Genomic DNA, 144,179 nt, shown 5'->3' with positions numbered 1-144,179 from the left:
ACAGGAAGTTTATTTTGAATTATTCCTCTGTTGTTAAACCACTCACTGATATGACCAGAAAGGGGGTAGATTTTTCTTCCTGGTCGGTAGAGGCGCGTAAGGCCTTTTCTAATATCAAGGAGAGTTTTGCTTCCGCTCCCATCTTGGTACAACCTGATATTCTCTACCCTTCATAGTTGAGGTTGATGCTTCTGAGGTGGGTGTGGGTGTGGTCTTGTCTCAGGGTTCCTCTCCTGCCAAATGGCGACCGTGTGCCTTTTTCTCGAAGAAACTCTCCTCCGCAGAGAGAAATTACGATGTGGGAGATAGGGAGTTGTTGGCCATCAAGTTGGCTTTTGAGGAATGGCGCCATTGGCTAGAGGGAGCCAGACACCCTATTACCGTGTTTACTGACCATAAAAATCTAGCCTACTTGGAGTCAGCCAAGCGTCTGAACCCGAGGCAGGCCAGATGGTCTTTGTTCTTTTCAAGGTTTAATTTTGTTGTCACGTTCCGCCCTGGGGTTAAGAATGTGAAGGCAGATGCCCTGTCACGTTGTTTTCCGGGAGGTGGGAATTTTGAAGACCCGGGTCCCATTTTGGCTGAAGGTGTGGTGGTCTCTGCTCTTTATCCTGAATTGGAGGCAGAGGTGCAGGTAGCCCAGTCAGAGGCTCCTGATCTTTGTCCTCCTGGGAGGTTGTTTGTGCCTCTCGCTTTAAGGACACAAGATTTTTATGGAACACCACGATACGGTCCTTGCTGGGCACCCGGGGCAAGAGCCACAGTGGATCTCATCGCTCAGAGATTCTGGTGGCCGGCGCTTCGTAAGTCGGTTGAGGGTTTGTGGCAGCCTGCAAGACCTGCGCTCGTGCCAAGTCCCTCATTCACGGCCATCAGGTCCTCTCCTTCCCTTACCCATTCCTTCCCGTCCTTGGACACATCTGTCCATGGACTTCATAACGGACCTGCCTCGTTCCTCGGGGAAGACTGTGATTCTGGTGGTGGTGGAGCGTTTTAGCAAAATGGTGCATTTCATCCCTTTTCCTGCTTGCCCAATGCTAAGACGCTGGCGCAGGAATTTATTGATCACATTGTCAAATTGCATGGTATTCCTTCAGACATAGTCTCTGATAGGGGCACGCAGTTTGTTTCCAGATTCTGGAAGGCTTTCTGTTCTCGCTTGGGGGTTCGGTTGTCATTCTCTTCTGCTTTCCACCCGCAGTCGAATGGCCAGACAGAGCGCATCAATCAGAATCTGGAGACATATCTGCGCTGTTTTGTGGCGGAGAATCAGGAGGATTGGTGTTCTTTTTTGTCCCTTGCTGAGTTTGCTTTAAATAACCGTCAGTCAGGAGTCCTCTGATAAATCTACCATTTTTTGGTGCATATGGGTTTCATCCGCAGTTTGGGACATTCTCGGGAGAGGGGTCTTCTGGTTTACCTGATGAGGACAGATTCTCCTCAGTCTTTGTCATCTATTTGGCAAAAGATTCAGGATAATCTAAAGAGCATGAGTGAGAGATATAAGCGTGTGGCAGATAAGAGACGTGTGCCTGGTCCGGACCTGAATGTTGGTGATCTGGTGTGGTTGTCTACTAAGAATATCAAATTGAAGGTTCCCTCCTGGAAGTTGGGTCCTAAGTTTATTGGGCCTTACAAAATCTTGTCTGTCATCAATCCTGTTGCCTACCGTCTTGATCTTCCTCAGACTTGGAAGATCCATAATGTTTTTCATAAGTCCTTATTAAAACCTTATGTCCAACCCATTGTACCCTCGTCTTTGCCTCCTCCTCCGATTATGGTTGATGGTAATCTTGAATTTCAGGTCTCTAGGATTGTGGATTCTCGTGTTGTCCGCGGTTCTCTCCAGTACCTCGTTCATTGGGAGGGTTATGGTCCTGAGGAGAGGATGTGGGTCCCAGTGACGGACATTAAGGCCACTCGTCTCATCAGGGCTTTCCATAGGTCCCATCCTGAGAAGGTGGGCTCTGAGTGTCCGGAGTCCACTCGTAGAAGGAGGGGTACTGTCACCACCAGACATCTGAGAAGCTCTGACAGATGCCTTTCAGAACCTCCTCCTTGAGCTTCCTTTGTTTTGCTTTCAGTTCCTCATCTCGTTAGCCTCTCTCAGCTGTCATGTAGTTGTACTGATTGCATCCCTTTAAATTCCTCCCCATAGTGCATCAGTTTGCGTTTTATATTACTTCCTGGAGTGTGTGTGCATGATGATCCTACTTCCCAGTCTTCTACAAGATAAGTGTTGTGCATTCATTTGTGTTTTTCTGTTTGCTGGATCCCAGGTGACCCTGACTCCCTCCGTATCTAGTGTAGGGAGCCGGTGGTCGTGTCCCCTCACTATTATAGGGTGTTCAGGTTTTATACAGTCGAGGTACGAGGATATGCGATCATCTACCATTGGGATTTTCGCATAGGCTGAGCAGTCAGTGAGAGTGCCAGGTCTGATGCAGGGGTCTCCCTTTTTGTTCCTTAGTTTTGGATCCAGTGAGTCGTATATTCATTTTGTGTTGTCTTGTTTCCTGTACACCTTCCGTGACACCCACTTGCTGCAGGAATGGTGGAGTTCAGGTTAGAAGTTACGGTGGTCTAGTTTACCCCCTGCCAAGGGAGGGTGTGCTGCAGGAGCCCGTCCCTGTTGGATGAGCCCTGGACAGGCCAGCTGGACCACCATCAGCTCAGCTGGACCTGGAGGCAGAAGCTGGAGGCTTATGAAACCAGGAGTAAAGTTTTCCCTGGACAAATCCAGAGACAGGCCAGACTACAAAGTTAAGTACAGCATAAAGAAGAAGCTGAGTTCTATAGCTAGCCTGTCAGCCAGAGAGTGACAGATGTAGCAGAGAGGAGTTTGCCTGCCACAGTTAATGCTAACGCCTGCTGGAACCAAGACAAAGCCCGAAACTGTTTGGAGAAACGTTTATTCAAAGTAAAGCTGTTAATGAACTTCATCACAAGGTCTGGACTCTATTTATTCCATCACCCCTTTCATCAACAACCCCCTTTTCATTGCTGTGGAGCCAACGCCTAGGATCCAGTGTGTCCAGGTAGGAGCGCCATGACACGTGCACCAGCATTAAGGGACATTTAGGCCACCCTATACCACTCTGGCATTCCTACACCTGGGTACCATCCACAGTATTACTAAAAGGGGCCCTGTGCCCTTGTAGCTTCACTGCAACTGGCGTCACGAAAACAAGGACTTTTTTTTTGCTTCTTAAAGGTCCCTGGGGGAGCCACCTGCTGCACATACACCATGCTTTACAGTATACAGCATAATCCCTACACCATGCCATATAATATACATTATAATCCATACACCATGCTGTACAGTATACATTATAATCCCTGCACCATGCTGTACAATATACAGTATAATCCATACACCATACCGTAAAATATACAAAATAACCCCACAGTGTAGGTTTTATACTGTATATTGTACGCATGGTGTCTGAACTATACTGTATATTGAACGCCATGGTGTATGGATTATAATATATACTGTACAGCATGGTGTATGAACTATACTGTATATTGTACGGCATGGTGTATGGATTATAATGTACATTGTATAGCATGGTGCAGGGATTATAATATATATTATACAGCATGGTGCAGGGATTATAATGTATACTGTATAGCATGGTGTAGAGGTTATACTGTATATTGTATGGCATGGTGTATGGATTATACTGTATACTGTATAGCATGGTGTATAGATTATAATGTACATTGTACATTGTGTGCATTTCCAGGGTGGGCTTCCCCAGAGTACGGAACAGGCACCCACCATTACATGAAGTCCGGGCTGTGGCGGTGAGCGGGCCTGCAGAGGTCCTGAGCGGAGGCATGCAGGAAGCTGCGCGGCCGCGTGCCTGCGCAGCTTACAGGGAACACTGGTTATCAGTCATATTAAGAAAGAATAAAATAAAATTGTAAAAAAATTTATGAAAAATTAGCTACAAATGAACTTTTCTACTATAAACACTTTCACATTCATAGAATAAAACATTTTTCTGCCAAAAATGCTGGATTTACAACATTGTAGAAAAACAGTGAAGTAAAGTAAAATAAAACTGAGAGAAGCAATATATTAAAAAAATATGGGGATAATGGTTAATGATGAAATATAAAGCATGGTGGATAACTTCCCACTGAGCCATCCATCAGTACCACAGATACTGTAGAAAAGAGAAGTCTTGGAGTGACTCATTAATAAAGAGGAGCCATGACGAGTGCTGTGTGTGGTCCGAGTGCACGTTATACGAGAGGATTGTTTATAATCAGTCAGCGACAAATGCAGAATCCATGTTCTCTGAGAGCAGGAAATCTGCAAAAATACAGAACAGATTATGTCTGGAAGAACATGTGAAATCTAATATTTCAGGAAGAAACGTTGCAGGATTAGGAAGCCAGTGAATTCTTGCAGTCTGTGTATAGAAATCCTTCATGTAGAATAAGCCTGTCACTTCAGTCTCAGCCGCCCCTTTATTCAGAAAGGGGATGTAAACTTCAGACAACCCCTGTCCACACTGGCCACTGAAACAGTAATAGTGTACAGCCAAAAGTAAGACTTTCTCTCATTCTGGAGGCCCAACCTGCCTTACACAGAGAATAGTCCATTCATTTCAGAGTGAATTCCCAGCTTTTAACAGTATGCAGTAAGCTCCTAAGCTCCCCCTAGTGGTGGCTAAAGGTAGTAAAGGTAGTCAAAATTATATCATTTACAGCTGTGTTCAAAATAATAGCAGTCAGACATCACTAACCTGATCAATCACTGTTTTTGGTAGAAATTATATTTCTACATGGCAAGTACTGTTACAATTAGAGGAGGCCTATGTGAATCCACGCTATCTGCAAGAAGCCCCCACAAAGTCCCACTGTTGAAAAAAAAAACATGTGCTGAAGAGGTTACAATTTGCCAAAGAGCACATTGAGTGGTCCGAAAGACATTTTGTGGACTGATGAAAGTAAGATTGTTCTTTTTGGATCTAGTGGCCGGAGACAGTTTGTCAGACGACCCCCAAACACTGAATTCCAGCCACAGTACAGTGAAGACAGTGAAGCATGGTGGGGCAAGCATCATGATATGGGGATGTTTCTCAGACTACGGTGTTGGGCCTATTTATCGCATACCAGGGATCATGGATCAGTTTGAATACATCAGAATACTTGAAGAAGTCATGCTGCCTTATGCTGAAGAGGAAATACCCTTGAAATGGGTGTTCCAACAAGACAATGACCCCAAACACACCAGTAAACCTGCAACATCTTGGTTCCAGACCAACAAGATTGACGTTATGGAGCAGTCAGCCCAATCCCCGGATCTTAATCCAATAGAAAACTTGTGGGGTGACATCAAAAATGCAGTTTCTGAGGCAAAACCAAGAAATAGAGAAGAACTGTGGAATGTAGTCCAATCCTCCTGGGCTGGAATACCTGTTCACAGGGGCCAGAAGGTGGTTGGCTCCATGCAACACAGATGTCCAGCAGTTCTCAGAAGCAGCGGTTATCAGGGCTTTTTTTTCTCAGAGAAAAGGTGGTGGAACTCACCCCCCCTCCCCTGGCCACGCCCCTACTCAGCCCTAGGACCGCCCCCTAAAACCTCCCCTTTAGAGATCAGGGATGCAAGTAAAATTTGGGGGGGCTATAAAAGTCCAACCCAGCAAAGAAACCCCCCAGATGGGGATGGCACTGTTATTGGGGGATCTGGGGATGGCATTGTTATGGGGTAGGGGGGGGGGGGGTCTGTGGATGACACTGTTATGGGGTGGGGGGTCTGTGGATGGCACTGTTATGGGGGATCTGTGGATGGCATCCACAGATCCCCCACCCTATAACAGTGCCATCCACAGACCCCCCCCCACCCCATAACAGTGCCATCCACAGACCCCCCACCCCATAACAGTGTCATCCACAGACCCCCCATTGCCGCTCCAGTACAGTTATAAAATGTGTAATTCAATGAATAATGATTCATGCTGCCCCCTCTGTAGTATAACATTCAATATATCCTACTCACAGGGCTACTGTTATCGTAATGCAGGCCGGCCGGGCAGACGAGCGGCAGCGTCACTCACTGACGTCACGTGCCTGCCCGGCCTACTTTATGAATGAAGCAGGCGGCGCAGGCATGTGACGTCAGTGAGTGACGCTGCTGCTCATCTGCCCGGCCGGCCTGCATTACGATATAACAGTAGCCCTGTGAGTAGGATATATTGAATGTTATACTACAGAGCGGGCAGCATGAATCATTATTCATTGAATTACACATTTTATAACTGTACTGGAGCGGCGGGGCCGGAGCACAGTGAATACACCGGCCCCCAGCTCCTCCTCCCAGTCCCTCCCCGCTGATACATCGCTGCGATGTCAAAAGGTGGCGGAACGCCGTTCCGGTGCGTTCCGCCAGAAAAAAAGCACTGGCGGTTATACAATTAAATATTAGTGAAGGGATTCAAAGGAAAATATTCAAACATTTTTCAGTTTATATAGTGAATGTTTGAGTTTGTAAAGAAGAATACAAACACTGCTATTTTTTGAACAGCCTTAGGCTACTTTCACACTTGCGCTTGATCGGATCCGTTCTGAACGGATCCGATCATATTAATGCAGACGGAGGCTCCGTTCAGTACGGATCCGTCTGCATTAATAACTTAGAAAAATTTCTAAGTGCGAAAGTAGCCTGAGCGGATCCGTTCAGACTTTCAATGTAAAGTCAATGGGGGACGGATCCGCTTGAAGATTGAGCCATATGGTGTCATCTTCAAGCGGATCCGTTCCCATTGACTTACATTGTAAGTCTGGACGGATCCGCTCGCCTCCGCACGGCCAGGCGGACAGCGTTCAGCTGTCCGCCTGGCCGTGCGGAGGCGAGCGGAGCGGAGGCTGAACGCCGCCAGACTGATGCAGTCTGAGCGGATCCGCATCCATTCAGACTGCATCAGGGCTGGACGGAAGCGTTCTGCTCCTCTCGTGAGCCCCTTCAAACGGAGCTCACGAGCGGACAGCAGAACGCTAGTGTGAAAGTAGCCTAATATTAACTTTCTTAACACAAATTTGATATATTTTTCTTCATGTTTTATATTGGAACAGAATGTGTAGTGTTCCCAATGCATTTGTGTGTATGGAAATAAAAGCTATTAGAAGGATTTTGAGCTTTATTCACTTTTTTAAACACACTGCTATTATTTTGAACAAAACAGGATCTCTGTTACAGACAATGGTTTTAGAACTAACCATTTTGAGTTTGCCTGTGGACTCCTCTTCATCTGAGCTGTGATCATCGAATGAACCAGCTGAGTATTTACTTTTTTTATTTTTTTATTCCTGTGACACTTTTCTAAAGTTGGGAGGTATGGTACAGAGATGATAAACACAGTGATGTCACAGTACAGGGATAATAAACACAGTGATGTCACAGTGCAGGGATAATAATCACAGTGATGTCACAGTACAGAGATGATAAACACAGTGATGTCACAGTACAGGGATAATAAACACAGTGATGTCACAGTGCAGGGATAATAATCACAGTGATGTCACAGTACAGAGATGATAAACACAGTGATGTCACAGTACAGGGATAATAAACACAGTGATGTCACAGTACAGGATAATAAACACAGTGATGTCACAGTACACGGATAATACACACAGTGATGTCACAGTACAGGGATAATAAACACAGTGATGTCACAGTACAGGGATAATAAACACAGTGATGTCACAGTACAGGATAATAAACACAGTGATGTCACAGTACACGGATAATACACACAGTGATGTCACAGTACAGGGATAATAAACACAGTGATGTCACAGTACAGGGATAATAAACACAGTGATGTCACAGTACAGGGATAATACACACAGTGATGTCACAGTACAGGATAATAAACACAGTGATGTCACAGTACACGGATAATACACACAGTGATGTCACAGTACACGGATAATAAACACAGTGATGTCACAGTACAGGGATAATAAACACAGTGATGTCACAGTACAGGGATAATAAACACAGTGATGTCACAGTACAGAGATAATAAACACAGTGATGTCACAGTACAGGGATAATACACACAGTGATGTCACAGTACAGGGATAATACACACAGTGATGTCACAGTACAGGGATAATAATCACAGTGATGTCACAGTACAGGATAATAAACACAGTGATGTCACAGTTCAGGGATAATAAACACAGTGAGGTCACAGTACAGGGATAATAAACACAGTGATGTCACAGTACAGGGATAATAAACACAGTGAGGTCACAGAACAGGGATAATAAACACAGTGATGTCACAGTACAGGATAATAAACACAGTGATGTTACAGTACAGGATAATAAACACAGTGATGTCACAGTACAGGGATAATAAACACAGTGAGGTCACAGTACAGAGATAATAAACACAGTAATGTCACAGTACAGGGATAATACACACAGTGAGGTCACAGTACAGGGATAATACACACAGTGAGGTCACAGTACAGAGATAATAAACACAGTAATGTCACAGTACAGGGATAATACACACAGTAATGTCACAGTACAGGGATAATAAACACAGTGAGGTCACAGTACAGGGATAATACACACAGTGAGGTCACAGAACAGGGATAATAAACACAGTGATGTCACAGTACAGGGATAATAAACACAGTGATGTCACATTACAGGGATAATAATCACATTGATGTCACAGTACAGGGATAATAAACAGAATGATGTCACAGTACAGGGATAATAAACAGAATGATGTCACAGTACAGGGATAATAAACAGAATGATGTCACAGTACAGGGATAATAAACACAGTGATGTCACAGTACAGGGATAATGAACACAGTGATGTCACAGTACAGGGATAATGAACACAGTGATGTCATAGTAAATATAATAGACTAGCAGAAGGACCCGGCTTTGCACGGGTATATTTTATCTATTTCATTTAATGTTTGTGTGTGTCATTAAAATATATCGACAGTATCCCCCATAACAGTGACCTCTATAGCACTCCGCCCCTTTAGCAGTGAACTCCACAGTCCCCCATCACTTAACACTGACCCCCCCCCCACAGTGCCCCGCCACTTTAAAATGGGACCTCCACAGCAGCCCATCTCCTTAATTTTAACCTTCACAGCAGCCCGCCCCTTTAACAGTGAGTTTCACAGCACCCCAGTCCCTTGACAGTGACCTCCTCAGGGGCCTGCCCCCTTAACAGTGACCTCCACAGTACTCCATTCCCTTAACAGTGACCTCACGGTACCCTAGTGCCTTAACAGTGACCTCCACAGCAGTTGCTGTGTCGTGCGACTTATTGTCACGCGACACATGTCGTGCAGCCCTAGCCTAAAGCTAACCTACAGCAGTGACGAAAAATGGCTGGGTTGTTATGGAAACCTGGAGTAAAACTGTGTGTATGTGGAGACTAAGGGCCTGCGAGCTTCTATTGGCTGATAAGGGACATGTGACCGTGTGTATGGCAGTTGGGATATGAAGAGAAAGACTCGCAGGCTTGTATTGGCTGATGCAGGTCATTTTTGGGGAATATTTTAGGAACGGTACGTCCTACAGAGCTGTTACCCCCACAAGATTTCTTTCCAGGAAGCAAGGGATGTGTATACCAAGTTTTGTTGAAATCGATGGTTGCGTTTTTGAGTGATCGCGAAACACACACATATATACACACATACATACACACATATATACGTCCTTCATTTTATATATATATATATATATATATATATATATATATATATAGATAGATAATAGACACCAAGCTCACAGGATAACAAATCAATGTAAAATTTAGACTGGGAACACATTACATTTTCTATGCTGCCCTATATACATTTTACCACTATCTTCATCCTTTGAGTTGACATGAACCCCCTTAGTTGTTGGGCCCCATAGCAGATGCTATGTCTGCTACCCTGATAGTTATGCTCATGCTCACTATATAAGTGAATATGAGGTACGTAACAAATACATTTTGATCAAAATCATTTGTGTCTGTCCACCTACGCCAAGGTAACCTCTTTTGGAAGGAATCTAGCATCCAATAAATTTAGGGAAGGAAGGTTCCACATATATACTGAACCCAAATTCCAAATGGGGTGAAATTGGAATAGAAAGTACGAGTGCAAGTGCCACAGTTTTATGGGTTTTGTTTTTATGGCATTCTCTATGCAGTATGATAATTTGGCACATATGCATTGGGGCTTGGTGCTCCGGGTCTTTTGTGACCCTATCAACGCTCCAGAATGCAAAGAAGAATGCAAAAGCAATGTCATCATAAAACATTTTTAAAAAGTTTTGCCTCTTGAAAACATGAGAAATTATTTTTTTTTAAAAGTTGCTTGGCCTTGACAGCTCTTTTCAACCATCAAATTTTTTTTTTTAAGTTCTGCCTCTTGGAAACATGAGAAAATTTTAAAAAATTAGCTTGGCCCTGACAGCTCAAAATAGGCCTGTTGTTAACCACCTGCAAACCAGTACACTAGCTTGTGACTGCTTTGTCTAATGAAAGACTTCAACACCATGAGGACATGGCCTAGTTTGGCACTTTTTCATCTGTGCCATACATTTTTCTGCTTTTCCATGAACATAGCTTGTATTTTTACAGGATAAGGCTACAGTCACACGTCAGTATTTTCCTATATCCCGATTTTCGGTCCGTTTTTTGCGGATCCGTTGTTCCTGAAAATGTTTCCGTATGTCATCTGTTTTTTGCGGATCCGCAAAAAACGGAAACATGTATAAAGTTCAATAATCAAATAAAGTTGTTTGGATTTCTTTGAAAAAAAATTGAAAAAAAAATAAAATAAAAAATTTGTTATGTGTTTCCAGGAACGGATTCCGCATAAAACGGATGACATATGGAATGACATCCGAATGTCTTCCGTTTTTTGTGGATCCATTGACTTTGTATTGTACCAGGATCCGAATTTTGCGGACAAGAATAGGACATGTTTTATATTTAAACGGACATGCGGAACGGAACAACGGAAACGGACAGCACACATTGTGCTGTCCGATTTTTTCCAGGACCCATTGAAAATGAATGGGTCCAGATCTGGTCCTGATCTATTCCGCAAAAAACGGAACAGATCAGGAAAGAAAAAACGGACGTGTGAATGGACCCTAAGTCGTATTTTTTAAGGTGGATCATTTTGAGTTACATCTAATGCATAAACATTTTGGGGCGACGACATAAAAAAACTCAACCTTTCGGGGAAAAAAAATTCTGTCGACGTCGCTGTATGATAGCTTTTCTTTTTCAGTGGGGCCATTTTGGGAATTTGGGGTACATACAGTATGACTTTTTAATAATTTGTGATTGTTCTTTTGGATGTAGACTCACAGCAGTTTTGGCGTTTTTACATTTTTTTCACTGTCCAGAGTATGGGTTAAATAATTGTGGTCATTTTATTGTATTGGTCATTACAAACCTGGCAATATTAATTATGTATAGTTTTTTTATTATTTATATATTTTTGTATAATGCTGTATAAACATGTTTGCAAGCAAATAAAGGTAATCTTTTATTTTTCACTTTAATTTTTAAATTTTTCCAAATTCCAAATGTTTTTTCTTTACTTTTGTCAAACTAGGGGACTTGAACATGTGATCCGCTGATTGTGTAGTACTCCAGTATAGTACTAGTCCTACACCCTGCTACTGTCTCTAATGGCTAACCAAAAATGTAATTGGTGTATTTATTCCAGGTCTTTTTACACTGTGCATTTATAATATTGTTATGAAACCGTTATGTTCATGTAATATGTCTGATCAACCAGCTGGTGGCAGGGTATCTGGCAGAGACAGAGAGAGATATTTAGACAGAATGGAACTTACGTTTCCTTTCCCCCTTTTGGGCAGAAGTGGGCTAGTCCTGCTTCCTACCATGGAAGGGGTTGCAGGAAGCTACAGTTTGTGAGAGTTGAGTTTAGTGTTGGAAGAAGACGAGTCAAGATTGCAAAGTGAGGGCAATGGCTGCCCCTCCTGCAGCAAGAGTCCCAAAAGGGAAGCAGCTCATAGAGCACCATGAATCCCTACAGATATAGATAGAGTATCATGAGGGCCAAAGGCACCTCACTCAAAATGTACCAGAACAGTCCTAAAGTCCATCTACCAGACTAAAGCCAGAGTCTGGCACAGCAAAGAAAGATAGAGCAAGGTATTCAAGTTTGCCTGGCAGTTTACCCCAAAACCTGCTGGAACCAAAATAAAGACTGAATATTGTCTGGATGCAGGTTTAGTAAAGTAAAGCTGTTGAACTTTGACCATGTCTGGACTCGACAACGCTCTCTTTTATTGCCTTGGAGCCTAACCCTGGGGAGCGACAGTATCCAGGTAGGAGCACCGTGACACACACAGAAACTATTAAGGCCACACCACACCACTTGCCATTCCTTAAAACCTGGGATACAATCAGCCCTGGGAGGAGTCACGTAGCAACTGTTCACAAAATTCAGAGCAATACTAATGTAATGCTGTGTATTAGGTCAGTTACTATACAACTGGTGGCCATTGTTATGCCCTGGATACCATAGTAACCTCTTATTACCATGTAGCATTGTGTGAGAGGCGATGAGGTGAGAGAGGGGGCATGTGTATATTTTAATACAGATACATAACTGGGCCCAATATCTGTAACAGGCCTCACCTGCCATTTATAATACTGCTATCTTATTACATAGCAGGTCGGCCTTTGGCCTCCTCAGACACTGGGGCCTGGTGTGACTTCATCCTCTGCACGGCTGATAGCTATACCCATGTTTTTATATACGCACATATCTTCAGTAAAATAATTTTACTGAATTGTTGTCATCTCCTCATATTTTAAGGCCGGATGCTCTGCAGTTTACTAAAGATATGACACATTTACATAACCACAATCTGTAGCTCCCTCACTGTGTGATGCCTGATTGTAATCTTGCTACCACAAGGTGACATAGATTATATGTTTGTTCTGTTTGTGATCTCCCACTGATGTTTCACTAGAATTTTAGTACTTTTTGGTTTTGTCAAAAGTAGTACCTAATGATTTTTTTTTTCTTCTGTTTCTTTCTAGCCTGTTGATTAAAGATGAGCGAATGTTTTAAAATTCATTTTGGGTCCAATTGTAATAAATCACTAAGAACATTCGATTCAGGTACAAGCTAATAACTAGCTACTGTTAGCAATGGCAGATTTATTCATTGGCATCAGCCGGAGGTGTGTGAAAATCCTCACACATCCAAGCATGGCCTGGTCTATAAGACTCCTCATTAGTGTTGATCGAGCATGTTCGGCCGAGCACCAGTTTGGCTCGAGCATCTCGATGCTTTGCACATGGCGGTATTCGGCCGAATACCGCATGTACTCGAGCACAATGCTCGAGTCTCCTCCACACATGCTTGTTGGCTGCTACGCAGCCAATAAACGTGCAGGTAAGTACTGCCCTTCACTGTAATGCCGTAGCCATATTGTTTACTGGCATTACAGTGATTGGCTGGCCGGAACACATCATCGTGAGCTATATTTATTTATTTATTTAATGCACGTATATAGCGCTACTATATTCCACAGTGCTTTACAGACATTAGCATACAACTGTCCCCAATGGGGCTCACAATCTATGGTCCCTATCAGTATGTAGCACCTGATGACACGTGTTCGGCTCAGTGTTAGTCAGGGAGAGCTACGCTGAAGAAGGGAAAGATAGTGTAGGGAGTGAAAAAAAAAAATTTAAGTTGAAAAACGTGTCAGAGACCCAAAAGTCCTTTTAAGGACTATTGTGTGTGGCAGCAGCAATACATATTTTTAGCGCAACCTGCACTAAATAGCTAAAACTTTACAGACTCAAACGTCCTTTTAAGGACTATTGTGTGTGGTAGCAATATCTATTTTATATCTGTAATTTTTTATTAGCCGCTGGTGAGATCAGCAACATTATCTGTGGTATTTCTCCTGTGTAACTTTTCCACATCCCAAATACCTGTGACATTCCCTGTATATTTTATATTACCCACTTCTGACATCAGCAACGTTATCTGCGGTAATTCTCCTGTGTAACGTTTCCACATCCCAAATACCTGTGACATTCCCTGTAATTTTTTATTAGCCGCTGGTGACATCAGCGACATTGTCTGTGGTATTTCTCATGTGTAACGTTTCCACATCCCAAATACCTGTGACAGTCCCTGTAATTTTGAATTAGCTGCTGCTGACATCAGCGACATTATCTGTGGTATTTCTCCTGTGTAACGTTTTTACATCCCAAATACCTGCGACATTCCCTGTAATTTTATATTAGCCGCTGCTGACATCAGCGAAATTATCTGCAGTATTTTTTCTTGTGTAACATTTCCACATCCCAAATACCTGTGACATTCCCTGTAATTTTGCTGACATCAATGACATTATCTGTGGTATATCTCTTGTGTGACGTTTCCAAATCCCAAATACCTTTTTTAAGTTTTTTGTGCATACACTTACAAATCCTATGCTACTGTACGTATGACATACTTTCAAGCATATATAACATGTAATATAAAGAAGGCGAGCAGTAAGGGACAGTGAAGTAGCCGTGATGCTGATGGTGCACGCAGAGGCCGTGGCCCTGGGCTCGTTGAAACTGTGCCTGCTGCCAGAGCACAAGAAAAACAATCATCCACAATACCTAGCTTCATGTCCCAGTTTGCAGGGCAGCACAGGACAACGCTCTCGAAGTCAGACCAGTGCAACCAGGTGGTCGGTTGGATTGCAGCAGATAATGCTTCCAGTCGGTTAAGCACCACCCTGAACACGCTGAAAGAGGCTGTAGGGTGGCAAAAGGGAGAAGGCGGGCCACACAAAACAGGCCCGCAACTGTTCCCCGGAGCACACCCTTGGAGAAATCTCCCTTCCGCAGTCTGGCTCTTTTTTGAGGAAAGTGTGGACGACAAAATAATTGTAATTTGAAACCTGTGCCATACAAAAATGAGCAGGGGCGTTAACACTAGCAACCTCACCACCACCAGCACCAGCCACTTGGCATCAAAGCACCGTAATAGGTGGGCCGAACGCCTGGGTCCACAATCTGTGTCTGCGGGTCACGCCACTGCCTCCTCTTCCCCTGTGTTATGTGCTAGCCAATCTCCTGTCGAAGGCGCAGGCCCAGATGCCTCCCGCCCTGCACCTGGACCTTCGCAAGCACCATCAGCGACCACATCCACTTCTGCGTCCCAGCGCAGCGTACAAATGTCCTTACCTCAGGCATTTGAACACAAGCGCAAATACCCAGCCACCACCCACAGGTAATAGCACTAAATGCGCAACTTTCCAAATTACTGGCCCTGGAAATGTTGCCATTTAGGCTTGTGGACACTAAGGCCTTCCACAGCCTGATGTCGGCGGCCTTTCCTCATTATACAGTCCCCAGCCAACACTATTCACGGTGTGTCGGTAAGCAGAAGAAATATGCAGCGGCACTCACCGGTGTGCGTTCAAACAGCTTTATTCAGCCACAATCAGGCAGGGGGTGGACAATTCAAACACGCAATAACAGCGGCGGCCGTTTCGCGCTATCTGCGCTTCATCAGGCTGTGCTTCAATGCGCGTCTGTGTCCGCACTTCCTTTAACCTCTAGTGCAGGCCGATGTCATCCAAATGGACGAATCAGGCCGCATATAGGCAAAAGGGGTTGCGTTCAACAACTACAAACATAGAAGGTGCAACATATTTGCAACAAATCAGCAAGAAAACAGAAACAAACATACAAGTATTTAAGACACATATGAGTAAGTAAAATCAAGGGAATTTAATTACAGGAATGGGCTGAGGTCATTTCTATCATTCAATCCAAGTTCTCCTAATGCTCGTGTGCGCAGGATCCACAGGGCTTCCCTCTGCAGGAGGAGGCGGTGTCTATCCCCTCCCTGCAGAGGAGTAGGTACTATTTCTAATCCGGAAAATGAAATGCAACTAGCGTCCCCATTATGGGCTTCTTTGACATGTTGGATGAATCTAGGGCACCCCTTTCCTGTTCTTACTGAATTCAGGTGTTCCCTAAACCTTTCAAACAGGCACCTGATGGTTTTGCCGATATAAAATCGACCGCAGGGGCACAATAGCAGATACACTACATATGTGCTCCTGCAATTGATAAAGGTATTCACTTTGTGTTGGATACCTGCAAATCCAATACATTTCTTCAGGGAGTTATAATTGCAAAACGAGCAGTTGCCACACTTGAAATTCCCTCTAGGTAAATTGCTATTAAGCCAATTCTCATTCCTACTGGGCTTTAACCTACTTCTGACTAATCTGTCTTTTACGGTGTGTGCCCTTCTAAAAGAAATCAGTGGTTTCTGTTCAGTGAGTTCATGCAGGCTTGCATCTCTCCTCAATACGTCCCAATTTTTAAAAATAACGGAGCGAATGCGCTCTGCCATGGGACTGTATTTAAATGAAAATGCGAACCTCCTGAAATCTGTGTCCCCTTGTTTATTTCTGTAGTTAACCCTCCTAAGTAGACTGTCCTGGGAGAAATCCTTTTCAACCTTCCTCATGTCCTCCTCCAATGGTCCTCTCTCCATTAGGTGTTTTTTTAGACCAGCATGTGTCCCGTAACATAACCCGTGCCCTTACCAACGCAGTTTTTGGGAAGGTCCACTTAACCACTGACACATGGATAAGTGCTTTCGGCAAGGGACGCTACATTTCCCTGACGGCACACTTGGTGAACGTTGTGGAAGCCAGGAGCGAGTCGTACAGACTGAGCTGTGGCTCTCGCCACTCAACCTAGAACCAGGAATGGTTGTGTCTGATAATGGCCGTAACTTGGTGGCAGCTTTGGAGCTCGGCAAGCTCACACACATCCCATGCCTAGACCACGTCTTTAACTTAGTGGTTCAGCAGTTTCTCAAAACCTACCCCAATTTGCCTGAGCTACTGGTGAAGGTGTGCCCATTTCCGCAAGTCATCGACAGCTTTCGCTGGTCTGTCAACGCTGCTGCAGCGCTTAAAATTGCCAGCTCACTGACTGTTGTGTGACGTGAGCATGCGCTGAAACACCACGTTCCACAAGTTGGCCAGGCTTTGTGAGCAGCAGAGGACAGTAGTGGAATACCAGCTGCAACATGGTCGTCGCCTTTCCAGTCAGCTTCCGCTCTTCACAAGCGAGGAGCGGGCATGGATATCTGATCGCTGTTATGTTTTAAGAAACTTTGAGGAATCAACACAGATGGTGAGCGGTGATAACGCTATTATTAGCGTCACCATCCCACTTCTGTGTCTACTCAAACGCTCGCTGCTCACAATTAGTGATGAGCGAGAGGTGCCATATTCGATTTCGACAAAATTCGCAAATATTCGCTAGAATATTCGTCTCATATTCGTCGAAATCGAATATTCGTCATTATTCTAGTTATCGCGATTAATATGCAATTTAAATAATCGCGTATTGCGATTTTAACTTAAAGCAACTTTCCTATTGGTTTGATATCTAGAATAAGCGAAGATTACGAATATGATAACGAAATATTCTCCATTTTCGTTTTAGCTCTATATTCGTCAACTTCGCTAATTCTAGCAATCAAATAGGAAAGTTGACTATAGAGACAGCTGTGCTTAATTCACTATGCGATTATATTACTTTGCTTTTTTTTTTATAAATAGTTATATTTATATTTAATAGTAATATAATTATAATACTTGATAATTATTATAATTATTCTATTTATTAAAAAAAAGCTAAGTAATATAATCGCATAGCGAATTAAACACAGCTGTCTCTATAGTCAACTTTCCTATTTGATTGCTAGAATTAGCGAAGTTGACGAATAGGTAGCTAAAACGAAGATGGAGAATATTTTGTTATCTTCGTTTTGAGGAATAGGACGAATACATTCGTCATATTCCTCATCTTCGCTAATTCTAAGAAGCCAACCATAGTAAACCAGGTCTAAGTTGAAATCGCAATGCGATTACTTCAAGTTATATTAATCGCATTGCGATTTCAACTTAGAGCTGTGTTTCTAATGGGTCAGCTTGCTAGAATTAACGGAGTTAACGAATATGGAATATAGCAGTGCTAAGTTGAAATCACCATGTGATTAATATAACTTGAAGTAACACACACCTATGCTGACTCTGACTTTGGTTATGTCTTTGGAATTTTCATGTACTTTACTCTGCCGTCTTGTATGCTAATCAGGAATAGGGGAGCTATTGACTTAATGCTGAGCAATTTACAGAGAGCGTTAGCCCTCATCAGGCTCAGCGTATAATAGGTTTCCAGTGCCCCCCCCCCCCCCCCTTCCTGTTACGGTGTTCACCATTGACTTTTCACTCTTTGTAAGAAGTATATTAATATTGAGTATAGGTGCTGTTATTTATTGGATACATTCACTATATGCTTATTTATTATTATATGTAATGTGTAATACGTGTTGAATCATGTTTATACTGTGATTATTTTGAATAAAGATTATACATTTTTAAATTAATGGGACGTGTAGCTACTCATTTAGTGTGGTTTAAATCTATATTCTGAGTAGCCCAGTGACAGTAATTGTTACAATTTTTGACCTAATTGATGATTAACCGATTACTGGTTGTTCACCCTTCTCGACCCCCGCTACAAAGATAATTTCTCATTTCTGTGGTGTGGAGGACGAGCAAAATGGTGCAATATCAGAGGATCCTTGGGGAAATATTGCTCCAAAAATTTCCAGCTGACAACGCTGGCAGCAGAGTACGTAGTTTCTTGGGCAACAGAGGAGGGGAGACGAGGGGAACACACAGCAGTTCCAACAGAGGCAGGGCAACACTCTACAAAGCCTGGGACAGTTTCATGACAACCAGCACCCTCACCCTGATGAGCTGCCTAGTGTCACAAGGAGGGAAAGATTTTGCAAAATGGTGAAGGAGTACGTACCAGACCGTGTCAGCATTCTCAATGATTCCTCTGTGCCTTACAACTACTGGGTGTCCAAGCTGGACACGTGGCATGAACTGGTGCTCTACGCCTTGGAGGTGCTGGCCTGCCCTGCCGCTAGCGTTTTGTCAGAGTGGGTATTTAGTGCTGTTGGGACATAATAACTGATAAGAGCATCCGCCTGTCAACTGAAAATGCTGACAGGTTGACTCTTATCAAAATGAACAAGGCCCGGATTGCCACTGACTTCTCTACTCCACCAGAGGAAAGCGGCTGAACTTTAAATGTGTTTTTTATAATGTACTGAATACACTGTATTCCCATGCATCTCTTCCACCACAAAAAAAGGGTATATGGCTTAATCTTCCCTTTCTCGTCCTCGTCCTCCTCCTCTTCCATCATATCAATATGCTTATTAGTCTGCCCTCGCATTTAATGTTTTAGAGGGTCAGCTCACCAGCAGGTCCTCCCCTACAATCTTTTAGAGGGCCAGCTCACCTGCAGGCCCTCGAATGTAATGTTTTAGAGGGTCAGCTCACAAGCAGAACCTCACCTACAATCTTTTAGAGGGTCATCTTACCTGCAGGCCCTCGCATATAATGTTTTTGAGGGTCAGCTCACCAGCAGGCCCTCAACCATAATGTTTTAGAGGGTCAGCTCACCAGCAGGCCCTCACCTACAATCTTTTAGAGGGTCAGCTCACATGCAGGCCCTCAACCATAATGTTTTACGGGGTCAGCTTACCAGCAGGCTCTCACCTACAATCTTTTAGAGGGTCAGCTCACCTGCAGGCCCTCGCATGTAATGTTTTAGAGGGTCAGCTCACTAGCAGGCCCTCACCTAAAATCTTTTAGAGGGTCAGCTCACCAGCAGGCCCACGCACATCATTTTTTCAATGGTTAGCTAAGCAGCAGGCACTCACCCATAATTTTTTCAATGGTCAGCTCAGCAACAGGCACTTGCCCATAATTTTTTCGATGCTCAGATCAGCAGCAGGCACTCGCCCCTAATGTTTTAGAGAGTCAGCTCTGCAGCAGACCCTCACCCCTAATGTTTTAGATGGTCAGCTCAGCAGCAGGCCCTTGCCCGTAATGTTTTAGAGGGTCACCAGCAGGCTCTTGCTCCTAATGTTTTTGAGGGTCACCAGCAGGCCATCAGTCATAATTTTTCAAGGGTGTATGATGCCCTCCTTTATGTGTAATAAAGGGTGTATTGGAGTGCCGGTTCCTTGTAATTTTTGGAAGCCCTTTCACTTATTGCATAGGCTTTATGAGTGTAGGAGTCCCACTACCTGAACAATTTTACCACCATGTGAATAAGGCCCTCCATTATGTGATATACAGGTTGCATTGGAGTGCCTCTTCCTTGTAATTTTTGGCAGCACTTGCACTTTATATACGTTAATATACAGAAAATAATGTTTCCTCACAAATTTTCCTCTAAAATCGATTTAATCTTTGGTTTTGAGCATATTATTGTCAGTCTGTATAAGTTACATAGTTATGTAGTTAATACAGTTGAAAAAAAACATACGTCTATCAAGTTCAACCAAGGGATAGGTGGGGGACTCGTTTTCTACACGTTTTCATAGGCATTAATGTTTTTTACTTTTAAGAATTCGTCTAAACCCTTTTTGAAACTGTCTACTGTTCCTGCTGTGACCACGTCCTGAGGAAGTCTATTCCACAGCTTCACAGTTCTTACAGTAAAGAAACTTTCACTCTTCCGGAGACTGAACTTTTTCCTCTCCAATCTGAGGCAGTGTCCCTTTGTCTTTTGAGCGCATTTTACATGGAACAGCTTTTCACCATTTTTTGTATGGCCCATTTATATATTTGTATAGGTTTATCATGTCTCCCCTTAGACGTCTCTTCTCAAGACTAAATAAATTCAATTCTTTTAATATTTATTCATAACTAAGACCCTCCATGCCCCTTATCAGTTTAGTCGCTCTCCTATGTACTTTTCCAGCTGCAGTGCATCTTTTCTATGTACTGATGCCCAGAACTTAACTGCATATTCCAGAAGAGGCCACACCAACGCTTTGTAAAGTGGTAATATTACATCCCTGTCCCCCGAGTCCATGCCCCGTTTAATGCATGACAATATCCTGGTGGCCTTAGAAGCAGCTGTTTGACATTGTATGCTGTCATTTAATCTACCATCCACAAGGACACCCAAATCCTTCTCTATAAGTGACTCTCCCAGTGTTACATCACCTACGACATATGAAGCACAGAGATTATTACTACCAAGATGCATAACTTTACATTTGTCCACATTGAACCTCATTTGCCAAGTTGATGCCCAATCACAACATTGTTCCCAGCAGCAACCTGGGAGTCCAAGATGCATCCAGACATCCTCTCCATGCTGTTCCCGAACCATTTCAATGGTGTTCCCATCAATTTCTGACCTTTTCCGATGAACCAGACACTCTCCCCTCTTCAGAGCAGGGGGTGCCTAGTTTAATGCTCGGGTTCTCCCTTTGACTTCCATTGTGCTAGGATGATCCTGAGCACCCGAACACCCGAGCACTTTGGTCCTCGATCAACATTACTCCTCATGCCATTTAGGTGCTCTCCATAAGAAGATATAGTATCCCCCAAATCCTCACCTAGGCCTCTCAACTAGTTAAGCCAGTACTCTCTGCTCTGCTCTGACGTGGGAAAATCACCCTGAAACAACTGTCTGCAGATGAGGTGCTGGCTTAATTATTATCCAAGTCATGTGTGAAGGCCTGTTTAAAGGGTCAATCATTGAATTATATAATAGATATCTTACATCTGGCGGCATCAGAGGCAGAGCTTGCTAAGAACTCATTTGCATTGATTCATTTTCACAAAAGTAGTGCTCGGTACACTTTTGAGAGAACAATTTTGTCCACATCACTGTGACGATGCCACCTGCTGCATCAAGTACCCTGAAGGCTGGACAAGAGAGTATACTAATAGCAAACTGGCCCAGTTCTGGCCACTGTTCCAATATGCAGGGGCAGACTGAGAATTTATAGTGGCCCCGGAAAAAAAGTAGCCATATGATGTAGGTGCATGAGGGGTCAACTCAAGTACGGGGGCCAGCAATACCTTAGAGGGTCAGTATAGTGTGCTACAGCAGGACCAAATACCAAAGTGAAGTACAATAAACAATTGTACTTTTTTCTGTGGGGTCTATGGCCATCCACACCTGCCAATATGCCTCCCCGGAAGTCAGGAATTAGGATCAGGGAACAGGGTATATGCTGGAAAAAGGGCATAGCCCAGGTAAAACTGAACCTGGTTGTCCAGGCGGCGCAAATCCATTTGCTGATGTGTGACATTTTGGCGCTGCTCTTGAAAAAATTGTTTCATTATGTTCAGCAAACTGAACTGGCTGCTGCTGGCGCTGCTACAGCCTCTATTACTTGTAGTGGTATCGCAGCAAAGACGGTGGGAGGTCATTGACTCAAACTCAGCGGGGGGCACAGTGGCGCCTCCTGATCAGGCATGCAGGGGCAGACGTCTGCTAATTGAAAGCTGTGGCAAGCTAGGAACAGAGAGTATCCTGGTAATAAAAGTGATCTTGGATACAGATAAGTATGAAGAAGAATTCAACAAGAAACTGTCTGATCCAAAAACGTATCAATTCCTGGAAAAGGAGCCAACAAAAATATATGATGAGGAATTAGAAAGTATGTGTGAGAAAGCCAGAGAAAAGGGCATCATAAACAAATCTGAATATGATTTTATACTGGGTACTCCGAAAAGATTGCCCGTATTCTATTGTATCCTGAAGGTACACAAAGATGCAACCAATCCGCCAGGTAGACCTATAGTCTCTGGGATAGGCTCATTAACATCTAATTTATCGCAGTATCTAGATCATCTCTTACAACCTTATGTAAGAGACATTCCATCTTATTTAAAAGATACTACAATGGTGGTAAAGATGTTTGAAAACTTAATATATCAACCTGGCTGGGTTATGGCAACATTAGATTTAAACTCATTATACACTTGCATTAATGATGAACAGGGTGTTCAAGCGGTATCGAAAATAATAACCCCAAAAAAAAGATACTACAAGTCATACTAGATAGCATTAATTATGTTCTGACTCATAATTATTTTTATTTTAATTCAAAATATTATTTATAGATTACTGGTACCGCCATGGGCACCAGATTTGCCCCCAGTTATGCTAACCTGTTCATGGCAGCATGGGAACAAGATATAGTAACACCTAAACTGGGGTCGGGTCTGGTGCTCTGGTGGCGATACATTGATGATATTTTCTTAGTATGGAATAAGCCATATGGGGAATTAATAGAATTTATAGAAAATCTGATTGATAATCAGTTAAATCTGAGATTCACACCAAACATTAGTACTCAAGCAGTAAAATTTCTTGAACTCAATATAGAAATTAAGGATTCCGCCTTCCTATGTAGTACCTATCAGAAATTGGTAGCAACAAATTGTTTTATTTTAAATATCAGCTGCCATTTTCCCCGATGGCTGCTAAATGTACCTTTAAGTCAGTTCCGTTGCTTAAAGCACAACTGCACACGGGAAGACCAATTTGAAATCAAAGCTGAATCTATGAAAGCCCAATTTCTTGGAAAAAAAATACTTACCAGCCCTACTGTATGATTCACTAAATAAAGTGAGAAGATTCGATAGACAAACATTTTTTCAAGAAAAAGAATGAGGGGACGGTGAAGGGAAGGAGACCTCTAAATTAATACTACCTTTTAATGTGGAATACTAAAAAATATCAGCCATCATTAATAAATATTGGCACTTGTTACTAGAAGATAAGGTCTTAGCAACAACTCTCCCAAAGGTACACAAAAGCCCTAAATTTAGGACTACAAGTAGCCCCAACCATAAAAAGACAAAAGGAAAAATCTATAATGACACCATGGATTTTGCTAAAAGGGTTTTATAGATGTGGTGTATGCAGTAACTGTAGAACAACTAAGTTTGATAGAAAGACAATTAGAGTAAAATCAAAAGTAAACACATTTGGACGGGAAATTAAAGAAACATTATCAGGTAAGAGTGAGGCGGTCATATTTGTCCTGGAGTGTCCATGTGCCAAGAAGTATGTAGGTCATACAGGAAGGGCATTCAAAATTTGAATATCTGAGCACATTAACAATATTAAAAAGGCATATGAAAAACATACTCTGTCACATCACTTTAAGTTATATCATGCTAGCGATCTAACAGTTTTGAAAAATACAATATTCCAGTCTGTCAAGAAAGACTGTAGGGAAGGTGACTTCATATTTAAGATGTCGAGATGTGAGTCCAGAATGATCTATGAGTTTGGATCAGGCTGTTTTCCAGTGCATTGACATGACCTGCATCCTCCCACTAGCCCCATAACGCCAGTAGACCAATAGCCCGCCTTTTTTATATATACAGTGGATATAGAAAGTCTACACACCCCTGTCAGGTTTCTGTGCTGTAAAAAAATGAGACAAAGATAAATCATTTCAGAACTTTTTCCTCCTTTAATGTGACCTATAAACTGTACGACTCAATTGAAAAACAAACTGAAATCTTTTAGGTGGAGGGAAGAAAACAAAAAAAAACTTAAATAATGTGGTTGCATAAGTGCGCACACCCTCTTATAACTGGGGATGTAGCTGTGTTCAGAATTAAGCAATCACATTAAAAATCCTGTTAAATAGGAGTCAGCATACACCGGCCATAATTTAAAGGGCCTCTGAATAACCCCAAATAAAGTTCAGCTGCTCTAGTTGGTCTTTCCTGAAATGTTCTTAGTCGCATCCCACAGCAAAAGACATGGTCCACAGAGAGCTTCCAAAGCATCAGAGGGATCTCATTGTTAGAAGGTATCAGTCAGGAGAAGGGGACAAAAGAATTTCCAAGGCATTAGATATACCATGGAACACAGTGAAGACAGTCATCATCAAGTGGAGACAATATGGCACAACAGTGACATTACCAAGAACTGGACGTCCCTCCAGTGGCGTACCAAGGGGGGGGGCGGGCCACCCCGGGTGCCACTCACAAGGGGGGTGCCATGACGTAGTCACCCCGGCTCCATCCACTGCTGCACCGCGACCGCGACGCGACTCCGCCAGGCGCCGGCTTCGGTGGAAGGATTATTGCGGCGGCGCGCAACATGACGTGACGTCACGATGCTGACGCCGCGCCGCCTTCACGGATCAGAAGCGGAAGGATCCATTATACCAGGGGTCGGACGGGCATCATCAAAATAAATGTGAGTAAATAATTGTGTAATTAAGGGGTGTGTGTGTGTGCGTAATTAAGTGGGGGTTTGTAATTAAGGGGGGGTGTAATTAAGGGATGTGTGTGTGTAATTAAGGGAGGGGTAAGTCGTAAGTAAGGTGGGGAGGGAGGGGGTGTAATTAAGGGGGGGTGTAAATTGTAATTAAGGGAGGAGGTGTAATTAAGGGGAGAAGAGAGGGGGTGTAATTAAGGGGGGGGGGGTGTAATTAAGGGGGGGTGTACCGTGTAATTAAGGTGGGGAGGGAGGGGGTGTAATTAAGGGGGGGGTGTTATTAAGGGAGGGGGTGTAATTAAGGTGGGGAGGGAGGGGGTGTAATTAAGGGGAGAAGAGAGGGTGTAATTAAGGGGGGGTGCAGGATTTGTTCATTTTATTGATGGGGATTTTGATTTTTTTTTTTTTTTTGGTGCAGATGGAAAGTGATTTTTTTAAGGGGGTGCAGGTTTTTATTTTATTAAGGAAGGGTTAAGGGGTCTGACTCTATTAAGGGGTGGTTAATGGGTTTTATTAAGGGGGGTTAATGGGTTTATTTCGTTAAGGGGGTGTGCAGGTGTTTTTAATTATTAATGTACTATACTGCTGTACTCGAGTCGGGGGACAAATATTATTGAAAACATTGAAAAAAGTTTGTGCATGTTTTCTTAACTTTCTTGGGGGGGGGGGGGGGGTGTGCCAAACAAAGGGTTCGCCCCGGGTGCCAAATGCTCTAGGTACGCCCCTGCGTCCCTCCAAAATTGATGAAAAGACGATAAGAAAACTGGTCTGGGAGGCTAACAAGAGGCCTACAGCAACAATAAAGGAGCTGTCTGGACTATGGGGTAGAGTGGCAAGACAAAAGCCTTTTCTTACGAAGAAAAACATCCAAGCCAGGCTACATTTTGCAAAAACACATCTGAAGTCTCCCAAAAGCATGTGGGAAAAGGTGTTATGGTCTGATGAAACCAAGGTTGGACTTTTTGGCCATAATTCCAAAAGATATGTTTGGCGCAAAAACAACACTGCACATCACCAAAAGAACACCATACCCACAGTGAAGCTGGTGGTGGCAGCATCATGCCAAGGGGCTGTTTTTCTTCAGCTGGAACTGGGGCTTTAGTTAAGCTAGAGGGAATTATGAACAGTTCCAAATACCAGTCAATATTGGCACAAAACCTTCAGGCTTCTGCTAGAAAGCTGAACATGAAGAGGAACTTCATCTTTCAGCATGACAACGACCCAAAGCATACATCCAAATCAACAAAGGAATGGCTTCACCAGAAGAAGATTAAATCTGTGGGTTGATCTGAAGAGGGCTGTGCACAGGAGATGCCCTTGCAGCAATCTGACAGATTTGGAGTGTTTTTGCAAAGAAGAGTGGGCAAATCTTGCCAAGTCACAATGTGCCGTGCTGATAGACTCATACCCAAAAATACTGTAATAAAATTAAAAGGTGCTTCAACAAAGTATTAGTTTAAGGGTGTGCACACTTATGCAACCATATTATTTTATTTTTATATTTTTTTCTTCCCTCTACCTAAAAGATTTCAGTTTGTTTTTCAATTGAGTTGTACAGTTTATAGGTCACATTAAGGGTGGAAAAAGTTCTGAAATGATTTATCTTTGTCTCATTTTTTTACAGCACAGAAACCTGACATTTTAACAGGGGTGTGTAGACTTTTTATATCCACTGTATATATGTATACGTTTTGGTCTTTACCTAACATCTTCATACCGTGATATTACATTATCCATATTTGTTCCTATATTAATACATGATGTTTATAATTTATTGTTTTGTTTTATTATATTTTTATGCTATGTTATAAACATTATATAATATCTGACAACAAAATATGATTGTATAATGGTCATATAGAAAGAGTGGGTATATCGCAATATGCGTATATGAAGCTAGCGGTTACCCATAGTCCGGTCCAAGTAATCACATTAGCTCTAGATAAAGAGTGAATAAGATAAGCAGCAGAATCTGGCGTCCCGGGGCCTATAACACGCATACGCTAATCAAAGTGCCTGCACAAGCGCGGGGACGGACTGCAAGTCTCAGCGATCCCGGAGCAATAGAGGGGGATCAAGCAGCATATACGGACAAAGCCACGTATGTACCAACTTATACATTGGCAGTAGCAGACCGTGTGATAAGGCGAGCACACCAAGGTACCGGTAAGAAGCGCGAGAGTGCAATATACTTTACTGTACTACATAAGTACGCCTCATACCAGTACGCCTCTCAAAACTAACCTGAAACGGTATCAGTAGCACCCCAGATATGAACATAAAATATAGAGAGATACTTAATCTCATATACCGCAGCATAATATGAATTGAGTTCAAGTTCCAAAGTTGCGTGAGCTCCACAATTGGAACTGTAAGAGGGACTGTTACTATACTAATATATCATTATATATTTTTTTAATTTTTATGTTTTTTTTCCAGGGCATAGATGCCCCCTAATAATGTGCCATTAAGAAGTGCCCCCATAGATGCCCCCCAATAATGTGCCAGTAAGAAGTGCCCCCATAGATGCCCCCTAATAATGTGCTAGTAAAAAGTGCCCCCATAGATGCCCCCAATAATGTGCCAGTAAGAAGTGCCCCCATAGATGCCCCCCAATAATGTGCCAGTAAGTGCCCACATAGAGGCCCCCCAATAATGTGCCAGTAGGAAGTACCCCCATAGATGCCCCCCAGTAATGTGCCATTAAGAAGTGCCCCCATAGATGCCCCCTAATAATGTGCCAGTATGAAGTGCCCCCATAGATGCCCCCCAATAATGTGCCAGTAAGAAGTTCCTCTCCATGCCCCCCCAATCATGTGCCACAAGTATTGTCCTGTATAAAAAAAGAAACACTTATACTTACCTCCATGTCAGTGATGCGATGCAGGCCTCTTCCGGCCTTTTTCCTGCGCTGTATGGCTCAGGCGGCGTGATGATGTAATCGCGCTGCCTGCACTGGCCTCTGATAGGCTGCCGGCACAAGGCCCGCAGCCTATCAGAGGAACAGGGAAGAGAGACGCCTCTCCCTCCCCTGCCCCACAGCACAGCCATCTGTATCGCTGTCCTGAGGACAGCGATACAGATGACTATGGAGATGAGCGCTTCCACAATGGATGCGCTCATCTCCCCCGATCCGCTCTCCGCCCTGACTCTAATTGCCTAATTGACCAGTTGCCTCCCCCCTGCATCACCAGTGTGACCAGCGCCCCCCTTTTACTTGCGCCCCGTGCGTTGGCACCCCTCGCCCGGTCCTAGAAACGGCTCTGCTCTCTTCTTGATCCAGATTACAATCTGGTTTTCGCGGCCTACATTTTACAGAAAACTGATCTGACCAAAGTGGCAAATGACCTCCTAAATGCAATGGTGACTACTGTTTACTAATTCTCCTTAATCTCTCAGCAGCATTTGACACTGCAGACCACCATCTACTGTACTCCTCCATGCTCCAATCTACTGGACGCCATTCTCTCTTGGCTTTCCTCCTATCTCTCTGAATGCTCTTTCAGTGTATTATTTGCTGGCTCATTAGGGGTTCATTAGGGTTCAGTCCTAGGTCCTTTTCAGAGCCGGTGCAAGGATTTTTGCCAACACAAGCGAAGCTAGATTTTGGCGCCCCCCTCAGGGCAGACCAGCAATCAGACCCCCAATGTTAATCAGCCCCCCATGTCGCATTTCTGCCCCTCCATGTCGCATTTCTCCCCCTCCATGTCGCATTTCTCCCCCTCCATGTCGCATTTCTCCGCCCTCCGCCAGGGTGCGCCCTAAGGCAGCCGCTTGGTCTGCCTTATGGTAGCACCGGCCCTGGTCCTTTTCTCTCTACACAGATCTCGGTGTTATGTTTCTTTCACCCCCTATATTCAATCTCTTGCCCACATCTGCTGCCTGCACCTCAGAAACATCTCTAGAATGCACCCCCTTTCTTACTGGGGAAACAACATAAACTCTCATTGTTGCCTTGATCCATTCCCGTCTCGATTTATTGTAACTCATGACTAACTGGTCTCCCCCTCACCAGACTCTCCGCTCTATCTTAAATGCAGCAACCAGGCTCATCTATCTGTCTAACCATCCAAAAATGAAAAACTGAGACTAAACAGGTTATAGATTGAAAATATATTTTATTGAATACACAATGTAACATAAGTAAAAACAAGACATGATACATCAAATATAAAGTGCGGTCTACCCCTGAGGAGATAAGGTCAAAATTCATATATAAGGGAAGACGACTAGATCATCTAAATACATGATTGTAAAGACCGCCAACAAGGAAAGTGCATATAAAAGTGCAAGTGCATATATCATAGCTGGCGGAGCAGCTGACTACTAGTGTTGATCACGAATATTTGAATTTTGAATTTTGTATCGCGAATATAGGTACTTTGAAAATTTGCGAATATTTTGAATATAGTGATATATATTCATAATTTCGAATATTCAATTTTTTTATTCTTATCAGTACACTTGATCCCTCACTGCTTCTAGCTTGTGGGCCAATGAGAAGGCTGCAGTATATTTGACTTTAGGAGTAGTGTTGTTTGCGAATTTTCGTAATGCGAATTTTTGTAATGCGAATTTTTCAACTTACAACTATTAGACAAAGAAGATTATAACACTATATTAGCTAAATTGCTCTATATTCGTTTTTTTCGAATATTCGCTATAATGCTTTAACTTAGTTTTTTCTAATATTCGTAATATTCTAAAACAAGAATATATAGCAATATAGCGAATATTCGAAAAAAACGAATATAGAGCAATTTAGCTAATATAGTGCTATAATCATCTTTGTCTAATAGTTGTAAGTTGAAAATTTGCAATAAAAAATTGCATTACAAAAATATTGCATATTACACGATCATTACCTTGCCGATTTTTTTGAGTAAAAAAAATCGTAGAATATAATGAATATTCGAATTTGCGAATATTCAACGAATATTCTACAAAATATTCGCAAAATATTGCGAATTCGAATATGACCCCTGCCGCTCATCACTGCTGACTACATCACATGAACTCATATATGAAAAAAGCCTAAATACAAAATAGCTAGCATAATAATGTTGTTAAATTGCATGTGCAAATTATAACTAGATTGTTCCCTCATATGACATAACAGACAAGTATCACATACCCATGGTAGGGAGATCCACCTCTCCTTGTAAGTGTGTTCCCTATAAAACACCCAGCTCACCTGGTGCAAATTAAAAACCACACACTCATTTGCGCAGCACTGTTAGGATCGTACATGGCGTGTGGGCAAGGAGGCGTGCATCAAACACATGACTCCGCGTACGTGACTCGTGCAGACACGTGATGGCCAGTCGGGTGATCTCACGCACAACTCCGCCCACGTGACGCGCGCAGACACGTGATGGCCAGTCACGTGCCTGCACGCATCACACAAGAAATGATCACCCTCACAGGAAGGTCCTTTAGCTGACATACCTCGCTATACCAAACAAATGATCGGACCCTTCAAATGACAAGATGAGTTATCATGGTAACCTCCATATAGCGAAAATACATAAAGACATATCATGGCATATACAGTTGCAAGATAAAGTATGTGAACCCTTTGGAATGATATGGATTTCTGCACAAATTGGTCATAAGATGTGATCTGATCTTCATCTAAGTCACAACAATAGACAATCACAGTCTGCTTAAACTAATAACACACAAAGAATTAAATGTTACCATGTTTTTATTGAACACACCATGTAAACATTCACAGTGCAGGTGGAAAAAGTATGTGAACCCCTAGACTATTGACATCTCCAAGAGCTAATTGGAGTGAGGTGTCAGCCAACTGGAGTCCAATCAATGAGATGAGATTGGAGGTGTTGGTTACAGCTGCCCTGCCCTATAAAAAACACACACCAGTTCTGGGTTTGCTTTTCACAAGAAGCATTGCCTGATGTGAATAATGAGAATTATATAATGTTATCTGGTGTGAAAGTAATGGACCTCAGCAGCGGTCCCCTTAAGGGAGTAGGTTCGATCTCCTAAGTAAGTAGCAAACAAAAAGTGCGGGAACCGCGCTCTACCAAACAGTTAATGTCAGTTCTTGAACCCTACAACCATAGAGAACCGAAAGTCTAATCCAGCTCGCAGAGGCGTTTGTTCGCAGAAAGTTAATGTTCATACGAAAAGGTGTAAAAACCGCCTCCTACTGGTCCACAGATCTCATGAAGGTTCACCAACCAAGGAATCCAAATCACCGGACACGAATACCTTCAAGAAGGAATAGAACAGATGGTGCAATACCCTCAAGATCTTTAACGGTAAGAGGTTTATTGTACTTACAATTGTCACATTACAGACTTGCACATAGAAATGGGCATTTCTATGTGCAAGTCTGTAATGTGACAATTGTAAGTACAATAAACCTCTTACCGTTAAAGATCTTGAGGGTATTGCACCATCTGTTCTATTCCTTCTTGAAGGTATTCGTGTCCGGTGATTTGGATTCCTTGGTTGGTGAACCTTCATGAGATCTGTGGACCAGTAGGAGGCGGTTTTTACACCTTTTCGTATGAACATTAACTTTCTGCGAACAAACGCCTCTGCGAGCTGGATTAGACTTTCGGTTCTCTATGGTTGTAGGGTTCAAGAACTGACATTAACTGTTTGGTAGAGCGCGGTTCCCGCACTTTTTGTTTGCTACTGATGTGAATAATGCCTCGCACAAAACAGCTCTCAGAAGACCTACGATTAAGAATTGTTGACTTGCATAAAGCTGGAAAGGGTTATAAAAGTATCTCCAAAAGCCTTGCTGTTCATCAGTCCATGGTAAGACAAATTGTCTATAAATGGAGAATGTTCAGCACTGCTGCTACTCTCCCTAGGAGTGGCCGTCCTGTAAAGATGACTGCAAGAGCACAGCGCAGACTGCTCAATGAGGTGAAGAAGAATCCTAGAGTGTCAGCTAAAGACTTACTAAAATCTCTGGCATATGTTAACATCCCTGTTAGCGAATCTACGATACGTAAAACACTAAACAAAAATGGATTTCATAGGAGGATACCACAAAGGAAGCCACTGCTGCCCAAAAAATACATTGCTGCACATTTACAGTTTGCACAAGAGCACCTGGATGTTCCACAGCAGTACTGGCAAAATATTCTGTGGACAGATGAAACCAAAGTTGAGTTGTTTGAAGAAAAAGAGGCACAGCACACCAACATCAAAACCTCATCCCAACTGTGAAGTATGGTGGTGGGGGCATCATGGAAAGGAAGGAAAAATGAATTCCCAAGTTTATCAAGACATTTTGCAGGAGAACTTAAGGCCATCTGTCCACCAGCTGAAGCTCAACAGAAGATGGATGTTGCAACAGGACAAGGACCCAAAGCATAGAAGTAAATCAACAACAGAATGGCTTAAACAGAAGAAAATACGCCTTCTGGAGTGGCCCAGTCAGAGTCCTGACCTCAACCCAATTGAGTTCTGTAAAGAGGAATAGTCAAGAATTACTCCTGACCATTGTGCACGTCTGATCTGCAACTACAGGAAACGTTTGGTTGAAATTATTGCTGCCAAAGGAGGTTCAACCAGTTATTAAATCCAAGGGTTCACATACTTTTTCCACCTGCACTGTGAATGTTTACATGGTGTGTTCAATACAAACATGGTAACATTTAATTCTTTGTGTGTTATTAGTTTAAGCAGACTGTGATTGTCTATTGTTGTGACTTAGATGAAGATCAGATCACATTTTATGACCAATTTGTGCAGTAATCCAGATCATTCCAAAGGGTTCACATACTTTTTCTTGCAACTGTATACATAAAGGATGTAAGATAGTAACAGTCCAAACTTCTTGTAGGCCTAAACTCTAAAATGCCAAGCATGCTGGATCAAGATATTGAATCAACATAGGGACAACTTAGGGAGAATTTAACAGATGAGGAATGGAACACATTTAACCGTCAGCTGGAATTACAATTAGATATATGGAAAACGGAGATACAGGTGATGAAAACAAAAAGAATTGATAGGGATTCCAATGGTGTACAGCTAAAAAAGGTATATCTCTGGAGACGTACACAGCAAACAAATGTATTGGTCCGAACTATCTCGATGTCTTCACTGTCAGTAACCAGCAATACTGATAGCCACGCCGGCTCGAGTGTAACTACAAGATGGAAGGGTAAAAACAAAAGGAGATGGGACCTTAATAACCAGATAACCAAATAAGAAGAGACAGGATGAAAGGAGTTTTGGAGCACAAAATAGCAACAGCTTGAAGGTAATTAATTTATCTGATTATCAACTTTCTGATACAGATATTTCCGTATTACAGAAGGTGCTCCCTTTGATATTTTCACAGCAGTGAAAGATCTTCACCTTTTTGGATGGTTTTTGATTTTTAAAAAGTGGTATTGTAAACCTGAGGGGAATAATGTTTTTAACATACCTGCAGAAAGTGAGGCCCTGGAGATTCTGGAAAGCCTATTACAAGAACAACATGTAGATACATCAGGTAAGATCCCTACAGTTTTAAGAAAGCGGTCAGAGAAATTTCCTCCTCTGTTAATTTGTCCAGCTGTAGACCTCTTTGTTAAATCAGTCACTAATAAATTTCATATGTTGCATAAGAGTAAGACACCGGATAACCTGAGATTGGACCAATGCCGGAGCTTGAAGAAGTTACAGTCCCTGAGGGACGTAATCTTCAGGCCGGCGGACAAGGGTGGCAACGTGGTCATTTGGCCACGTAAAATGTATGAGATGGAAGTTTAACGCTGGTTAAAAGATACATCATGTTATAAAAAACTCACTTACAATCCCCTTTCATCTTTCAGTAAATTACTATTGGATTTCTTGAATGGAGCTGTGGAGGATGGTATTATCTCTCAACAACTACGGGAGGGACAAATTGTGAACAATCCTACGATACTGACACTATATCTCCTACCCAAAATTCATAAAAGTGTAAAAAAAAAACTCCAGGTAGGCCCATAATTTCAGGTTGTGGAGGACCTTTTGAGAATGTCTGCTAATTTTTGGATTATAAATTGAAACCACTACATGTCTACCTTCATACACTCAAGATACTACAGATTTTCTTCAAAAAATTGATGGTATTCATTTAGACCCTTAAATTCTACTTGTGACTTGTGATGTGGAGTCACTGTATACTAACAATAAACATAAAGATGGGATAAGAGCTGTATCCTATTTTTTTTAATCTATGAGTGATAATGATGGTGACATGTTGAAATGCCTGGTTTATCTACTACGTTTTGTGCTGACACACAATTTTTTAACTTTTAATGGCTCCTTCTACCTGCAGCTCCAGGGGACGGCTATGGCGGCGGCTTTTGCGCCCTCATATGCTAACCTCTTTCTGGGGCTGTGGGAAAGGGAGCTTTTCATGTCAGATGGGGGGGGGTGTCGATGGACCGGGTCATTTTTTGGACCTGGTACATCAACGACATCTTTCTGATCTGGCATGGTACATCTGATATGCTTCAACAATTCATTTTGGACCTCAATGCAAATGAACACAACATTTATTTAACTTTCAATTATAAGAAAGAAAATAGATTTTTTTGTATGTCACGATTAAAGTTGTCGTATTTGGCTTTTTACAGACAGATGTATATAGGAAGGAGACGTCTGTGAACGCGTTACTACATGCATCATCCTCACATCCGAAGCAGACAATTAGAGGAATTCTAACTGGCCAATTCATTAGGATAAGAAGGATTTGTTCAAATAATGATGACTTTAAACGTCAAGCTGACATCTTAAAAAAATCTCTTCCTTGAAAGAGGATACAGCAAGAGATCCTTTAAGAAGACCTATAATAGGGCCAAGAATATGACTCGGGAGAACTTAGTCCATACAAAACCATAGGATAAATTAGATTAAACGGTGAGATATATTACCGGTAGGGATGAGCGAACCCGAACTGTATAGTTCGGGTTCGTACCGAATTTTGGGGTGTCCGTGACACGGACCCGAACCCGGACATTTTCGTAAAAGTCCGGGTTCGGGTTCGGTGTTCGTCGCTTTCTTCGCGCTTTTGTGACGCTTTCTTGGCGCTTTTTGAAAGGCTGCAAAGCAGCCAATCAACAAGCGTCATACTACTTGCCCCAAGAGGCCATCACAGCCATGCCTACTATTGGCATGGCTGTGATTGGCCAGAGCACCATGTGACCCAGCCTCTATTTAAGCTGGAGTCACATAGCGCCGCCCGTCACTCTGCTCTGATTAGCGTAGGGAGAGGTTGCAGCTGCGACAGTAGGGCGAGATTAGGCAGATTAACTCCTCCAAAGGACTTGATTAACTGATCGATCTGCAGCTGTGGATCATTGAGCTGCTGATCCTCAATTGCTCACTGTTTTTAGGCTGCACAGACCGTTTGTCAGTCTCATTTTTCTGGGGTGATCGGCGGCCATTTTGTGTCTTGTGGTGCGCCAGCACAAGCTGCGACCAAGTGCATTTAACCCTCAATGGTGTGGTTGTTTTTTGGCTAAAGCCTACATCAGGGTGAAGCTGTGACACCAAGTGCATTTAACCAGCAATAGTCTGTTCATTTTTTGGCCATATACAAAATCAGGGGCAAGCTGCGCCTGTCACCAAGTGCATTTAACCCTCAATGGTGTGGTTGTTTTTTGGCTAAAGCCTACATCAGGGTGAAGCTGTCACACCAAGTGCATTTAACCAGCAATAGTCTGTTCATTTTTTGGCCATATACAAAATCAGGGGCAAGCTGCGCCTGTCACCAAGTGCATTTAACCCTCAATGGTGTGGTTGTTTTTTGGCTAAAGCCTACATCAGGGTGAAGCTGTCACACCAAGTGCATTTAACCAGCAATAGTCTGTTCATTTTTTGGCCATATACAAAATCAGGGGCAAGCTGCGCCTGTCACCAAGTGCATTTAACCCTCAATGGTGTGGTTGTTTTTTGGCTAAAGCCTACATCAGGGTGAAGCTGTCACACCAAGTGCATTTAACCAGCAATAGTCTGTTCATTTTTTGGCCATATCCCAGTCTAATTCTGTCACTAAATCCATACCGGTCACCCAGCGCCTAAATACTAGGCCTCAAATTTATATCCAGCTAAATCTGTCCCTAGTGCTGTAGCTGGGCGAGTTATTTAGTGTCCGTTCAAGCACATTTCTTGTTCTGGGTTGAAATACAATTCCCAATTTAGCAATTTCATAATTTAGTGGTTCCTGCTATATCAGAGCTCTTTGAAATCTATCCCAAAAAGGGTATATAATATTGAAGGTGCACATAGGGTCATTCAGAGTAACTTCACACACACCCGCTACTGTGTATTTCCAAGTCTAATTCTGTCACTAAATCCATACCGGTGACCCAGCGCCTAAATACTAGGCCTCAAATTTAATTCCCTCTAAATCTCTCGTTACCCACCGCTGTACTGTTGTTGCTGGGCAAGATATTTAGTGTCCGTCAAAGCACATTTTTTGTTCTGGGTTGAAGTACAATTCCCAATTTAGCAATTTCATAATTTAGTGGTTTCTGCTATATCAGAGCTATTTGAAATCTATCCCAAAAAGGGTATATAATATTGAAGGTGCACATAGGGTCATTCAGAATAACTTCACACACACCCGCTACTGTGTATTTCCAAGTCTAATTCTGTCACTAAACCCATACCTGTCACCCAGCGCCTAAATACTAGGCCTCAAATTTAAATCCCTCTAAATCTCTCGTTACCGTTGTCCTGTTGTAGCTGGGAAAGTTATTTAGTGCCCGTCAAAGCACATTTTTTGTTCTGGGTTGAAGTACAATTCCCAATTTAGCAATTTCATAATTTAGTGGTTCCTGCTATATCAGAGCTATTTGAAATCTATCCCAAAAAGGGTATATAATATTGAAGGTGCACATAGGGTCATTCAGAATAACTTCACACACACCCGCTACTGTGTATTTCCAAGTCTAATTCTGTCACTAAATCCATACCGGTGACCCAGCGCCTAAATACTAGGCCTCAAATTTAATTCCCTCTAAATCTCTCGTTACCCACCGCTGTACTGTTGTTGCTGGGCAAGATATTTAGTGTCCGTCAAAGCACATTTTTTGTTCTGGGTTGAAGTACAATTCCCAATTTAGCAATTTCATAATTTAGTGGTTTCTGCTATATCAGAGCTATTTGAAATCTATCCCTAAAAGGGTATATAATATTGAAGGTGCACATAGGGTCATTCAGAATAACTTCACACACACCCGCTACTGTGTATTTCCAAGTCTAATTCTGTCACTAAACCCATACCTGTCACCCAGCGCCTAAATACTAGGCCTCAAATTTATATCCAGCTAAATCTCTCGTTACCGTTGTCCTGTTGTAGCTGGGAAAGTTATTTAGTGCCCGTCAAAGCACATTTTTTGTTCTGGGTTGAAGTACAATTCCCAATTTAGCAATTTCATAATTTAGTGGTTTCTGCTATATCAGAGCTATTTGAAATCTATCCCAAAAAGGGTATATAATATTGAAGGTGCACATTGGGTCATTCAGAATAACTTCACACACACGCTTCTGTGCATTTCCAAGTCTAATTCTGTCACTAAATCCATACCGGTGACCCAGCGCCTAAATACTAGGCCTCAAATTTAATTCCCTCTAAATCTCTCGTTACCCACCGCTGTACTGTTGTTGCTGGGCAAGATATTTAGTGTCCGTCAAAGCACATTTTTTGTTCTGGGTTGAAGTACAATTCCCAATTTAGCAATTTCATAATTTAGTGGTTTCTGCTATATCAGAGCTATTTGAAATCTATCCCTAAAAGGGTATATAATATTGAAGGTGCACATAGGGTCATTCAGAATAACTTCACACACACCCGCTACTGTGTATTTCCAAGTCTAATTCTGTCACTAAATCCATACCGGTGACCCAGCGCCTAAATACTAGGCCTCAAATTTAATTCCCTCTAAATCTCTCGTTACCCACCGTTGTACTGTTGTTGCTGGGCAAGATATTTAGTGTCCGTCAAAGCACATTTTTTGTTCTGGGTTGAAGTACAATTCCCAATTTAGCAATTTCATAATTTAGTGGTTTCTGCTATATCAGAGCTATTTGAAATCTATCCCTAAAAGGGTATATAATATTCAAGGTGCACATTGGGTCATTCAGAATAACTTCACACACACACGCTTCTGTGCATTTCCAAGTCTAATTCTGTCACTAAATCCATACCGGTCACCCAGCGCCTAAATACTAGGCCTCAAATTTATATCCCGCTGAATTTGAATACAATACATTGGGCCAAATAATATATTTGTTGTTGTGGTGAACCATAACAATGAGAAAAACATCTAGTAAGGGACGCGGACGTGGACATGGTCGTGGTGGTGTTAGTGGACCCTCTGGTGCTGGGAGAGGACGTGGCCGTTCTGCCACATCCACACGTCCTAGTGTACCAACTACCTCAGGTCCCAGTAGCCGCCAGAATTTACAGCGATATATGGTGGGGCCCAATGCCGTTCTAAGGATGGTAAGGCCTGAGCAGGTACAGGCATTAGTCAATTGGGTGGCCGACAGTGGATCCAGCACGTTCACATTATCTCCCACCCAGTCTTCTGCAGAAAGCGCACAGATGGCGCCTGAAAACCAACCCCATCAGTCTGTCACATCACCCCCATGCATACCAGGGAAACTGTCTCAGCCTCAAGTTATGCAGCAGTCTCTTATGCTGTTTGAAGACTCCGCTGGCAGGGTTTCCCAAGGGCATCCACCTAGCCCTTCCCCAGCGGTGAAAGACATAGAATGCACTGACGCACAACCACTTATGTTTCCTGATGATGAGGACATGGGAATACCACCTCAGCATGTCTCTGATGATGACGAAACACAGGTGCCAACTGCTGCGTCTTTCTGCAGTGTGCAGACTGAACAGGAGGTCAGGGATCAAGACTGGGTGGAAGACGATGCAGGGGACGATGAGGTCCTAGACCCCACATGGAATGAAGGTCGTGCCACTGACTTTCACAGTTCGGAGGAAGAGGCAGTGGTGAGACCGAGCCAACAGCGTAGCAAAAGAGGGAGCAGTGGGCAAAAGCAGAACACCCGCCGCCAAGAGACTCCGCCTGCTACTGACCGCCGCCATCTGGGACCGAGCACCCCAAAGGCAGCTTCAAGGAGTTCCCTGGCATGGCACTTCTTCAAACAATGTGCTGACGACAAGACCCGAGTGGTTTGCACGCTGTGCCATCAGAGCCTGAAGCGAGGCATTAACGTTCTGAACCTGAGCACAACCTGCATGACCAGGCACCTGCATGCAAAGCATGAACTGCAGTGGAGTAAACACCTTAAAACCAAGGAAGTCACTCAGGCTCCCCCTGCTACCTCTTCTGCTGCTGCCGCCTCGGCCTATTCTGCTGCTGCCGCCTCGGCCTCTTCCTCCGCCTCTGGAGGAACGTTGGCACCTGCCGCCCAGCAAACAGGGGATGTACCACCAACACCACCACCACCACCTCCGTCACCAAGCGTCTCAACCATGTCACACGCCAGCGTTCAGCTCTCCATCTCACAAACATTTGATAGAAAGCGTAAATTCCCACCTAGCCACCCTCGATCCCTGGCCCTGAATGCCAGCATTTCTAAACTACTGGCCTATGAAATGCTGTCATTTAGGCTGGTGGACACAGACAGCTTCAAACAGCTCATGTCGCTTGCTGTCCCACAGTATGTTGTTCCCAGCCGGCACTACTTCTCCAAGAGAGCCGTGCCTTCCCTGCACAACCAAGTATCCGATAAAATCAAGTGTGCACTGCGCAACGCCATCTGTAGCAAGGTCCACCTAACCACAGATACGTGGACCAGTAAGCACGGCCAGGGACGCTATATCTCCCTAACTGCACACTGGGTAAATGTAGTGGCAGCTGGGCCCCAGGCGGAGAGCTGTTTGGCGCACGTCCTTCCGCCGCCAAGGATCGCAGGGCAACATTCTTTGCCTCCTGTTGCCACCTCCTCCTTCTCGGCTTCCTCCTCCTCTTCTTCCACCTGCTCATCCAGTCAGCCACACACCTTCACCACCAACTTCAGCACAGCCCGGGGTAAACGTCAGCAGGCCATTCTGAAACTCATATGTTTGGGGGACAGGCCCCACACCGCACAGGAGTTGTGGCGGGGTATAGAACAACAGACCGACGAGTGGTTGCTGCCGGTGAGCCTCAAGCCCGGCCTGGTGGTGTGTGATAATGGGCGAAATCTCGTTGCAGCTCTGGGACTAGCCAATTTGACGCACATCCCTTGCTTGGCGCATGTGCTGAATTTGGTGGTGCAGAAGTTCATTCACAACTACCCCGACATGTCAGAGCTGCTGCATAAAGTGCGGGCCGTCTGTTCGCGCTTCCGGCGTTCACATCCTGCTGCTGCTCGCCTGTCTGCGCTACAGCGTAACTTCGGCCTTCCCGCTCACCGCCTCATATGCGACGTGCCCACCAGGTGGAACTCCACCTTGCACATGCTGGACAGACTGTGCGAGCAGCAGCAGGCCATAGTGGAGTTTCAGCTGCAGCACGCACGGGTCAGTCGCACTACAGAACAGCACCACTTCACCACCAATGACTGGGCCTCCATGCGAGACCTGTGTGCCCTGTTGCGCTGTTTCGAGTACTCCACCAACATGGCCAGTGGCGATGACACCGTTATCAGCGTTACAATACCACTTCTATGTCTCCTTGAGAAAACACTTAGGGCGATGATGGAAGAGGAGGTGGCCCAGGAGGAGGAGGAGGAGGAGGAGGAAGAGGGGTCATTTTTAGCACTTTCAGGCCAGTCTCTTCGAAGTGACTCAGAGGGAGGTTTTTGGCAACAGCAGAGGCCAGGTACAAATGTGGCCAGCCAGGGCCCACTACTGGAGGACGAGGAGGACGAGGATGAGGAGGAGGTGGAGGAGGATGAGGATGAAGCATGGTCACAGCGGGGTGGCACCCAACGCAGCTCGGGTCCATCACTGGTGCGTGGCTGGGGGGAAAGGCAGGACGATGACGATACGCCTCCCACAGAGGACAGCTTGTCCTTATCCCTGGGCAGCCTGGCACACATGAGCGACTACATGCTGCAGTGCCTGCGCAACGACAGCAGAGTTGCCCACATTTTAACCTGTGCGGACTACTGGGTTGCCACCCTGCTGGATCCACGCTACAAAGACAATGTGCCCACCTTACTTCCTGCACTGGAGCGTGATAGGAAGATGCGCGAGTACAAGCGCACGTTGGTAGACACGCTACTGAGAGCATTCCCAAATGTCACAGGGGAACAAGTGGAAGCCCAAGGCCAAGGCAGAGGAGGAGCAAGAGGTCGCCAAGGCAGCTGTGTCACGGCCAGCTCCTCTGAGGGCAGGGTTAGCATGGCAGAGATGTGGAAAACTTTTGTCAACACGCCACAGCTAACTGCACCACCACCTGATACGCAACGTGTTAGCAGGAGGCAACATTTCACTAACATGGTGGAACAGTACGTGTGCACACCCCTCCACGTACTGACTGATGGTTCGGCCCCATTCAACTTCTGGGTCTCTAAATTGTCCACGTGGCCAGAGCTAGCCTTTTATGCCTTGGAGGTGCTGGCCTGCCCGGCAGCCAGCGTTTTGTCTGAACGTGTATTCAGCACGGCAGGGGGCGTCATTACAGACAAACGCAGCCGCCTGTCTACAGCCAATGTGGACAAGCTGACGTTCATAAAAATGAACCAGGCATGGATCCCACAGGACCTGTCCGTCCCTTGTCCAGATTAGACATTAACTACCTCCCCATAACCATATATTATTGGACTCCAGGGCACTTCCTCATTCAATCCTATTTTTATTTTCATTTTACCATTATATTGCGAGGCTACCCAAAGTTGAATGAACCTCTCCTCTGCCTGTGTGCTAGGCCTAAATATATGCCAATGGACTGTTGCAGTGGTGGGTGACGTGAAGCCTCATTCTCTGCTATGACATGCAGACTGATTCTCTGCTGACATGAAGCCAGATCCTCTGTTACGGGAGCTCTCTCCTCTGCCTGGGTGCTGGGCCTAAATTTATGACAATTGACTGTTGCAGTGGTGGGTGACGTGAAGCCTGATTCTCTGCTATGATATGAAGACTGATTCTCTGCTGACATGAAGCCAGATTGTCTGTTACGGGACCTTTCTCCTCTGCCTGGGTTCTGGGCCTAAATTTATGAAAATTGACTGTTGCAGTGGTGGGTGACGTGAAGCCTGATTCTCTGCTATGATATGAAGACTGATTCTCTGCTGACATGAAGCCAGATTGTCTGTTACGGGACCTTTCTCCTCTGCCTGGGTTCTGGGCCTAAATTTATGAAAATTGACTCTTACAGTGGTGGGTGACGTGAAGCCTGATTCTCTGCTATGATATGAAGACTGATTCTCTGCTGACATGAAGCCAGATTCTCTGTTACGGGACCTCTCTCCTCTGCCTGGGTGCTGGGCCTAAATTTATGACAATGGACTGTTGCAGTGGTGGCTGACGTGAAGCCTGATTCTCTGCTATGACATGCAGACTGATTCTCTGCTGTCATGAAGCCAGATTGTCTGTTACGGGACCTCTCTGCTCTGCCTGTGTGCTAGGCCTAAATATATGCCAATGGACTGTTGCAGTGGTGGCTGACGTGAAGCCTCATTCTCTGCTATGACATGCAGACTGATTCTCTGCTGTCATGAAGCCAGATTGTCTGTTACGGGACCTCTCTGCTCTGCCTGTGTGCTAGGCCTAAATATATGCCAATGGACTGTTGCAGTGGTGGGTGACGTGAAGCCTCATTCTCTGCTATGACATGCAGACTGATTCTCTGCTGACATGAAGCCAGATTGTCTGTTACGGGACCTCTCTGCTCTGCCTGTGTGCTAGGCCTAAATATATGCCAATGGACTGTTGCAGTGGTGGGTGACGTGAAGCCTCATTCTCTGCTATGACATGCAGACTGATTCTCTGCTGACATGAAGCCAGATTGTCTGTTACGGGACCTCTCTGCTCTGCCTGTGTGCTAGGCCTAAATATATGCCAATGGACTGTTGCAGTGGTGGGTGACGTGAAGCCTCATTCTCTGCTATGACATGCAGACTGATTCTCTGCTGACATGAAGCCAGATTGTCTGTTACGGGACCTCTCTGCTCTGCCTGTGTGCTAGGCCTAAATATATGCCAATGGACTGTTGCAGTGGTGGGTGACGTGAAGCCTCATTCTCTGCTATGACATGCAGACTGATTCTCTGCTGACATGAAGCCAGATTGTCTGTTACGGGACCTCTCTGCTCTGCCTGTGTGCTAGGCCTAAATATATGCCAATGGACTGTTGCAGTGGTGGGTGACGTGAAGCCTCATTCTCTGCTATGACATGCAGACTGATTCTCTGCTGACATGAAGCCAGATCCTCTGTTACGGGAGCTCTCTCCTCTGCCTGGGTGCTGGGCCTAAATTTATGACAATTGACTGTTGCAGTGGTGGGTGACGTGAAGCCTGATTCTCTGCTATGATATGAAGACTGATTCTCTGCTGACATGAAGCCAGATTGTCTGTTACGGGACCTTTCTCCTCTGCCTGGGTTCTGGGCCTAAATTTATGAAAATTGACTCTTACAGTGGTGGGTGACGTGAAGCCTGATTCTCTGCTATGATATGAAGACTGATTCTCTGCTGACATGAAGCCAGATTCTCTGTTACGGGACCTCTCTCCTCTGCCTGGGTGCTGGGTAGTGTTGAGCGCGAATATTCGAAAAGCAAATTTTTTTCGCGAATATCGCAACTTCGCGATTTCGCGAATATTTCGAATATAGTGCTATATATTCGTAAAAACGAATATTCGTTTTTTGTTTCCCCCCCCCCCCCCACAAAATTACAGTACACATATAATTGATTGTTTCCCAAAGGTCCAACAGCTCAGATCTTACTCACATTGCCTAGAAAGTGATTGAGGCGCGAATCTTCGTAAGGCGATTTTATTAGCGCACATGCGAATATCGGCACGTCCCAGAACAGAGGCAAAGGGCTTTGCATTCATACATTAGTGAATTGAGTTGCGAATCTTCGTAAGGCGATTTTATTAGCGCACATGCGAATATCTACACTTGTCCCAGAACAGAGGCAAAGGGCTTTGCATTCATACATTAGTGATTGAATTGAGCTGCGAATCTTCGTAAGGCGATTTTATTAACGCAAATGCAAATATCTACACTTGTCCCCAGAACAGAGAGGCAAAGGCCTGTGCATTCATATAGTATAGCACCATATTCGCGAATACGTAGAACTTCGTAAAAGTCGATTTACGAATATTCGTATTTTTTATTTTACTTTCCACCTTACAGATTACATTGATCTGTACTCTGTCAACTACTGTCATCACCCCCCACTGTATCTCGATTGATTCCCAAAAGTCTCACATTCCCTAGAAAGTGATTGAGGTGCGAATCTTCGTAAGGCGATTTTATTAGCGCACATGCGAATATCTACACTTGTCCCAGAACAGAGGCAAAGGGCATTGCATTCATACATTAGTGATTGAATTGAGTTGCGAATCTTCGTAAGGCGATTTCATTAGCGCACATGTGAATTTTGCATAGCATATGTATTATGCGATAATTCGAATTATCGCATATGCGAAATAATAACGAATTTGAATAATCGCGAATATTTTACGAATATTCTTTCGAATATTCACAAAATTTCGCGAATTCGAATATGGGACATGCCGCTCAACACTAGTGCTGGGCCTAAATTTATGACAATGGACTGTTGCAGTGGTGGGTGACGTGAAGCCTGATTCTCTGCTATGACATGCAGACTGATTCTCTGCTGACATGAAGCCAGATTGTCTGTTACGGGACCTCTCTCCTCTGCCTGGGTGCTGGGCCTAAATATATGCCAATGGACTGTTGCAGTGGTGGCTGACGTGAAGCCTCATTCTCTGCTATGACATGCAGACTAATTCTCTGCTGACATGAAGACAGATTCTCTGTTACGGGACCTCTCTCCTCTGCCTGGGTGCCGGGGCCTAAATATCTGAGAATGGACTGTTCCAGTGGTGGCTGACGTGAAGCCTCATTCTCTGCTATGACATGCAGACTAATTCTCTGCTGACATGAAGACAGATTCTCTGTTACGGGACCTCCCTCCTCTGCCTGGGTGCTGGGCCTAAATATATGCCAATGGACTGTTGCAGTGGTGGCTGACGTGAAGCCTCATTCTCTGCTATGACATGCAGACTAATTCTCTGCTGACATGAAGACAGATTCTCTGTTACGGGACCTCCCTCCTCTGCCTGGGTGCTGGGCCTAAATATATGCCAATGGACTGTTGCAGTGGTGGCTGACGTGAAGCCTCATTCTCTGCTATGACATGCAGACTGATTCTCTGCTGACATGAAGCCAGATTCTCTGTTACGGGACCTCTCTCCTCTGCCTGTGTGTGTGCTGGGCCTAAATATATGCCAATGGACTGTTGCAGTGGTGGCTGACGTGAAGCCTCATTCTCTGCTATGACATGCAGACTGATTCTCTGCTGACATGAAGCCAGATTCTCTGTTACGGGACCTCTCTCCTCTGCCTGTGTGTGTGCTGGGCCTAAATATATGCCAATGGACTGTTGCAGTGGTGGCTGACGTGAAGCCTCATTCTCTGCTATGACATGCAGACTAATTCTCTGCTGACATGAAGACAGATTCTCTGTTACGGGACCTCCCTCCTCTGCCTGGGTGCTGGGCCTAAATATATGCCAATGGACTGTTGCAGTGGTGGCTGACGTGAAGCCTCATTCTCTGCTATGACATGCAGACTGATTCTCTGCTGACATGAAGCCAGATTCTCTGTTACGGGACCTCTCTCCTCTGCCTGTGTGTGTGCTGGGCCTAAATATATGCCAATGGACTGTTGCAGTGGTGGCTGACGTGAAGCCTCATTCTCTGCTATGACATGCAGACTGATTCTCTGCTGACATGAAGCCAGATTCTCTGTTACGGGACCTCTCTCCTCTGCCTGTGTGTGTGCTGGGCCTAAATATATGCCAATGGACTGTTGCAGTGGTGGCTGACGTGAAGCCTCATTCTCTGCTATGACATGCAGACTAATTCTCTGCTGACATGAAGACAGATTCTCTGTTACGGGACCTCCCTCCTCTGCCTGGGTGCTGGGCCTAAATATATGCCAATGGACTGTTGCAGTGGTGGCTGACGTGAAGCCTCATTCTCTGCTATGACATGCAGACTAATTCTCTGCTGACATGAAGACAGATTCTCTGTTACGGGACCTCTCTCCTCTGCCTGGGTGCCGGGGCCTAAATATCTGAGAATGGACTGTTCCAGTGGTGGGTGACGGGAAGCCAGATTCTCTGCTATGGAACCTCTCTCCAATTGATTTTGGTTAATTTTTATTTATTTAATTTTTATTTTAATTCATTTCCCTATCCACATTTGTTTGCAGGGGATTTACCTACATGTTGCTGCCTTTTGCAGCCCTCTAGCTCTTTCCTGGGCTGTTTTACAGCCTTTTTAGTGCCGAAAAGTTCGGGTCCCCATTGACTTCAATGGGGTTCGGGTTCGGGACGAAGTTCGGATCGGGTTCGGATCCCGAACCCGAACATTTCCGGGATGTTCGGCCGAACTTCTCGAACCCGAACATCCAGGTGTTCGCTCAACTCTAATTACCGGCTATCATTCTCAGTGGGAGAATATGCGTGATTTGTTAAAAAGATTTTGTCCGATCCTGAGAACGGATCCTACCCTTGAGAAGTTTTTGACACCCTTTTCAACTAGGTGGCTAGGAGGTCAAAGAATTTGAGAGATCATCTTGTAAAGTCTTACTACTCCCCCCAAGGGACGGGGACAATCTTTAGGTCTGATAGACCAAAATGGGGTTGTTCCCCATGCGGCAGATGTGTCGCATGACCGAATGTAGAAGGAGCTGTTGATTTTACCAATTCTATTCAGACCAAAACTTACCGGATTACACATAATATATCCTGTACTAAAAGAGCTGTGATTTATTATGTGACTTGTCCATACCCAAAAATCTATGTTGGCCTAACCACTAGGGAATTGAAAGTGCGAGTCAGGGAACATGTCTATGATATAGTCAAGGCTAGGGATGATGATGATTTGGTGAATCTAAAAGCAATACTCAAACATTTCAAGAATTGTCATGAAGGTAATCCTTCCCTTTTACGGGTATGTGGAATTGATCATGTTGATTTAGGAATGCAGGGAGGGAATGTTATGAAGTTGTTGGCACAACACGAAACAAGATGGATTTGGACCCTGAATACAATGCAACCCAGGGGATTTAATAATGTTCTGAGCTTCGCTCCTTTTCTCTGAGCACTATTATGACATATGGTTAGGAATGTTTTATATTCCTTGTATTTTTTGTGTATATATTTTTTATTCTTGTATGTCATAAATGTTGTCCTTGTCTTGTGTTCTTCTATGTATATTTTATAATACTTATATTTATTTTATTCTATTATATTTCCTAGCTTCACCTTTTTATTTATATCCTTCTGATTTGGCCCTCTGATCGCTCCAAGAGATGAAGTTAAGAAGAGAAGAACTTTTGAAGAATAGAAAAACAGAAAAATATAAAGACAAAATGGTCTTTTTTTTTTTTTTCCTTCACTCCACACATTATTCACATTTTATTTTGCCTCACATTTATTTAATTGTCAGGTAATCATGGTATTTGGTTTCAGGGTTTTTTTTTATTTTATTTTTTTGGTGCAATTCACACATTGTCACTAGTGTTGAGCGCGAATATTCGAAAAGCAAATTTTTTTCGCGAATATCGCAACTTCGCGATTTCGCGAATATTTCGAATATAGTGCTATATATTCGTAAAAACGAATATTCTTTTTTTTTTCCACAAAATTACAGTACACATATAATTGATTGTTTCCCAAAGGTCCAAAAGCTCAGATCTTACTCACATTGCCTAGAAAGTGATTGAGGCGCGAATCTTCGTAAGGCGATTTTATTAGCGCACATGCGAATATCGGCACTTGTCCCAGAACAGAGGCAAAGGGCTTTGCATTCATACATTAGTGAATTGAGTTGCGAATCTTCGTAAGGCGATTTTATTAGCGCACATGCGAATATCTACACTTGTCCCCAGAACAGAGAGGCAAAGGCCTGTGCATTCATATAGTATAGCACCATATTCGCGAATACTTCGAACTTCGTAAAATTCGATTTACGAATATTCGTATTTTTTATTTTAGTTTCCACCTTACAGATTACATTGATCTGTACTCTGTCAACTACTGTCATCACCCCCCACTGTATATCGATTGATTCCCAAAAGTCCAAAAGCTCAGATCTTACTCACATTGCCTAGAAAGTGATTGAGGTGTGAATCTTCGTAAGGCGATTTTATTAGCGCATATGCGAATATCTACACTTGTCCCCAGAACAGAGAGGCAAAGGCCTGTGCATTCATATAGTATAGCACCATATTCGCGAATACTTCGAACTTCGTAAAATTCGATTTACGAATATTTGTATTTTTTAGTTTACTTTCACCTTACAGATTACATTGATCTGTACTCTGTCAACTACTGTCATCACCCCCCACTGTGTCTCGATTGATTCCCAAAAGTCCAAAAGCTCAGATCTTACTCACATTGCCTAGAAAGTGATTGAGGAGCGAATCTTTGTAAGGCGATTTTATTAGCGCACAGGCGAATATCGGCACTTGTCCCAGAACAGAGGCAAAGGGCTTTGCATTCTTACATTAGTGATTGAATTGAGTTGCGAATCTTCGTAAGGCGATTTCATTAGCGCACATGCGAATTTTGCATCTCATAATATGTATTATGCGATGCGAAAATTCGAATTATCGCATATGCAAAATAATAACGAATTCGAATATTCGCGAATATTTTACGAATATTCTTTCGAATATTCGCGAAATTTCGCGAATTCGAATATGGGACATGCCGCTCAACACTAGTTATGCTCATTCCCCCTACACACCATATATATTATTTTCTCACACTACATCCTTTACACATTGTATATGATCACTTGCCCCTTATATACACTCCCTATATACAGTGGGATGCGAAAGTTTAGGCAACCTTGTTAATCGTCATGATTTTCCTGTATAAATCGTTTGTTGTTAAGATAAAAAATGTCAGTTAAATATATCATATAGGAGACACACACAGTGATATTTGAGAAGTGAAATGCAGTTTATTTTTTTATCGTAACAACCAACGATTTATACAGGAAAATCATGACGATTAACAAGGTTGCCCAAACTTTCGCATCCCACTGTATTATTAGATTTTATGCATTATGTCTCACATATTTTTACGTCCCTACATATATCTTTTATACTATATATATATTTATTTTTTTATATCTTTTGCTGAATGAATTATTGTATTTATAATTCCCTTTGTCATCTGATGGGTCCGATCATTTGTTTGGACTGTTACTATCTTACACCCTTTATGTATATATGCCATGATATCAATTTATATAGACGTTTTATGTCTTTATGTATTTTCGCTATATGGAGGTTACTATTATAACTCATCTTGTCATTTGAAGGGTCCGATCATTTGTTCGAGGTATGTGAGCTAAAGGACCTTCCTGTGAGGGTGATCATTTCTTGTGTGACGCGAGCAGGCACGTGACTGGCCATCCCGTGTCTGCGCGCGTCACATGGGCGGAGTCATGTGTTTGATGCACGCCTGCTTGTCCACACGCCATGTACGATCTGCAAAGTGCTGCGCAAATGAGTGCGTGGTTTTTAATTTGCACCAGGTGACCTGGGTGTTTTATAGGGAACACACGTACAAGTAGAGCAGCGCCTCAAGAGGAAGGCATCACCGAAACACGTGTCGGGGTGTGCGGCTCTCCTGAAGTGGATCTCCCTACAATGGGTATGTGATACTTGTATGTTATGTCATATGAGGGAACAATCTTTTTATAATTTGCACATGCACTTTAAAAACATTATTATACTAGCTATTTTGTATTTAGGCTTTGTCATATATGAGTTCATGTGATGTAGTCAGCCATGTTTTCATGTTTGATCAGTACTTTTTTTTGCAGCTTACTGGAGTTTCCATGGGGGCGAAATTCTCGCCCTCCATGGCAAACATTTACATGGCATTGTGGGAGCATCATCATTTATTTTCATCTGACAATCCGTGGGGGGGTTCCCTGAAATGGTACGGTCGATGACCTACTCTTTGTGTGGTCGGGCGATCCGGCGGCCGTCCCTTTCTTTGGGGACTTCCTCAATGATAATGAATGTCATCTTAAATTTACTATTAAATATGATGCTTCCACCATTCCCTTTTTGGATTTGTATCTCCATGGTGATTCTGCTAATCAATAAGTCGCAACTAATCCCTAAAGTAAGGATACTGCTGGCAATACCACCCTTATGGCCACATCATGTAATCCCTCTCATGTGGTTTATAATGTTCCTAAGGAAGAATACATATGAGCAAGATGCAATTGCTCCAGTAATTCCGCGTTTGAAAAGGAAATGGATGAGATGGCCAACAGACAAGCCAAGCTCAAATATCTATCTTGGACTTTAAATCGTGCTAAATCTTGCGCATTGGCTAAGTCTAGACAGGCTTTGGTTTTTCCTCATACCACACAACATGAGAGCAAGAGACATAATAAGAAAACCACTGGGACTACTCTTTCTTTTGTAACTAATTATAGTACTGAATTTTTGCGAATTTGTCGCATAGTTAAAAAACATCTTCCAGTTTTGAGTTACGATGAGCAGTGGTCTGACGGGGTCAGATCCATTGCTCGTCGTGCCCCTATATTGGCACAAAAAAATCGCCCCAGTCTGTTTTCGGACAGAAATTACAACAAAAAAGCTATGGTGGGGGCAGCATGAAGAGACCACAGAGACTCAGTGGCGTACCGCCCATAGAGGCAGACCACGCCACTGCTATGGGGCCCGCGGCACTGGGGGGCCCGTAGCGCAGATAAGGCCCCGCCCACTGATGACCAGCAGCCGGCTATGCGGCTGCTTTTCTCCCCAGGGCCCCCCCCCATGTTTAGCTGAATCGCCTCCCAGAGGCGCGGCTAAGTCCTAGACACCCGCCCCCCTCCTCAGCGCTGCGCTCTGAAACACCCGATCCTCCTCTCGTCGGCGTCCCAAATCCCGCGCAGGCGCAGTGCCGGCGATTGCCTGCGCCTGCGCTCTGATAATACGGCTGAGGGCAACAGCTTCAACATCGTCACTGGGCATGCGCCGAGCCCAGTGACGATGTTGAAGCTGTTGCCCTCAGCCGTATTATCAGAGCGCAGGCGCAGGCAATCGCCGGCACTGCGCCTGCGCGGGATTTGGGACGCCGACGAGAGGAGGATCGGGTGTTTCAGAGCGCAGCGCTGAGGAGGGGGGCGGGTGTCTAGGACTTAGCCGCGCCTCTGGGAGGCGATTCAGCTAAATGATGGAGGCGTTAGAGTTTTCATATTTAGGCGGGCACGGCACTAATCAGAGGGGCACCGTGGAGAAAGAAAAACGCCCCTCTGGGCTCCAGTCCGGCTTACAGCAAGAATCGATTTTTAGAAGAAAGGACAAGACTGACATGGAAAAGAAGAACACAGATGGAAAAAAGGTACTTTATTAAACATGGATCCATGAGTACCTTTTTTCCATCTGTCTTGTTCTTTGGATTGTGAGTCTTGTCATTTCTTCAAAAAATCGATTCTTATGATATGTAAATGACGCTGTAAGGAGCCAGAGGGGCGTTATTCTTTCTCCACTGTGCCCAGGAACGCCCCTCTGAAGTGCCGTGCCCGGCTAAATTTGAAAACTAATAACGCCTCCAAGTTCATCTAAATCGCCTCCCAAATCCGATCCTCCTCTCGCTGGCATCCCAAATCCCGCGCAGGCGCAGTGCCGGCGATTGCCTGCGCTATGATAAGATGACTGACGGCACTGCGCCTGCGCGGGATTTGGGATGCCGGCGAGAGGAGGATCGGGGTGTTTGCCGCAGAGCGCGGCACTGAGGAGGGGGGTGTTGAGCACTTAGCCGTGCCTCTGGGAGGCGATTTAGATGAACTTGGAGGCGTTATTAGTTTTCAAACTTAGCCGGGCACGGCACTTCAGAGGGGCGTTCCTGGGCACCGTGGAGAAAGAATAACGCCCCTCTGGGCTCCTTACAGCTTCATTTACATATCATAAGAATCGATTTTTTGAAGACATGACAAGACTCACAATCAAAAGAACAAGACAGATGGAAAACAGGTACTCTGTTAAACATGGATTCATGAAAAAAAAATTGGGGGTAAATTGCTAGTGACAGATTCCCTTTAAGGCTACTTTCACGCTTGCGTTCAGAGCGGATCCGTCTGGTGTCTGCACAGACGGATCCGCACCTATAATGCAAACGCTTAGATCCGTTCAGAACGGATCCGTTTGCATTAACATGAACAAAAAAAAAAAACAACATTTTTTTTTTGTTCATGATAGTGCAAACGGATCCGTTTTGACTTTACATTGAAAGTCAATGGGGGACGGATCAGTTTGAAAATTGAGCCATATTGTGTCAACTTCAAACGGATCCGTCCCCATTGACTTACATTGTAAGTCTGGACGGATCCGTTTGCCTCCGCACGGCCAGGCTGCAAGCAGCGTTCAAGTGTCCGCCTGCTGAGCGGAGGACAGACGGAGCCATACTGATGCATTCTGAGCGGATCCGCATCCACTCAGAATGCATTAGGGCTGGACGGATCCGTTCGGTGCCGCTTGTGAGAGCCTTCAAACAGAACTCACAAGCGGAGACCCGAACGCAAGTGTGAAAGTAGCCTAACATGGCACCCCAAATAAGGAGACCTGCAGGCTGCAGCAGATATCCCATGTGACAGGTCACCCCCAGGAAACCCCTAACAGTTTCTGTAGGTCATGTATAAATTTATTTAATGGGGGTGTGGCATGGGAGGAGCAAAGTCAGGAAGTGGGAGGGGCCATGGTGGGTAGTGGGCGGGGTTAAGGGGCCCAATTCAGATTTTTGCTATGGGGCCCAGTGATTCCTATGTACGCCTCTGCACAGAGTGGCACAATGACAGAGTGTGGAGGTGGCGGCAGCATCAGAAGACCACAGAGTGGCAAGGTGACATAGTGTGGAGGTGGCCACAGCATCAGGAAGCCACAGAGTGGCAAGGTGACATAGTGTGGAGGTGGCAGCAGCATGAGGAGACCACAGAGTGGCAAGGTGACATAGTGTGGAGGTGGCAGCAGCATGAGGAGGCCACAGAGTGGCAAGGTGTCATAGTGTGGAGGTGGTTACAGCATCAGGAGGCCACAGAGTGGCAAGGTGACATAGTGTGGAGGTGGCAGCAGCATCAAGAGACCACAGAGTGGCATGGTGACATAGTGTGGAGGTGGGTGGAAGTACCAGTACCCGCTGAAGATGGTGGGTGAAAGAAGGAGCACTTGGCATCAGATGTATGGCATCAGGTGGGTGGCTGGTCAAGACACGACCGCTAGATGACACCAGGAGCTCAGGCCTTTCGCTGCGACTCCTGCTGCCATGCTCCCTTACTCTGCTGCGACCTCTGCCTGCGCCAGAAGTATTTAGGCCTCTGCCACTCCCCTGTGCAAGGCCTGGCACTTCTCTGTCTGACATACTGTTAGATCAAATAATCAAATGTTCAAATATTTTTTATTTTGCCACTAATACACGGCAAACAGGGCTTTAGAATATATCACTGCACCGCTGATTGGCAATTAGACCCTAATTTTTTTTCAACTTTTAGACAACACCAAAGGCTTTTCAACAGATAAGTGCTACACTAAACGGCGAATATATTTTTATTTCGCCACTAATACACTGCAAAATAGGCTGTAGAATATATCACTGCACAGCTTAACGGCATATTGGCCCTAATTCTTTTTTTACTTTTACACAACACAAAAGGCTTTTCAACAGTTGAGTGCAACGCTGGACGTTGCCACTAATAGAGGGCAAACAGGGCTTTAGAATATATAACTGCACCGCACAAGGGCAAATATATTTTTCTTTTGCCACTAATACACGGCAAAAAGGCCATTACAACATATAACTGCACCACACAAGGGCAAATAAGACGTACTGTAGAAATATTTCCTTGTAATAAACCCTGTTAATGGCTGTATCAAACAGCACTTGCACCCCAATAACAAGAACGGTTTGCTGGAATGAAAGAGCTGTATAATGGCAATTTGAATCCCCAGTTAGTGCAGCAAGGTGTAATAGGATTGTTTCTATTACCCAGGCTGTAGCCTCCCCTACTGAACCCTGTTCTACACAAATGCTGTGGAACGATTCCTCCCTATCCTTTCCCTGCACTTAAAAATCTTTTTTTCACCACAATCAAGTCTTTTCTTGCACTGTCCCTAGCGCCTACAGACGTCCCTCCCTGCACTAAGTACACTGGTAAATGGCAGAATGTAAGATGGCTGCCGCTATTTATAGGGCTGTGACATCACAGGGCTGGCTGCTGATTGACTGCATGCATGGCATTATGGGTGATCCCGCGTTCCCAGAGTTCCTTGCTCCATGTCCTCACACGTGCAGCAGCCATTTTAGGAAAAAATTTGATTCGTTACCACGAAGAGCGAGGAAATTTGGCTTCAGTGTGAATCAAATTTTTCCTGAAATTCGGAATGAATTCCACTTTGTCAACTTCGATTCGCTCATCTCTAATTACATATAACAATACAATTAGTAGCACCCCCAAGTCTAGGGTACTACACTGTCACAGTCCTTACATGGGGCCCTCAGTTAGCCAATGTACACTCAGAGTAGCTTACCTATCATAATCTCTGATGTCACTCTTTATACTCTGATGTCACTCTCTATACAGGTGTTTTATTCTGGGTGTCAAGCTTGCTGGTCTATTCCTCCTGACCTGGTGTGTCACAGGTCCTCTGAACGTTCTCCCCAGTGGTGGGTATTGCTGCTCCAATCTCTTACTTGGACCCTTGGGTGGTGCACCAACTTTTATGTGTCACTCACCTCCTACTAGCTAGCAAATCACCACCTCACTGGTCCACAGAATTACAGTGGTAGCGATGGTCTCTCTCTTACAGGCAGGTCCATTAAAGGGCCTGTTGTCAGATCATACTTAGGTGTGCACGTGCAGCTGCCTGTGCACAACTGATACACAGGCTAATGTACAGGCATACAGATCTGTGCCAATACAACATAGAAAAATAAAAATCAATATAGAGTAAAAATCCCCCCAGTGGGATTTAAAAAAAAAATAGGACACATAAAATGAGCAATAAAAAAAAAAATATTAAAATAGGAAAAAATAACATATTAAAAGATAATACAAAAAATAATATACATGTTCTTAATATTGTCACAACCATAACAACCTGTACAATAAATTTATTATCAATTTACATCATTTTTGATGATCGATGTATTAAAAAAAAAAATCTTTTTCCTTCAGAACTGCAGTAATCTGTAGTGGCATAGATTCCACAAAGTTTTGAAATTGGGATTTGGGAATATTGGATTGCTTCTCCTTGTTGCCACAAATAAGATTGAGGTAATGCATGTTTTGAACAGCCCAATCTCCCTAATTCATAGATGCACTATAGGATTAAAATATGGGAACTGTGAAGACCAGGGAAGCAAGGAAAACTCACTCTCATATTCCTGAAAGCGTTCTATGACTATACAATACTTGTGGCATGGTGCATTGTCTTGCTGAAAGTGTCCGTCTGCTATAGGATAAACAGCTGCCATGAAAGGATTAACTTGGTTGGCCATGATGCTTAAGTAAGCTCTAATGTCCAAATGTCTACCCACAGGTTTCAGGTGACCGGGGTGTAAAAAGAAAATACATTTATGCTGCTTGTGCCAAATTCTGACCCTCCCTCTGGAGTCAACTACCCAGGCGATGTCTGGTCTTGCCTTTCTGTTTCCCTTAGACAACAATGGCACTCTCTCTGGTTGTCTGCTTTTGTAGCCCACCTATGCTAAGAAACAACTACTTGTGCATTTAGACATATTAGTTGGAGTACCAGCATTACTTTTGGCTGAATTTTGCCTGAATGTGCACTACCTTTTCATCAGAACCACTCTTGACCTCCTCGCATCCCTTTTGTCAATGAGTTGCTCACATCCACACAATCCCCTTTTTCTGGATGTTCTACCTTGTTCACACAATTCTTGGTATGGTCCCAACAACGTTGCACTAGAAAATCCCACAAGTTTAGCAGTCCGAAATAGTCCCCTTGGCTAGTCTAGCACAGATGAGCATGCCTAGTACCCTAATTTCCCTCAGTGCACTGGCTGTAGTTTTGGGCTCCTTTCCTGATGGTAGTTTGGGGTGCCCTTGATGGTAAATGTCCATGTAGGTGCAAGGAATGGCTTGTAAATGGCGAGTGTGTGGTGTTAGGAGAGTCAGTAACCAGGCCAGATTGAACTTAACCAAAGTCTCTGTTTACTGTTTGGACCAAATAAGAGATGTAGTACATCCAGCAATTATCTGTATACAGTGCAAAATCCACACAGATGTCCAAGCATGAGTTAAGCAAGTAGTTAGAAGCAATAGGTCTCAGATTACTCTTTTTCTTGCTACAGTCTCTAGTACTGGGATTTCTGGCTAACAATTTCAATCTTTCACAATGTCCGCACATCGGTGTGCAGGTCCTATAATAAGACTGGCCAGAAGTGTGCAGGATGTCTGGACTCATTATCCCTCCACTGCAGCTTGTCTAAAATGCTGTACGCTGATCTTCTTGTTGACTAAAATGTTTACACCTTTGAATCCACAAATCTGGAGTGCATTGGGTATCTTAACTTGTTTCCTCGTTGCAACAGCAAAGTCTGTAATGCTTTACTCTGGTTACCTTGCTGACTCTCACCCTGTAGCCATAACATTTTCCTTAATCTTCTATCTCTCTGTAGAAATGGCAAAGGACACATAGGAAATTGTTGGACTCTGGAAGCTTGTAGCTAAATGCCTAGGGAAAGAAGCTCCTGCAGTCTGCTCCCTCTCTCCTCCAGGCCCGTTCTCACAGCTGCTAAGTGTGCTACATAGCAGCATATTGTCACCGCCAGTTCTGTGAGAAGGTCTGGCGGACGTTCTTCTCTACCTCTTGCATGACATTCTTTGTTTTGGTTTCACTTTGTCATCTCCTTTCCTTCTCCCAGGTGTCACCTATTTAGACTAATTATCTCCCTTTATATTCCCTCCCATAATGCCTCACTTTGCGGTTTATACTACTTCCTGGATGAGGTGTTCACTGCTGGAGGCTGGTGCTGCTGTTTCCTCAGAAAAGTATTTTAATTTTATTTGTGTTTCCTTGCTGGCTTGATTCTAGGTGACCCTGACTCCGTCCGTATTAAGTGCATGGAGCCGGTGGTCGTGTCCCCTCACTATTATAGGGTTTTCAGGTGTCACACAGTATTAGGTACGTGGGCATGCAATTGTCTACCATAGAGACCCTTGCATGGGCATAGCAGTCAGGGAGAGCTCTAGGGGTTTTATAGGGCTCACCCATATGCTCCTTAGTTTGGGATCAAGCCAGTTGGATGTTTATTTATAAGTTACAGATTTCTGCAACATCATCCGTGACACATATTACCTTAACAGTATAATTGCAAAGAATTGGAGATACCCCATCTGAAGTGCTGCAAATCCAGTGTATGTACCACCTATATAAAGTACATCTTGTCCCACAAAAAATAACCTATACAGCTACGTCAACCAAAAAATATGCAATAAAACAAAATAAAAACTTTTTTGTGTCCTCTATTGGCCCCAGTGGTAAAGGTGTCCATTTATAACCAATCTCTATCACATTTTCTAACTAATTTTTTAGGTACCTTTTGCAGATCATTTTTGACATTTGTGCTGGCAAAAGTAGGAAACCTCAGTCCACAGCTAGACAGCTACAAGGATCTGCCTAGACATAGTACAATTGAAACCAGAACTTGACACTTTATTTTTGCTTCTGATTTCTAGGTCAGAATATTTCGCTCTACGCATTGAAAATGTATAATGTGTTATTCACAGCTGGTAAGTGCTTTCACATTTTCTTGTAGAATACATTTCTATACATGTCAGGATGTTTGTCTACTGAACTCCAAGGTCAGTGCTACCAGAATTTACATTTACAAATGTCTAATATTTTTCCTTCGCAGGTCCCTGACCTCTTCTTGCCGCATGATTTTGCATATAATTTTTTGCATAAAGGCTAACAGTTATACCACTGTAATTGTTGACTTTGTATCTTGATATTCCCATATGTTCCTTGGCTCGAACCGTCCAGTCAAATCATTGCCAAATAATAAATGGGCTATATGAGGAGACAGACAACTAAACATTAGGAGGCCGCCGTGCAAATAAAAAGTGTGGAGCAGAGTCGGGTCATAAGTGGGCGGAATATATTTGTTTTAGGGCAGAGACACCGATCCTGTTTTGTCTTTGTGGCTTTTTTAATGAAGACCAGAAACTGCAGTCAGATAGTAAAAATTCTCATACCCATTTTTGTCTATTGCAAAACTATCAGCTACTAAACCAAAAATATACTCAGAGCTGTTCTCGATTCTCTTCCCCCACTCAAAGAATACACAGAAAACAATAATCAGCATTTGACAACAATGAGTGCATACAATGTATCTCCCAGAGCAAAGAGAACATGGCATTTTTTTACTCCATTCTAAGAAATGATGGCAGAGACATGATCAAAAACAGGATCTGTGCACACCATGTTTTCATTTTAGATTGAAATCTATGACGGTGTGAGTGATACATTGGTCAACAGGACAGTCACCCAGGAAATGCTATTTCTGGTGGCAGTCCCTTTAACCATCAGCCTGTGCTTGCTCTGGCACAGCACATGACATCGCAACCTGCTAGCCCACTCCCAAGGCAAGTTATTACTAAATATCTGGACTACTCTGATAAGGAAGCAATACTGTGTGCGTACAGGGCCTGCAGAGAACGGCTTATACAAGAAAAACTTTAAATTCCAGCTCGTATATCCTGCCGTTTCGAGGGTGAGACAAAAGGATGGCTCATACAGTTTTGAGATACTGGGAAGGCCAATGCATTTCTTCACCCTTATCTATCTAACCGCCCCATGGAACAGCACTCCGACTGCTTCGTCACCTTGTCAGGATTGGACCCAACTGCCATTGGCTGGAAACCCGGGCTACCCAAGGCTCAGAAATCCCAGACGGGCAAAGCATCAAAAAGGAAGTGGTTTCTCAGTATGGTGATGGGTTGTAAATATATTGGGAATCTCGTCACTTAGTAAGCAGTTGTCCAAACTTATGAACATCGAGTACTTTATGGAAGCTTGAGAGGAGAGCCAAGATAGCCAGAAAAATGGAAGTCATGCAAAACATACTTTCCTATTTGCATTTATCTTATGTTTGGATTAGATTATGTTCTGCAAAAGTTTTCATCTTTCAACAGACCCATAGGGCATCTTTCTTACTATACAGAATGGGGTTCCACCTTGATGGTCCACATGTTTATGTAAAACAGAATATTTTTTATTTCCCCCCTTCCCTCCTGATATACCCTTGGCCCGTGAAGATGGCCTGCTACTAACTTACACTAATCCTAAGTTTTCCTATATATTATGGGGATTGTCTTTTGGTACGTGAAGGGGTTGCGCTCTCCAAACAAGTGTATGAAGGTATTTCGACACTTCAAAAACACATTCATAAAACACATTCATGGGCCGAGGATTTCTTGAAAATGAAGAAATTCTAGGTAGGATCAGATTATGGTTCACCTGCAGACTACAGTTAATAGAAAGGCAGGAGTTTTGGTGTTATTTGGTACCCCTCTTTCCATCCAGTAGGTGGAGATGGATGACAATGCTTGCCTTGTACATGTTCATATTACTGGTCACTTTCGAGACCTGAGTCTTTGCAACATATACGCTCCGAATGTGGGTCAGAAAGTATTTCTGGATTCTTTAAGGGGCCATGTTTATAAGATACCAATAATGCCAATGCCATCAACTAGGAGGGAATATCAATTCCGTAATGTCCCAGTCAACATCAAGGGCACCTCAACCACCATCAGGCAGGAGGATCCTGAGAACCGGAGTATGCCCCGAAATGGAGAACCTTGCCCTTCCTGTCACTGCACACCAGAGCCTCTAAAAGATGAGTAGGACTACTGCACCCATCCACCGCCCACACTCATGCATGCCCCTGTGGCCCGGACACTGCACATGCCTTGACTGAAAAATACTTATTCAGCCGTTTCCATGTCACACAATACGATCAAGTTAGGTCCTGCTTTATGACTGCTTTGACTGGCGTGAATAAAGAGATAATGCATTTAAACAGATAGTTTAGACAAGATATTGGAATTGCAAGAAGACAAGAATTCCATAACCTCATTTTACATTAAAATAAGTAAAATTCATGTGAACCATAAATTTGCCAAGTTTATGTTTGTGGCTCTGGAGAAGTACCACCAGAAAATGACAATTTTAATAAATTTTGTTGTTTCTGTTAATTATTAACAGTCTTGCATTCCTTGAAATTCATTTCCATGGGCTGCATTTTCAAACACTTTCTAAAAACTCCTGGGTAGCAAGTCTATAAATAACGGTAATTAAAAAAATGCTCAATAAAGGCGCTAAACAGCAACATGCATAGCACATGTAATGAAAGCCAGATCATTATGAGACAACAAATATACTTGTTTAGATGCCAACAAACAAAAATGTGTTTGGGGGGAGGGGGCAGCAATTTATTTCTTTTTTGCAAATCATGAGAATGAGGGTGGTATTGTTATGTAATGCTTTGAAATATTAACCACATCTAACATTCTAAGTATCAGTTCCCTACTCAGGGGAACTGAACTTTTGTTTTTCTTTTTTATAACGTTTCTTGGTTCTGACTGATGTGTTCTCCTGGATCTGCCATTAAATGTGTAAGAGTTTTGGGCTTTATGCAAAACTCTTATCCTCCAGCTTGGCACAGTATCTTGTAATCAATCTCTGGGAAAACCTCTGATTGTAGTTGCTTGGATTTTCCAGTAAATAGGACAAAAGAGCTTTCACCACCCATTGTAAGTGTTGGTTATGGGGTTCTTAAGTTTAGTACAATGTTCCTCAGCTCCAGTCCTCAGGACCCTCCTGTCGGTCATTGTTTCAGGATTTCCTTAGTATTGAGCAGATGATATAATTAGTGTCAATGCATCAGGTCTTCCAACAGGTATTCATTCTGTGGGATATTCTTTAATCATGATCATCAGATGGGCCCCGAGGATTGGAGTTGAGGAACACTGTTTTAGTACATGGCTGAGATGTGGTTGAAACTCCTAGACCCAAAGAGCTCATCAGTATCTCACAGGCAGATACCAGGGGCCATTTGGCTAAGGCTACTTTCACACCTACACTTTCCCTTTCCGCTATTGAGATCCATCATAGGGTCTCAATAGCGAAGGGAAAACGGAAACGCTTCAGTTTTGTCCCGATTCATTGTCAATGGGGACAAAACTGAACTGAAGGGAACGGAGTCACCAAAATGCATTCTGTTTCGTTTGGTTGCGTCTAGGGTTGAGCGAATACCGAACTTTACGGTGTTCGGCACCTGAACCCGAACATTTCAGTAAAAATTTGGGTTCGGGTTCGGTATTCGGGTAATATTAATATACCATCGGATCAGAGTTTTCTCCAATTCGATAGTATATTTTAACTTGAAGCATCCCCGTCACCCTGGGAACGCCTCTATGTTAGAATATACCATCGGATTTAAGTTAGATCGTGAAAATTGAGATCCGACAGTATATTTTAACACAGAGGCGTTCCCATAGTGATGGGGACGCTTCAAGTTAGAATATACTGAGAACTGTGGACATAACGGCCCCCTGCTGCCTGGCAGCACCTGATCTCTTACAGGGGGCTGTGATCTGCACAATTAAAGCCTCAGGTGCCGCACCTGTAAGAGATCGGGTGCTGCCAGGCAGCAGGGGCCAGACCCCCCTCCCTCCTCAGTATTAAAATCATTGGTGGCCAGTGCGGCCCCCCTCCCTCCCTCCCCAGTATTAAAATCATTGGTGGCCAGTGCGGCCCCCCCACCATCTCCCTATTAAAATCATTTGTGGCTAGTGCGGCCCCCCCACCCCCTGTTAAAATCATTCATTGGTGGCAGCGGAGCGGCAGTTCCGATCGGAGTCCCAGTTTAATCGCTGGGGCTCCGATCGGTTACCATGGCAGCCAGGACGCTACTGCAGTCCTGGCTGCCATGGTTACTTAGCACTTTTAGCAGCATTATACTTACATGCGCTGTCTGTGGCCGGCCGGCGCTCCTCCTACTGGTATTATGTGTCCTAATGTAGCTCAACCTAAATTACAGAGCTGTCATCCCAGAGCTGCGGGTGCCGGAGAGCAGGCGAAGTATTACCTGTATGAGGTGCTCGGGCATTTTGGGGGGTATTATAGGGGTTGGATAACACCTTTAACTCCTTGCTGCTGTTGCTTAATGTGCATAACCCTGAGTGGGGATGTGCAGCTGTGCTGGCTGGGCACTCTGTCCTCTATCAGCAAGCAGAGTTCATGGGGGGAGCACACTGTCCTGAGTCCTATATCTATGAGCCTACAGTGTCCCCTCCAACCCCACAGGGACTCTGCTTGCTTGCTTGCTGCTGCCCTCCCCCCATGAAGAATATCCACATTAACTTTTTTTACTCTTCTTACTGTGGGCAGCTCGGCTGTGGCACACATTAGGGGCAGGCAAGTGTTTATTCTGGGCCGGCGACGGTGATGTTGGGGGGGTGGCGGCCTGGGTGTGTTCAGTGATCGACTGTTCTCCAGTCCAGTCCGGTAGGTGGCTGTTGAGGCAGGTGGGCAGCGCGTGAGCGCTGACTGAGAATAGGGGAAGCAAGCAGGGTGCGAAACGGAACAGAGGACAAGTGGGCGGGGCCTTCCGTTCGCTCGAGGCCCCCCGTGCCACGGGCCTCATAGCAGCTGCGTGGTCTGCCTATATTGGCAGTACGACACTGCCTCCAAAGGATTATTGTGGAATACATAACCCGTGGGGTCCCATTGTGAAATAATTTTTTACTAGCTATTATTGCATGAATTAGTATAGCCTACTAAGAGAGGTGAGTGAATCGATTCAAATTGAATTAGATTAGTTCAATTATCCAAAAAAATTCTGCTTCCTAAGAAGACATTTTTGTACATTCAAAACAAGTAAAACAGTGCCTGCCATTTTACATATCAAATTCAGTACAGTAGAGAGGGAGCAAGGCAGGAAAGATGAAGACAACATCATATGACCCTGGGTGGTGTTCTGGCCTATATAAATAAACATATATACATATATATATATATATATATATATATACATATACATACAGTTGCAAGAAAAAGTATGTGAACCCTTTGGAATGATATGGATTTCTGCACAAATTGGTCATAAACTGTGATCTGATCTTCATCTAAGTCACAACAATAGACAATCACAGTCTGCTTAAACTAATAACACACAAAGAATTAAATGTTACCATCTTTTTATTGAACACACCATGTAAACATTCACAGTGCAGGTGGAGAAAGTATGTGAACCCTTGGATTTAATAACTGGTTGAACCTCCTTTGGCAGCAATAACTTCAACCAAACGTTTCCTGTAGTTGCAGATCAGACACGCACAATGGTCAGGAGTAATTCTTGACCATTCCTCTTTACAGAACTGTTTCAGTTCAGCAATATTCTTGGGATGTCTGGTGTGAATCGCTTTCTTGAGGTCATGCCACAGCATCTCAATCGGGTTGAGGTCAGGACTCTGACTGGGCCACTCCAGAAGGCGTATTTTCTTCTGTTTAAGCCATTCTGTTGTTGATTTACTTTGCTTTGGGTTGTTGTCCTGTTGCAACACCCATCTTCTGTTGGGCTTCAGCTGGTGTACAGATGGCCTTAAGTTCTCCTGCAAAATGTCTTGATAAACTTGGGAATTCATTTTTCCTTCAATGATAGAAATCCGTCCAGGCCCTGAAGAAGCAAAGCAGCCCCAAACCATGATGCCCCCACCACCATGCTTCACAGTTGGGATGAGGTTTTGATGTTGGTGTGCTGTGCCTCTTTTTCTCCACACATACTGTTGTGTGTTTATTCCAAACAACTCAACTTTGGTTTCATCTGCCCACAGAATATTTTGCCAGTACTGCTGTGGAACATCGAGGTGCTCTTGTGCAAACTGTAAACATGCAGCAATGTTTTTTTGGGACAGCAGTGGCTTCCTCTGTGGTATCCTCCTATGAAATCCATTCTTGTTTAGTGTTTTATGTATCGTAGATTCGCTAACAGGGATGTTAGCATATGCCAAAAACTTTTGTAAGTCTTTAGCTGACACTCTAGGATTCTTCTTCACCTCATTGAGCAGTCTGCGCTGTGCTCTTGCAGTCATCTTTACAGGACGGCCACTCCTAGGGAGAGTAGCAGCAGTGCTGAGCTTTCTCCATTTATAGACAATTTGTCTTACCGTGGACTGATGAACAGCAAGGCTTTCGGAGATACTTTTTTAACCCTTTCCAGCTTTATGCAAGTCAACAATTCTTAATCGTAGGTCTTCTGAGAGCTCTTTTGCACGAGGCATCATTCACATCAGGCAATGCTTCTTGTGAAAAGCAAACCCAGAACTGGTGTGTGTTTTTTATAGGGCAGGGCAGCTGTAACCAACACCTCCAATCTCATCTCATTGATTGGACTCCAGTTGGCTGACACCTCACTCCAATTAGCTCTTGGAGATGTCATTAGTCTAGGGGTTCACATACTTTTTCCACCTGCACTGTGAATGTTTACATGGTGTGTTCAATAAAAACATGGTTACATTTAATTCTTTGTGTGTTAATAGTTTAAGCAGACCTGTGATTGTCTATTGTTGTGACTTAGATGAAGATCAGATCACATTTTATGACCAATTTGTGCAGAAATCCATATCATTCCAAAGGGTTCACATACTTTTTCTTGCAACTGTATATATACAGACTCTGCTGCACTGCATATCAGTGTTTACCCCTGCAATTTTCAATTTTTGCATTTTTGTTTTTTACCCCCTGCCGTCCCAGAGCCATAGCTGTATGATGGCTTTTTTTTGGGCAGAACAAGTTGCACTTTCCATTGTTACCATTGAATGTTGCATACGATGTAGTTGGAAGCTGTAAAAAAAAATCCAAATGGGGTGGAATTGGAAAAAAAATGCAATTCTACCACAGTTTATAGGTTTCTTTTTTATGGTGTTCCCTATGTGGTAAAACTGACCTATTACGTTCATTCTCTAAGTCAGTATGATTATATCGATACCACATTTATTTAGTTTTTCTTGCGTTTTAATAGAACAATATAAAACAAAATGAAACAAACGTTTTCTTTGCATCGCCATATTCTGATCTCCATAACTTTTTTTACATCTACGGAGTGAATGAGGGCAAATTTTTTTGAGGGCGATCTATAGCATTTATTTATGCCATTTTCAATTGTGTGTGATGTTTTCACCGCTTTTTAATCAATTAATTAGAGAATTCACTGTGCAGGATAAATACGTTTATATTTTAATAGTACAGACATTTTGGGAAGGGCAAGGCCTATATGACCTTAATTTTTTTATTGGTTATTTATTTTTAAACTTTTTTTTTACAGTTATAATAAATTCAGCAGCTATGGTACTCACTCAGCTCCTGAGCAGGCACCATTTTTAAAAACTCTAGCTTAAAAAAAACTACGTCCACCGTACATGCACAGCAGAGTTCGGAAATGTGTTAAAGAGACAGTACTGTTTTTTATCTGCAGAAGCCAGCCAATTTTTATAATAAAAAAATAAATATATATTTTCTGCATCATAGTTGCACTGGACACTGCAATTGCAAAATTTTTCATCAAGAACCTGTTGCAAAGCTTTTGTTAAAAAGAGTTTTCTGGGTTCATACCCGATCTTGGTAATATGCTGCTTTGTATTTGCATCCTACGTTTCAATGAAGCATACCAGCATTTCCTTGCTCCGATGTTCCCCCTTGTCATGCTACAATTTTCAGGGTGACCGGCAGCGTATATTTATGCCACAGACTGTGTCCAAAACTGTTGAAAATTGTTTTACGAAAATTCTGTTTAGCACAGACTATTGTACTTAACCTGGCATATTGGTCTGCATCACAGTTTCCATATATTGTAGTAGTGGACTCTGTTGGTGCAGGCAGTCAGACCTAGTGCAAGTTTCGGTGGTGGCTGCAGAAATTATGTGGTTGTTGCTGGTGGGGGCTCTGTATGGGAATATCCCACACTGCAGGCCATTATTGCATTGGACTCAATGACGTTCTTAAAAAAAATAAAAATAAATGAACATTGCCTTCCAAAAAGTTCTAACCTGACCTAACATACATTGTATTTTTTCTAAAAAAAATTAAGTGGTTCTGCCATCATTGAAGTAAGAATTTAAATTTGACATAAAATAGGACAAATCTAGAATCAGCACTATGTCTCACATGGATTCAGAGTACTGACAAGCGAATCGCTTCTCCTCTACATGTCATCTTGTGAATCCCCTACCTACCAAACCTTTATGGTCACTATAAACCAGTTGGGTTATCAGGAAGCACAAAAACAGCTTTGTGACAAATTCATCTCTGCTGCAAGTTTAGAGCTGATTTAAACAATTCCAACTTGAGGGAAAGCAAAGGTGCAAAATGATGCTCCTAGGTCCCAAAGCAAAATTGGTACTAAGGCTCCGCACATACCATCTGCCTTTTGCAATACTGTTGTATTCTATTGTGGCAGAGGAGTCTTTGGGTCCATCCAGGACTCTTAAATGGGTTATCCAGGAATTTCCTATTGATGACCTATACTCAGGATCAGCTCAGTGGGGGTCCGACACTCAGGATGCCCGCTGATCAACTGTATGAAGAGGCCATGGTGCTCCATGGGCACCTAGGCTTCTTCCTAGGTAAGAGATGTCAAAATACATCGGTCTGATGGCCTAGATGCAGCTTACTCACATTCAAGTGATCGGGGGGCTGACCTGCAATACCAAGCACAGCCACTCCACAATGTACCGAGCTGTCCTTGGTGAGCTGTGAGGAGGCCGCGTTGATCACTGTAGCTCTTCTAAATGCTGTGGCTTCCTTAACAGCTGACCAGTGGGGGTGCCGGAAGTCAGACCCCCACCAATTTCATATTGATGTCCTATTCTGAGGATATGACATCAATATCAAAATCTCAGAATCCTATGGGCTACCGGATGCAGATCACGGCCTAAACTATTGAAGAACACATACCAATTTTAGTGTCTCTTTAAACCATATGTTCGTGGGATGACAGCTCTGTAATTTAGGTTGAGCTACATTAGGGACACATAATAAAGTTTATTAAGCAGATTCCTGCTCGCTGAGTTGCTGGCCAGATGGCGTCAGGCTGTGGATATTTTCATGATTGGCTCTTCCTCGAGAGAATTAACGAGGATAAAATCTCTCTTGTTGGAGCTGTAAATTTCCCCCGCCAATCACTTCACTCCTTCTTCTCATAAGCCGCGATAATCCCGCACCATTCTGTACGTCTTAATGTCACATCTTCCAGTTCTTTGTGTTAAAAGTTTCTTTATTTTTACTTAGTATGTACTTATTATATTTAGCCCTCCTCGGCTCCAATTAGAAATTGCTGATCACACAGTGAAGGTTGAAACGCTTCTACGTCCTTGAGAAAGTCATGTATTAAAACATATTGTCAGGAACGGGGATTAAACTAATGGCGCATGGCGTCTGTACTTGCGTGTACTCTTTATTTTCTCAGCATTTCAAGAGGATTTGGTTAAATCAAGTTCATGTTTTCTAGGCTGGCTCATTTGTGGTAGAAATTACTGGAAAATGGAAAGATAATTGCAGCAAAGCTAAGAAAGTACAAAGGAAGAATATACATGGGACAACTATACAATGAGGACGCAACACTAAAGTGGACCTCCCACTAGAAATGGAGACTTCCTGGGGCCCCTGAATCCTTATTTGCAGTAACTTTGTGTTGTCTTTCTCTTGTAAGCGCAACTGTACACCTCTTACTGTCAGATTCTAGAACAGGAAGTTGCCGTCAACTAGAATTGTCAGCCATATTAGCTCTCATGGAACTGTTTTGTTTTTTTGTACCCCTCCATGTATCTCTATCAGATATTCTGGCATCTTACTCCAACGCTCTTGTGATTAAAACTGGCACCAATCTTAATAAATATCTCCCCAAATTTTAAGCAAATTAGAGGACTCTGTTCAGTGTTGGGCCTTCTCGCCATAGTGGTGATGTTGCCTGCCTCTGTGGTAGCTATGACATTGTATGCTGTCTCCCCCACACTGTCATGGCTGAGGATGGGTAAAACCCTCAGCCGTGCGATGCCAGAAGATGGTAGGTCGCGACTTGGCCAGGACCACAGAATTAGGGAGCAGGTCACCTCCTAGAGCTTCCCTAATCTGACCCTGACTCCTAGCTACATGAGCCGACCTTGAAGGTAGGAGGGCTCATGCTCAGGAACCTCGGATCCCTACTCACCCTCCGCAGATCCCTGAGCTAGGAGCTGGGTAGACAGCTCGTTCCTCCTGGACGCAGAGAAACAGGAGTCTAAAGTGGCCAAGCTGCAAGGGGATAGGAACATGAACAGCCTATGGATATGGCAGGAGGATGAAAAGTACTTCCACACCTACCTGCCACAGACACACAGACTGGATCCCGTGCAATACAAGCTAGTGTCCACACCCAAACATAAATGGACACAGCACACACACAAACACACAGGAACCCAGATCCATAGGTGCATAAAATATGAAAGAGAAAATAACATCAACTAAACATCATGTAGTATAACATTTTATGACCACAAGGGTGGCCCTCACTGGCAGATGGTATTAGAGACCAGGAGGGTGCCTCCAGCTTACTACAAGGCTGGAGTACCCCTCAGACATCAGGTCTCAACTGAGGTTAAATAGCCCATGTAGCCACACCCACACAGATACACCCAGTGCTCACAGACTAGGAAGGAAGTTAACCCTTCCAACACCAGGGAAGGGAAGAAAGCCACTTAAAGGGGACGTGCACCCATAAATAAACCTCGTGCACAGAAACAGAAACAAGGCACACCTAAATAGACAGGTTGCCAGGTGCAACCGCATGCACAACATAGCAAGCTGCCTCGCAACAGCTCAGGCTGCTATGCTGCCACATAAACAATGTTGCCAGTGGCAACCACAGATGAGGCAACATACTACAGCCCTCACCTGTGATTGACAACCAGACCTAGACCGCAGGCAACTGCATGCGGTTACAGGAGTCACGACCATGACACACACACACAGTGTGGAGGCAAACTTTACCACTATACAAACCAATGAAATACTTTGATCCCCAAAGATCAGGGTGCCACCTGCTGGCCACAAATTTTTGCCTGAAAAAGATGACTAAAAGAATAGGAAATACTGCACAGGAGCCCAGGGGGGCCTTCCCAGCTGCAGAACAGTAAAAAGTAGTGCCAGGCTGCACTGCTACTGTGAGAGTAGGGCTTAGCAGGCTGATGGGGAAGAGCTTAGCAGTGTAACGGAGTGGGGCTAAGTGGTGCAAGGAGTCGGCAGAGCATAGCATTGTGATGGGGGCACTCAGGCATAACAATGCTTGCGGTCCCTAGAAATGTCAAATCCACCCCTACATTAAATATACAGTATACTGTACCTGTAAATATTAGCTTCTATTCACATATGCGTCAGAGGCACCGTTAGATTTTGTCAGGCCCCGCAGATGTTGTGAGATGGAGCTATCACTTGGTTGTGGCTGTGGTGCTTCTGTATGTAGAGACTAGAGACAAATTAAGAAGATTCTGCCCATCCTAAAACATAAGAGCCATGCTCCTGCTCTAACAGCCGAGGAGGGCCGGAGCACTAATCCGGGTTATTTAACCCCTTACATGCCACATTCAAAGGCATTAGCCGCATGTAAGCAGTTACAGAGGGAGCGGGCTCTCTTGGTATCCCCTTAGCCTGTAAATGAGATCATAGGGTAGGCAGGCCAGGCATAATGTAGGCCTCAGGCTTGCCTCCAGCGTTTCCCTGCAGGCTGCGTCACAGAGTCACTGTCAGGTATTGGTTCTTTTGGCAGTGTGGGCAGGTGCCAAGTCTGGCAGGAAAATGAAATCAGCGTCTTCATAAAGATTGCCAGCAGAGGGAAGCATGAAGTGCTCTATAATTTCCTGGTAGACGGCTTCTCTACTTTGGACTTGATATAACACAGTAGACCAACACCAGCAGATGACATAGCTCCCCAAACCATCACTGACTGTGAAAACTTCACACTGGACCACAAGCAACTTGGATGGTGTGCCTCTCTACTCTTCCTCCACTCTCTGGGACCTTGATTTCATAATGAAATGCAAAATTTCTTTCATCTGAAAACAGGACTTTGGACCACTGAGCAACAGTCCAGTCCTTTTTTATCCTTAGCCCAGGTAAGACACTTCTGAGCTTGTCTCTGCGTCATGAATGGCTTGACACAAGGAATGCGACAGTTGTAGACCATGTCCTGGATACATCAGTATGTGATAGCTCCAGCTGCAGCCCACTTCTATGGCCTTTTCTTGACAATCCTTTCAAGGTTGCGGTTATCTCTGTTGATTGTGCACTTTTTTCTACCAGAATTTTTCCTTCCACTCAACTTTCCATTAATATGCCTGGATACAGCACTGTATGAACAACCAGCTTATTTAGCAATAACCTTTTGTGGCTTGCCCTCCTGGTCGAGGGTGTCAATGACTGGCTTCTGGACAACTGTCAAGTCACCTGTCTTCCCCATGATTGTGTAGCCTACTTAACCAGACTGAGGGACCATTTAATGGCTTAGGAAACTTTTGCAGGTATTTTGTGTTGATTAGCTGATTAGAGCGTGACTCCATGAGTCTACAATACTGAACTTTTTCACAATATTCTAATTTCCAGAGATACTGACTTTTGGGTTTTCATTAACTGTAAGCCATAACCATCAACAATAAAATAAATAAACTCTTGAAATAGATCACTGTGTGTGTGATGAATCTATAGAATATATGAGTTTCACTTTTTGAATTAAATTACTGAAATCAACTAACTTTTCAATATTCTAATTTATTGAGCTGCACCTGTATAGGCTGTAACCTAACCATGGGCTAATCAAGCCCTTGATATGCTTTCTACAATGAACATAGAGCTTAAGCCCTTAGGCCTAGTTCACACGACCGTATGGCTTTTATTGTTTTTTGCGGTCCGTTTTTCACGGATCCGTTGTTCCGTTTTTAAGTTCCGATGTGTTTCCGTTTCCTTTCCGTTTTTCCGTTCCGTTTTTCCGTATGGCATATACAGTATACAGCAATTACATAGAAAAAATTGGGCTGGGCATAACATTTTCAATAGATGATTATGAAAAAACGGAACGGAAACGGAAGACATACGGATGCATTTCCGTATGTGTTCCGGTTTTTTTTTTTGCGGACCCATTGACTTGAATGGAGCCACGACCCGTGATTTATGGCCAAATATAGGACAAGCTCTATCTTTCAACGGAACGGAAAAACGGAAATACGGAAACGGAATGCATACGGAACACATTCCGGTTTTTTTTGCGGAACCATTGAAATGAATGGTTCCGTATACGGACCGTAAACAGAACACAAAAAAACGGCCCGTACACCCGCAAAAAAAACATTAGTGTGAACTAGGCCTTAAAATTACAAAAATTACAAGAGGAATGAGGACTCTGCTCGCAAGAGCTTACAATCTATTTCTCTGAATAGGATCAAGATGGCACAAAGAGTATTGTAATCAACACAGAGATGCACATCTATAGAGGGAGAAGGGTTTGTTGGATGCTATATAATGACATATTCCCTTTAATGCAAATTGCCACCATGAAAACTGAAGCAGCAAATTTTGTAAAAACCAAAATTTGTCTCAAAACTTATTACCATCTAGGAGACCATGGATGGTGAGCATAGAGGTGCGGAAAAGGTGCTGGAAAACAATGAGCCAAAGATGTCTGTGCGTTACACTATGTAGGCATAAGTCATGGCTGGAAGAAGTCTTCATGGTGGTCTGGGCAGGATGGAGAATATGAACGTGAACAATGCCAATCAGAGACATCACCTGTAGGTTGCTGGATATAACTGTACTGTAATCACTTCTATAGCCTGCAACCTAATTAGTGATCATGGTGTGGCTTTTTTGGGGGAGGGAAATATATCTCTATAGACTATAGTAGCACCACTGGGTCTTGAGAATCCGAGCAGCGTAGTGGGGGTGGGGCCCACATTAAAATTTGTCTGGACTGTAGTTACGCCTCTGACCGTAATTCACTCATAAACATAAGATCTGCGTTTTCTAAGATGAAAACATGTAATATCAAATTCCACAAGTGATGGGAAGATAGAATTCCTCACAGCATTGTAGAAAAATGAGTTCTTCTCCTTCCAGAGACCTCCAGTCCATAAATGGTTCACGGCAAAACCTCTCTCAAGTTAACATGTTCCTTACACCTTCTCTATGAAGCAGTCAGTAGCCACTTCTAAAAAGCTGTTTATATTTTGATGGGCCCTAAAAACTGAGATGTTATGATTTCTGATGCCCTTGCCTAGAAATCCCGCTCCCAGGCACGATCCTTCACTGGTGGCTTTGACCTGACATAATATCTATATCCCATATGACATAACATGTTTACCCCATAAAGACAGAAAAGCATTAGGTTTATTGGACGGCATAAAATATTAGTGCGCCGTATACAGTGAGTAAAATGGATTCAGATGACAAGGCCTCCGGTTACCAGGCTCTCGATGTGCAAACCACATGCTTTCCATTTGATATTATTCTCTGTGACACACTCGTCTCTGTAGTCACTTAACAAACCAAGCTCCACTGTATCCTTCTCAAAACGCCCGTTCCCCCATTTTTTATGGTTTTCCTGGCTGCAAATAGAACACTTTCAAAGGAATAACTGCAATGATAGATTCTTCCATGAATATTTTTTTAATCATCATCTTCTGGTGGTGAAAGGTTTTGATTCTGAAGTTTTACGGAGTTCAGAGAAACTCAACTGGTAATCCGCAAGATAAATTTACCATCTGAAGTTGATAATCTGTTCTTTATAATGTTACACTGCCTCTAATTGGAAGGGAGGCAGATGACAGATTGATGAGAAGGGAGACGTGAAGGTTGCAGGCAATGACTTTTCTGGTTCAGGTTTTCTCCTCTTCATTCATTGCTATGAAGCTTCAAAAATAGTCAAGTGAGCGTGCTTGGCTATTTTCAGAAGTCCCATGGCAGTGAATGAAGAGCAAGCTGCACATGCTTGGCCACCCCTTTATTCTTTACTCTAGGACTTCTGAAAATTGTCCACCATAGAAGTGAACGGAGGAGTGGGCTTGCTCTTAACTCACTTTGAGACCCATTCTTGACATAGGAGCATGTCCCAGAGGTGAAACCTTCACCTATCGGACATTTATGGCATGCCCTATTGAAATGCCATAAATGTCCCTGATGGGAATGCATCTTTACTTTACAGAAGAATTCCACTTTAACACATCTGTCCAAAGATGCTCTCCAGTGCATGAGGGGGGTTATATAGCATTGTAAGTTACTTAGGTTATAGGTTGCTTAAAGGAGATGTGATATGTGATGAGATAACCCCTTGGACTCCCCTTTATGGGTAGTGGTTCCTATTAGTGTTGAGCAAAACGGACAGCGGCAATGTGTGTTCCGCATTTTGTGGACCGCACATTGCCGGCACTAATAGAATATGCCCATTCTTGTCCGCAATTGTGGACAAGAATAGGACATGTTCTATTTTTTGAGGGAACGGAAATGCGGACCCGGAAGTGCAGGTCCGCATTTCCGGAGCCAGGCCGCAAGTCGTGCGGCCCCATAGAAATGAATGGGTCCGCAATTCCGTTCCGCAAAATGCTATGGGATCCTTGGACAGAGGGGACCCACCCATATCTTACTGGGAGGTCAGAACCTGTGAAGGATTCCCCTCCCTACAGGAATTGCACAAATGGAAACTGGATCAAGGTTCACAAAAAAAACATGAGAGAGCCCTTTTGTCCAGGGTGGCAAAACCATAAGGGGAAACCCATTCTGATCATCCCTGTGGCCCCCTCTTGTTACTGCGTGTCCTATGTAGATGCCTCCTGGTCTTTGAGTTTTTGTACCTTAGGACAGGAAAATTAACAGCCAACAATAAAATGTACGGAGCTGAATTCAGCTGAAAATATGCAGCGACCCCCAATGAGACAGAACATTTTCGGAAGATCCAATAAGGGTTCACATCTCCGTTTCATTTTCCGTTCTTAGGATCTGTCAGAAGAACAGAAAAAGAAAAAAACAGGATCCTGTGTAAAAAAAAAACAAACAACAGCTCTTGTTGCACATTTAGCATTTGTTTGAGTAATTTCTGTCAGAGACCCATTTTTTAAGATGGAAAAAAGTACTGCATGCAGGACCTGTAAAAAAACGATCTCAGATGGAAATGGCTCAAATGGATGCCAAATGTGTAACAGGATCTGTTTTAAAAAAACTGATCCTGTGCATAACTGATGTAAACGGATGCATAACTAATGCACGGGATCTGTTTTTTTTTTACAGGATCCTTTTTTCTTTTCTGCTCTTCTAACAGATCAGAAGACGGAAAATAAAAAAGGTTTCCGTTTTGTATTCCATCCTAAAATTCCGTTATATTCCGTTATAACTCTGTTATAACAGAACCTATAACGGAATTGCAAACCTGCCCTAACTGATGCACAGGATCTGTTTTTGTTACAGGATCCATTTTTTGAAAGTATCAGTGTAACGGAACGCCTAACACCCCGACCGGGTACCTCCGTCGATAGATGCGCCTAGTGCTTCCAGAGGACTCCAAGCACTCCACTTGACACCGTCAGCACTGCAGACCCCACGAACCGCCGCAGCTCGGTTGGGGTCTCGCCGTCTCCTACCCACCCTGGACCTACGACAAGGCTCCAGGCTACAGTGGGTGAACCTCTCCTAAATGCAGAGACAGGAACCAGGAACAAGCTTTTACAAGAGCTTATACTCAGGGGAGTATTGTGATATAGCAATCCCCAAGAGTGTAGTTATCGCATTCCCCAAACATGAGCCAAAACTTTATGAAGGTATAAAAGCAGTCTCTGACTGTACTTGCACGTACAGCCTCTTTTATTCACAATCCACAAACATAGTACTGCCCACAGGGTTTTGAAATACAACCAATCAATATATTACAACACATACAATGTAAGTACAGCAATCAATCGGACACGCCCCTAGGGGACCAGAAGGAAGACTGTGACACAGGACAGATATGTAGCATTTCAGGATACACAAACACAACACATCCCCACAATGCATCATGATTTCCTCCTCTCTGCCCTGGAGACACGCGAGGAGCAATCCCATTATCTCTCAGGACAAAGGGAAATCGCTAATACACATGTGGAGACAACAGGACAGAATCACCATTTAAACACACAATGGGACAATGGCACAATGGGACAATAGAAACACACCCAGCATATTCCTCCCCTCTCTCTAGGAGATAATTGAGTCAATTTCTGTATCTACTCAACTATCTCCTAAGCTGAAAAGTTACACTTCTTATAAATTGTTACAACTTTGTGAGTTTACATTGTACATACATTTAACTTATATCAATTTAACCAGTATAACTTGGGGACAAACCTATCCAAAATTCACTTGAATAGGTTCAGGGGTTTAAAAGTTAGTAAAAGTATCTTAAAGGGCCGTAATCCTGGGGCAGGAGGCTGGCAAACAGCCCCCTCCAAAACACTGTGGTTTCGCCACAATCAGTTTTTCTACAGGATCCTTTTTTTTCTGTTCTTCTGACGGATCAGGAGAACGGAAAATGAAACCGAACTCTCCCTAAGGGCTCATGCACACAAACGTATTTTCTTTCCGCTTCCGTTCCATTTTTTTTGCGGACCGTATGCAGAACCATTTACTTCAATGGGTCCGCAAAAACAACGAAAGGTACATCCCGTTTCCGTATTTCCGTTCTGCAAAAAAGTAGCGCATGTCCTATTATTGTCCGCAAATCATGGTCCGAGGCACCATTCAAATCAATGGTTCAAATACAGAACGCACATGGAACACATTCGTATGTTATCAGTATTTCATCCGTATTTTGCGGATCCATATTGTAGAAATGCTATGCCCTGCCTATATTGCTCATGTGTTTGGTGATTAATAATCTACTGTTTCCATTTCCTATCCGCAAAAAACGGATCGCCTACGGAAACCATACGGAGATATTTTGTGGAATAACGGAACGGAGGAGGACTTAAATCAGAGAGAAAAAAAACTCAGATATGGAACAACAGATCCGTGATAAACAGACCGCAAAACAACAACGGTCGTGTGCATGAGCCCTAAGTCTGTTCACTACCTGTTATATGTATATCATATGCACGTTATGTCCTATTTCATTTCTTGTTTTGTTCACTGGCGAATGTTCCTCACCAGAGTGCGAGGTGGTCTGATCTACAGAATGACAACTACTCCAGCAGATGGTGGCAATGGTGTCACCTGGTGCCAAGCCAAGCATCAAAGTAGCCATGTCAATACACTTAGTACTGCAGACTGTCCTGTTTAACATGTTGGAGGTTGTAGTATTCTATGTATAGGGTATAATAGAACTGTATTTTGGTCATATATGGTGGTTGGGTCATGTTGGGGTTTGTAGTATTATACGTCTGATGGTCAAGCCATGTTGAGAGCTATAGTATTCTATGTAGAGAGCATAATAGAATTCAGTTACTATCATTTTCAGTGTTAGTTCATATTGGGGATTGTATTGTTCAATGTATACAGCAGGGATCAGCAACCTCCGGCACTCCAGGTTGTTTCACAACAGCTGGAGTGCCGAAGATGTCTGATAGAGATGAGCAAATTTCATATTTTGAAATTCTTTCAAGCTTCGTTTACTGGTAAAAGGTGAATTGCGTTATGGACTCCGTTCCGAAGCGTGAACGAATTTCAAAATATGAAATTTGCTCATCCCTAGTTGCTGATCCCTGGTATAGAGTAAAATAAAATTGTATTATAGTCATGCCCGGTGGTCAGATCATGTTGGGGGTTGTAATGCTTTATATATAGAGTATAATAGAATTGTATTATGGTTATGTCCAGTGGTCAGGTCATATCGGGGGTTGTAGTGTTCTATGTACAAGGTTAATATAAAATTGTATTATGGTTATATCCAGTGGTCAGGTCATAATGGGGATTGTAGTTTTCTGTGTGCAGGATTAATATAGAACTGTATTATGGTCATGTCAGGTGGTCAGGTGATGTTGGATGTGTAGTGTTCTGTATATATACTAGAAATAGATCCTAGTGGTAAGTGATTTTCTCCTTATTCACCTCTAAATTGGGTGGTCTACTTGCTGGACCTTTAGGTCCATTATTGCGTAAAACCCTGGATCCACTAGAGGACCCTCTGGTACCCTGCATATAAATCATTTTTGTTTTTTTTTTCGACAAAATGTACTAGAATGATAGAGTCATAAGGGACCAAATGAAAGAGAAATGTCCCAAAGTTGGTTATGTTTTTGACTATGATATGTCTTGACATTCTCCTTGTGGTCTCCAAGTAGTTGGCCGATGAGTAACAGCAGAAGATAGTCATCAGATGTAGTCGTGAAATTATCAAAACATATGTTCAGGTAATGAAAATATTGAATGTCAGGAGTGTTGGTGGTACATAAGAAGTTACATTTTACAATCTTATGGGCATGATTAAGACAAGATGTTCTCTGGTGTCTCCTTAAGAATTGTAAGAAAAAGACCCAACCTTGATCAACCTGTTGTCTCAAGTTTGGTCACTCTGACAAACCTTGCAGCTGTAAGCTATGTAGTCATCCTTCCATATTCGAGGATCTCGTAACATGTTCATTTTCATGCGGGGTTCACAGGTCTGAATGACTGCCTTAAAGCCCAAGCAATATTTTGTCGCTTCTCACAGTACAGCACTCCTCCCGTATTCCTTTGAGGCTCCTAGTTTGAAACCACAGCTCTGTTCCCCTGCCAACTCCTTAGAAGTGTTTAGTGACTGGAAGACTGCCGCCTGCTCTCTTCAGAATCTCACACTTCATTTTTCCAGATCCTTGCGAGCAGCAGCAAATATTTCACCAGCCGAGCTTGCCGGCTACCGCTATAAATCAGACTTAGGACCCAAAATAATATCCAGGCCTGTCAAGGTATTAAGCTTTTATTCTCAGACTGGATCCATTGGTAAATGAGGGCTCGTATTTTCCTTAAGAAGCGTAAGGAGAGTAGAAGGATTATGTTTGGCCCTTGGCCAGAATGAAAAAGATAAAATGCAGAATGTACAGTCACTGGTTTGAAGGGATTTAAAAAAGGACTTAAGCATGAAAAGTGGCTTTTCTTATAGAAGTTTCAATGAAATATGAAACCGGGTCTGAAGCTCATAAAGGGGTTTGACATTGACTGTTCTCGAGAAAAGCAGTAAATAATGAAGAAAGAAGTGCCACCACGCTGGAAGGTAGATTGGGCGTCTTCAGGGAATTAAAAATTGTAGAGGTCAACCAAACCTCAGTGTAATCAGGACCTATGGAGTGCCATTTATAGGTGAAATCCCATAAGATATCATTAGAATTTTTTTTCAATTGCAGAACAAAATGAAGATTAATTGAAGCTTGTTAGATATCAGGGTACAGTCTACATTAATAAAGTCATCCATGCACCTGCTAAAACCCTTGAAAAGGACAACAAAAAAAATATTAAAGGTGTGGCACAGCTCCTAATAATGGTGGCATGTACATTTTAAAGGGACACTAAACACAGCATCTAAACAAAAAAAAAGAAAAACCAACAAAACTTTACATAATCCCCTCATTTTCTTGTCTTTTCCGATATTTAATTTGCAGTCCATAAAAAATAAAACAAAAAAGCAGTATATTCTTCTCTCAGGCTGCAGCCATGTCATCTCCTCCTCCCTATTACCCCTCTCATGCTTGTATACATGATCCAGAAAGTTTAAGAGATGAAGGCCTGGTTTAGGCTGCATACTTTTTGTCTATACAGTCAGTGTGGCCATTTTGTTGAAAATAATCTCCTAGATACTAATAATACAAAACAGATTTGGTAATAATAATACCAGTAGTACCAGCTGTAGTACACGTGTGTTCAAATCAATTCTACACTAATGAAATATGCTGTAATTGAACAGAAAATTAAGCTCTTAAATTTTAAGTTCTTGACAGCAATAGCAAATAATGTCAGAGTGACACTGACATACTTAGCTATTAGTAAATGCATGGTTGACGGTTTTAACAAACAGGTTGTTTGAAAACACACTGCACTGTCACATGTGTTATGCTTTTTCATATTATAAACCTTCCAAAAATGTCCATTATTGGGACAGATGGTATTTAAGCGGACACAGCATTATGGGGAAAACAGTGGCTTGTAATGAACAAGCATCCTAAAATTATGCTTTATATCACTTTCTCCAAATACCACCATTTATCAAAATTGCCTTATTCTAAAGTTATTAGCCTACTATTGCACCCTGTGGAAAAGGTCTTTACATCACCCAGTTTCGATGGTCAGTTGCGATAGGTTACGTCCTGTAGTGGAACCTTTAATGTTGGACATGGGAAGTGCCATTGGTATTAACAAAGGGAATGGTTAGTGTCACATGATCTGCTAATGTCAGGACACATCTCACTGCTCTAAGGAATGATGAAATAGCAGTCATATGACAAACCAGGATTAGGATTCAAGCATGGGGGAAAAGAGAAAACTGCAAATGAGGTAAATAAAAAAATATAAAAAAAATAATATATATATATATATATAAATATATCCAAGGAGAGATGGGAGGTAGAGTAATTAATGAAAATAAACTTTAGAGCAAAAAGTCATTTATGACACAATCTATTTAACAAGGGTAAATCCCTGCCCCTGTTTAAGAATGCACATGTTAATGTCATAAGAAACAGTGTCTTGTTAACACCTTAAGGACCCAGGATGAGAATGCTCATCCTAAATGGCCGGTACTTTGCGCCCCAGGACGAGCATTCTCGTCCTGTAGTCCTTCCTCCCCCCCATGTGCGGTGCCACGATCAGTGGCAGGGATCCGGCTGTTACTGACAGCCAGACCCCTGCTGCATCCACCAGCATCAGTGATAACGCCGATTCCGGTGGATTAAACCCTCATATGCCGCAGTCAGCACTGACTGCAGCATATAGTAGGTTTACACTCTCTCTCCTTAGCCATCAGATCCCCGTTCTGCGGTGGCGGGGACCCGATGGTTGCCATGGCAGCCCCAAGCCATTCCAAGGTCTTTGGGCCTGTACATGCACGGAGGGCTATGAGGCCCAGCCGCCAGGCTGGGTTTCATAGGCAAACTATCAGTGTATTACACTGTGTAATACACTGATAGTCAATGCTGAACTATACAGATGTATTGTGCTGCATTGAAACAAGGATCAGACTCTGAAATGTTGAAGCCCCATAGTGGGACAAAAATAAAAAACATTAAAAGTGAAATAAAGTGTTTTTAATAAAAAAAGGTTCAATAAAAAAAGCCCATTTCCCATAAAAAGAGACATCAAATTGTAAAAAAAAACAACAAAAAAAAAAAACAGACATATTAGGTATCACGGTGTCCATAACAACCTGCTCTATAAAAATATCACATGATCTACCCCGTCTGGTCAACACTGTAAAAAAAATGATTTATAAAAACAGTGCTAAAAAATAAATTTTTTGTCTAACCTGTCAGATGAACATTGTAAATAACAAAAAATGAAAACAGTGCCAAAACAGCTTTTTTTTACCTTGCCTCACAAAAATTGTAATATAGAGCAACTAAAAATCATATGTACCCTAAAATAGTACCAATAAAACTGCCACCGTATCCCGTAGTTTCCAAAATGGGGTCTTTTTTTGGAGTTTCTACTCTAGGGATGCATCAGGGGCAGAGGCCGCCTAAGACCTCGCGCTGGTGGGGGCCTCGCTCTGGCTCCCACCCGCACCCGACACTGCCGCAACCGCAATTTTATTGGATTCCGCGGGTGGCCTGCTAAGCAGACTAATAAGAGCCACCGGGGCTCTGAGCCCCTCTCTGCCTCTTTAAGAGAGCAGTGGCTGCTGGGGCTCGGAGCGTGCTGCCGCACAAGCACGTCTTCTGACTGAATGCAACGCCAGCCCCGCCATCAGAGTGCTGCGCAGCCACAGGGGAGAAGGAGCCAGGGCCCTGCCTCACCTCTCAGTGTCCATGTCTGGCTGCCGCCGGCTCCTGAAGACAGACAGTGGTGCCCGAAGAAGCCCAAGGTCAGGTGTGTATCCTGCTGGCTCCTGTGCCCCCCCGGGGAAAAATGTGCCATGGAGGGGTAAGATGTGCTGCTGCCAGGCCCATGGAGGGGAGAAATGTGACATGGATGGAGGGGGAGTATGTGACAGTAAGGCCGGGGTGCATCATTGGGGGCACTTCTTGCACATTATTGGTGGGCACAATAGGGGCATCTACTGAGGCCACAAAGAAGGGGTATGTTATATGGAGGGTTCTGTACAGTGGCATTTTATACTGGGACACATTATGGTGGGTACTATGGGAAAGGGGGTAGAGGAGTACTATGGGGTCATATCCGGGGGGCACTAAGAAGGGGTATTTTATGCTTGCAAATTATAGGGGACACTGAGGGCATCTACTGGGGCACTATACAGGGAGTGCAGAATTATTAGGCAAGTTGTATTTTTGAGGATTAATTTTATTATTGAACAACAACCATGTTCTCAATGAACCCAAAAAACTCATTAATATCAAAGCTGAATATTTTTGGAAGTAGTTTTTAGTTTGTTTTTAGTTTTAGCTATTTTAGGGGGATATCTGTGTGTGCAGGTGACTATTACTGTGCATAATTATTAGGCAACTTAACAAAAAACAAATATATACCCATTTCAATTATTTATTTTTACCAGTGAAACCAATATAACATCTCAACATTCACAAATATACATTTCTGACATTCAAAAACAAAACAAAAACAAATCAGTGACCAATATAGCCACCTTTCTTTGCAAGGACACTCAAAAGCCTGCCATCTATGGATTCTGTCAGTGTTTTGATCTGTTCACCATCAACATTGCGTGCAGCAGCAACCACAGCCTCCCAGACACTGTTCAGAGAGGTGTACTGTTTTCCCTCCTTGTAAATCTCACATTTGATGATGGACCACAGGTTCTCAATGGGGTTCAGATCAGGTGAACAAGGAGGCCATGTCATTAGATTTTCTTCTTTTATACCCTTTCTTGCCAGCCACGCTGTGGAGTACTTGGACGCGTGTGATGGAGCATTGTCCTGCATGAAAATCATGTTTTTCTTGAAGGATGCAGACTTCTTCCTGTACCACTGCTTGAAGAAGGTGTCTTCCAGAAACCGGCAGTAGGACTGGAAGTTGAGCTTGACTCCATCCTCAACCCGAAAAGGCCCCACAAGCTCATCTTTGATGATACCAGCCCAAACCAGTACTCCACCTCCACCTTGCTGGCGTCTGAGTCGGACTGGAGCTCTCTGCCCTTTACCAATCCAGCCACAGGCCCATCCATCTGGCCCATCAAGACTCACTCTCATTTCATCAGTCCATAAAACCTTAGAAAAATCAGTCTTGAGATATTTCTTGGCCCAGTCTTGACGTTTCAGCTTGTGTGTCTTGTTCAGTGGTGGTCGTCTTTCAGCCTTTCTTACCTTGGCCATGTCTCTGAGTATTGCACACCTTGTGCTTTTGGGCACTCCAGTGATGTTGCAGCTCTGAAATATGGCCAAACTGGTGGCAAGTGGCATCTTGGCAGCTGCACGCTTGACTTTTCTCAGTTCATGGGCAGTTATTTTGCGCCTTGGTTTTTCCACACGCTTCTTGCGACCCTGTTGACTATTTTGAATGAAACGCTTGATTGTTCGATGATCACGCTTCAGAAGCTTTGCAATTTTAAGAGTGCTGCATCCCTCTGCAAGATATCTCACTATTTTTGACTTTTCTGAGCCTGTCAAGTCCTTCTTTTGACCCATTTTGCCAAAGGAAAGGAAGTTGCCTAATAATTATGCACACCTGATATAGGGTGTTGATGTCATTAGACCACACCCCTTCTCATTACAGAGATGCACATCACCTAATATGCTTAATTGGTAGTAGGCTTTCGAGCCTATACAGCTTGGAGTAAGACAACATGCATAAAGAGGATGATGTGGTCAAAATACTCATTTGCCTAATAATTCTGCACTCCCTGTATAGGGGCATTTTATACTGGTACATTATGGGGGCACTAGGAGGAAGGGGGGAGAGGAGCACTATGGGGCATTTACTGGGGGCACTATATAGGGGTATTTTATACTGGCACATTATGGGGGACACTATGGGAAAATTAGCTCAACTGAGCCCCTAGTAGCAGCACCAGCCTCTCCCTGCTCTGCTATCCCTCTGCCCATTCTCAAAATCCTTATTATGAAATCTTTCTCATTAGGATAAAACACCACATCAGCTCCGCCGAGCCCCCCAGCCAAAGTTTTGAAGTGGTGTCCGAGATGCCCAAGGGCCAAGCCAAGTAATAGATAGTTTTACTGTGAAATATGTTTATGTTATACACATATAGCATACACTGTGTCACACGATATACAGTATACCGCTACACTGTGTAGTTTGTTCTATAAACACCACATTATTTTTTGTCCGCCACCACAAAGCTATCTGGAAGTGTCTCTCCATGTGGCATCATGTATGTGGGCAGACAGTGTTGTATCATGTATGTGGGCAGTCATTTTTTGAAATGATGAGAAGTGCCTTTATTTTTTTTACTTAAAGGGAACCTGTCACCAGTTTTATGGTGTCCTAACTAAGGGCAACATAAATAAGTGACTGATTCTCTTAGCAAAATGCTGGGTCACTTTCTTTAATTGACCCAGTCAATCTGCCAACATCTTGTATTGAAAAGCTCCAGCTGATAATGATGAGTCATAATTATTCATGAGCTCCTGACTCTCCCCGCCTACCTGCTACTGATTGACAGTTATTTTCCATATGAATCAGCAGCAGGTGGGCAGGGGAGTGGCTATAGCTGTTAATTAAATAAACGCTGGACTCAATTACATCACGCTGGACTCAAATCAGCTCATTAGCATGCGGCATGTGGCATCTTTGTGTGTATATTATGAGGTAACCATCTGTCACACCAGTAAGTGAATACATCTAAGGCACTTTTTAGTAGTTAATGATTGTATTTAATTAGTTAGATTATAATCAAATATTCACATGACAGGTTCCCTTTAAGCCCCTGCCCTTCAACATGTCTGTGCACGTCCCTGCCCTGTACTATATGCTGCAAGCATGCAGCTGCTTAACCCTGACTGTGACATCACTGTGTATACCCTGTACTGTGATGTCACTCACTGTGCATGTTAACCCTGTACTGTTAGTCACAGTACAGGGTTAATATGCACAGTGATGTCCCATACAGTACAGCCAGGGTTAATCTTTATTATCGCTTCAAAATGTGAAGGGGGTCTTCAAAATGTGACATGGCAACTTAAAATTATCCCAGTGAAATCTGCCTTCCAAAAACCATATGGCGTTCCTTTCCTTCTGCGCCCTGCCGTGTGCCCATAAAGCAGTTTACAACCACATATGAGGTGTTTCTGTAAACTACAGAATCAGGGTAATAAATATAGAGTTTTGCTTGGCTGTTAACCCTTGCTTTATTACTGGAAAAAATTGATTAAAATGGAAAATCTGCCCAAAAAGTAAAAATTTTTAATTTCATCTACTTCATCTTTCCTTTAATTCTTGTGGAACACCTAGAGGGTTAACAAAGTTTGAAAAATCCGTTTTGAATACCTTGAGGGGTGTAGATTCTAAAATGGGACCATTTATGGGTGGTTTCTGTTATGTAAGCCTCACAAAATGACTTCAGATCTGAGCTGGTCCTTAAAAAGTGGGTTTTGGAAATTTTCTGAAAAATTTAAAGATTGGCTTCTAAGTAGAGTTGAGCGAACACCTGGATGTTCGGGTTCGAGAAGTTCGGCCGAACATCCCGGAAATGTTCGGGTTCGGGATCCGAACCCGATCCGAACTTCGTCCCGAACCCGAACCCCATTGAAGTCAATGGGGACCCGAACTTTTCGGCACTAAAAAGGCTGTAAAACAGCCCAGGAAAGAGCTAGAGGGCTGCAAAAGGCAGCAACATGTAGGTAAATCCCCTGCAAACAAATGTGGATAGGGAAATGAATTAAAATAAAAATTAAATAAATAAAAATTAACCAAAATCAATTGGAGAGAGGTTCCATAGCAGAGAATCTGGCTTCCCGTCACCCACCACTGGAACAGTCCATTCTCAGATATTTAGGCCCCGGCACCCAGGCAGAGGAGAGAGGTCCCGTAACAGAGAATCTGTCTTCATGTCAGCAGAGAATTAGTCTGCATGTCATAGCAGAGAATGAGGCTTCACGTCAGCCACCACTGCAACAGTCCATTGGCATATATTTAGGCCCAGCACCCAGGCAGAGGAGGGAGGTCCCGTAACAGAGAATCTGTCTTCATGTCAGCAGAGAATTAGTCTGCATGTCATAGCAGAGAATGAGGCTTCACGTCAGCCACCACTGCAACAGTCCATTGGCATATATTTAGGCCCAGCACACACACAGGCAGAGGAGAGAGGTCCCGTAACAGAGGATCTGGCTTCATGTCAGCAGAGAATCAGTCTGCATGTCATAGCAGAGAATCAGGCTTCACGTCAGCCACCACTGCAACAGTCCATTGTCATAAATTTAGGCCCAGCACCCAGGCAGAGGAGAGAGGTCCCGTAACAGACAATCTGGCTTCATGTCAGCAGAGAATTAGTCTGCATGTCATAGCAGAGAATGAGGCTTCACGTCAGCCACCACTGCAACAGTCCATTGGCATATATTTAGGCCTAGCACACAGGCAGAGGAGAGAGGTCCCGTAACAGACAATCTGGCTTCATGTCAGCAGAGAATCAGTCTGCATGTCATAGCAGAGAATGAGGCTTCACGTCACCCACCACTGCAACAGTCCATTGGCATATATTTAGGCCTAGCACACAGGCAGAGCAGAGAGGTCCCGTAACAGACAATCTGGCTTCATGACAGCAGAGAATCAGTCTGCATGTCATAGCAGAGAATGAGGCTTCACGTCACCCACCACTGCAACAGTCCATTGGCATATATTTAGGCCTAGCACACAGGCAGAGCAGAGAGGTCCCGTAACAGACGATCTGGCTTCATGTCAGCAGAGAATCAGTCTGCATGTCATAGCAGAGAATGAGGCTTCACGTCAGCCACCACTGCAACAGTCCATTGGCATATATTTAGGCCTAGCACACAGGCAGAGGAGAGAGGTCCCGTAACAGACAATCTGGCTTCATGTCAGCAGAGAATCAGTCTGCATGTCATAGCAGAGAATGAGGCTTCACGTCAGCCACCACTGCAACAGTCCATTGGCATATATTTAGGCCCAGCACCCAGGCAGAGGAGGGAGGTCCCGTAACAGACAATCTGGCTTCATGTCAGCAGAGAATCAGTCTGCATGTCATAGCAGAGAATGAGGCTTCACGTCACCCACCACTGCAACAGTCCATTGGCATATATTTAGGCCCAGCACCCAGGCAGAGGAGGGAGGTCCCGTAACAGAGAATCTGTCTTCATGTCAGCAGAGAATTAGTCTGCATGTCATAGCAGAGAATGAGGCTTCACGTCAGCCACCACTGCAACAGTCCATTGGCATATATTTAGGCCCAGCACCCAGGCAGAGGTGGGAGGTCCCGTAACAGAGAATCTGTCTTCATGTCAGCAGAGAATTAGTCTGCATGTCATAGCAGAGAATGAGGCTTCACGTCAGCCACCACTGCAACAGTCCATTGGCATATATTTAGGCCCAGCACACACACAGGCAGAGGAGAGAGGTCCCGTAACAGACAATCTGGCTTCATGTCAGCAGAGAATTAGTCTGCATGTCATAGCAGAGAATGAGGCTTCACGTCAGCCACCACTGCAACAGTCCATTGGCATATATTTAGGCCCAGCACACACACAGGCAGAGGAGAGAGGTCCCGTAACAGAGAATCTGTCTTCATGTCAGCAGAGAATTAGTCTGCATGTCATAGCAGAGAATGAGGCTTCACGTCAGCCACCACTGCAACAGTCCATTGGCATATATTTAGGCCCAGCACACACACAGGCAGAGGAGAGAGGTCCCGTAACAGAGAATCTGTCTTCATGTCAGCAGAGAATTAGTCTGCATGTCATAGCAGAGAATCAGGCTTCACGTCACCCACCACTGTAAGAGTCCATTTTCATAAATTTAGGCCCAGCACCCAGGCAGAGGAGGGAGGTCCCGTAACAGAGAATCTGTCTTCATGTCAGCAGAGAATTAGTCTGCATGTCATAGCAGAGAATGAGGCTTCACGTCACCCACCACTGCAACAGTCCATTGGCATATATTTAGGCCTAGCACACAGGCAGAGGAGAGGTTCATTCAACTTTGGGTAGCCTCGCAATATAATGGTAAAATGAAAATAAAAATAGGATTGAATGAGGAAGTGCCCTGGAGTCCAATAATATATGGTTATGGGGAGGTAGTTAATGTCTAATCTGGACAAGGGACGGACAGGGCCTGTGGGATCCATGCCTGGTTCATTTTTATGAACGTCAGCTTGTCCACATTGGCTGTAGACAGGCGGCTGCGTTTGTCTGTAATGACGCCCCCTGCCGTGCTGAATACACGTTCAGACAAAACGCTGGCTGCCGGGCAGGCCAGCACCTCCAAGGCATAAAAGGCTAGCTCTGGCCACGTGGACAATTTAGAGACCCAGAAGTTGAATGGGGCCGAACCATCAGTCAGTACGTGGAGGGGTGTGCACACGTACTGTTCCACCATGTTAGTGAAATGTTGCCTCCTGCTAACACGTTGCGTATCAGGTGGTGGTGCAGTTAGCTGTGGCGTGTTGACAAAAGTTTTCCACATCTCTGCCATGCTAACCCTGCCCTCAGAGGAGCTGGCCGTGACACAGCTGCCTTGGCGACCTCTTGCTCCTCCTCTGCCTTGGCCTTGGGCTTCCACTTGTTCCCCTGTGACATTTGGGAATGCTCTCAGTAGCGCGTCTACCAACGTGCGCTTGTACTTGCGCATCTTCCTATCACGCTCCAGTGCAGGAAGTAAGGTGGGCACATTGTCTTTGTAGCGTGGATCCAGCAGGGTGGCAACCCAGTAGTCCGCACAGGTTAAAATGTGGGCAACTCTGCTGTCGTTGCGCAGGCACTGCAGCATGTAGTCGCTCATGTGTGCCAGGCTGCCCAGGGGTAAGGACAAGCTGTCCTCTGTGGGAGGCGTATCGTCATCGTCCTGCCTTTCCCCCCAGCCACGCACCAGTGATGGACCCGAGCTGCGTTGGGTGCCACCCCGCTGTGACCATGCTTCATCCTCATCCTCCTCCACCTCCTCCTCATCCTCGTCCTCCTCGTCCTCCAGTAGTGGGCCCTGGCTGGCCACATTTGTACCTGGCCTCTGCTGTTGCCAAAAACCTCCCTCTGAGTCACTTCGAAGAGACTGGCCTGAAAGTGCTAAAAATGACCCCTCTTCCTCCTCCTCCTCCTCCTCCTGGGCCACCTCCTCTTCCATCATCGCCCTAAGTGTTTTCTCAAGGAGACATAGAAGTGGTATTGTAACGCTGATAACGGTGTCATCGCCACTGGCCATGTTGGTGGAGTACTCGAAACAGCGCAACAGGGCACACAGGTCTCGCATGGAGGCCCAGTCATTGGTGGTGAAGTGGTGCTGTTCTGTAGTGCGACTGACCCGTGCGTGCTGCAGCTGAAACTCCACTATGGCCTGCTGCTGCTCGCACAGTCTGTCCAGCATGTGCAAGGTGGAGTTCCACCTGGTGGGCACGTCGCATATGAGGCGGTGAGCGGGAAGGCCGAAGTTACGCTGTAGCGCAGACAGGCGAGCAGCAGCAGGATGTGAACGCCGGAAGCGCGAACAGACGGCCCGCACTTTATGCAGCAGCTCTGACATGTCGGGGTAGTTGTGAATGAACTTCTGCACCACCAAATTCAGCACATGCGCCAAGCAAGGGATGTGCGTCAAATTGGCTAGTCCCAGAGCTGCAACGAGATTTCGCCCATTATCACACACCACCAGGCCGGGCTTGAGGCTCACCGGCAGCAACCACTCGTCGGTCTGTTGTTCTATACCCCGCCACAACTCCTGTGCGGTGTGGGGCCTGTCCCCCAAACATATGAGTTTCAGAATGGCCTGCTGACGTTTACCCCGGGCTGTGCTGAAGTTGGTGGTGAAGGTGTGTGGCTGACTGGATGAGCAGGTGGAAGAAGAGGAGGAGGAAGCCGAGAAGGAGGAGGTGGCAACAGGAGGCAAAGAATGTTGCCCTGCGATCCTTGGCGGCGGAAGGACGTGCGCCAAACAGCTCTCCGCCTGGGGCCCAGCTGCCACTACATTTACCCAGTGTGCAGTTAGGGAGATATAGCGTCCCTGGCCGTGCTTACTGGTCCACGTATCTGTGGTTAGGTGGACCTTGCCACAGATGGCGTTGCGCAGTGCACACTTGATTTTATCGGATACTTGGTTGTGCAGGGAAGGCACGGCTCTCTTGGAGAAGTAGTGCCGGCTGGGAACAACATACTGTGGGACAGCAAGCGACATGAGCTGTTTGAAGCTGTCTGTGTCCACCAGCCTAAATGACAGCATTTCATAGGCCAGTAGTTTAGAAATGCTGGCATTCAGGGCCAGGGATCGAGGGTGGCTAGGTGGGAATTTACGCTTTCTATCAAATGTTTGTGAGATGGAGAGCTGAACGCTGGCGTGTGACATGGTTGAGACGCTTGGTGACGGAGGTGGTGGTGGTGGTGTTGGTGGTACATCCCCTGTTTGCTGGGCGGCAGGTGCCAACGTTCCTCCAGAGGCGGAGGAAGAGGCCGAGGCGGCAGCAGCAGAATAGGCCGAGGCGGCAGCAGCAGAAGAGGTAGCAGGGGGAGCCTGAGTGACTTCCTTGGTTTTAAGGTGTTTACTCCACTGCAGTTCATGCTTTGCATGCAGGTGCCTGGTCATGCAGGTTGTGCTCAGGTTCAGAACGTTAATGCCTCGCTTCAGGCTCTGATGGCACAGCGTGCAAACCACTCGGGTCTTGTCGTCAGCACATTGTTTGAAGAAGTGCCATGCCAGGGAACTCCTTGAAGCTGCCTTTGGGGTGCTCGGTCCCAGATGGCGGCGGTCAGTAGCAGGCGGAGTCTCTTGGCGGCGGGTGTTCTGCTTTTGCCCACTGCTCCCTCTTTTGCTACGCTGTTGGCTCGGTCTCACCACTGCCTCTTCCTCCGAACTGTGAAAGTCAGTGGCACGACCTTCATTCCATGTGGGGTCTAGGACCTCATCGTCCCCTGCATCGTCTTCCACCCAGTCTTGATCCCTGACCTCCTGTTCAGTCTGCACACTGCAGAAAGACGCAGCAGTTGGCACCTGTGTTTCGTCATCATCAGAGACATGCTGAGGTGGTATTCCCATGTCCTCATCATCAGGAAACATAAGTGGTTGTGCGTCAGTGCATTCTATGTCTTTCACCGCTGGGGAAGGGCTAGGTGGATGCCCTTGGGAAACCCTGCCAGCGGAGTCTTCAAACAGCATAAGAGACTGCTGCATAACTTGAGGCTGAGACAGTTTCCCTGGTATGCATGGGGGTGATGTGACAGACTGATGGGGTTGGTTTTCAGGCGCCATCTGTGCGCTTTCTGCAGAAGACTGGGTGGGAGATAATGTGAACGTGCTGGATCCACTGTCGGCCACCCAATTGACTAATGCCTGTACCTGCTCAGGCCTTACCATCCTTAGAACGGCATTGGGCCCCACCATATATCGCTGTAAATTCTGGCGGCTACTGGGACCTGAGGTAGTTGGTACACTAGGACGTGTGGATGTGGCAGAACGGCCACGTCCTCTCCCAGCACCAGAGGGTCCACTAACACCACCACGACCATGTCCACGTCCGCGTCCCTTACTAGATGTTTTTCTCATTGTTATGGTTCACCACAACAACAAATATATTATTTGGCCCAATGTATTGTATTCAAATTCAGCGGGATATAAATTTGAGGCCTAGTATTTAGGCGCTGGGTGACCGGTATGGATTTAGTGACAGAATTAGACTTGGAAATGCACAGAAGCGTGTGTGTGAAGTTATTCTGAATGACCCTATGTGCACCTTCAATATGATCTACCCTTTTAGGGATAGATTTCAAATAGCTCTGATATAGCAGAAACGACTAAATTATGAAATTGCTAAATTGGGAATTGTATTTCAACCCAGAACAAAAAATGTGCTTTGACGGACACTAAATAACTTTCCCAGCCACAACAGGACAGCGGTAACGAGAGATTTAGCGGGATATAAATTTGAGGCCTAGTATTTAGGCGCTGGGTGACAGGTATGGGTTTAGTGACAGAATTAGATTTGGAAATGCACAGTAGCGGGTGTGTGAAGTTATTCTGAATGACCCTATGTGCACCTTGAATATTATATACCCTTTTAGGGATAGATTTCAAATAGCTCTGATATAGCAGAAACCACTAAATTATGAAATTGCTAAATTGGGAATTGTATTTCAACCCAGAACAAGAAATGTGCTTGAACGGACACTAAATAACTCGCCCAGCTACAGCACTAGGGACAGATTTAGCGGGATATAAATTTGAGGCCTAGTATTTAGGCGCTGGGTGACAGGTATGGGTTTAGTGCCAGAATTAGACTTGGAAATACACAGTAGCGGGTGTGTGTGAAGTTATTCTGAATGACCCAATGTGCACCTTGAATATTATATACCCTTTTAGGGATAGATTTCAAATAGCTCTGATATAGCAGAAACCACTAAATTATGAAATTGCTAAATTGGGAATTGTATTTCAACCCAGAACAAGAAATGTGCTTGAACGGACACTAAATAACTCGCCCAGCTACAGCACTAAGGACAGATTTAGCGGGATATAAATTTGAGGCCTAGTATTTAGGCGCTGGGTGACAGGTATGGGTTTAGTGCCAGAATTAGACTTGGAAATACACAGTAGCGGGTGTGTGTGAAGTTATTCTGAATGACCCAATGTGCACCTTGAATATTATATACCCTTTTAGGGATAGATTTCAAATAGCTCTGATATAGCAGAAACCACTAAATTATGAAATTGCTAAATTGGGAATTGTATTTCAACCCAGAACAAGAAATGTGCTTGAACGGACACTAAATAACTCGCCCAGCTACAGCACTAAGGACAGATTTAGCGGGATATAAATTTGAGGCCTAGTATTTAGGCGCTGGGTGACAGGTATGGGTTTAGTGCCAGAATTAGACTTGGAAATACACAGTAGCGGGTGTGTGTGAAGTTATTCTGAATGACCCAATGTGCACCTTGAATATTATATACCCTTTTAGGGATAGATTTCAAATAGCTCTGATATAGCAGAAACCACTAAATTATGAAATTGCTAAATTGGGAATTGTATTTCAACCCAGAACAAGAAATGTGCTTGAACGGACACTAAATAACTCGCCCAGCTACAGCACTAGGGACAGATTTAGCGGGATATAAATTTGAGGCCTAGTATTTAGGCGCTGGGTGACCGGTATGGATTTAGTGACAGAATTAGACTGGGATATGGCCAAAAAATAAACAGACTATTGCTGGTTAAATGCACTTGGTGTGACAGCTTCACCCTGATGTAGGCTTTAGCCAAAAAACAACCACACCATTGAGGGTTAAATGCACTTGGTGACAGGCGCAGCTTGCCCCTGATTTAGTATATGGCCAAAAAATGAACAGACTATTGGTGGTTAAATGCACTTGGTGTGACAGCTTCACCCTGATGTAGGCTTTAGCCAAAAAACAACCACACCATTGAGGGTTAAATGCACTTGGTGACAGGCGCAGCTTGCCCCTGATTTTGTATATGGCCAAAAAATGAACAGACTATTGCTGGTTAAATGCACTTGGTGTGACAGCTTCACCCTGATGTAGGCTTTAGCCAAAAAACAACCACACCATTGAGGGTTAAATGCACTTGGTCGCAGCTTGTGCTGGCGCACCACAAGACACAAAATGGCCGCCGATTACCCCAGAAAAATGTGACTGACAAACGGTCTGGGCAGCCTAAAAACAGTGAGCAATTGAGGATCAGCAGCTCAATGATCCACAGCTGCAGATCGATCAGTTAATCAAGTCCTTTGGAGGAGTTAATCTGCCTAATCTCGCCCTACTGTCGCAGCCGCAACCTCTCCCTACGCTAATCAGAGCAGAGTGACGGGCGGCGCTATGTGACTCCAGCTTAAATAGAGGCTGGGTCACATGGTGCTCTGGCCAATCACAGCCATGCCAATAGTAGGCATGGCTGTGATGGCCTCTTGGGGCAAGTAGTATGACGCTTGTTGATTGGCTGCTTTGCAGCCTTTCAAAAAGCGCCAAGAAAGCGTCACAAAAGCGCGAAGAAAGCGACGAACACCAAACCCGAACCCGGACTTTTACGAAAATGTCCGGGTTCGGGTCCGTGTCACGGACACCCCAAAATTCGGTACGAACCCGAACTATACAGTTCGAGTTCGCTCATCCCTACTTCTAAGCCTTCTAACTCCCCAAAAAAAGAAAATATCATTTACAAAATTATCCAAACATGAAGTAGACATTTGGGAAATGTAAAGTAATAACTACCGTATTTTTTGCCCCATAAGACGCACTCCCCCCCCCCAAAATGGGGGGGGAAATGCCCCTGTAATGTACGAGCGAGCGGGGAGGGACTGGGAGGAGGAGCTGGGGGCCGGCAATAGTGGCGGGGCGGTGCAGTCACTGTACTATAGCCCCGCCGCTCCAGTGCTGCACTATACAAATATAAAATGTCTTATTCAATTAAAAGTGATAAAACATGCCCCCCCCCCACTACTAATATTACCGTACATCCTAACAGCTTCTGTAGAATGCAGGCAGGCAAGCCGGGCGGGCGGCAGCGTAACTCCCTGATGTCACGTGCCTGCGCCGCCTACTTTATGAATGAAGCAGGCGTCACAGGCAAGTGACGTCAGTGAGTGATGCGCCGGCCGTCCGCCTTGCCTGCCTGCATTGTACAGAAGCTGTTAGGATGTACAGTAATATTAGGAGTGGGGGGGCATGTTTAATTACTTTTAATTGAATAAGACATTTTATATTTGTATACTGGAGTGGCGGGGGGGGGATCTGTGGATGACAGTTTTATGGGGAACATCCGTGGATGGCACAGTTAAGGGGTGGGGGGGTCTGTGGATGGCACTGTTATGGGCTGGGGGGTCTGTGGATGGCACTGGTATGGGGTGGGGGTCTGTGGATGGCACATATATAACAGTGCCACCCACAGATCCCCCATAACAGTGCCACACACAGATCCCCCCTCTAACAGTGCCACACACAGATCCCCCCTGTAACAGTGCCAGCCACAGATCCCCCCATAACAGTGTCCGTCATCCACAGATCCCCCCATAACAGTGTCCGTCATCCACAGATCCCCCCATAACAGTGTCCGTCATTCACAGATCCCCCCATAACAGTGTCCGTCATCCACAGATCCCCCCATAACAGTGTGTCATCCACAGATCCCCCCATAACAGTGTCCTTCACAGATACCCCCATAACAGTGCCATCCACAGATCCCCAGTAATAGTGCCATCCACAGATCCCCAGTAATAGTGCCATCCACAGACCACCATTAGTTCCAAACCCACCAAAAGCACACCTTTTGGTTAAAAATATTTTTATAAATAAAAATGAAATATTTTGACTCAAATTTGCCACTGTCATGAAGTACAATATGTGACGAGAAAACAATCTCAGAATGGCTTGGATAAGTAAAATTGTTTTAAAGTAATCACTACATAACGTGACACATGTCAGATTTGTCAAAAATGGCCTGGTCCTTAAGGTGAAAAATGGCAAGGTCCTTAAGGGGTTAATGGGGAGAGAATGCTAGATGTTCAAAGAATGGAGCAGAAAAGTTTTCCTGCCGTCAGCGAGAACTGCCCTGTGGGTTGCAGTTCATTCATTTAAGATCTACACCTCACATCTGGATGTTTATTTTAGGGTAAGGCTACTTTCCCACTTGCGGCAGAGTGATCCGGCAAGCAGTTCCGTCTCCGGCAATCTGCATGCAAACAAACAGCATTTGTAGATGGATCACTTAAATTTATTTTAGAGCACAATTTCTTTGTCTTTCAAGGACAATATTATAAACAAATTAATGGCACTGCGATGGGGACGTCTTGCGCCCCTACTTACGCAAATTTATTTTTAGGGTGGTGGGAGAATTGTCACGTCTTTACGGAAGGGATGTCGTCTTATGTCTGCCACATTTTATTTTGGGGCAGATATATTGACGACATCTTGATTCTGTGGGATGGTGACCGTACACAGTTTCAGGAATTTGTCCAGACGCTAAAACGAAATAATATAGGCATGAAATATACACATGAAATTCAAGATCATGAAATAGTGTTTTTGGACTTAAAAATAAGAAAAACAGAAGGAGGCCAACTGGTGACAGAAGTCTTTAGGAAACCTACATCGACAAACAGTTACCTGCATTGGGACAGCTGGCATCCAGTTCCCCTTAAGAAAGGGATTCCCATAGGACAATATCTGAGAGCACGTCGTAACTGTTCGGATGAAGCCTCCTTTTCTCGGGAGAGTCAACAACTGCTTCAAAGGTTCAGTAAAAGGGGCTACCCCAAAAGATCTCTGAGGAAAGCATACAATCGAGCTAATAAAACAAAGAGAGAAGATCTTTTAAAAGAGGCACCACCTAAAAGAAATGAGACCATCAGGTGCATAGGGACCTTCGATGGATACAATAATGAAATCTATAGTATCCTAAAAAAATACTGGCACATAATAAGGTCAGATAGAGATCTCAACATGGTACTTAGCACCAATCCGTCAGTTACATATAGACGAGGTCCCAATCTCAAGGATCAACTGGTCCATAGCCACCTCATGGAAGAAGGAGCCAAACGTGGCAGAAAAGTTGAGAGATATCGTGGATCAGCTCCATGCGGGGACTGCTCCTTCTGCAGATATGTTCCACGCATAAAAAAATATGTCAACCCTGTGGACAAAAAGGAGTATGAGATAAGGCAATTGATCACCTGTAAAACCCAAGGGGTAATCTATCTAGCTTCTTGCCCCTGTCCGAAACTATATGTGGGTAAAACCACACAGGAGCTGCGACGTCGGATATCGGGCCACTTAAGCACCATAGAAACAGGGAAAGACACAGCAATAGCCAGACACATCAAGTACTTCCATAACAACAAGAGTACAGTACTGCGCTTCTGGGGTATAGAGAAAATATCTCTAGGACCAAGAGGAGGCAGTCTTGATAAAAAACTACTACAGAGTGAGGCTAGGTGGATACACAGACTGGATACAATGAGTCCACAAGGACTAAACGAAGGATTTTCCTTCACGGCATTTATATGACTATAGATATATATATAAAAATAAAAATAGGAAATGGAAGTTCCTCCCTCTCTCTATGTAAGAGTAAAAATTAAAAAAGAGGGGAGGGAAAAAGAAAAAAGAAAAAAAGAAAGAGTATACCAACAAAAGACCTCAAAAATCCCACAGTTAATATAATAATACCACTATTCAATGAATCTATAAGGGTAATTTACTTTTTGAATGTACAAATATTGATATGAACATGGATATAAATAATTAAAAATAAATAAAAAAAATATAAATATATGGTTAACTTACCTGGAGAAAGGGAAGGAGAAAATTAATCCTTCCGGTATTCTGGAAAAAACGCCCCTTCTCCCCTTCTTCTTCTCCCTTAAAAAATGAGGAGAAAATGAATAATAAAAAAGAAGATCTTAAACTGTACAATTAAAGATTTTAAAGAATCAAGTCCCCAATATATATGGATAGTCGACAAGCCATAACATTGTCTCTGAAATAAACAGTGACACATGGTGAGGAATAATGTGGCAAAATTCTAACTGCCAGGCGAGCATGACTACATAGACAATAATGATATAACTTCAAAGTGCCGACGCATATATGGATACCCTACTTAGATCAATAAGCAGAGAATATAGTCTATGCCCCAAGATATGCACACCAGAAACCTAAAAAGAAAAAAAGAAAAATAATCGGAAATAAAATGTTTACACATTCCTAAGAGACATCTGGAAATATATTGGAGAAGTTGTAGGTAAAAAGGGGCATGCGTAATAGCCGTTATCTAATGGGGTTTCAACAGAAGTGTTTGTACATGTGCAGTAGACGTCGTTGAACGGGACTTGATTAGAAGTTCTGACGCATGCGTAATTGGCACATAGAGCAACAAAGGGAAAATCTTCTAAGTACCGACGCATGCGCACGTGAAGGGGTGACGCGAGTATATGACGTAAGAGAAGCTTTCAAGGCACCGGATAGGCTGATCACGCTGTCACACGAGCTCTGAATGGGGATAGGGCAGAGGATGACTAAGAGCCCACCCCAAACAGGTATAAGCATTTACTTACGAAGCGCTCGTGTTGATAGTAGCTCCATCCCCTGATAAAGCCACATCCAGTGGCGAAACATGTCGGGGGAGCTCTAGCTTGACATCTTTTTAATTAGGTGTGTGATGGATTCGGCGTCTGAGTAGTGAAAACTGCAGACTCACTAAACTCGGACGCACCAGCGGCAGTGGCTACACCTATAGTGGCGCTAATAAGGAATATTTCCTAAACGACATATATGAGTCTATCTCTGAACAATTCATATGATGGTAGTGACACCTTAGGTGGCGCCAGTGGGAATTATCCCAAAGCAATTTAGGACACACTTATGGGAATTAAATCCCAATGTACTGCCGTTAGTATCATCACAGCACCTTTAAATTTTAAAAAGTTTTTCTTTCTTTTCTTTCTCCTGTTTTGTATAAGTTTTATTGAGAGAAATAAACGTTAAGTTTTATTTGACCAGAAACAGGAGCTTTGTAGCCTTCGGCTATTTGAACAATATTATTGTCTTACAAATGCATCGCAAGAACCGGTCCGTCTCTCCGGATGTCATCCTGAGAAACGAATCCGTTATATATTTTTTTCACAAGGACGATCCAGCATTGCGGTATTTTTAATGCCGGATCTGGCACTAATACATTTCAATATAAATTAATGCCGGATTTGGCATTCCGGCAACTGATCCGGAATTTTGGACGGAGATAATACCATCTGTGAAAATGCATTCTGTGTATCAAATGCCGGTCCATTACACAATAAGAACTGTCCTGATCCATTTGCATTTGAATTCTTCAGTGCAACTTTTTTTCTGTACAACTTTCTCATCATTGCTTCCTGCACTACTACACTGAAAGTGTTGGCATCACGACAACCAAAACCCTACCTTACACTGTAAAACCTTCACCACCAAGGGTACCTCAACCATCATCAGGCATGAGGACCCAAGAACCAGACTGTGCCCCAAAGGGAAGAATAGGCTCGGTGTCCAGGCGGTACATCTCTGCTTACTAATTTGCGTCAGTCTGGCATGGCACATGAAAACATTGCTCCATTATGTTCTTCCGCGTCCGTTCCGCCGATTTTAGCGTTTCAGGTGCGGACCCATTAATTTCTATGGAGCCGTTGAAAAAAAGGATAGTGCACCGTTTGCCATCCGCGTCCGTGATCCGTGGTTCCAGTCCGTCAAAAAAATATTACTTGTCCTATTATTTCCATGGAAAACGGTTCGCGGACTCATACAAGTCAATGGGACCGCTAAAAAACGCAGAGGCACACAAGATTGTCATCCGCGTCCGCGTCCATTTTATTCCTATTATTTGCATGGCAAACCTGTCTTAGACTTTTTTTTTACATTCCTTTATGTCTGGTGGTCCTCCAAAAATAAAGGAAGACACACGGAAACAAAAACGAATCACGGAACAACGGAACCCCATTTTGCGGAACGGAACACAACAACGGTCGTGTGCATGAGGCTTTAGGAAAAAAGACTCTGCCCCACTAGGAGAGAGCAGTGAAGACAGAGAGGATGCAACTGAAAATCTTTGCTGGGATTGCAAGGAAGGGGAGCAGGAAGAATGATGTGACCCCCTAATCTTCTTCAGTTTCAATAATAATGTGGAGCCTATTGGAAGCCAGGAAGAACTGTGGCCTACTACTACCAATACTACTACTGGCCGGATGGCTGGTGCTGCTACTACCTACATCCTGACTCCCAGATGAGGAAGCCTGAGTCTTTAATTTTGCACTATTCTGTTTACCAGACATTTTATTATGAGGCCTATAAATGAAAAGTCACGGGTTTGGTACACAGATTATTTAATGGTAATAGCATAGGTAAATAACCCTCCTCTTTTACAAATACACTGCACACTAGCATTGACAATTTACTTTGTTAAAAATGTAGTTGTCACAAACTTACCTGTTCAGGATCTAGCAGTGAGATCTCTAGCCTTGGCGCAACTGCGCCAGGATAGGCACGCTACTAAGCCAGGGCCCCTGGCAATGCGACAGCAACAGGATGCAATGCTCTTTCTCTCCACAGCAGGCATGTGCTGGAAGAGACTAGCAATGGTCTGATTACTCAGCTGATATATTCCTGTGTGCCAGTGTTCTGACTAATGGAGTGCCGAGTCATGACCTATCAGGTTCTGATCCTGGGACTCGGTGCTCTATTTAAACCCCTTCCTGGCATTATACTAGTGCCAGTGATGGTCTATCTGTGTTCCTGGTTACTGTTTACACATTTTTAATTACTAGTGTTCGGCGTGTCCTTTTGACCACTCTCTGTCTAACGTATTGCTACTCAGTTTCCCATCTGGTTCCGATCTTGACATGGCGATTTGACTGCTCTCTGTCTCTCAATTTGGTATGTTGTTGTCCTCCTGGTTCTGATCCATTTGAATATGACACTCTAAGCATCACATGTGCTCTTCCCCGCAGCACCACTTCATTGTACCACAGGGATTCCTCAATTTTTTTCTGCTTCCTCCATCTGTAACTCTGTGTCCAAGGTCTGGAATTTTACTGAAACATCGGAAATAATAATCACATGTCCATAGAGCCAATGCTCTCTTAACATGACAGTTTATTTGAAGGATTTACTACAATAATAAAAGATATTGTACTTGCATCCAACTGTTGAGTGTGCAGTGGTATTACCATTTTAATATGACTTTGTCTCTGTGCCTTATTTTTGTCACTTGGTGTTGTTTGTCTTGCACTTTAGCAGAGCAGGGAACGTCGACCAGTTGCGGACTTGCTACTTAGAGCTTGCACTGCAAGTAGGCAGGGAAAGTGGGCGGGGTTCTACTTAGGGTTCACTGTTCATGTCCATCCCGACCTACATGTCCATCCCGATATTACAGGAGTTTTTGCAGTAACATTTCTTTGAACTACAAGGTATGATTCAGTTATGTGTTCACTAACACAGGTATTAGAATGCAGTTTTTGCAGTAAAATGTCTTTGAACTATACGGTATCTTGTTGTAATACAATATTTTTTTTGCTATAAGTGGTGTAGTTTACAAAATGTGGTCACTTTTTGGGGGTTTTCACTGTGGGGTTACCTCAGGACCTCTTCAAATGCAACATGGTACCCAAAGACCATTCCAGCTAAATCTGCCCTCCAAAAACCATATGTTGCTCCTTGCCTTCTGTGCCCTGTTGTTTGCCCAAACAGCGGTATACGACCACATATGGGGTGTTTGTGCAAATTGCAGAATCAAGGTAATATATATTGAGGTTTGTTTTGTTGTTAACCCTTGATGTGTTCCAGGAAAAAAATTATTAAAATGGAAAATCTGCAAAAAAAGTGACATTTTGAAATTTCACCTCTATTTTGCTTTAATTTCTGTGGAATACCTAAAGGGTTAACAACATTTCTAAAACCAGTTTTGTATAGTTTGAGGGGTGTCATTTCTAAAATGGGGTCATTTATTGGATGGTTTTATTATGTAAGCCCCACAAAGTGCCTTCAGAACTGAACTGGTCCTCAAAAAAGTTGACTTTGGAAATCTTCTTAAACATTTCAAAAATTGCTTCTAAAATTCTAAACCTTCTAGCGTTCTAAAAAAATAAGATTACATTACTAAAATGATGCCAACATAAAGTAGACATATGGGGAATGTTAATTAATAAATACGGTATTTATGAGGTATCACTATCTGTCTTATAAGCAGAGAGGTTCACATTTAGAAAACAGTGAATTTTTTCACATTTTCGTTAACTTTTGGATTTTTTATAAATAAAGGTAAAACATATTGACTCAAATTTACCATTAACATGAAGTACAATGTGTCAAGAGAAAACAATCTCTGAATGGCTTGGATAAGTAAAAGTGTTCCAACGTTATTACCACATAAAGTTACACATGTCAGATTTGCAAAATAAGGCCTGATTTTTTTAAAATCCCAAATTTATCAAACAATTTTCAATTTCTCTGCTTTTAAAACAGATAGTGATAACTCATATAATAGTTATTACTTTATATTTCCTATATGTCTACTTTATGTTTGGATCATTTTGTAAATGCCATTTTATTTTATAGGGATGTTAGAAGGCTTAGAAGTTTAGAAACTAATTTAGAATTTTTTTTGAAAATTTCCAAAACCCACTTTTTGCAGACCAGTTCAGTTATAAAGTTGGCCCATTTTAGAAACTACACCCCTCAAGGTATTCAAAACTGATTTTACAAAGTTTGTTAACCCTTTAGGTGTTCCACAAGAATTAAAGGAAAATGTAGATGAATTTTCCGAACTTCACTTTTTGGGCAGATTTTCCATTTTATTACATTTTTTCCAGTAACAAAGCAAGGGTTAACAGCCAAACAAAACTCAATATTTATTACTGTGAATCTGCAATTTACAGAAACACCTCATATGCGGTCGTAAACTGCTGTACGGGCACACGGCAGAGCGCAGAAGGAACGGAACTCCACGTGGTTTTTGGAAGGCAGATTTAACTGGGATAATTGTAAGTTTTCATGTCACATTTGAAGACCCCTGATGCACCCCTAGAGTAGAAACTTCCAAAAAGTGACCCCATTTTGGAAACTATGGGATAAGGTGGCAGTTTTATTGGTGCTATTTTAGGGTACATAAGATTTTTGGTTGCTCTATATTACACTTTTTGTGAGACAAGGTAACATCTATGTTTTCACTGATGTCGGTGTATGCAGCAGGGGCCCGGATGTCAGTGACTGCCGGGTCCGTGCCGCTGATCGCGCGGGCACAGCTCCTGCACCCGCCTGATCAGATCGCCGTACATGTACAGATCTGGTTCTTTATGGGTTAATGTTTTGATGCTGATGATTGTCCTCATCACTGATGTTCCAGACTTCACCTCTTACCTTTTTTTAATTAAATATTGTAATAATATACCAATGCCGGCCATAAATCATTGCATTTTTTAAAATAAATCTTTCATGTAGTAACCGCCACTTCTCTTTTTATTTTTGTTTCAAGTTTCTGTTTGAACGTTTATCAGTTAGGAACATGAATTTCAATATAATGAAAAAACAACATTAATAAATATAATTTTCCTTGACAGTACAACAATAAAATTTTTCACAAAATCTAAAAGAAATATTTTTTTTTTCCTTCTAACAATTATTTTTTATTTTATTTTTTTGCTTATTTAATCTTAATTTCTGCAGACGTCATCACTTTTTCTGTCAAGCAGTCGACGAAGGACTCCACCACTCCATACTCCGATACAAATTCAAGTATATTTTATGTAAATGAATTCATAATCATACATCTCTTGTCAATTTTTTATACCATGCTTTGTTTTTCACTTCAGGCACAATGAGAAAGAGCCTTAGACAAGAAACAGGAGGAATTGTGTTTCTCCCCAGAGGTGACAGAGGCAGTATGGTTTTTGTTTTAGTTTTTTTTGTTTGTTTCATTTCACTATAAATGTTGTTTGTATACAAGAGGGTACATGCAACTCCAGTGTAAGTGAAGAGCACTGGGAGGCCAGGCAGGGAATGTGAGTAAATTCCTAGATACAGTAATTTCTAATCATATTTCAAAACAAATCATATACATATACTACTCACAAAAAGTTAGGGATATTTAGCTTGTGGGTGAAATTTCAGGATGAACCTAAAATGCACTCTAACCTTTACATGTGAACTCAATGACTTAATGTGACCTTCTATAAACTTTTGACTGCACATGTCCAACCGTTCAATGTTTCAGTACATTCTGAACAACTTGCTGTTCTCTGGTTCAATTAGAATTGGTATTTAAACAGTCCTCCTCATCATGCTGTTCACATTTTGACATCATGAGACCAAGATGACACCTAACAATTAATCAACAGTACCTCGCCATTGTGAGGCTTCAAGAAGAATGTTCTCAGATGATAGTGGCCACTGAGTTTAGAGTGTCATCAGCAGGTTGTATCAGAGATACAGAGAGACTGGAAGAGTCACAGAAAAGTATAAAATTGCACGTCCTTTAGCCACATCCCACACTGATGACCGCTTCATTGCGAACAATGCCCTGCTGAACCAGATAATTAAAGCCACACAGCTCCAGGGACATTTAAGGGAGGTGAGAGGCACCCAAGTGTCACGTCAGAACATTTGAAACTATTTACATCAGCGTGGTCTGCGTGCTAGACGACCTGCAAGAGTACGTGACCACACCACCAGGCACAGGCGTCCTTGTCTTGCATGGGACAGGGAGTGTGTACACTGGATGATGGACCAGTGGGTCTCAGTGCTGTTCACTAATGAAAGTTTATTCAAGCTGAGCAGAAATGATAGCCACAAACTATGTTGGAGATGTCAAGGAGAGTTCTATGCATCAACCACTGTTTGCCTTTGGTGGTGGTGGTGATAAAGTGTGATCAGGTTTGTCTATTCAATACAGAACTGCTTTACACTTTGTGAATAGTACAGTGACAAGCCCATACTACTTGAATAACATCAATGATCCAGTCATTGTGCCTCCGCATGAAAAACACAGGCCTAATTTCATCTTCATGGACAACAATTTGCCAGCTCATCCAGGTCACATCATTAGGAAATGGCTGCTGGCGACTGGGGGACCTCAAATGGAGTGGCCTGCACTTTCTTCATACCCGAATCCCATTGAAAATCTATGGGATTAGCTGAGTTGCCATGTAGAGGTTCATAACTCTGTACCCCAGAACCTCAATGACCTGAGGGCAACCCTTCAAGAAGAGTAGAAAGGGGGTTCAGTCAGCACATCCCAATGCGCAGGTGCACACCGCTATGTCTAGAAACACAGAAAAAAATGTAAAATTGTAAATTTGAGATTCTTGGCAAATACATTTTGTACAAAATTATTTGGGCCCGTCTGCCACACGTCAAGGCGATCTCTGTAAGATGGGAACTGAACACTAAATGCTACCTGCTATGTGCCATAACGGCCACCATAAAATTCAGGGAGTGCAGACGGGCCCAAATAATTTTGTACAAAATGTATTTGCTAAGAATCTCAAATCTAGAAAATAAGTGTAGCATTAGCACCAGAATATTTTCTATTACTATGGCATTATTGTACTTTATTTGGTTTGTAGAGTACTGTTGCATTGTGTTTTTTTCTTTGTGTTTCTAGCCATGGCAGCGCGCACCTGCCATGTGCTGACTGACCCTCCTTTTTCTTTGCAGTTTGTACTGGAGGTGTGGCTGACTCCATTTAGTCTTGCACCCCTGACCAGCTTGTCTGCCCCATAGACTGTTTTTTATTAGTGTAAGAACACGACCGTATGCCCTCCGAGACATACGGTCCGTGAGCGGGCCATATGTCCCGGAGCATAGTAGATTGCAATGATGCTGTGGACATCGGGCTTCCTGTGGGGCTATTGTCCTACACTCATATGATAATATGAGTGCTGGACAATAGTCCCACGGGTGGCCCAACGTGCACAGCATCATTGCAATCTATTTTCTATTACTATGGCATTATTGTACTTTATTTGGTTTGCATTGCTGCATTGTATTTTAACCAGGACAAGTTATTGAGACATTGAAATTTTTTGTGGGGGTATTATCACATCTGATAACAGACGAGCGGCGCAGAGAGGCGGGAAGGAGGGTACCCTTTCCCTAGGGAAAGGGAGGAGTGGTGACCCCTAACTCACCTCGCACTGGCACCTGGCTGCCCTGATGTCCCTAGACGGGCTGCTCACCAATACAACAATGACGTGCCTTGTCCATGGGAAAGGACAAACAACACTAACACAACATACAATCCCCGAAGGGAGACAACAAACAGGAGAGAACCGGAGATCAGCACCAATTCCAACTGTTCCAACAGCTCCACAGCAATTCTAACTGCACCAGAGGTCAGAATAGAAAATCTGGAAGGAAGGTCTATATGTGGCAACAAGGGAAGTAAAAGGGGAGAATATACAGGTCCTTCTAAAAAAATTAGCATATTGTGATAAAGTTCATTATTTTCTGTAATGTACTGATAAACATTAGACTTTCATATATTTTAGATTCATTACACACCAACTGAAGTAGTTCAAGCCTTTTATTGTTTTAATATTAATGATTTTGGCATACAGCTCATGAAAACCCCAAATTCCTATCTAAAAAAATTAGCATATCATGAAAAGGTTCTCTAAACGAGCTATTAACCTAATCATCTGATTCAACTAATTAACTCTAAACACCTGAAAAAGATTCCTGAGGCTTTTAAAAACTCCCAGCCTGGTTCATTACTCAAAACCGCAATCATGGGTAAGACTGCCGACCTGACTGCTGTCCAGAAGGCCATCATTGACACCCTCAAGCAAGAGGGTAAGACACAGAAAGAAATTTCTGAACGAATAGGCTGTTCCCAGAGTGCTGTATCAAGGCACCTCAGTGGGAAGTCTGTGGGAAGGAAAAAGTGTGGCAGAAAACGCTGCACAACGAGAAGAGGTGACCGGACCCTGAGGAAGATTGTGGAGAAGGACCGATTCCAGACCTTGGGGGGACCTGCGGAAGCAGTGGACTGAGTCTGGAGTAGAAACATCCAGAGCCACTGTGTACAGGCATGTGCAGGAAATGGGCTACAGGTGCCGCATTCCCCAGGTCAAGCCACTTTTGTACCAGAAACAGCGGCAGAAGCGCCTGACCTGGGCTACAGAGAAGCAGCACTGGACTGTTGCTCAGTGGTCCAGAGTACTTTTTTCGGATGAAAGCAAATTTTGCATGTCATTCGGAAATCAAGGTGCCAGAGTCTGGAGGAAGACTGGGGAGAGGGAAATGCCAAAATGCCTGAAGTCCAGTGTCAAGTACCCACAGTCAGTGATGGTCTGGGGTGCCATGTCAGCTGCTGGTGTTGGTCCACTGTGTTTTATCAAGGGCAGGGTCAATGCAGCTAGCTATCAGGAGATTTTGGAGCACTTCATGCTTCCATCTGCTGAAAAGCTTTATGGAGATGAAGATGTCATTTTTCAGCACGACCTGGCACCTGCTCACAGTGCCAAAACCACTGGTAAATGGTTTACTGACCATGGTATTACTGTGCTCAATTGGCCTGCCAACTCTCCTGACCTGAACCCCATAGAGAATCTGTGGGATATTGGGAAGAGAAAGTTGAGAGACGCAAGACCCAACACTCTGGATGAGCTTAAGGCCGCTATCGAAGCATCCTGGGCCTCCATAACACCTCAGCAGTGCCATAGGCTGATTGCCTCCATGCCACGCCGCATTGAAGCAGTCATTTCTGCAAAAGGATTCCCGACCAAGTATTGAGTGCATAACTGAACATAATTATTTGAAGGTTGACTTTTTTTGTATTAAAAACACTTTTCTTTTATTGGTCGGATGAAATATGCTAATTTTTTGAGATAGGAAATTTGGGTTTTCATGAGCTGTATGCCAAAATCATCAATATTAAAACAATAAAAGGCTTGAACTACTTCAGTTGTGTGTAATGAATCTAAAATATATGAAAGTCTAATGTTTATCAGTACATTACAGAAAATAATTAACTTTATCACAATATGCTAATTTTTTTAGAAGGACCTGTATAGTAGCTGGGAGTAGCTGACAGAGAACAGCTGAAAGGAAAAGCTAACGATTCCTAAATGGGACAAAAAGGATCGCAAACCAAAGCAGGAAAACCTGGACCTGGACTGAATTTTTTTGGACTGGTTGGTAGGTTGGTAGTGGGATCTACCAGTCCACACCCTTCTAGCATGGCGTTTTCTCTAGCCTGAGGTGATCCCAGGTGTGAATGCTGGGATGATTACTGGTGAAGTCAACAGATGCTGTTTGCTGAGCCCTTTTGTGTGGCAAATCCAGAACTAGAGACTGAGCTGCAAGTATGCCATGTAATGGTAAAAGATTATCCCATCGAGGCCCAGTTGGACTCAGGCAGTCTAGTAACCTTGGTGCATGCCAGCTCGGTAACTGGCGACTATGTGTCAGGTAAATACATGAGTGTGCTGTGTTTCCATAGGGACACCAGGGTTTACCCGGCTGCTCTCACTAAATTCGAGACTACAGCTGGGATTATTACATATGAAGTTGGCATAGTAAAAAAACTCTTGCACAATGGGTAGCAACTTCCCATTGTTTTTGGAGTTATGGGGAAGAGGAACCTCTCCTGCAGTAAGTAATGAAACTTCTGCAGAACACGTACCTACCCCCTTGATAAAAATGTGGGGTTTAATAAAAGGCATGATGTTAAGAAAAATTTTCCTTTGCAGGTCTTAGCTGGGAAGGAAGAAGCTCCCCCTGCTGGTCAAAATGTGCCTGATTTGGAAGTTTTTAGAGATAACGTTGGTACTGAGCAATTGAGAGACCCCACTCTGGTGAATGGTCAGGAAAATGTTACCGTGATAAATGGTGTCCCACAGGAACCAGAAGCTGTCCAAGAATGGTGATCTCGTGTACATGATTACCAAAGTTAATAGCAGAATTATAAAAAGCTTCTGGTACCAAAGCCATACTGAAGTATGGTACTTAACCTGGCACATAGTCATGAACTTGGGGGCATTAGAGGACTAGTAAAACGCAAGAGAGGATACTCCGAAGGTTTTACTGGCCTGGGGTATATTAGGAAGTAAATAATTACTGCGAGTCATGCCCCAAATGCCAAATAAGTGCCCCAACATCACACTTCCATAGCCCCTTAGTGCCTCTTCCCATCACTGAAGTGCTATTTGAGAGAATTGCTATGGATTTGGTGGGTCTCATTGTCAACTCTGCTAGGGGACACCACTACATTTTGGTTATGTTAGATTATGCCACCCGTTAACCTGAAGTCGTGCCTTTAAAGGGAACCTGTCACCGGTTTTTAACCATAAGAATCATCGGCATCCTGAGATAGTTCTGCCCTACCCTAAACATCCTAGTTTTTTTTTTTTTTTTAAACACCTCCAAGTACTTCTTTTTTAGTCCACTTTCGCTCTTTTAAAAGGTTTATAAATTAAATGCTTACCTCATCACTTCCCATTCCTAACCCTACCTCCCGTTACATGAGTGACAGAATATAAATATCCTACCCTCCTCCCGAATTCACGTCTAAAATCCAGAGCGTGTGCAGAACCAGTCACCTCACTCCACATCTCACACTGATCATATAGTGTATACTGCGCAGCTGCAAGACTTGGAAGAGAAGGGGTGGAGACAAGCAATCCTAGAGGGTGTGTCTTATTCAATTGTGGGCGTGGCTTCACTCCAAGTCAAAGAACGATGGACTCATCTCTGAAGCATGGAGGAGACAGGACTCATCTAAGGGCATTTACATATATGGCGGGAACATTTATTTTAGTTTTTTTTTTTAACTGATAGTTGGTTCAGAATTGATTTTAATATCATTATTAATGTATTAAAAAGTATTTATAGAAAAGTGAGTGGATAAATAGGCTTAGAAAGTGATGACAGGTTTCGATTTAAGAAACATGGCTTCCAAGAATATTGCACATAAGTAGTGATAAGCAGCATAGGCAATATTCGTTTTCGCAATATTTCACAACTTTTTGGCCTAATATTCGCCATAAATTCGCAAACTCTAGAATTCGTGATCTCCAGTCATTATTTTCTTGATTGCAAAAATCGGCAATGTAATATGCGCTTATTGCGCGCGCAATTTAAGCGTGGCTCACTTTTGCTATATTTTTCAAGCTGCTAGAAGTTTCCTGAGACTGAAGAAAATGCACAGTACAGTAATCCCTATCACACTACCTAACACCCTGCACTGGAACCTATCAACTACACTATATCACTATCTAACCTACACTGACATCTCCCACTAACTATCTGTATTATATATATGCGCTAACTAACTAACTAACTAACTAACTAACTATCTAATGTAATGACACAGCAAAGCACAGAGCACAGCAATGACACTGCTGTCTCTCTCTCAAAACTCCATAAAACTGCAGAAAATGGCTGCTGGGGAGGTTCATATAGTAAGGGGTAGGCAACTTTCCTACTGGTTGCTAGGGATGTTGCTAAGCTCAGACAAAGATATTGCAGCCTTTTCATTGGCCCACAAGCAAGAAGTGAGGTTACTGATTAAACAAAATCTAGAATATTCGTGATTACAAAGATATAGCACTATACTCTACATCTTAGCGAATTCTCAAAGTACTAGGATTCCTTAAAGGGGTTGTCTCATCATGGACAATGGGGGCATATCGCTAGGATATGCCCCCGTTGTCCTATAGGTGCAGGTCCCACCACTGGGAACCGCTTCTGTATCGAGAACGGAGCCCCGCAAGGTGGTGGCTGGAGGACTCCGGTCCAGCCACCACCAAGCCGGCTCCCCATAGAAGTGAATGGGAGTGTACCGCACAAGCACGGCACCCGCTCCATTCATTTCTATAGGGCCGACAGAGCCACCGCTCTGCTTTTTTCTCTGGCCTCATAGAAAATGAATGGAGGGCGGCTGCGCATGCGCAGTGCACCCTCCTTCACTTGTGGGGCTCTGTTCTCGATATAGGTGCTGGTCCCAGCAGTGAGACCCGCACCTATAAGACAATGGGGGCATATCCTATCGATATGCCCCCATTTTCCATGATGAGACAACCCCTTTAAGAAATCCTCACTGACCAAGGTATACTCTTTATGTCAAAGGTGATGAAATAACTCTGCAGGTTGTTTAAAATCACACACATCTTTACCTCTGTGTATCATCCCCAGACAGATGGGCTACTTAAGAGGTTCAACAAGACCCTGAAGCATATGCTGAAAAAGGTAGTAAGATGTCCAGGACTGGGACTACTTGCTACCCTACCTCATGTTTTCCGTCACCCAAGGGGTCTATTAGATATTGTCAAGGAGACATGGGAGGCAAAGGCTACTCCATATGAAAGTGTCATAGTACATGAGGCATACAAGACCAGATAGTGACTGTGATGCCTATTGTCAAAGAGCATCTAAAAAAATCTCAGGAGGCTCAGAGCAGAATTTATAACGGATCTGTTAGGTTCAGTAGCTTCAATCCAATTTTAGTCCTTATTTTAGTGCCTGTGATGGAAATTAAGTTCCTGGCAAAGTGGCAGGGCTCCTACAAGAATGTTGAAAAGGTGGGTGATGTAAACTACAAGGTGCACCAACCAGGCAGGAGAAAGCCCTCCAGATTTATTATGTAAATCTGATCAAGCCAAGGAAAGATCAAGAATCATTGATCGCCTTGCATACTAGTGATGTGTCACAACCAATTCCCCCTGTCAAAATAGGTGAGGTACTGTCAGTGCACCAGGGACAGGAGGTAAAGGAATTCCTACAGAAAAACTGAAATATGTTTGCTGGTCTACCAGGCCGCACACACCTGATAAAACACCACATTAAATTGAGGCTAACAGTAAGGTAAACCTGTAGCTATATCGGATACCAGAAGCACGCACAGAGGCCATATTCTTTGAGGTCAAGTCTTGATTTAGTCTACCAGTGAATGGTCAGGCCTCATTGTACTAATTCCGAAGCCCAATGGTACATGTAGGTTTTGTAATGACTTCAGAAAATTAAATGAGGTGTCAAAATTTGACGTGTACCCCTTGCCCCAAGTAGATGAACCGATTGAGAGCTTGGGAAGGCAAGGTATTTCACAACTCTTGATCTCACAAAGGGTTACTGGTAGATACCTTTGTCAGAGGCCAAGGAAAAAACTGCCACCGCTTTCCTTGATGATGTGGTCATTTTAAGTTCAGATTAGAAAAGTCACCACTGTAAAGTATGTAGTGGCCAGGGTTGGAGTGTCCACAACGCTACGCTGGGTCTCCCAGACACCGTTGAGGGGGTATTGCTGCTCTCCGGAAGGGATGGTAAGGCGTGGTTCACCTTAAATTTTTCCTACTTTGACAAGTGCTCATGTTCCTTCCTCCACTTTTCAATTTAATGTTGTTTACTAACATCCTTGGGTTTCAGACATCACGATGAAGAGGAGCAGGAAACAGAATTTGTCCACCACATCAACAGTGAACTTCTGATTCAGTTAGTAGAGGCTTGTCCAGCTTTGTGGGACCAATCAGACCCTCAACACTCAGACCATAACACCACCTGTCAGCTATGGCAAAAGGTTTATGCCAACATGCTGGATCCAACAAGCACAATTCAGCAATGTGTGATCCTGCCTATACAGCACCTAGTGGAATCCATACATCAGTACACCACTGACATGTCAAAGTTGTATGAATTCCAAAGCACTATAGGCAACTGAACTTTAGGTGCTTATCTCACATGTGTAGACAGGGTGGGACTGGATGACCATATTTCCAGAGGAACCTTTTTTGGACACAGGCTCTTCTCTAAAATTATTCCCCTATAGTCCAGGTGAAGAGAACACTCTTGACCACCTTTGAAGCCTATAACTTTCCATTAGAGTCTATTTATTCAATGCTATTATATCTGGACTAAATTGATAATAGGGTTGTCCTCAGGAACAATTTCCTCTTATTAGCTCAAGGAAACCCAGTCCTACACAGTGTGTTTTTCATATAGATGAAGTATGGAGTCATGTTTCATTTGTAGATATTAATAACCAACTACTATCTCAATGGAATGAAAGTGGGCGTCAGTAACCAAATTTTTAGGAGAATGGTAGTTATGATCTTTTATACTATCTTCTTCACTGAAAAATATTTTAGTTTTTTTTCTAGAGGAATACATCTCAACCAGATGGAGGTCATTGGTTGACCTGTATAGAGATATCTCAGCACCCAGTGGTTTAGGGGCTAGAAGGAGAAGCCCAAATATATGGCCCCTATGTTTAATTCCAGTGCTCCTGAGCAGATCCTCTGAATTGTGCATATAATTTAAAATGTGTTTTCTTCCTTTCTGTGAGAACGAATTTGTATGTGACGGGTGACCACCCTGTGCAATTTCTTTTCAGAGACACTTACCTGGTGCTCAATTTTTTGTAGTTACAACTTGATACCCCCCCCCCCCCTCATGTGTTGCAACGCGGCGAGGGAGAGTCTAGACGCATAAAGTGTAGCTTTTGTGTAAAGAGAGAAAAAGTTACACTCTTGTTGCACCCATTGTCTATTTTTCCAGCTATTTAAAAATGTTCACCTAGAAAAAGCAAACCTATGATCTACCTAAAAAATTCCTCCTCGGAAAATCAAGGTTCACTGGGGCCTGTACAGTACAGAATTTGTAAAGTTTGGTCCTAGGTATGCAGTATGATGGAAAAACTCATTGATATGACATCAGGCTAACACATGGCTGAGCATCAAATCAGCTTGAGAAAGGGCACCAACTAAAAGGGTCCAAAATGTTGCACTGATGGATATTTTGTACTAATACATACCTATTACCACTGGTGTTGAAAATAACTGAAATGAATTAAATAAAAGAAGCAATCAAATAAATCCACTCTTATCATAAGTATAAAAGTGTTTACCGTGCTCCAGGTGGAGGGAGACCAACCCGGGGACGTGCACCCACAAAAGCTATTTGGAAGAGTGCTGTGGCCAACTCTGTGTCTCACTTCTCTTGTTCCACTGCCATCCAAGCAGACGTTTTTATACATCCCTCAACTATAATTTCATGAGGAAAATAGCTCATTGTCTATTCGCTTTCAAACTGTAGAGTGTATCATTTATATTACATATAGTAACGTGAGTTTTTGTTTGGTTTACTTGACAGATCTCATTCAAGCACTTTGGCACCTGAAACAGAGCCAGTAGAGAAGGCAGTGTAAACAGATGCAGGGTCTGGACCTTCTACTTCACACGATTCTCCTCTGGACACACACAGTCCCCAACCTGAAACCTCTGCCGGGAATGAGAACCCTCCACAGTACATACAGATGTCCTTTTAAGGGGTTAGCAGTTTGCACAAAGGCAGAGTACAGGTTGGAGATGTCCAAATGACTTGGAAGATCTCACAAGAATCATTCAAGACTGCTTGCTTTGATTAGAGGAACAGCAGACTTGGTACTGTATAAGGAACGACCACCGTCTTCCTTGACTGAGCCACGGGAAACTGTATTTTTATTCTACAACTTCTCAACATGTAACACTCCTGCAGTCTGTTTCTCCCTCTGTGTATCCACCTCATTTCCATCCCCTTTCACCCCTAATTCCCTTCAATACCATCCCCCATTTCAGGCCTTCAGACTCCTCAACACCAACCACTTGCAGAATATCATAGACCTCAGGAATCATATGAGTGCTCCTGAAAATAAGAGGTCCAGAAGTGAGGTACACTGGCAAAATCTCCCCATCCACCAAAATAGGTAAAAAAAAGTTGACTTCTCAACTATTTCAGGAACTGTTAGTAATTTGTTAAACATTTTTAATAAAATAGCAAATTTTTATTTTATTTGCAAAGTTGTTATATTTACACACAAAATTTCAATACAAAATTGTTTTAGTCCTATAAAGAAAGAACATTATTTATAACATATTGTTTTATTCAATTTATTTTTTCATAAAATGAATGTATTGGCTTCTTTCTTCTCTACCAGATAGGGTAGAGTGCCTTATGTACAGTGTAGGGATGAGCGAATCGACTTCGGATGAAACATCGATTAGCATAAAACTTTGTTCCAATCCTGTATGGAGTAGTATTTGTACTGTAAAAAAAACTATTTCCCGTACTCGGGTTCGGTTCCCAAGTTCGGGAAATGTTTTTTCACAGTATTAATAAAGTTTTTGAAGCTATTATTAATTATATTAAGTAATTCGGCTCATCGGAGCCAATACATTCTAATACTGTACGAAGCTCCTGCTCCGTACAGTATTGGAACGAAGATTTATGCAAATCGAATTCAGATGTTTCATCCGAAGTACAGTGCATTGGGAAAGTCTTCAGACACTTTCATATTTTGTTATGTTGTGGCCTTGTGCTAACATAAAAAAAAATCAAGTTTGAGAAAGTGAAAACAGAATTTTAGAAGTTATTCAGATCCTTTGCTATGACACTTGAAGTTTAGCTCTGGGGCCTCCCATTTCTCTTGATCATCTTTGAGATTTTTCTACACCTTGATTGGAGTCCACCTGTTTTAAATTAAGTGGACTGGACATGATTTGGAAAGATACAACCCTGTATATATTAGGTCTCACAGCTAACAATGCATATCAGAGCAAAAACCAAGCCATTAGAAGGAAACAACTGCCTGTAGAGCTCAGAGACAGGATTGTGTGGAGACATAGATCTAAATAGATCTAAATATATCTTCTTAATATATCTTCCTCAAAATCCCTACGCTGTGCCTTCACAGACATGGCAGACACATCCTATTACATTAGTGGATTCAAAGCTAACATTAAAGACATATTGACCAGCCAACATTCTCCTTCCTGACTGGCACCACCCGGGGTCATGTAATCCTCCATCTTCATCTTTCCTGGGATTTGAGTTTTAGTATTTCTGTAGTGATTAATGTGGTTATAGCACAATGTATTGCACTTTTTCTTTCTTGTTACATAGACTGCTGCATTGTGGGTGGTGCATAGCATTGTGGGAGTGCAAAGCATCCTAGGAAAGAGAAGTCTCCAGGACACAGTACAGAGCTGTCCTCCTGCATATCTCCTTCTTAAACTCCACCATCCTGGTAAATCTGGTGAGAGATTTATGTTTGTTTCAGGGACATTATGTTATACAGAACTGTTCAGCTAGTTAGCATTGTTACTCAGGGAAGTTGTTATAACTGTTAGATGTTAGACATGTGGTCCTATGTTAGGCAGCCATTTTACTGTGTGCTTCAGTGTTATGCAAATGTTACAGTACATGCTATGCTTTATAATTATAGATGCTATTTGTATTCTTATAGGTTTACCAATCGGTCAAATACTCCTGTTTTGCCAATAAACAAGTTAGACTACAAAGAACAGTCCTCTTATTTGGAAGACAGGAATGTTTTATGCTGAATGTCAGACTGCACACTATGTGAACGTGTAGGAAGACAGAACAGGTGCCATTTTGCACGAGTCATCCAAAGAAAACCGCCAAAACTGTGCATACATTTGGAAGAATTATGGTGAAATTTCAATTTTTCGAATCAATTCACTTATCTCTAGTTAGAAACACAAATAATTAATACAATTTTTTTTAGATAATTAGTAGGAGGATCCATCCTAGATTGTGAAATCAGCGATTTGAGCAGTTTTAATAAAACTTCTTGTAAGGCTCTGTTCGCACTGTATTTTAGTTTTCCATCCGAGGTATACATCTTGAGGAATTTCAAACTTATGCAGATATAGCAAAGTTTAACATGACATTTAATGCATCAACGACAAAGTTGCAGCAAATGTTATCTTAACACTTTCAATGGCATTTGACTTGTTAGATGTCAATTTAAAGTGTGCCGCAACATTTAACGTGTTGCATTCAGGTTTGCTATGTCTGACTGTACATCTTTTGGAGAGCTCTGATGTATAGGCACATAGTGGCACATATCACCCATTGGGCCCATTATAAAAATATGTAGGCAGCACAATATATGTTATTTCACTGTCTACTCTATATTTCTAATAGTAATAAATGTACAGATGTAGCAAGCATTAAAAAAATCTAACTTAACACAGCAAACTCTGTTAAATAAGTCAAATTAAAGTTTGCTGCAACTGTGTGATTGATCTGTCAAGTTAACTATTGCTGTATGTCAGCAAAATAATACAAATAAGGACACTTTTGGCATCTGTCAGGTCAATGAGGCCTTTTGGATATACTGTACTTGGCGTACCCGCCAGGAGTTTTCCCGGCTCATACACAAACCTTGTTCTTAAGTGAACATAGCCTAAAATGTAACAATCTGAATTCTACCCCGCTTATCATAACTAATAACCCTAGCACTTTACCCATTGACATTTTATTTTGGGTCTATCGTGAACATAGCTATGGTGGAACTGGCAGGGTTATGTGCCCTAGGTGCTGGGTGCCAGCGGTAGTGCCAACAAGCTACTATGCCTTGGCTAGGATTTCTATATAAAGGGCATAGACAGTGAACTGAATCTGCCCTGAATAAAAGACTAACTCTAGGATCTATTTGAGAACAGAATCAGCTTCTCAAGAATACGGGCGTGATGATTTTTTTATTTCTTCTGAAAGTGATATCACCATGGTAACACAGACAATGGGTGAATTCATTTAATTTGATATATGCACATATTTGACAAGTCAAAATGTTGATTTCTTGATACTTTTCTTTTGGCCTTTCCCTACATATGTAACTAATATTCACTAGCAAGCTGATGTGAAGTGTTGGGTTTTTTCGTGTTGTTTTTTAAAAAAAAACTATCCAAACTCAAAAAAGACTAAAATAAGATTTGGAAAGTGCAGAACAGAGGAATTAAGATTGTATCTCCACTATACAAAAACTGTTATTTTAGGAGTTATTTACATGTTGATGAGATTCCTCCGTACATGCAGTTGACAAGACCTTGATCTCAATCCATCAATTTACTGGCAGCCAATATAAACCCTGCAGCGTCGCTCTGGCTGGCCCATTCAAGCTAATTCTCATTCACAGTATGAGCTATGCAAGCAGGCAGCTTAAAATGGGCTTTCAAAAGAGTCTCTTTCTGTAGAAAGTATTACCATAATCTAGTCTAGCAGGCAAGAATGTCTTCTCAATGATGACCACATACCGCTCGACGGGAAAGTTTGCATGAAACTGGAAAGAAATACTCAAGTGCCCACTCAGACAGGAAGAGACGAGGGGCTCCATGACAAAGGCCATATGGTCCATTTCTTGTCTATTTTCCATTACACATAAACCTGCAAGATTGTATTACACTTGGCCTAAATTATATGCGAGGCAGGGGCTTACACTCTTGCAATTTCCATATTTTTACAGTCATGCTATTTTTGCAAGACACCAAACCCATAACCCGCCTACAGTCAAAGTAAGGGAAATACACCATAGGTTGTCCGCAACACTAAGTTCTCTGTTAACAATGATGTCCTATGTAGTTCCTTGACCGTCCTGGTAATACAGCTTGGCCAATGACATGCAAACATACAGTGGGGACAATAAGTATTTAATACATTGGTGATTTTACAAGTTTTCCCACCTACAAAGAATGGAGAAGTCTGTAATTTTTATCGTAGGTAAACTTCAACTATAAGAGACAGAATATAAAATCCAGAAAATCACATTGTATGATTTTTAAATGATGAATTTGCATTTTATTGCATGAAATAAGTATTTGATACAATAGAAAAACAGAACTTAATATTTGGTACAGAAACCTGTGTTTGCAATTGCAGAGGTCAGAGGTTTCCTGTAGTTCTTGACCAAGTTTGCACACACTGCAACAGGGATTTTCGCCCACTCCTCCATACCGGTCTTCTCCAAATCTTTCAGGTTTTGGGGCTGTTGCTGGGCTACATTGAGTTTCAGCTCCCTCCAAAGATTTTCGATTGGGTTCAGGTCTGTAGACTAGCTAGGCCACTCCAAGACCTTGAAATGCTTCTTACGGAGATACTCCTTAGTTGCCCTGGCTGTGTGTTTCGGGTCATTGTCATGCTGGAAGACCCAGCTGACGAAAGGAGGTTGTTGGCCAAAATATCGCAATACGTGGCCCCATCCATCCTCTCAATACGAAGCAGTTGTCCTGTCCCCTTTGCAGAAAAGCACCATCAAAGTATGATGTTTGCATTCCGATGTGTCACGGTTGGGACAGTGTTCTTGGGCTTGTACTCATCCTTCTTCATCCTCCAAACACAGCGAATGGAGCTGATACCAAAAAGTTCTATTTTGGTCTCATCTAACCACATGACCGTCTCCCATGCCTCCTCTGGATCATCCAGATGGTCATTGGCGAACTTCAAACGGGCCTGGACATGTGCTGGCGTGAGCAGGGGGACCTTGCGTGCCCTGCAGCATTTTAATCCATGACGAGGTAGTGTGTTACTAACGATAATTTTTGAGATCGTGGTCCCAGCTCTCTTCAGGTCATTGACCTGGTCCTCCTGTGTAGTTCTGGGCTGATTCCTGACCTTTCTTAGAATCATCCTTACTCCACGAGGCAAGATCTTGCATGGAGCCCCAGACCGAAGAAGATTGACAGTCATCTTGTGTGTCTTCCATTTTCTAATAATAATTTCAGCTTGTTTATTGTCCTGTAGCCCATCCCAGCCTTGTGCAGGTCTACAATTTTGTCCCTAGTGTCTTTAGACAGCTCTTTAGACAGCTCTTTGGTCTTGGCCATGGTGGAGAGGTTAGAGTGTGATTAATTGATTGTATGGACAGGTGTCTTTTTTACAGGTAACAAGTTCAAACAGGTGCAATTAATACAGGTAATGAGTGCAGAGTAGGAGGGCTTCTTAAAGGAAAACTAACAGGTCTTTGAGAGCAAGAATTCTTGCTGGTTGGTAGGTGATCAAATATTTATTCCATGCAATAAAATGCAAATTAATTATTTAAAAAACATACAATGTGATTTTCTGGAATTTTTTTTTAGATTCCGTCAGACCTCTCATTTCTTTGTAGGTGGGAAAACTTGCTAAATAGCCATTGTATGAAATACCTATTTTCCCCACTGTATGTCTGTGGTATTTAAGCTTGATGACTTGAAGGTAGTTTCTGGTTTGGAGAACCTCTTTACATACTGTGGGTCTCCTAATGACAAGATGTTTGGTTCTACTGCCAGAGCTTACAGGGACAATTTCTATCCCTGGGGAACCATATTGTAAATACATGACTTATCAGTGGATACTCCTCAACACTCAAAGGAGAGAAATGGAATTGAGATGTTCCTCAGTTTTGTTGGATCCCTAAAGATGTTGTCTGGATCAGGTCACCCTTGAGAGGACGTATGGCATAATAAAATTATTTACAAATGTACTATTAGAAACTTCTGTGTTATTACAGGGAGAATGGTCCCTGTTTAAGACACTCATCTATCAACCACAGCAGACAGCAGCTATAAAAACGTGTTTTTTTTCTCTGGAGGACCTAGCAGGTTCATGCATTGCATAGACAGCCCATAGATTTTAATGGTAACTGTGTGTTACTCACTTTAATTAATCCCTGTGGCAAGTCCCCATGGGCGATCACAGCTTCTGCCGTCAGCCATGTCTATTTGCTAGACAAACCTGTGTAGCTCAAGTGATGGCTGCTGTCTTGATAAAGATGATATCAGGCCCTTGTTACCTATTTAGAGGGATCATCAGTTGCACCTTGCCACTGGTTCGTGCCCATTGCTGGCTTCTGTTCTTATGTGCTGTGACTCTTATTTTAACTCCTGTTTTGCCCCTGACCTTGTCCTCAACCTTTTTCCTCTATATCAGTTCTGCCATGCCCTTTGGATACATTGTCCGAAACTTGTTGTTCCACTCCACTTCTGATCCTTGGCTCTTTCTTGCGCTCCCATCTCATCATCTGACCAGTTGCATTTTGACAGTTCTCCTGGTGATAACTCGTTTCTGTTCCTAACCACCCTACGACTTCAGCAGTACTGTCACCAATGAGCAACTATTCTGTGGACTGCAACCTGGGAATATGACCAGGCAAGCAAATACTTCCTAGTGGAGAATACGGATGAAAATTGGGTCGATTCCTTAGATTCTATACCCTAGTCTAGCCAGTGGCAAACAGATAGCAATTTAGAGAATCTCAATTTCTGATGAAAAACATACATCATACATAATTTTGCAGCATCCTGCTCCAGGGATCGCTATGTACTGCAAGCTGCAGAGGGTTACCAAAATGTCTATGCTTTACTATGTAATTCCTGCATATGTATGTGTGTCCACAACAGGCCATATTCATAGCCACTAGAGATGTCCCGAACTATTCGTCGGCGAACAGTTCCTGGCGAACATCGCTTGTTCGCGTTCGCCGCAGCGAGCGAACATATGCGATGTTCGGTCCGCCCCCTATACGTCATCATTGAGCAAACTTTGACCCTGTACCTCACAGTCAGCAGACACATTCAAGCCAATCAGCAGCAGACCCTCCCTCCCAGACCCTCCCACCGCCTATCAAAAAGCAAGGACGGCATCCATCTTAGATTCATTCTGAAGCTGCAGTGTTAGTTAAAGCAGGGAGAGTGCTGCTGCTGCTGAATTAATAGGGAAATCGTTAGCTAGGCCAGTGTTCTGTGTCCACTCCAGTCCTCAAAGACTCATCTGCTGTAAGGACAGCGTCCTGACAGCACACCAAAAAGCCCTTTTTAGGGCTGGTACATCAGTCTGCTTTTTTTTATTTTTTTTATATATATATATACAGTACAGACCAAAAGTTTGGACACACCTTCTCATTCAAAGAGTTTTCTTTATTTTTATGACTATGAAAATTGTAGATTCACACTGAAGGCATCAAAACTATGAATTAACACATGTGGAATTATATACATAACAAAAAAGTGTGAAACAACTGAAAATATGTCATATTCTAGGTTCTTCAAAGTAGCCACCTTTTGCTTTGATTACTGCTTTGCACACTCTTGGCATTCTCTTGATGAGCTTCAAGAGGTAGTCACCTAAAATGGTTTTCACTTCACAGGTGTGCCCTGTCAGGTTTAAAAAGTGGGATTTCTTGCCTTATAAATGGGTTTGGGACCATCAGTTGCGTTGTGGAGAAGTCAGGTGGATACACAGCTGATAGTCCTACTGAATAGACTGTTAGAATTTGTATTATGGCAAGAAAAAAGCAGCTAAGTAAAGAAAAACTAGTGGCCATCATTACTTTAAGAAATGAAGGTCAGTCAGTCCGAAAAATTGGGAAAACTTTGAAAATCTCCCCAAGTGCAGTTACAAAAACCATCAAGCGCTACAAAGAAACTGGCTCACATGCGGACCGCCCCAGGAAAGGAAGACCAAGAGTCACCTCTGCTGCGGAGGATAAGTTCATCCGAGTCACCAGCCTCAGAAATCGCAGGTTAACAGCAGCTCAGATTAGAGACGAGGTCAATGCCACACAGAGTTCTAGCAGCAGACACATCTCTAGAACAACTGTTAAGAGGAGACTGTGTGAATTAGGCCTTCATGGTAGAATATCTGCTAGGAAACCACTGCTAAGGACAGGCAGCAAGCAGTAGAGACTTGTTTGGGCTAAAAAACACAAGGAATGGACATTAGACCAGTGGAAATCTGTGCTTTGGTCTGATGAGTCCAAATTTGAGATCTTTGGTTCCAACCACCGTGTCTTTGTGCGACACAGAAAAGGTAAACGGATGTACTCTACATGCTTGGTTCCCACCATGAAGCATGGAGGAGGAGGTGTGATGGTGTGGGGGTGCTTTGCTGGTGACACTGTTGGGGATTTATTTAAAATTTAAGGCATACTGAACCAGCATGGCTACCACAGCATCTTGCAGCGGCATGCTATTCCATCCGGTTTGCGTTTAGTTGGACCATAATTTTTTTTTCAACAGGACAATGACCCCAAACACACCTCCAGACTGTGTAAGGGCTATTTGACCATGAAGGAGAGTTATGGAGTGCTGCGCCAGATGACCTGGCCTCCACAGTCACCGGACCTGAACCCAATCGAGATGGTTTGGGATGAGCTGGACCGCAGAGTGAAGGCAAAAGGGCCAACAAGTGCTAAGCATCTCTGGGAACTCCTTCAAGACTGTTGGAAGACCATTTCAGGTGACTACCTCTTGAAGCTCATCAAGAGAATGCCAAGAGTGTGCAAAGCAGTAATCAAAGCAAAAGGGGGCTACTTTGAAGAACCTAGAATATGACATATTTTCAGTTGTTTCACACTTTTTTGTTATGTATATAATTCCACATGTGTTAATTCATAGTTTTGATGCCTTCAGTGTGAATCTACAATTTTCATAGTCATGACAATAAAGAAAACTCTTTGAATGAGAAGGTGTGTCCAATCTTTTGGTCTGTACTGTATATTGCAGTTGCTTGCCCGTGTGTGAGAGGCCACAGGCCCACAAACTGTACTGTGTGCATACCACTCATATAGGGTGGCACAGTACCTTGCAGATAAAAAAGTAATTTATTTTTACCCTTTAATATAATTGCAGTTGCCTGCCAGTGAGTGTCAGGCCCACTGACTGTACTGTGCCCACTGCCAGTGCCCACCACTCATATCTGGGGGCGCAGTACCTTGCAGATAAAAAATTCATTACATTTTTAATCTGTAATATAATTGCAGTTGCCTGCCAGTGAGTGTCAGGCCCACAGACTGTACTGTGCCGACTGCCCACCACTAATATAGGGTGGCACAGCACCTTGCAGATAAAAAAGTAATTAAATTTTTTTCTCTGTAATATAATTGCAGTTGCCTGCCAGTGTGTGTCAGGCCCACAGACTGTACTGTGCCCACTGCCCACCACTCATATAGAGTGGCACAGCACCTTGCAGATAAAAAAGTAATTTATTTTTTTCTCTGTAATATAATTGCAGTTGCCTGCCAGTGTGTGACAGGCCCACAGACTGTACTGTGCCCACTGCCCACCACTCATATAGGGTGGCACAGCACCTTGCAGATAAAAAAAGTAATTTATTTTTTTCTCTGTAATATAACTGCAGTTGCCTGCCAGTGTGTGTCAGGCCCACAGACTGTACTGTGCCCACTGCCCACCACTCATGTAGGGTGGCACAGTACATTGCACGGCGCACGCGCATTGCCCCAAATTGGAAGTAAGAGGACCGACCAACCATCGTTTTCCATCTCTCGGCTCCTAAAATCTATTCCATACACCGGCCCCTGATAGGGGACGTAACAGGGATTAAACTGATATGAAGAGTACTACTTAACACACCACTCATATAGGGTGGCACAGTACATTGCACGGCGCACGCGCAGTGCCCCAAATTGGAAGTAAGAGGACCGACCAACCATCTTTTTCCATCTCCCGGTTCCTAAAATCTATTCCATACATCGGCCCCTGATAGTGGACGTAACAGGGATTAAACTGATAGGAATAGTACTACTTAACACACCACTCATATAGGGTGGCACAGTACATTGCACGGCACACGCACAGTGCCCCAAATTGGAAGTAAGAGGACCGACCAACCATCTTTTTCCATCTCCCGGTTCCTAAAATCGATTCCATACACCGGCCCCTGATAGGGGACGTAACAGGGATTAAACTGATAGGAATAGTACTACTTAACACACCACTCATATAGGGTGGCACAGTACATTGCACGGCGCACGCGCAGTGCCCCAAATTGGAAGTAAGAGGACCGACCAACCATCTTTTTCCATCTCCCGGTTCCTAAAATCTATTCCACACATCAGTCCCTGATAGTGGACGTAACAGGGATTAAACTGATAGGAATAGTACTACTTAACACACCACTCATATAGGGTGGCACAGTACATTGCACGGCACACGCACAGTGCCCCAAATTGGAAGTAAGAGGACCGACCAACCATCTTTTTCCATCTCCCGTTTCCTAAAATCTATTCCATACACTGGCCCCTGATAGGGGACGTAACAGGGATTAAACTGATAGGAATAGTACTACTTAACACACCACTCATATAGGGTGGCACAGTACATTGCACGGCGCACGCGCAGTGCCCCAAATTGGAAGTAAGAGGACCGACCAACCATCTTTTTCCATCTCCCGGTTCCTAAAATCTATTCCATACACCAGCCCCTGATAAGGGACAAGACAGAGATTAAATTGGTAAGAACAGATTTTTTTAATAAAAAAAAAAAGAGGACAGCCTCTGCGGGGCTGGGTATTTTTTGGCCGCGTTCCTGAACGCTCATGCACAATGGCTTTAGGCTCATGCGTCCTTTTGCGGAGGTGACAAACCTGGTCAGTCAAACCCAAGGCAACATCATCGACCTCATCCCATATGCGTTTTTTCTGGAGCGTGCCCTGCGAAGAGTGCTGGATCAGGCCGTAGATGAGCACGAGGAGGAAGAGTTGTGGTCACTATCACCACCAGAAGCATCTTTGTCGTCGTCGATTGCTGGACCTGCGGCAATGCAGAGAGAGGAGTCTGAAGAAGAGGAGTCAGAGGAGGAAGGTGGCTTTGAGGAGGTGGAAGACCAACCACAGCAGGCGTCCCAGGAGGTTTGTTGTCACCTTTCGGGGACCCTTGGTGTTGTAAGTGGCTGGGTGGAGGAAGAGACCTTCAATGACGTCAGTGAGGACAGGGAACGGGACATGGCTAGCTTGGCATCCAACCTTGTGCAAATGGGGAGTTTGCGGTTGTGCAAATGGACTGTTTGCGGTTGTTTGCGGTGCGTTAAACGGGGAGTTTGGTCTGTCAGAGTTTGGTCTGTCACTGTGAAGTGGGCGTAACCCTTACACTACCTGATCGATACAACATCATACCTGATCGTATACACACACTGGATGTTTTAAAGCACGTTATTCCAAACAATTTAGGAATGTTAGGTGATTTATGCCCTTTATGGATTAAAACCCGACTTTGCGTCAACTACGTAATTTTCCATGGATCCCCCTCCGGAATGCCACAGTCCAGGTGTTAGTCCCCTTGAAACAACTTTTCCATCACTATTGTGGCCAGAAAGAGTCTCTGTGGGTTTTAAAATTTGCCTGCCTATTGAAGTCTATGGCGGTTCGCCCGGTTCGCCCGTTCGCGAACATTTGCAGAAAATCGCGTTCGCCGTCCGCGAACGGAAAATTTTATGTTCACGACATCTCTAATAGCCACCACGAGATGAGGCTGGTGTCACCCTCTATTCAGTTGGAATATAGCCTAGCTAGGGCTAGGAGAAGAAAGCTGATGTATGTTGCTGATACTGATGCTCATCCTGGACCCAGTAACACCCACGACAGGGCAAGAAAAACTACAAAAAGCAGATCAGATGAAAGAAGAGGTCTAGAGGAAGTCCAGTAGAGATAATTGTCTAAAAAGTACTCATAGGATCTACAGCACATGTGTCCAGGAGAAACTTCTGGTGTTTGGATACACATTGAAGCAGCTTGATCACTTGTGAGAATCTCCACATCCCAAAGTGGATATCGTGAAAGTGTACTGTAAGTGCAGCAACCTGTTCAAACAAGGCGCAGAAGAGTTTGCCTGCCACTGAGGGGGTCATCCTCTGGTTGCATTGTATTTTCTGAAATATACATCCCTGTAGCATCTATGGAAGTACATTCTGTGTATCAACTGCTGGGTCCATGACTAGATAAGAACTGCCCTGATCTGTTTGCATTTGTGTTCTTCAGTAAAGAAATGTTCTGCCGCACAGCTGTCTCATCATTGTCTTCTGCACGTCACAAAAACCGGGACCCGGCCTTGCACCGTAAGACTATTAACACCAAGGGCACCTCAACCTTCATCAGTCAGGAGGAACCCAGAACTGGAGTGTGCCCCAAAGGGAAGAAAAGATGTGCCCTTCCCAATACTTCACGCCGGCCCAGGTCCTCTTAATGCTATCATTGAGCAAATGTTTTACATAGGCAATGTTGAGTTATAACTTGTGCATATTGTGGGATTCCAAGGAAGTATATGTACTGTATGTTAATCAGACCATTAGGACACTCGTGTGTTAATGAACATTGAGTCTCCTTCTGTAAACAAGCCAAACTGTACGGGTATTCACACAAAATATAAATGGGATAAAAACTGTTTGTTAATGAGAACCATCAGAGTCGGCTCTCCAGCACCAGCAAACAAAGTTTCCCCCAAACATGGAGATTTACTAAAAATGTGCACAAAGAGGATTTTCCTTATTTTACTCAAATAGTGCTGACATACTTCACAGCCCTTTAGAGACATTATTATTGCTTGTTGTCACCAATGAAGCTTACAATCTAAATTCCCTATCAGTATGTCTTTGGAGTGTGGGAGGAAACCCACACAAACAAGAAGGACATACAAACTCCATGTAGATGCTGTCTGTTGTCAGATTCAAACTAAGACTCCAGGCCTGCAAGGCACCAGTACAAACCATTATGCAACTGTGCTGCACAATATAGTGAAGGACACCCACTGAAGCTGCTGAAATAAATACAAATGGTCATGCTTTGCCCACATCTCCTGGTAAGAGGCTTCACAGGTTTACACTACTGACCATAAGGATGATGCTCAGATACCTCGGTCTTCACAATAGACTGTACAGTACAATACAACTAGTGTTGAGGGAATTTAGGTGAAATGAATTAAATTCGATCAGAATTTCCTTGCGCTTCATGATAACTAATTGTTTTTTTTCCAAAAACGGTGGCTACATGTGTTACAAGGTGAAATTAAGAAATCTAGGAACGCAATATGACCCATAATGCCAAGCAACCAGCCAGTCAGCAGAAAACCATCACCTGTAATGTCACAGCTAGAAATGAGCGAATCGAATCAGACGAAGTGGAATTCGATCTGAATTTTAGGAAAAATTCAATTTGCAGCGAATGCGAATTTCCTCACGCTTTGTGGTAACGAATCGCAATTTTTCCTAAAATGGCGGCTACAGTGGCGGCTACACATGTGAGGACATGGGGCAAGGAACTCTGGGAAGGCAGGCTGACCCATAATGCCATGTATGCAGTCAATCAGCAGCCAGCCAGCCCTGTGATGTCACAGCCATATAAATACAGCGGCCATCTTAGAGTCAGACATTTTCCAGTGTTCAGAGTGCAGGGACAGACGTGGAAAGGCGCTAGGGAAAGCAATTGGAAAAACCTCATTGTGAAAAAAAAACTGAAAAAACTATTTATAAGTGCAGGGAAAGGATAGGGAGGAATCATTTCACAGCATCCTAGTGCAGTGACAGACGTCTGAAGTCGCTTGGGACCAGGGGCATTGCTAGGTTAAAACATTCAGGGCCTAGGCCCCTCATGTTTTGTCCCAGGCCCCAAATGTACTGCCTGCCTGTTAGATACAACTGTATTGTCATCCTCAGGACGACAATACAATTAAATCTAATGCCCTGCAAGATCTGAAGGACCTGTGATGACATCACAGTCCATATGATCATTTCTGAATGCAGTAGCTGAAAAGGACCTGCGATGATGTCACCATCCTGTGACCAGTGCAGGAGAGGATGGCTTAGCAGTGAAGAGAAGCCCTGGGAAGAAGCTGTGGTGAGGTCTGCTACATGAGGAGAGATTAGTGAAGGGGTAGATTACTCAGTGTGAGAAGCAGAGCAATGTTGGGAGTTGTAGTTATTTAACTGGGACTGTATGTTAGGGCTGAAGGGAGGGAAGTTATTTTACATAGGACAGTGGGGTGGAGTGATGTTATTTACATGGGACTGAAAGTTGAGGGGGTGATGTTATTTAGATGGGAATACATTTGGCTGGAGCAGGGTGATGATATTTACATGGGAGTATATGTTGAAGGCAGCTGTGGGAGGGAGTGATATTACATGGGACTGAATGTTGAGGGGTAATGTTGTTTATATGGGACTGTATGTTGGAGGTGGCTGGGGAGGGGGGATTTTATTTACATGTGATTGTATGTAGAAGGTGTCTGGGGGAGGGAGTGATGTTATTTAAATGGAACTGGATATTGAGGGGGTGATGTTCTTCACATGGGACGGTATGTTGAAGGCGGCTGGGGAGTGGGTGATGTTATTTATGTGGGACTGTATATTGGAGGAGGCAGGAGAGATGGTGTGATGTTATTTACATGGGACTGTATTTTGGAGGGCGTGAGGAATTATAGTTTTTGAGGACAGTAAACAGAGGAATATAACTACAGGGGGCACTGCAGGGGGCATTATAAATACTGGGGGCGCTTCAGGGTGAGCATTATAACAGTAGTAGGCAATATAAATACTGGGGGCAGTGTGGGGGCATTATAACAGTAGAGGGTGATATAAATACTGGGGCACTTCAGGGTGAGCATTATAATAGTAGGGGGCATTATAAATACTGGGGGCAATGTGGGGGGCATTTTAAATCCAGGGGACATTAGGCGTTCTTATTATTACTGGGGGCTCTATAGGAGGGACTTATAGATCTGCATTATTTCTACTGAGAGCCTTATTACTACTGAGGGGTCTGTAGAGAGCTTTATTACCACTGGGGGAACAATAGGGGGCCTTATTTCTACTGGGGGCTCTGTAGGGGCATTATTAATACTGGAGGGCTCCTCTACTAATGGGGGCACTCTTGGGGAGCACTATCACTGTTGGGGAACTGTAGGGGCAGTATTACTAATGAGGGCATTCTAGAAGGGAATTACTATTGGTGGGACTATGAGAAGCACTATTACTATGGGGGGCACTCATTTTTCTTCAGCATAGTATTTGGGGGTACAGAAAAGTTAGGAAGCCAAGATGTCTGTGAGTCACACTCTGCAGAGACGAGGCGCGGCTGAGAGAAATTTTCCAGACTGAATGGAGAAGATGATGACAGAGAAGATCTACATCAGAGGAGACGTCACCTGGAGGCACTGGATGTGAGAGGTACGTGCTGTTGTATAGCTGTAGAGCAAAAATAGTAAAATGTCTTCAGTGCTAGTGTTTGGGGTGGTCGGTCGACTTAGAGAATTGAGCCATATGCATTGGAGCTTGAGCCCCAGATCTTTTGAGACTCTAGCAACGCCTCTGCTTGGGACAGTGCTAGAAAAATCTCATTGTGAAAAAAAAAGTGATTTACAAGTGCAGGGAAACATTATTTGGGAATCCAAATAGCCATTATACAGCTCTATCATTCCAGCAATTTGTTCTTGTTATTGGGGTGCAAGTGCTATGTTGAAAAGCTTATATCTGTGGAAAAAGGAAATTATATACACATTTCACTTCTGCAGTTATTTGTGTTGAAAGAGTTTAGTGGCCTATTTCAGTACAAAAAGGAAAAATATATACGCATTTCATTTCTGCAATTATATGTGGTGAAAGCGTTCAGTGTCCTATTTCAGTACAAAAAAGGAAAAAAAATATACGCACTTCCCTGTTGCATTTATTTGTTAAAGAGTTTAGTGGCCTATTTCAGTACAGAAAGAAAAACATATACGCAGTTCACTGGTGCATTTATTTCTGCTAAAAGCGTTTACTGGCCTATTTCAGTACAAAAAGAAAAATATATTCTCAGTTCACTTCTGCAGTTATATGTGTTGACAGCGTTTACTCGCCTATTTCAGTACAGAAAGAAAAATATATACGCACTTCACTGGTGCACTTGTTTGTGGCAAGCGTTTAGTGGCCTATTTCAGTACAGAAAGAAAAATATATACGTATTTTACTGGTGCATTTATTTCTGCTAAAAGGGTTTACTGGCCTATTTCAGTACAAAAGGAAAAAAATATTCTCAGTTCACTTGTAAGCCATGTACCGGGGTGGGCTCCCCAGGATACAGCGAAGTCACGAACGAGGAAAGCAACACCAACACCAGCTTGTGCAAAACAGAACTTTCTTTACTGAAAGATATAGCAATTAACACAATCCCAAATATAGAGGCATAGAAAATGAAGTTACATACACTCAGCCACAGCTGAGAACCCCTGTGCTGCACAGCGAGATGCCCCCTGGTGAATACCAAGAAAGTTTGCTATAATTTACCTACTGGTGTTAACACTAAAGCTACCCCACCATACCTGTTATTAACCTGTTGACGACACAAACGATTGAGTGAGTGCTTAGTACTGTGTTATCTTCAGTGCAGCACATCAGCTTACAATCTTATCAACTCTCAATCTCTCTGATCAACACCTCCCCTCCCATAACTAGTCCATCAACCCGTATCAGAGTATTGTTCCTGAGCAATGCGCTGAGCTGAATTGTATTCGTGGGCCAGTTGTCAGCTCTCAATTGCGCAATGTCCCTTTTAGTTATGTATAGGGATGAGCGAACTCGAACTGTATAGTTTGGGTTCGTACCGAATTTTGGGGTGTCCGTGACACGGACCCGAACCCGGACATTTTCGTAAAAGTCCGGGTTCGGGTTCGGTGTTCGTCGCTTTCTTGGCGCTTTTGTGACGCTTTCTTGGCGCTTTTTGAAAGGCTGCAAAGCAGCCAATCAACAAGCGTCATACTACTTGCCCCAAGAGGCCATCACAGCCATGCCTACTATTGGCATGGCTGTGATTGGCCAGAGCACCATGTGACCCAGCCTCTATTTAAGCTGGAGTCACATAGCGCCGCCCGTCACTCTGCTCTGATTAGCGTAGGGAGAGGTTGCGGCTGCGACAGTAGGGCGAGATTAGGCAGATTAACTCCTCCAAAGGACTTGATTAACTGATCGATCTGCAGCTGTGGATCATTGAGCTGCTGATCCTCAATTGCTCACTGTTTTTAGGCTGCCCAGACCGTTTGTCAGTCACATTTTTCTGGGGTGATCGGCGGCCATTTTGTGTCTTGTGGTGCGCCAGCACAAGCTGCGACCAAGTGCATTTAACCCTCAATGGTGTGGTTGTTTTTTGGCTAAAGCCTACATCAGGGTGAAGCTGTCACACCAAGTGCATTTAACCAGCAATAGTCTGTTCATTTTTTGGCCATATACAAAATCAGGGGCAAGCTGCGCCTGTCACCAAGTGCATTTAACCCTCAATGGTGTGGTTGTTTTTTGGCTAAAGCCTACATCAGGGTGAAGCTGTCACACCAAGTGCATTTAACCAGCAATAGTCTGTTCATTTTTTGGCCATATACAAAATCAGGGGCAAGCTGCGCCTGTCACCAAGTGCATTTAACCCTCAATGGTGTGGTTGTTTTTTGGCTAAAGCCTACATCAGGGTGAAGCTGTCACACCAAGTGCATTTAACCAGCAATAGTCTGTTCATTTCTTGGCCATATACAAAATCAGGGGCAAGCTGCGCCTGTCACCAAGTGCATTTAACCCTCAATGGTGTGGTTGTTTTTTGGCTAAAGCCTACATCAGGGTGAAGCTGTCACACCAAGTGCATTTAACCAGCAATAGTCTGTTCATTTTTTGGCCATATACAAAATCAGGGGCAAGCTGCGCCTGTCACCAAGTGCATTTAACCCTCAATGGTGTGGTTGTTTTCTGGCTAAAGCCTACATCAGGGTGAAGCTGTCACACCAAGTGCATTTAACCAGCAATAGTCTGTTCATTTTTTGGCCATATACAAAATCAGGGGCAAGCTGCGCCTGTCACCAAGTGCATTTAACCCTCAATGGTGTGGTTGTTTTTTGGCTAAAGCCTACATCAGGGTGAAGCTGTCACACCAAGTGCATTTAACCAGCAATAGTCTGTTCATTTCTTGGCCATATACAAAATCAGGGGCAAGCTGCGCCTGTCACCAAGTGCATTTAACCCTCAATGGTGTGGTTGTTTTTTGGCTAAAGCCTACATCAGGGTGAAGCTGTCACACCAAGTGCATTTAACCAGCAATAGTCTGTTCATTTTTTGGCCATATACAAAATCAGGGGCAAGCTGCGCCTGTCACCAAGTGCATTTAACCCTCAATGGTGTGGTTGTTTTCTGGCTAAAGCCTACATCAGGGTGAAGCTGTCACACCAAGTGCATTTAACCAGCAATAGTCTGTTTATTTTTTGGCCATATACTACATCAGGGGCAAGCTGCGCCCGTCACCAAGTGCATTTAACCCTCAGTAGTGTGGTTGGTCAAGCTGTGACACCAAGTGCATTTAACCAGCAATAGTCTGTTCATTTTTTGGCCATATACTACATCAGGGGCAAGCTGCGCCCGTCACCAAGTGCATTTAACCAGCAATAGTGTGGTTATTTTTTGGCCATATCCCAGTCTAATTCTGTCACTAAATCCATACCGGTCACCCAGCGCCTAAATACTAGGCCTCAAATTTATATCCCGCTAAATCTCTCGTTACCGCTGTCCTGTTGTAGCTGGGAAAGTTATTTAGTGTCCGTCAAAGCACATTTTTTGTTCTGGGTTGAAGTACAATTCCCAATTTAGCAATTTCATAATTTAGTGGTTTCTGCTATATCAGAGCTATTTGAAATCTATCCCTAAAAGGGTATATAATATTCAAGGTGCACATTGGGTCATTCAGAATAACTTCACACACACCCGCTACTGTGTATTTTCAAGTCTAATTCTGTCACTAAACCCATACCTGTCACCCAGCGCCTAAATACTAGGCCTCAAATTTATATCCTGCTAAATCTCTCGTTACCGCTGTCCTGTTGTAGCTGGGAAAGTTATTTAGTGTCCGTCAAAGCACATTTTTTGTTCTGGGTTGAAATACAATTCCCAATTTAGCAATTTCATAATTTAGTGGTTTCTGCTATATCAGAGCTATTTGAAATCTATCCCTAAAAGGGTATATAATATTCAAGGTGCACATTGGGTCATTCAGAATAACTTCACACACACCCGCTACTGTGTATTTTCAAGTCTAATTCTGTCACTAAACCCATACCTGTCACCCAGCGCCTAAATACTAGGCCTCAAATTTATATCCTGCTAAATCTCTCGTTACCGCTGTCCTGTTGTAGCTGGGAAAGTTATTTAGTGTCCGTCAAAGCACATTTTTTGTTCTGGGTTGAAATACAATTCCCAATTTAGCAATTTCATAATTTAGTGGTTTCTGCTATATCAGAGCTATTTGAAATCTATCCCTAAAAGGGTAGATCATATTGAAGGTGCACATAGGGTCATTCAGAATAACTTCACACACACCCGCTACTGTGTATTTCCAAGTCTAATTCTGTCACTAAACCCATACCTGTCACCCAGCGCCTAAATACTAGGCCTCAAATTTATATCCCGCTAAATCTCTCGTTACCGCTGTCCTGTTGTAGCTGGGAAAGTTATTTAGTGTCCGTCAAAGCACATTTTTTGTTCTGGGTTGAAGTACAATTCCCAATTTAGCAATTTCATAATTTAGTGGTTTCTGCTATATCAGAGCTATTTGAAATCTATCCCTAAAAGGGTATATAATATTCAAGGTGCACATTGGGTCATTCAGAATAACTTCACACACACCCGCTACTGTGTATTTCCAAGTCTAATTCTGTCACTAAACCCATACCTGTCACCCAGCGCCTAAATACTAGGCCTCAAATTTATATCCTGCTAAATCTCTCGTTACCGCTGTCCTGTTGTAGCTGGGAAAGTTATTTAGTGTCCGTCAAAGCACATTTTTTGTTCTGGGTTGAAATACAATTCCCAATTTAGCAATTTCATAATTTAGTGGTTTCTGCTATATCAGAGCTATTTGAAATCTATCCCTAAAAGGGTATATAATATTTAAGGTGCACATTGGGTCATTCAGAATAACTTCACACACACCCGCTACTGTGTATTTCCAAGTCTAATTCTGTCACTAAACCCATACCTGTCACCCAGCGCCTAAATACTAGGCCTCAAATTTATATCCTGCTAAATCTCTCGTTACCGCTGTACTGTTGTTGCTTGGAAAGATATTTAGTGTCCGTCAAAGCACATTTTTTGTTCTGGGTTAAAATACAATTCCCAATTTAGCAATTTCATAATTTAGTGGTTCCTGCTATATCAGAGCTATTTGAAATCTATCCCAAAAAGGGTATATAATATTCAAGGTGCACATAGGGTCATTCAGAATAACTTCACACACACCCTCTACTGTGTATTTCCAAGTCTAATTCTGTCACTAAACCCATACCTGTCACCCAGCGCCTAAATACTAGGCCTCAAATTTATATCCTGCTAAATCTCTCGTTACCGCTGTACTGTTGTTGCTGGGCAAGATATTTAGTGTCCGTCAAAGCACATTTTTTGTTCTGGGTTGAAATACAATTCCCAATTTAGCAATTTCATAATTTAGTGGTTTCTGCTATATCAGAGCTATTTGAAATCTATCCCTAAAAGGGTATATAATATTCAAGGTGCACATTGGGTCATTCAGAATAACTTCACACACACCCGCTACTGTGTATTTCCAAGTCTAATTCTGTTACTAAACCCATACCTGTCACCCAGCGCCTAAATACTAGGCCTCAAATTTATATCCTGCTAAATCTCTCGTTACCGCTGTACTGTTGTTGCTGGGCAAGATATTTAGTGTCCGTCAAAGCACATTTTTTGTTCTGGGTTGAAATACAATTCCCAATTTAGCAATTTCATAATTTAGTGGTTTCTGCTATATCAGAGCTATTTGAAATCTATCCCTAAAAGGGTATATAATATTCAAGGTGCACATTGGGTCATTCAGAATAACTTCACACACACCCGCTACTGTGTATTTTCAAGTCTAATTCTGTCACTAAACCCATACCTGTCACCCAGCGCCTAAATACTAGGCCTCAAATTTATATCCTGCTAAATCTCTCGTTACCGCTGTACTGTTGTTGCTGGGCAAGATATTTAGTGTCCGTCAAAGCACATTTTTTGTTCTGGGTTGAAATACAATTCCCAATTTAGCAATTTCATAATTTAGTGGTTTCTGCTATATCAGAGCTATTTGAAATCTATCCCTAAAAGGGTATATAATATTCAAGGTGCACATAGGGTCATTCAGAATAACTTCACACACACACGCTTCTGTGCATTTCCAAGTCTAATTCTGTCACTAAATCCATACCGGTCACCCAGCGCCTAAATACTAGGCCTCAAATTTATATCCCGCTGAATTTGAATACAATACATTGGGCCAAATAATATATTTGTTGTTGTGGTGAACCATAACAATGAGAAAAACATCTAGTAAGGGACGCGGACGTGGACATGGTCGTGGTGGTGTTAGTGGACCCTCTGGTGCTGGGAGAGGACGTGGCCGTTCTGCCACATCCACACGTCCTAGTGTACCAACTACCTCAGGTCCCAGTAGCCGCCAGAATTTACAGCGATATATGGTGGGGCCCAATGCCGTTCTAAGGATGGTAAGGCCTGAGCAGGTACAGGCATTAGTCAATTGGGTGGCCGACAGTGGATCCAGCACGTTCACATTATCTCCCACCCAGTCTTCTGCAGAAAGCGCACAGATGGCGCCTGAAAACCAACCCCATCAGTCTGTCACATCACCCCCATGCATACCAGGGAAACTGTCTCAGCCTCAAGTTATGCAGCAGTCTCTTATGCTGTTTGAAGACTCCGCTGGCAGGGTTTCCCAAGGGCATCCACCTAGCCCTTCCCCAGCGGTGAAAGACATAGAATGCACTGACGCACAACCACTTATGTTTCCTGATGATGAGGACATGGGAATACCACCTCAGCATGTCTCTGATGATGACGAAACACAGGTGCCAACTGCTGCGTCTTTCTGCAGTGTGCAGACTGAACAGGAGGTCAGGGATCAAGACTGGGTGGAAGACGATGCAGGGGACGATGAGGTCCTAGACCCCACATGGAATGAAGGTCGTGCCACTGACTTTCACAGTTCGGAGGAAGAGGCAGTGGTGAGACCGAGCCAACAGCGTAGCAAAAGAGGGAGCAGTGGGCAAAAGCAGAACACCCGCCGCCAAGAGACTCCGCCTGCTACTGACCGCCGCCATCTGGGACCGAGCACCCCAAAGGCAGCTTCAAGGAGTTCCCTGGCATGGCACTTCTTCAAACAATGTGCTGACGACAAGACCCGAGTGGTTTGCACGCTGTGCCATCAGAGCCTGAAGCGAGGCATTAACGTTCTGAACCTGAGCACAACCTGCATGACCAGGCACCTGCATGCAAAGCATGAACTGCAGTGGAGTAAACACCTTAAAACCAAGGAAGTCACTCAGGCTCCCCCTGCTACCTCTTCTGCTGCTGCCGCCTCGGCCTATTCTGCTGCTGCCGCCTCGGCCTCTTCCTCCGCCTCTGGAGGAACGTTGGCACCTGCCGCCCAGCAAACAGGGGATGTACCACCAACACCACCACCACCACCTCCGTCACCAAGCGTCTCAACCATGTCACACGCCAGCGTTCAGCTCTCCATCTCACAAACATTTGATAGAAAGCGTAAATTCCCACCTAGCCACCCTCGATCCCTGGCCCTGAATGCCAGCATTTCTAAACTACTGGCCTATGAAATGCTGTCATTTAGGCTGGTGAACACAGACAGCTTCAAACAGCTCATGTCGCTTGCTGTCCCACAGTATGTTGTTCCCAGCCGGCACTACTTCTCCAAGAGAGCCGTGCCTTCCCTGCACAACCAAGTATCCGATAAAATCAAGTGTGCACTGCGCAACGCCATCTGTAGCAAGGTCCACCTAACCACAGATACGTGGACCAGTAAGCACGGCCAGGGACGCTATATCTCCCTAACTGCACACTGGGTAAATGTAGTGGCAGCTGGGCCCCAGGCGGAGAGCTGTTTGGCGCACGTCCTTCCGCCGCCAAGGATCGCAGGGCAACATTCTTTGCCTCCTGTTGCCACCTCCTCCTTCTCGGCTTCCTCCTCCTCTTCTTCCACCTGCTCATCCAGTCAGCCACACACCTTCACCACCAACTTCAGCACAGCCCGGGGTAAACGTCAGCAGGCCATTCTGAAACTCATATGTTTGGGGGACAGGCCCCACACCGCACAGGAGTTGTGGCGGGGTATTGAACAACAGACCGACGAGTGGTTGCTGCCAGTGAGCCTCAAGCCCGGCCTGGTGGTGTGTGATAATGGGCGAAATCTCGTTGCAGCTCTGGGACTAGCCAATTTGACGCACATCCCTTGCTTGGCGCATGTGCTGAATTTGGTGGTGCAGAAGTTCATTCACAACTACCCCAACATGTCAGAGCTGCTGCATAAAGTGCGGGCCGTCTGTTCGCGCTTCCGGCGTTCACATCCTGCCGCTGCTCGCCTGTCTGCGCTACAGCGTAACTTCGGCCTTCCCGCTCACCGCCTCATATGCGACGTGCCCACCAGGTGGAACTCCACCTTGCACATGCTGGACAGACTGTGCGAGCAGCAGCAGGCCATAGTGGAGTTTCAGCTGCAGCACGCACGGGTCAGTCGCACTACAGAACAGCACCACTTCACCACCAATGACTGGGCCTCCATGCGAGACCTGTGTGCCCTGTTGCGCTGTTTCGAGTACTCCACCAACATGGCCAGTGGCGATGACACCGTTATCAGCGTTACAATACCACTTCTATGTCTCCTTGAGAAAACACTTAGGGCGATGATGGAAGAGGAGGTGGCCCAGGAGGAGGAGGAGGAGGAGGAGGAAGAGGGGTCATTTTTAGCACTTTCAGGCCAGTCTCTTCGAAGTGACTCAGAGGGAGGTTTTTGGCAACAGCAGAGGCCAGGTACAAATGTGGCCAGCCAGGGCCCACTACTGGAGGGCGAGGAGGACGAGGATGAGGAGGAGGTGGAGGAGGATGAGGATGAAGCATGGTCACAGCGGGGTGGCACCCAACGCAGCTCGGGTCCATCACTGGTGCGTGGCTGGGGGGAAAGGCAGGACGATGACGATACGCCTCCCACAGAGGACAGCTTGTCCTTACCCCTGGGCAGCCTGGCACACATGAGCGACTACATGCTGCAGTGCCTGCGCAACGACAGCAGAGTTGCCCACATTTTAACGTGTGCGGACTACTGGGTTGCCACCCTGCTGGATCCACGCTACAAAGACAATGTGCCCACCTTACTTCCTGCACTGGAGCGTGATAGGAAGATGCGCGAGTACAAGCGCACGTTGGTAGACGCGCTACTGAGAGCATTCCCAAATGTCACAGGGGAACAAGTGGAAGCCCAAGGCCAAGGCAGAGGAGGAGCAAGAGGTCGCCAAGGCAGCTGTGTCACGGCCAGCTCCTCTGAGGGCAGGGTTAGCATGGCAGAGATGTGGAAAACTTTTGTCAACACGCCACAGCTAACTGCACCACCACCTGATACGCAACGTGTTAGCAGGAGGCAACATTTCACTAACATGGTGGAACAGTACGTGTGCACACCCCTCCACGTACTGACTGATGGTTCGGCCCCATTCAACTTCTGGGTCTCTAAATTGTCCACGTGGCCAGAGCTAGCCTTTTATGCCTTGGAGGTGCTGGCCTGCCCGGCAGCCAGCGTTTTGTCTGAACGTGTATTCAGCACGGCAGGGGGCGTCATTACAGACAAACGCAGCCGCCTGTCTACAGCCAATGTGGACAAGCTGACGTTCATAAAAATGAACCAGGCATGGATCCCACAGGACCTGTCCGTCCCTTGTCCAGATTAGACATTAACTACCTCCCCATAACCATATATTATTGGACTCCAGGGCACTTCCTCATTCAATCCTATTTTTATTTTCATTTTACCATTATATTGCAAGGCTACCCAAAGTTGAATGAACCTCTCCTCTGCCTGTGTGCTAGGCCTAAATATATGCCAATGGATTGTTGCAGTGGTGGCTGACGTGAAGCCTCATTCTCTGCTATGACATGCAGACTGATTCTCTGGTGACATGAAGCCAGATTGTCTGTTACGGGACCTCTCTCCTCTGCCTGGGTGCTGGGCCTGAATTTATGACAATGGACTGTTGCAGTGGTGGCTGACGTGAAGCCTGATTCTCTGCTATGACATGCAGACTGATTCTCTGCTGACATGAAGCCAGATCCTCTGTTACGGGACCTCTCTCCTCTGCCTGGGTGCTGGGCCTAAATTTATGAAAATGGACTGTTGCAGTGGTGGGTGACGTGAAGCCTCATTCTCTGCTATGACATGCAGACTGATTCTCTGCTGACATGAAGCCAGATTGTCTGTTACGGGACCTCTCTCCTCTGCCTGGGTGCTGGGCCTAAATATCTAACAATGGACTGTTGCATTGGTGGCTGACGTGAAGCCTGATTCTCTGCTATGATATGAAGACTGATTCTCTGCTGACATGAAGCCAGATTGTCTGTTACGGGACCTCTCTCCTCTGCCTGTGTGCTAGGCCTAAATATATGCCAATGGATTGTTGCAGTGGTGGCTGACGTGAAGCCTGATTCTCTGCTATGACATGCAGACTAATTCTCTGCTGACATGAAGCCAGATTGTCTGTTACGGGACCTCTCTCCTCTGCCTGGGTGCTGGGCCTAAATTTATGACAATGGACTGTTGCAGTGGTGGCTGACGTGAAGCCTGATTCTCTGCTATGACATGCAGACTGATTCTCTGCTGACATGAAGCCAGATCCTCTGTTACGGGACCTCTCTCCTCTGCCTGGGTGCTGGGCCTAAATTTATGAAAATGGACTGTTGCAGTGGTGGGTGACGTGAAGCCTCATTCTCTGCTATGACATGCAGACTGATTCTCTGCTGACATGAAGCCAGATTGTCTGTTACGGGACCTCTCTCCTCTGCCTGGGTGCTGGGCCTGAATTTATGACAATGGACTGTTGCAGTGGTGGCTGACGTGAAGCCTGATTCTCTGCTATGATATGAAGACTGATTCTCTGCTGACATGAAGCCAGATTGTCTGTTACGGGACCTCTCTCCTCTGCCTGGGTGCCGGGGCCTAAATATCTGAGAATGGACTGTTCCAGTGGTGGGTAACGGGAAGCCAGATTCTCTGCTATGATATGAAGACTGATTCTCTGCTGACATGAAGCCAGATTGTCTGTTACGGGACCTCTCTCCTCTGCCTGGGTGCTGGGCCTAAATTTATGAAAATGGACTCTTACAGTGGTGGGTGACGTGAAGCCTGATTCTCTGCTATGACATGAAGACTGATTCTCTGCTGACATGAAGCCAGATTGTCTGTTACGGGACCTCTCTCCTCTGCCTGGGTGCCGGGGCCTAAATATCTGAGAATGGACTGTTCCAGTGGTGGGTGACGGGAAGCCAGATTCTCTGCTATGGAACCTCTCTCCAATTGATTTTGGTTAATTTTTATTTATTTAATTTTTATTTTAATTAATTTCCCTATCCACATTTGTTTGCAGGGGATTTACCTACATGTTGCTGCCTTTTGCAGCCCTCTAGCCCTTTCCTGGGCTGTTTTACAGCCGTTTTAGTGCCGAAAAGTTCGGGTCCCCATTGACTTCAATGGGGTTCGGGTTCGGGACGAAGTTCGGATCGGGTTCGGATCCCGAACCCGAACATTTCCGGGATGTTCGGCCGAACTTCTCGAACCCGAACATCCAGGTGTTCGCTCAACTCTAGTTATGTAGTAAACGTGGCAAACACTTTTGGCCTTATATAACACAGTGTCCCTATCTAACTAACGGGCCTAGTCGCAGTCTTTTAGGTGCCAATCTGCAATTAGAGATGTCGGGAACATAAAATTTTCTGTTCGCGAACGGCGAACGCAAATTTACGCAAATGTTCGCGAACGGGCGAACCAGGCGAACCACCATAGACTTCAATAGGCAGGCAAATTTTAAAACCCACAGGGACTCTTTTTGGCCACAATAGTAAAAGTTGTTTTAAGGGGACTAACACCTGGACTGTGGCATGCCGGAGGGGGATCCATGGCAAAACTCCCATGTAAAATTACGTAGTTGACGCAGAGTCGGGTTTTAATCCATAAAGGGCATAAATCACCTAACATTCCCAAATTGTTTGGAATAACGTGCTTTAAAACATCCACTGTGTGTATACGATCGGGTATGATGTTGTATCGATCAGGTAGTGTAAGGGTTATGCCCGCTTCACAGTGACAGAACAAACTCCCCGTTTAACGCACCGCAGAGAACCGCAAAGAATTGTCAATAGTTGACACACTCATGACATAAATTTTTACCTCTATGCGTCAATCTTAGTGTAGGGATGACTGTGCTCGTGCGCACGTTCGGGAGATTGCAGGCGATGGCGGTTTTTCAAAGCCTATGGTCGTGCTGAAGTAGTTCAGTGACAGTTAAGTGACCCAAAAAACAATGATTCTGCAGTGTGGGCCTAGTAGGCTTTAATGATCACCTTAGATGATCACAAAGAAAATTAATGTTTTTTCTATGAAAAATTATCCAGCCGATCGCTTTTGGTCTCTTCACAATGAAGCAACAACCTTATCATCTGGGGTGTGCCAACATTGCCATTGCCAACACACTCATATAGGTGGTCGCTTCATTGTGATACGCAAGCCCCTTCACCACAACAAGGCAACAATCACAAAGGGGAATTGACACATGTATGTGCCTATTTTTTTGTTTTGTTTTTGCAGCCACAGTGCAGCACCAGAGGCCAGAAAAATTAGGCATGTACACATGCCTGAAAAATTAGGTATTGTTGCAGACGCTGCTGTAGCAGCGGCTGGAAAAATTGATGTTTCCCAGGCAGAAAGTGCCCTAAAACATTGCGGCTTGAACCCTAGTTGGTGGCGAAGAAGTCACGCAAGTCATCTGGCATGCAGAGATAAAATACAGCAGCAAGTGGACCATTTTTAGCACAAGGCATCTCATCTCATCAGGCCTTTTTTAGTCAAATGCATCCCCCACTGTCAGTCCCTTCCGGATCCATGCCTCATTCATCTTAATAAAGGTGAGGTAATCTAGACTTTTTTGACCTAGGCGACTTCTCTTCTCAGTGACAATACCTCCTGCTGCGCTGAAGGTCCTTTCTGACAGGACACTTGAAGCGGGGCAGGCCAGAAGTTTTATCGCAAATTGGGATAGCTCAGGCCACAGGTCAAGCCTACACACCCAGTAGTCAAGGGGTTCATCGCTCCTCAGAGTGTCGATATCTGCAGTTAAGGCGAGGCAGTCTGCTACCTGTCAGTCGAGTCGTTCTCTGAGGGTGGACTCCGAAGGGCTGTGGCGATGCGTAGGACTTAAAAAGCTCTGCATGTCCTCCATCAACAACACGTCTGTAAAGCCTCCTGTCCTTGCCGGCGTGGTCATGGTAGGAGGAGGATTACTTTCACCTCTTCCCCTGTTAGATTCCCGTTGTGCTGTGACATCACCCTTATACGCCGTGTAAAGCATACTTTTTAACTTGTTTTGGAACTGCTGCATCCTTTCCGACTCCCGGTAATTCGGTAACATTTCAGCCACTTTCTGCTCATACCGGGGGTCTAGTAGCGTGGCCATCCAGTATAGGTCGTTCTCCTTCAGCCTTTTTATACGAGGGTCCCTCAACAGGCATGACAGCATGAAAGACCCCATTTGCACAAGGTTGGATGCCGAGCTACTCATGTCCCCTTCCTCGTCCTCATTGATCTCATTGAAGGTCTGTTCTTCCCCCCAGCCACGTACAACACCACGGGTCCCAGATAGGTGACAGCAAGCACCCTGGGATGCTTGCTGTGGTTGGTCTTCCTCCTCCTCAAAGCCAGATTCCTTCTCTGACTCCTCTTCTTCAGACTCCTCTTCCAGCGTTGCCGCAGGTCCAGCAAGCAATGATGATAAGGCTGTTTCTGGAGGTGATGGTGACCACAACTCTTCCTCTTCACGCTCATCGACGGCCTGATCCAGCACTCTTCGCAGGGCACGCTTCAGAAAGAAAACAAATGGGATGAGGTCGCTGATGGTGCCTTCGGTGCGACTGACTAGGTTTGTCACCTCCTCAAAAGGACGCATGAGCCTACAGGCATTGCGCATGAGCGTCCAGTAACGTGGCAAAAAAATACCCAGCTCCGCAGAGGCTGTCCTAGAACCCCGGTCATACAAATACTTGTTGACGGCTTTTTCTTGTTGGAGCAGGCAGTTGAACATTAGGAGTGTTGAATTCCAACGTGTTGGGCTGTCGCAAATCAAGCGCCTCACTGGCATGTTGTTTCGCCGCTGAATATCGGAAAATTGCGCCATGGCCGTGTAGGAACGCCTGAAATGGCCACACACCTTCCTGGCCTGCTTGAGGACATCCTGTAAGCCTGGGTACTTATACACAAAGCGTTGTACGATCAGATTTAACACATGTGCCATGCACGGCACATGTGTCAACTTGCCCAAATTCAATGCCGCCAACAGATTGCTTCCGTTGTCACACACCTGCTGATCCACCTGTGCATTCAGGGCGGACAGGAATGCTGGTCTGGTGTGACTCTCTGCTTTCAGGCAAGTCAACCCCAAGACGGTGTGACACTGTCGTATCCGGGATGTGGAATAGCCCCTGGGGACTGCATGGTGCAGTTGATGTGGAGCAAGACGCAGCAGCAGAAGAGGACTCAGCCGAGGAGGTTAGCCAAGAGGATAGAGTAGGAGGAGTAGAGGAGATGTCACCAACTCCGCTGCAGAGCCACGCATTCCATGCTTGGCAGCCATCAGCAGGTTTACCCAATGCACAGTGTACATGATATACCTGCCCTGACCATGCTTTGCAGACCAAGTATCAGTGGTCAGATGGACCCTTGCCCCAACACTGTGTGCCAGACATGCCATGACCTCCTTTCAGGGCCGTCTTTACCAAGGGGCAAAAGGGGCAGCTGCCCCGGGCCCAGTTGCTCCTGGGGGGCCCAAGGCAGCTGCCTCTTGTGCCCTGCTAGCCACTGCCCCGGGTGTCAGGCTGTCAGCTCTACCAGGAGTCCAGGCATCATGATCGTACTGTGTTAAAGTTGTGATTTAGGACCTTAATGACATCATCACCATGTGACCAGTAACCTAGCAATTACTGGTCACATGGCTATGAGGTCATCACAGGTCCTATCGGGAGTGTTGCAGAAGTTAACTGTGGAGATTTTTTGTATGAAGATTACATCAGAAAAAGGTGACAGGGGCTGTTGTGTTAATATACTGTAAACTACTGTATAGTGGGGTGCTGTATACTGTGGGGGGCTGTATACTGTGTGGGACTGTATACTGTGGAGGGCTGTATACTGTGTGGTGGGCTGTATACTGTGTGGGGGCCTGTATACTGTGTGGGGGCATGTATACTGTGTGGGACTGTATACTGTGTGGTGGGCTGTATACTGTGTGGTGGGCTGTATACTGTAGGGGGCTGTATACTGTGGGGGGCTGTATACTGTGTGGGGGGCTGTATACTGTGTGGGGGGCTGTATACTGTGGGGGGCTGTATACTGTGTGGG

The 144,179-nt window shown here is 43.9% G+C and overlaps 1 long non-coding RNA gene across 1 annotated transcript; it reads left to right on the top strand.

Annotated features, from left to right (window-relative positions):
• Positions 1-49,838: 49,838 nt before the first annotated feature.
• Positions 49,839-114,413, top strand: LOC122935416. Its single transcript, XR_006388789.1, has 3 exons — positions 49,839-50,037; positions 58,100-58,153; positions 113,283-114,413. It is a non-coding gene; the product is annotated as an uncharacterized LOC122935416 (long non-coding RNA).
• The last annotated feature ends 29,766 nt before the right edge of the window (positions 114,414-144,179 follow it).

The sequence above is a fragment of the Bufo gargarizans genome, chromosome 4, assembly GCF_014858855.1.
Source record: "Bufo gargarizans isolate SCDJY-AF-19 chromosome 4, ASM1485885v1, whole genome shotgun sequence".
In the NCBI taxonomy this organism is placed as follows: Eukaryota; Metazoa; Chordata; class Amphibia; order Anura; family Bufonidae; genus Bufo; species Bufo gargarizans.
The sequence above is the reverse complement of the archived record's forward strand: the minus strand, read 5'-3'. Positions and strand labels throughout refer to the sequence as shown.